At 38.4% G+C, this 142,823-nt stretch overlaps 9 protein-coding genes, 1 long non-coding RNA gene and 1 pseudogene across 16 annotated transcripts; 7 read left to right on the forward strand and 4 right to left on the reverse strand.

Moving 5' to 3' along the window:
* The first annotated feature begins 1,363 nt into the window (after positions 1-1,363).
* On the forward strand, positions 1,364-5,267 carry LOC111319167 (uncharacterized). Its single transcript, XM_088748102.1, has 4 exons — positions 1,364-1,702; positions 1,962-2,076; positions 3,850-3,944; positions 4,089-5,267. The coding sequence occupies exons 1-4, from the start codon at positions 1,373-1,375 to the stop codon at positions 4,752-4,754; spliced, it is 1,206 nt and encodes a 401-aa protein (XP_088604228.1). The 5' UTR covers positions 1,364-1,372; the 3' UTR covers positions 4,755-5,267.
* Positions 5,268-11,149: 5,882 nt separating this feature from the next.
* On the reverse strand, positions 11,150-14,757 carry LOC148740059 (uncharacterized). Its single transcript, XM_088748105.1, has 3 exons — positions 14,647-14,757; positions 14,115-14,375; positions 11,150-12,561 (listed from the first exon to the last, which is right to left on the reverse strand). Exons 1-3 carry the CDS (start codon positions 14,755-14,757, stop codon positions 11,749-11,751), a joined length of 1,185 nt encoding a protein of 394 aa, XP_088604231.1. The 3' UTR covers positions 11,150-11,748.
* A 22,140-nt stretch (positions 14,758-36,897) lies between these two features.
* On the reverse strand, positions 36,898-44,464 carry LOC111325081 (sterile alpha motif domain-containing protein 3-like). Of its 2 annotated transcripts, none has more exons than XM_088748085.1 (8): positions 44,326-44,464; positions 43,528-43,739; positions 41,570-41,829; positions 41,276-41,366; positions 40,137-40,496; positions 39,609-39,816; positions 38,835-38,929; positions 36,898-38,107 (listed from the first exon to the last, which is right to left on the reverse strand). In XM_088748085.1, exons 1-8 carry the CDS (start codon positions 44,408-44,410, stop codon positions 37,784-37,786), a joined length of 1,635 nt encoding a protein of 544 aa, XP_088604211.1. In that variant the 5' UTR covers positions 44,411-44,464; the 3' UTR covers positions 36,898-37,783. The 2 variants fall into 2 exon arrangements, with proteins under 2 accessions (XP_088604211.1, XP_022784542.2); XM_022928807.2 differs by having other exon boundaries at positions 41,570-41,788; positions 43,517-43,739.
* A 411-nt stretch (positions 44,465-44,875) lies between these two features.
* LOC148740060 (uncharacterized) lies at positions 44,876-50,619 on the forward strand. 2 transcript variants are annotated; one of them, XM_088748079.1, is made up of 9 exons: positions 44,876-45,463; positions 45,652-45,801; positions 46,456-46,630; positions 47,369-47,526; positions 47,659-47,832; positions 48,050-48,419; positions 48,582-48,840; positions 49,565-49,758; positions 50,041-50,619. In XM_088748079.1, exons 1-9 carry the CDS (start codon positions 44,876-44,878, stop codon positions 50,460-50,462), a joined length of 2,490 nt encoding a protein of 829 aa, XP_088604205.1. In that variant the 3' UTR covers positions 50,463-50,619. The 2 variants fall into 2 exon arrangements, with proteins under 2 accessions (XP_088604205.1, XP_088604206.1); XM_088748080.1 differs by having other exon boundaries at positions 48,585-48,840.
* Positions 50,620-59,331: 8,712 nt separating this feature from the next.
* Positions 59,332-67,002, forward strand: LOC111345258 (uncharacterized). Of its 2 annotated transcripts, XM_088748089.1 has the most exons (6): positions 59,335-59,569; positions 60,482-60,756; positions 61,040-61,154; positions 65,182-65,304; positions 65,598-65,699; positions 66,045-67,002. In XM_088748089.1, exons 1-6 carry the CDS (start codon positions 59,467-59,469, stop codon positions 66,647-66,649), a joined length of 1,323 nt encoding a protein of 440 aa, XP_088604215.1. In that variant the 5' UTR covers positions 59,335-59,466; the 3' UTR covers positions 66,650-67,002. The 2 variants fall into 2 exon arrangements, with proteins under 2 accessions (XP_088604216.1, XP_088604215.1); XM_088748090.1 differs by lacking the exon at positions 65,598-65,699 and having other exon boundaries at positions 59,332-59,569.
* A 7,331-nt stretch (positions 67,003-74,333) lies between these two features.
* LOC111346752 (uncharacterized) lies at positions 74,334-79,939 on the forward strand. 2 transcript variants are annotated; one of them, XM_088748094.1, is made up of 5 exons: positions 74,334-74,583; positions 75,873-76,174; positions 76,588-76,702; positions 76,881-77,003; positions 79,025-79,939. In XM_088748094.1, exons 1-5 carry the CDS (start codon positions 74,481-74,483, stop codon positions 79,645-79,647), a joined length of 1,266 nt encoding a protein of 421 aa, XP_088604220.1. In that variant the 5' UTR covers positions 74,334-74,480; the 3' UTR covers positions 79,648-79,939. The 2 variants fall into 2 exon arrangements, with proteins under 2 accessions (XP_088604220.1, XP_088604222.1); XM_088748096.1 differs by lacking the exon at positions 74,334-74,583 and adding an exon at positions 75,333-75,756.
* Positions 79,940-84,758: 4,819 nt separating this feature from the next.
* LOC148740061 (uncharacterized) lies at positions 84,759-97,252 on the reverse strand (annotated as a pseudogene). The gene is made up of 5 exons (XR_015996415.1): positions 96,826-97,252; positions 95,367-95,437; positions 87,732-87,838; positions 87,077-87,185; positions 84,759-86,235 (listed from the first exon to the last, which is right to left on the reverse strand). The product of XR_015996415.1 is annotated as an uncharacterized LOC148740061 (transcript).
* A 58-nt stretch (positions 97,253-97,310) lies between these two features.
* Positions 97,311-100,573, forward strand: LOC148740062 (uncharacterized). 2 transcript variants are annotated; one of them, XR_015996418.1, is made up of 3 exons: positions 97,311-97,606; positions 98,296-98,399; positions 100,028-100,573. It is a non-coding gene; the product is annotated as an uncharacterized LOC148740062 (long non-coding RNA). The 2 variants fall into 2 exon arrangements; XR_015996417.1 differs by lacking the exon at positions 100,028-100,573 and having other exon boundaries at positions 97,313-97,606; positions 98,296-99,564.
* Positions 100,574-122,242: 21,669 nt separating this feature from the next.
* Positions 122,243-130,195, forward strand: LOC148740063 (uncharacterized). Its single transcript, XM_088748086.1, has 7 exons — positions 122,243-122,484; positions 123,402-123,676; positions 123,928-124,042; positions 124,223-124,345; positions 128,045-128,167; positions 128,460-128,561; positions 128,916-130,195. Exons 1-7 carry the CDS (start codon positions 122,382-122,384, stop codon positions 129,542-129,544), a joined length of 1,470 nt encoding a protein of 489 aa, XP_088604212.1. The 5' UTR covers positions 122,243-122,381; the 3' UTR covers positions 129,545-130,195.
* A 547-nt stretch (positions 130,196-130,742) lies between these two features.
* Positions 130,743-132,267, forward strand: LOC148740064 (uncharacterized). The gene is made up of 2 exons (XM_088748115.1): positions 130,743-130,997; positions 131,137-132,267. The coding sequence occupies exons 1-2, from the start codon at positions 130,824-130,826 to the stop codon at positions 131,599-131,601; spliced, it is 639 nt and encodes a 212-aa protein (XP_088604241.1). The 5' UTR covers positions 130,743-130,823; the 3' UTR covers positions 131,602-132,267.
* Positions 132,268-132,304: 37 nt separating this feature from the next.
* On the reverse strand, positions 132,305-135,090 carry LOC148740065 (uncharacterized). Its single transcript, XM_088748088.1, has 2 exons — positions 134,701-135,090; positions 132,305-134,342 (listed from the first exon to the last, which is right to left on the reverse strand). The coding sequence occupies exons 1-2, from the start codon at positions 134,820-134,822 to the stop codon at positions 133,058-133,060; spliced, it is 1,407 nt and encodes a 468-aa protein (XP_088604214.1). The 5' UTR covers positions 134,823-135,090; the 3' UTR covers positions 132,305-133,057.
* Between the last annotated feature and the right edge of the window lie 7,733 nt (positions 135,091-142,823).

Raw genomic sequence — 142,823 nt, forward strand, 5'->3', positions numbered from 1 at the left:
AACTTCAAACTCCATTTTACCGCATCGGACGTCCTGCGACACTGTATGGCATTTCTGATAAACGGCCGATAGACTTAAGCTTGAGCGTATTCAAGAACGAGCACTGAGAGTAATTTTCAAATCTAAGGTGGACACGTATAGTACTTTACTAAACAGAGCCTCCCCTATGATCAACACTATATGAAAGGAGATTACAAAGTATAGCTACACTCATGTTTAAAGTTAAAAAGAGATTAATGCCACTGTATATTACTGAAATATTTCAATCTGCCTATAAAGGCTATGAGCTTAGAAACGCTAAATTTAATGTCCCGCGGGTTAGAACGTCCCGTTACGGCAAACACTCATTTCGCCACTTCGGACCGTGCTTGTGGAGGAAGTTAAGCGTCAGCGATCAGGAAAAAACATCTTTAAATGATCGATTTTAAACAAAACATAAAGAAACGAAACCTGACCGAATTGTTAAGAGACACCTGCGTGGACTGTGAAATCTGCCCATAAAATTAGACATTAGCATTCTGCACACTGAATTTTTAGCCATCTAAAAGTATTATTAGTATGTAAATAAGGCTCTAGTTTTAAATTTGAAATTTTCCTCTAAATGTGTAAATAACTAGTATATTTATCTTTTAACTTCTTTAGGTTAAGTAACTAGGTAGTGTCCCCAATTAGTTTTTTCACTTGTAAAGCTAAACACACTGACACTTGAATAAAGTTTTCTTTTTCTTCTTCTTCTGAAAACTATCCTTAAACTAAAACTTTTATTCACAGTGGCCGTGGAATGGGTAGTGTTTGTTGGACTCACGCGGTGATCTTTCAGAAAATACAATACCAGTTTATTGCAGGGACAATAGATTGCAAAGATGTTTTGTGAAATCAGACGTACATGGCCATGACTTTTAAGACCAACAATCGTCCTCAGTGAAGTCACTATATTTTCCAAATGGCTAGGGTGTTTTTTTTTTAAGCTCGAACCTAGACCACTTCTCATTTCTCTTTTGGTGTTTGGTCTTTCACAAGCGAGCTACCGTGTCACCATCTTGATTTCTCCCAACGCACTTTACAGTGACAACAACGATGAGAAAATTCATCACATGTTTCAACTGGGTCAGTTCCTACGAACATCTCAAGTGATTAACTTGGTTAAAAATCAATCCAGCTTAATTTTACGTTTCGCCTGTACGTGTTATATCAGCAACACAGAATTCGTCCATTTCATAAGTTTACGCGGGAAATGAACGATTATTCGTCTATCAGATTACCATCTGGCTTCTTCCTTTATCCAACCTCGATAAGAACTGGCCAATCGTGTTGTACTGTTTCAACGCTAATAAAACTTGCGTCACTTTGTTGGTGCCTAGTATGTTTAGAGATGGCGATCAAGGAAAGTTTCTTCCTCCTCCTCTATCAAGGAATCGCCATTATTTTCGCGAGAGAAGGCTCGACGCTTTCTCGTTCATCGTTATTCACCACCCAGGAGAACATGCGACTTGCTGGCCATGCTTTCAAACGGTTTCAATCTCCCGATCAAATATCATGCAGCCTTTCGTGCCTCAGAAACTCCTGGTGTACTTCTACAAACTTCGAAGAACCACCCAAGAAGGACGATAAAGGGACTTGTGAACTGAACAAGCATGGGATCCTCGACGGAAATGCTCAGTTTTATGATGAAGAAGGCTTTACTTTCTCTATGATGCTCAAAGTATAGTTTTGCTATTGTTTTCCCCTTCGCTTTTTTTTTTCAATACGTACAAAAAGAAAAACAGTTGTTATTTTCAGTTGTAAGAGAGCTTCACAATTACATGTATATTAGTTTGAGACTTCCCCAAATTATTGAGTGTTTGCTCCTTATCCCTTAATTCTGTTAAGTTCGAGTACACGCAAAACGACCGCAGCTGATTTGGAAGATTTCTGCTCGATATGGTCAATATGCCTGTTATTTACATGTTTGTTATTTTTAGGGATGTCTCATGACAGGCTGTCGTAATGGTGGTTCTTGTTTGTTTCATGAGAAGAACCAAACATTTTCATGTTCCTGCTTACATCCTTGGACTGGAGATGACTGTCGAATAATTGGTAAGGCTGCATTCTTTTTTTTTTTTTGATTTAAACCTTCAGGACAGGCCAGAGTAATAAGACTGCTCAATGGAGCCAAATATGTAAATAGCCGCTCCTCAAGCAAAATCCAGCTGGCTGGTGCATCTAATATAAGAATAAGACAGAACTCTTTCACTCTCTGGAAAAAAAATGAAATAACAACAGCTTCTGAAAAGACTTCATAACGGGAATTGAAAGCGGAATCGGTTCAACATACAGACTCTTTTTTTTCTCTTAAGTCATGATCCGAAAGTTTATTAGTAGGTCGTCACCACTCAGTATGAAATGCGAGAAAGTGGCTTTTAATGAGGCAAATATATACCCGTTAAAAATTATTGCGCGCTTAATGATTCGCTTCACCAGTGTATCTAATGGTGAGTACGTTATCGCATCCGTGCATACTCTTCCCCTGATAACTAAAAAAAAGTCTATGCAAAAATATTTTTTACTTGATTCATGTTGAAAACTGTGCTAACTTACTCAATTCGGCCGATGAAGACGCAAAATTCAAGCAGTCTGTGATCATAATCTAGCACGAGAGAATGTAAATATTCGATCGCTCACTGAAATACGTTACAGCCTCCCATTGTCGCTACAGGGATCTTTGTTAATTCTAAAACAAGATTTCCAGAATTAAACTTAGTAAGTGGTTTCAACAGATCTGCTTGTTTCTTTTGTTTTGTTTTGTTTCGCACGCGCGCAAATTTCTGTGAGGGGAGGTGTACTCGAATTTTATTTTTGAGAATTTAATTTTTATCTCATAGGAGAGGTGTTGTATACGGATATGGGAGGGCTTGGTAATAGTCAATGGCTGACAAAGTGCTAAACGCAAATCATGCTTTTCCAATCAAGAGTAAAATTCGTAGAGCGAGCGTACGCCGTCGTGTTGTGATATTGTGTAAAAAGGATGGGCAGCCATTAAAAATTAAAACCGATCGGAAGAAAACTATTATTACACTTTATTACACTGGCGACGAGGATTAATTGAACTCATGGCCGTATTGTTAAATACCGCTTTAATTCCGCTGTTTGATCCCATGACGATCAAAATTCTCTCCCTCACTTATGGCAAAAGTGGTTCAAAAGCTTCAACATATTCTCCGACGCAGCTGGCTGCAAAAAGCGACAAACAACGCTCATTATTTTTCCTTGCTGACCCCTTACCGCGGCATCTGATATTCAAGACGCCTTCTACACGTTATCCTATGCATAAGCTGATTAAAAAACGGCCACGGAATGTTGAATAAATATTTCCCTCCAAGGGAGGACACCCCGTTCTGTCGGCTCAAATTTCGCCAAGAAAAAACACAAGGCGAGACCCTCACACAATTCGTTACAATCTAGGAAAATAATACATAAATATCCTTTACGATAGGAACATCTCGAGAGTCGTAGAATAAGATTAAGCTGTCCATGTATTGTCATAAAAAACAGAAAAGATGATCAACGTTCTTTTATTGGTGTGCCTATACCCTCAGATGAGAATACTTTCATCCAAAAAGCTTTTAAGTACAAATTAAAGATTTAGAAATGGAAATTGCTCGAAGTAGAGATATTATAAAAGTGGTTATTTCAGTACTAAAGATGCTCTTAAAGAAATTGTAAAATGAATTAAGGAGAAAATTCTTAGGTTCGAAAATCCTCGTAGAAAGCACAAAAAAGTGGTTTCAAAGCCGTGATACTCGAATTAAATGATACTATACTCCACTGGGATGGGTGAACTCAAATGCTGTTGTTGGATTTATCCCACAGTCGCCAACTCATGTAGTGAAGTGGTTAAAATAATGAATAACAAGCAGTTACTGGATGGCGAATACTGGCTAAAAATTGAGGAAATGGAATTTCAGGTAAGCAATGAAAGTAAATAAAGGGTAAGGCATGATTAGAATTTGTAACAGTATTGCAGGTGAAAGTTGAAATAACCAAGCCTTTAATCCAGCTTATGCTTGGCGATGCAAACAAATAAAATCTCGATCTTCTTACTTTAATAGGTTTACTGCCACATGGTTGACAACAACCAAAACTGGACTCTTATCGCTCGATTCTCAAATAGCGATGGAAAGAATTGGATGCGTGACGATGGCAGATGGTGGTATGACCAGCAAATTGCCATTGGAACAACAAACAACCCCTCTATAAACAGCGATATGATTTCACAAGCCTTTTGGTTGGTCAGCGGTAGAAAATTAAAGATCACGCGCAGTGACGACCCCAACCACACCCCTCTGTTACAGACCACAGGTAACTGCTTGAGGGGACAAACATTTCGATCTAAAATCACAAGTTACGGCAACTTTAGAAATGGCACAGTTTGGGCCATTGATCAGTGTCTTGGAAACTGTACGGTTCAATATGGAGGACTGTACAATTCAACAGATGGGTTTCAACAGGCTGAGTGCAGTGGAAGCATCCAAAGCGCAAACAAGATCGGCTTCTGGTGTGACTGGGAAACTGGTGATGGATCAGTGATGATGATTGGTGGAGGAGGAAGTAGCTGTAAACGTGCAGATCATGGGATTGGAATCACAGAAGCTAACGATGCCTCTTTTGATGACAAAAAATGCAGTGAACAAGACTTTGGTTATGGTAATGGTAGTGGTAATCACATTTCAACCAGTAAATCCCAGTCCTACTCGTTGAACCTATGGATTAGTTAAACATAATTAGAGCATTACTTTTCAAACTTGGTTTAGACCAGGAGAACTTTATAGAGGATGACGTTATTCATTTAATGTCACATTGTGATCCAAGTTAGATGAACATTTTAAAATGGTCAGTAAAAGCGCATCGTTTTCCTCTTACAGCAAAGATAGAAGAACTTGACCATCTCCGCAGCAACAAGACTAAGATCCTTAAACATCTTTAGATTCTCACCGGCAACAAATTAATTGCCAGTAGCATTTTTCTGCGAAAATCAAATTAAGTAGAATGGATTTAAGTCAGACTCGTAACTCATCGATCTTTTTAGGAAATGTGAAGTATTCATTAATTTTTTTTAGTAATGTCAGATATAAACTATGCAAGATGTGTTTAATGTTTTAACCGGATAGCTCATCAAGAAATTTTTCTGAAGCTACGTCGAGCACTCCATATTTTATTAAATTGGCATGAATAAATGGAATAAAACGATAAATAAATGGATGAATAAAAAGCTTTAAAACAAGGAAAAAGCCTGAGTGTAGTATCCATTGAACAGTTTAATAAGATTATGTAAAATCTAATTAAAAACGTTCCCGCGAAAAAACCGGACGAGAGGTAATAAAGCTCAAATCACCGATTTGGCTCAAACTTGTTACAAATTCCAAGTATCCTGAGTTAACAAATGTGTGAAAATACTAGGCCAAAATATTTAATTCCTTAGGAGATATAGGGTCCCCCTGGGAAAACCCCCTATTTCCTGCATTTTTGGGCATAATTATTAGCTAACGTTGCATTGCTGCTGTGACAAACCGAAAAGCCATCTGCAAACTCAATCAACTGGGTTGTTTTCTTTATCCATCAGACTTACGCTTCAAGAAAATTGAACTGTTTTAACTTTTTTATTTCATTTTTTTCCCTTACCTCTCCCTTAAGAAAAGACGACTTTTTCAGGTTTTGACTAAGTACAAAATATAAGGGTATTTTAAGGACCAATATCTCTGATGAGCAATCCCTTCTGATTATTATTTCTACATGGGCAGTGAAAGCCTTCACTGGACTTCCAAAATTAATAATAAAATTTTGGGGCAACTGATTTCATAACCCATGCTGACGTGAAATTTACATCTAACTCCCGCTTTTTGGTCTGTATCATCAAATTTCCGTAAACAACATCTTTGTTTTAATACCTTAAAATAACTTGAAATTTGCAAGGAATTTCCCAAAGAGTATCGTTTAAACATGAACGAGGAGAGAATCTTTCAATCGCGCAAGATGAGCCCGATTTTGGAACTTTTCTTCGCAGCCATATTTGGATCATTCTTGAGGAAACGCAACAGTTGATGGTGAACATCAAGGGCGCATGTCGAACTTTCTCACAAAAGAATTCTAGGAAGAAAATTGATAGAACATACATGTATCTGTGGTGCCTCAGTTGCAAATTTTGGCGTGAAATCATTTGTTAGATCAGTAGCCATTATGTCAACAATGTACCAGACTCGATTTGCTTCGTTGCCTTGTTGAAATATTAAACGCGGTGAGAGCTCTCAGAAAGATCGATCGAAATTATTGGTCTTTCACTGCGTGAAACTTATCGACTTACATGATATGTGTTGATGCCAATAGATAATTTGAAGCCCTGAAAGCTGATGTAAATCAAAAGGACAATCCCCATCTTTGATCAGATCACGCCTGCGATTTTGTTCAGCGATCAACTTTGACATTCATTTGGCATGTTGTGTTTCTAGTCTACAGAGTTTTATATATATATCAAAGATTTCCGGCTACCAAAATATTTGACTTGTTATTTGTTAAGCTTGAGATAGTTGCTGGTTCACCGAAAAACAAATAAGCCGGTGATATATTGGTCTCCTTCAGCGCGAGGAAAAAGAAAATGATCAAAGACCTGACACTTGCGTAGAAATCACTTGCATATTTTATCCGAGGTTTTCTGCTTACAGTTGATATGTAATCTCATGTTGTCTACTGTCATATCTGGCCTCGGAGTGTATGATATATTCCGGCAGCCTTTGTGCCCCGGCCACATTGGATTGAATAAAAATTGAGGCTGCGTATTTGCGTTCAGTCGGGCTTTTTGTTAAAGAAACCTTCTTTGCACCTGCATTTGCCTAATCTACGCGGAGCTCGCAACAGTAACGATAAAGAGCGCACGCGTTAAACTTAACAATTAATTATACAAAATCAATGCTCCGTGAAACTATAGTTAATCGAGGGGACTGGTTAGGAAGGCCGGCGAACTTCAAAGGGGTAGGTTATTGTTCAACTTTTTGGTGCGTGACGTCACGACTACCGTGCATCACAATACAATGCAGCGTTGTTCGTGAATGGTTGATAGGGAAATGTTTTGACTTTAAATGATTTTTATTACTGTTTGCTTGACTGAAAATGCATAGATTTTAACTCAAAAACATGCCTGGAGATAACTGTTCCGTAGTTGGCTGTGGAACTTGCTGTAAAACCAATGGAATTGGAATATGGAAGCTTCCAGCACCTCGAAACGAAGCCTATCGCGAACGGCGCGAAGATTGGTTCCATGAGCTCAAGAAATACAGAGTTACGGACAGTAACTTCCAACGACAGATCGCAAATGACAAAGTATTTACTTGTGAAAAGCATTTTCATGAAAATGACATCGAAATAAGTAAGTGTGTGTGTATAATTCTAGCGATTTAGCGGTGTGCTTATTAGTATACGGCCCGCCAAAACATGCGAAATCGACTATGTAACTCAGTTGAATTCTTGATAAAAACGTTAACATATATCTTAAACTTTATCTCTCAGCAGTATCAGAGAAAATGACAAAGAAAAGGCCGAAGTTTGGAGCACTTCCATTGCTGAGCATGCCACAGAAGAGCTTTCAAAAACAACCACCGACTCCCAGGCCTTTGAGATCGATTGTAAAGGAAGACTTCGAAGTTTCGATATTTTGACCGAAAAGAGACATTGCTATAAAAGCTTCCATGAATTCTGTAAAAGAGCCCAGTCATTGAAGATTATACAAGAGTGGTTTACTGAGGCTAAACAAGACAGAATGGTGTTTAGAAAGTCAAATGAGTCCTCTGTTTGCTTACCACAACTGGAGTTGGTGGTCGATGACAGTCTTGGGTTCACCATTTTAGTTTATGGTTGGTTACTACCAGATGACCACATACTTTATGCGAAGTATTTTAGATCAATGAGAAATATTACCTTGAATGACTTGGTCAGAAAACTAACAGAGTCCTTCATTATTTGTCCTGGGATTGAAAACCAGAACTGAACTCAAATATAATTCACCATGTTATCCCAATGTCAGTGGATCCTTTGAACTGTAGTGATAGTGAACCTGAAAACTTTTCCTTCAAGGAATACTGGCGTTCATGTAAATGCCAGCTCCTTGTTGAGGGCATAGAACTTTGGTTATCATGTGAGGAACAATCATATAATATGCATCGATTGTCACAAGCAGAGCAGCGACGAATGTCAGAACCTGCACATCTCTATGCACCAGTTTCTAAGACTGCCCCGGATAGACTTAAACTTACACTGAGAGGGCAACGGCTTAAATGTGCCGATCTAGAGCGCCAGCAGAATGAAATGAAATCAGAAATTGCCAAATCCAGTATTGAGGTTGATCACAATTTGAGCAATGATGTTACAACCATACTCAGTGAGGCTCAAGAGGTGACACCGTTCATGAAATTGTTCTGGCGGCAGCAAAAGAAACTGCTCCAAAGTAGTCCAAGTGGTGTCAAATACCATCCAATGGTTATTCGCTATGCCTTATCACTGGCTGCAAAATCTCCCTCCAGCGACGAAGAGATCCCACAGAGCAAAATCCTTGTACTACCAAACCAAAGGACACTCAGAGATTATCGGAATTACATCAGGCCCACGAGAGGATTCCAAGAAAGTGTAGTGGAGGAACTAAATTTATTAGCCAATTCCCACTTTGACACAAAGAGATATTTTGTGTTGCTATTGATGAGATGAAAGTCCAGTCAAATTTAGTATTTGACAAACACACTGGTGAGCTTATCGGTTATGTTGACCTTGGAAAGCCAGATATCAACTATGCAACTCCTGAAAAGCAAGATGACATTGCAACGCATGCCTTAGTTTTCCTTGTAAGAGGTGTTTGTACTGAGCTTAAATTTGCACTAGTATATTTTGCTACAACAGGTGTAACCTCAGCTCAACTTATATCACTTTTCTGGGAAGGTTTATGCATCCTGGAAACTTCCTGCAATCTCTGAGTTGTAGCAGCCACATCAGACGGAGCATCTCCTAACAGAAAATTCTATCGCCTGCATAAAGAGCTTGATGGTGCATCTGGGAAAGATGTATGCTACAGAACCATAAATCTGCATGCTCGACACCGTTACATCTACTTTTTCTCGGATGCCCCCCATTTGGTTAAAACCACTCGCAATTTTCTGCATCATCAAGGCTCTGGAAGATGTACAAGGTATGGGATAACATCAACTTTATTTTACATATTACATTTTTGTCATCATACAAAAATAAAAAATATTGCTTCAATTTATATTATACATAGTACAGGAAAATACATAAAATAGAAATGTAGACTTTTCATAGTGCATCTAGCTTTCAACCACCTAGTCTTTACTATTATTTTATTATATAAAATAGCTTGACTTCTTATTACTCATATCACAAGGCACTTTGGTTTATGATGTTAATGTTATTGATTTCAGATACATGTGGAATAATGGTCTTTTCATCCTGTGGCAACACATCACTCAACTTTTTTACCAAGATGTCGAAAGTGGTCTAAAGCTGTTACCAAAGGTAACATACGATCATATCAACGCAGTAAATGGTTTGAACCCGGGAGTAACATGTGAAGGTGTTGTCTGATCGTCCGGGTGAGTGTAGTCCTGAGAAGGACTGTTGTCGGTGGTAGTGACTGACGTTTCGACAACCTGTGCAGAAGTCATCATCAGAGTCAAGTGAATGATTGTTGTCAGTAGAATGTTCTTATTCCAGTTCGTGTAAAATGATCGGTTGGTTTTGCCGTGATGTTATTGGCTGTAAGACTCAAGTGACGTAAGTCGGTCGTGATTGGTCTGCTTCGATCTGTCGGTAAAGTTAGGTCGTTCTTTTTCGGTCGTTTTTTAATGTTTATGTCGTGAATGAGTCGTTTGTATGGAGCGGGTAGTTGTTGACATCTGTTTAGGGGAGTCTGTTCTAAGTTAGTAAACCAGCTTTCCAGAGTCAGTCGTTGAAAATAGTCAGTGCTGTAGGTTAGGCATTGCGCAGAGTCCCAGTCAATGTTGTGGTTGGTAAGTCGATGGTGTTCAGCAATGTGATTGCTGACATCACCTTTCCTTGTCGCCCGTCTGTGTTCAGTCAGTCTTGCTGTGAGGTTTCTGCCAGTCTCACCGATGTAGAAGGCTTGGCAGTCGGAACAATTGATCTTATCAATTGATCATATCAACGTCACCTCCTTCTCAGCCATGCGCGTGAACCTTGCAGCCCAAGTGTTGAGTGCCTCAGTCGCAGCCGTCCTCAGATCCTTCAGCCCCCCAGACACAGCAGGAACAGCCCAGTTATGTGAAATGGTGGACTCTTTCTTTGATTGTCTTAATGTACGTAGTACCTCTGAGCATCATAGAAAGAGGAAACCATTTCTTGCTCCATACACCTCTGTTGAAGATAGAAGGTTCCAATGGCTGGAAAGTACATTTTTGGGATACCTCAGGGATTGGTTGCAGAGCACAAAGGACAGGCCAGGAGAGTTTACCAAGAATTCCCGAAGTAAGATGTTTCTCTCTTGGCAAACATACGAGGGGCTACAAATCACTGTATACTCAGTAATAGAAGCAACAAGGTTTGTTGATCACTTTGTAATCAGTTTCTATATACTATAAATTATTCTTTTATACAGTAATCATCACAACAAATGTCACTACTGTATCTTTGCTTTATGTCATTGATAAATGATGTAAATAATGTAAACCAGGCTTAACTGGATCTCTCACTATAGATAATATTAGTTTTGTAGTGTTTGTTGTTTTTGTATTGAATAATATACAAAAACATAAAAACAACAGTAAAATTATAGAAATGTGCAAAGAGACTTTCAGTTAGGCATATTTGTAGGAACCAACGGTATTGCTATTATAAAAAGCACTTGAGTGCTTTAAGAAATATAAAGGAAAAATCCAGCTTGACTAGTTTTCCTGTGTATTTTAAGAATAGGGGTATGTCAAACTGATGTCATGCTTTATGTGACCCTTTGTTTTCTTTTAAAGGTTTCTCCTGGGTGAAGGAATGGAGTATGTTTTGACAGAACGCTTTCGTCAAGACACTCTGGAGGAGTACTTTGGTAATCAACGCAAATTGGGAAGAAGAAGCGACAACCCAGACATGAGAATATTTGGCTACAATGATAATGCAATAAGAATACAAAGGTCTATTTCGTCCCAAAGTGGAAATACCCGTGGAAGGAAGGACAGGGGCAAAGCCTGGGTAAATGTAACAGATGATCCTGTTCCTAGAAAGAGGTCAAAGAATTGACATCAACATTTTTAATTTATTACTAGAAAATACTGCTATATAACTTTGGAGTGGTACGTCTAAAAATGTATTGAAATACTTGTAAAATATTCTTTGCAATGTAATTTCAATTCCATTGTTTTTCTTTTGTATTTAATCAACTGCAGCATTGTCTTGTAAATGACTTGAATATTGATTCACAGATGTTTGCAAACCACTTTATATATATATAGTATTGTACATAATTTGTTGTCATCTAGATAGGGCTGACTTCTAAGTTAGAATTTTAGTGTTCTATAGATGCTAAAGTAAACCAGAACAGTGACATTAATAAATACATTGATTGCTTCAAAGGTGTTTGCAAACCACCTCATACATTTTAAGTAGACATAATTCGTTGACATCTAGATGACTGACTTCTGCTAACATAAACCAGAACATTGACCATATAAATAAAATTGCCATTTGATGCATTTTATGCTGTCTTTGATTCTAGGGTTCTCTATCATCCTTTTCTCCACTTGCCCTTTTAATTTCCTTTCTCAGGGACTTAGTTTTCACTTGCTTCTGTTTGGTCTTGTGCTTCTGAATTACATCTCTTGCAAATGAAAATGAGCGTGAACGTAAATATAAAGTGATGATACTGTGCAGCATATCTTTACTAATTCTGCTATCAATCTCCAGTGAGGATTCAGATACAATTTCATTGAAGAAAGCAACAACATCTGCATCTTTACAACATTTCTCAATTACAGCTTCAATGTTGATAGATCTTTGGTCAGTTTTACAATTGTTCCTAAAATGATATTCTGCCCTCAAAAATATTTTCTGGGCTTTTTTCGTTGGATTCCACAGCCCTCCACGGCTTAACGAAGAGATAAGTTTCTGTGATTCAGTGATAGTCTTTGATTCTTCTTTGCATGCATTTAATAAAGATGTAGCCCGTTGACTTTCTGTTGATTTCCAATTCTTAGATGCTCTGTGTTTATTGTGCAGATTTTGTGAGACATAGCCTCCTAGATATTGTAGACCAGCAATCTCTTTTTCCTTTAAAGCTTTTTCAACTTCGTTATCATTTACAGGAGAAAGAGATTCTTTGCAGTAGGCCAGGAGTCGATCAGCAAGTTTAGTTGATAACAATGTTGCTGAATTACTGGACAAACTCGGGAAGTATTTTGTAGCATGTAATGATATGGTCGCGTAATACTTGGAGTAAAACTTGTCAACGTTTCCATTCTTCGTAAAGCCATCAAAAATAGTCCATATTTCTTCAAACTCTTTCAATCTTTCGCAAATGTTAAAGTGCTACTGAAACGAAATTTTCGTATCTGAAATATTTGCTCTAACCTGTAGTTTTGAATATGCTGATCATCGTGAGATAATTTGCTTTGGCCAAAAAGAAGCGAAAGATATCTTTTTTAACCGTTCAAATCAAAAATTTTACACAAAACCATGTCCGGGCCCTGGTACCGAGCGAAATGGATTGATGACGTCACTGGTTGTGTTCACTCCGATAGCGTGGTTTATTTCACTCACTGTTTGTTTGTATTCGTGGGCGAAGGAGATGGCAGATATTGAAGTTTTGTCAAGTGAATCTTCTTCTGAATGAAGCGAAGTTGTCTCCAGTAGCGAAGAGGAAGATGGTGGCGTAAAATGGGGTTGACAGGCCTATACGACTCCCCGGCGTGTGTTTAGAGTAGCCTATTCAAAGTTTAGCCCTCTCGAGTATGTCTTTGAGCGACCGCCCTCTTCTGTAAGATATGAGCGGCGGGTTTTCGTATAGTTCGCTCAGTAGTGGTTGTGTTTCTATTAAATGCCAGTTTTTCATGAGAATTTGCTTTATGTGTGGCACTGAGTACGCACATCAGGGATTGCGTCTTTTTCGAATCGTTCGCCTTTGTAGATGTACAGCTATTTTTGTGACTGTCTCGATCGTTAAGTTGTCTTGATTGCTTTCAGCTTATCTAGATTAGCGCCACGCGCGCTGATTCGATCGTTCTACAGTTCTTAGTATTCAGTGTTCCAGCCGTTTTGGCTCGTTTTCTTTTCTTTATTTCGGTATGAAAACGACCGATTTCACGTTCGTAGAAGCACATGATCGCCTTTACTGTTTCTTGCTCTGCGTTATTAAGGATTTGCTTTATCTCATTTTTGAAATCCTCGTCTGCTCTTATTTTGGCCCTCGCCCTATATTGTAGGGGTTCTGGGCATGTTCTGCTAGGCATTTGGTACAGAGGGATTTGTTCATTATCCTCAGACTTGCTGAGTAGATCATCTTGAGTGGCGGTGTCGTATGAGGCTTCCATGTTTTCTTCATTCTTTGAATGGCATTGCTTTGGCCCGGGGCGTTTAGTAGCCCATCTGCCGTTATAATGTCTTTCGAAATTTTCTGTAGATGGTCAGGCAAGACCGCGGTTTTGATCCTAATCTTGTGGATCTCGTCAGTTGCCAATTAACTAAATAGACTGGTAGAGATTCGTTCTCGGTATCAGTCGGGAATTTTGCTCCCTATCCAGGCGAACCTCTCGCAGATAGCCAAGATGCCGATGTGGCGGCCGATAAATAAGACTAGGATGGCATTTTGCCCGAAATCCTCTTTTTCGGCCTCCCAACATGCAAGCCACACTCCATGCTTTTACCCTTCTTTCACAGAAATACACAACCAGTGACGTCACAGGGCTGTTTTGGCCGCGCCAAGATGGCCGCCAGTTTTGATCTCAGCCGGTCAACTTCGAATGGTTAAAAATGTACTTTCGGCTATGCGTTGGCCCAAAAAAAGTACACAGCGTTTGCAAATAACGTTCAAACTCTATTATTTTGCAAAAATCTCGGATACGAAAATTACGTTTCAGTAGCACTTTAAACTGGAATGATGATATTTCATCTCGCATTGCTTTTGTAAACACTTTTCTTTTGGTTATTGTCGTTTTCACGTTGTTCACCAGATCGTTCAAAACATCGCTTGTAAATGCTATTCTTTGCCTTGATTCTTCCTTATGTACATCTTGTTCGGGATCTTGGTTGTTATCTTTGTGTTTAGTAGTCGTGTGTCTGCTTAGACCTCGTTTACTTTTACAAACATTTTGACATATACTACAAGCTATGTCTTGCCTTTGGACCTGAAGGTAAGAAACATTTAGTTGATCAAACTTGATAAAATCGCCAACAGTTTGAAATCAGTTTATACCAATATTGCTACTATAACTCTTCTTAAAGCTTTGGCGATTCTAAAAGAATCCGAAAGAAATCTAATTTTTGTTCTGGAGCTCTGGAAACAGATACACAATAGCGAACACTGATCGATCTCAAGCCAACTACACTGAGCCTTTTCTAGGAACAAACGCGAATAAAATGACTAAATAGGACTAGCTTTTAGCTCTTAATACGCACCTCCTGTACAGCTTCATGAAACTGTTCTTCCAAATTCTCATCTTCTTCTAAAACTGCCATGATAGCATCGAAATCTTCTTGGAATATAAAGTCTTCGATGCCAGACGCCATGTTTGTTTAGTGTGACAACGATGGCGATGCACGGTACTCGTGACGTATCATGACGTAACGGTGCAATTCAACCTAAACTCGTTAAACAATAAGCCGGTCCTTTGAGGTTTGCCGGCCTTCCTAACCAGTCCCCTCGATTAACTATGGTGAAACAATCAAAGTATTAAGAACGTCGCATATGCGTGCATTTTGACTGCGATTTGCAACTGAACGAAAAAAATGAACGAAGCTGAAATTTCAACTCGTGCGTTACCCCTAACCCTATCCCGAGTAATTAGAGGGTCTCAAATAGCGTTAACCGTCAACCGTCAAATGGCCATAATACTAACCATCAGCCATCAAAAACGCAATATTTTCACCGTCAAACGTCAAATAAGTGAACCAATGTTAGCCGTCAACAGTCTCAGATATCCTTAATTAAGAGCCAAACCATTGCCCTAATTGAGGTCAAGTTCTGTTGTTTAGAAATAAAAGTTTTGATATATCACAAAAATGCATTTATGTATTTTTGTGATATATATATATATTTTAAAGTCCTTTAACTTCTAGTCGCGAGTAAACCTAGCTAGCGATAGAACTTACTTCCGGTTTCGTAGAACGTTGGTCATTTATTGATAAAAGGTGTTACACGTTCCCCACAAACGCGTCATTATGAAAAATTACAGCCAAATTCGCGCGTTTTATAAACAACATTCCAAAAAATTAACTTTCACCGTCAAATGACCTAAAATTTAACCGTTAACCGTCAAAAGAGCTCATTTGTAACCGTCAACCGTCAATGTTACTCCCCCTCCCCCCCCCCCCTCCCATGGAGAACCTCTACTTAGGTATGGAAGGATTCGTGGTTTAAAAGGCGTTAAATTTCCCCAAAGTGACTAGGATAGGGTAGGGGTTCTGAGAGGCCAGCGGCACATATCTGGCACTCATTATCCAACTGTGCTTCGTAGAGTAGAAATAACGTCCAAACGAGTACAAATATCTCACGGTATTTGTACTCCAGAGAACCATTTTACAGGTTTCTCGCATCGCGCGAGCGACGAATTTGATTGAAGTTACGAAAAAAAAAGGGGGACAATACAAGTTACTTTTCTGACGACGAAGAGTCGGGATGGCTGGCAAATATTGATCCAAGTTTATTAGATAAATCGAACGAAGCAGTTAAACGATAATAAAATCTCCGTACCAATTCCGTTCCGCTTCGCATACTTCTGTCACCCAGTCCCCTTCAATAAATAGCCGCGAATATCTGCCCGCACTGAAATAACAATTTTCCGGCTTATCGGATAATAAATCTCTTATGAAGCGTTTTCTTGTTTGTATTTTGACGAGCCCGTAGGGCGAGTCAAAATACGGCACAATCTGTAAAGATACTCAGTAATCCCTCACAACAAAACGTTTATCACCTTCGCGACCACACCCATTCTAAAAACCGGCTTCATTTTAGCTTCGGGTCAGGCTTCGGGACTCTTACCTTTGTGACGTAATGACAGAAATTAAAATCGATATCGGTTTAGTTTACATCTCGCCTGGACGTGTTCTTTATTATATCAGTTACACAGTTCAAATAAACAAGTCTTATCTTGCAACAGTTGAGTTTAGTTTGTTAATCAGAAGAGCTGTTCATTCGAATTCCCTTGTAGCTACGATGGACCCCACAAAGAAACCTCCCACAAAATGCTCAAGCGATGCTTTTCGCAGAGGTTCTTCGGTTCTTTGTTTCATTTCAATTCTACTGATTTTTACGCTGTTTTTGAGGATGGAGGCGATCATCAAGCGAACGAAAATGAATGAACTGCGCATTTTAGCTGTACAAAGTTCACAAAAGAGCTCTGGCGTGTAATTTTCCTAAAATGCCGTACGGGGAAGTGTTAGAGCGCGCCTGTTTGACTTCTATCAGGGAACATCACGAAGACGTTACAAAGTCGTTATTTAAATCAATCAGCGAGAATCAGAACAGTAAACTACATTACTTAATTCCTGAAGCCCATAGCCCTCAGTATAATTTAAGGCGCCAAAGAACGTTCAATGTACCAGTAGCCAAGACAAAGCGTTTTGCTAATTCGTTTTTCGTGAAGGGTGCGGCAGTAGAGAACTTTTAACAGAACTTTAAGTTATCACATTCTATATTAGTAGTTTGTGAAAACATTGCGCAATTCAGTATTTTACTGCGAAGTGATTTTAATAAACCAGTCTATCTATCTATGGAGATAACGAACCAAGTAGATGAAAATGCCGAGAATGAGCTGAAAACTTTCACGGATAAGCATAAAACTACTGACTTTGATCCAAACGAAGAGGAAAGAATCAGCCAGACGTGCAGCGAAGAAACACAACAACGCTTTTAACTTGGAAAAGTTCAGGACTTTAAGAAAAGTATCTAAGGCACTGATAAACAGGAAATTAAGGGAATATCTCACTTCTCTCGGCGACAACTTGAAAGCCAATCCAAAACGCTTCTGGAGTTATTTCCGCCACAGAACCAAGTCAAACTCTATACCAGCTAATGTTACGTACGGTGGACGTCAGATATCCTCCGGGGTGGAGATGGCAGAAGCCTTCAATAAGTTTTTCTATTCTACGTTTACGCATGCGCCTGAGGTACCCCTTAAGCCATTTACGCCGCCCGAGGGCAGGTTGCCCGTCTTCGACAGCTTAGTGCTGTGCGAGGACGAGGTCTACAAAGGGCTCTCGAATCTAGACCCGAGTAAAGCTCCGGGCCCTGACGGTCTCCCTACAACCGTGCTAAAGACGTGTGCAAGGGAATTAACACCTTCTCTTTGCGCCCTTTTTAATTTATCTCTTGGGGAGGGTAAACTACCCATTGAATGGAAAAACGCACTTGTCGTTCCAGTTTATAAGAAAGGAAAAAAGGAGGACGTTACTAACTACAGACCTATCTCTCTACTGTGCGTTGTGTCCAAAGTATTAGAACGATGTATACTCAAGCACTTTAATGATTTTATTTGTCCTTTGTTTGACAATGCTCAGCACGGTTTCCTTCAGGGTCGATCTACAGTCACCCAGCTTCTAACGTTCTATCACGAGATTGGCCAGTCTCTTGATAAGGGCCTGCAGTCGGACATAGTGTATCTGGACCTCGCGAAGGCTTTCGACAGTGTTTCCCACCAAGGGTTGCTTCTGAAACTCTCCCAATACGGTGTCAGTGGGAAACTTCTCCAGTGGTTTGAGAGTTATCTAGATGGACGTGGTCAGCAGTGCTTGGTCCACGGTTTCACCTCTAGTCGTTCCCCAGTTCCATCAGGAGTCCCTCAAGGCAGTATCCTTGGTCCTCTGCTGTTCTTAGTTTATGTGAACGACCTCCCGCCGGTGATACAGAATCATTTCGCACTCTTCGCCGACGACTCAAAGTGTTCCAGTGCCATTGATAGTCTACAGGACTGTGAGTCACTCCAAAAAGACCTGGACAGGCTGCAGGGCTGGAGTGATAATTGGCACCTAAAGTTTAACACCTCTAAATGTGAGGTACTAACCGTCACACGTAAGCGCTACCCACTTCGCTACGATTATAAGTTGAACAACATCTCACTTAATCACGTCACTCAAGTAAAAGACCTCGGAGTGTCTATCTCTTCCGACCTCACATGGGACACTCACACCAACACTATATTAGCTAAGGCCAATAGGATGCTTGCATTCTTGCGACGCAACAGTCTTTCGTCATTCACTACAGATCGTAGGAAATTACTATATCTCACGTTTGTCAGATCACATATTGGCTATGCTAGCAAGATATGGGCTCCCAGTTCGATCGGTGGCATAAAAAAAATAGAAAGTCTTCAACGCAGGGCAACAAAATTCATCTTAAACACGCACTGGCAAGAGGATATTTCTTATCATGAGCGCCTTTCCCGCCTCAACCTGCTACCGTTAACATACTGGCACGAAGTGAAAGACTTAATTTTCTATTTCAAGTGTCGCGTTGGCCACTACACCTTACCCATAGCTGATTATGTCAGGCCCAAAGGCACTCGTCTTACTCGCCATAGCTCTGATCTAGACGTACTAATTCCTAAGTGCCGTACAAAGCTCTTTCAGTTTAGTTACTTTAATCGTGTCGCTAAACTATGGAATACCTTACCTGTATCCACTCGTATTATTAGTTCTCTCAATCAGTTTAAATCTCACGTACTCCAACGCTATTCCGCTGCTTTTCGTACAAACTATGACGTCACTAACTTCAACACCTGGAAGTCGATCTGCTGCAAATGCAGCAGGTCACGTGATCTTCTATTAGATGGTAACTGTTGCTATTAGAACTTTCTATCGGCCGCATAAGGGATTTATTCATATAGTTTTCGTTCTTGCTTTTATTATTGTATATACTTTTTTATATACTTTTTACACTGTCTGTTGTTTACATAGTTAGTATTTGTATATTTCTCGTAAGGGCACACTTAATTTGGAGCCTCGCTCTGTTGTGTGTCCCGCACCCTTGTCCTCCGTTCTCTTCTGTGTCTTGTTCATATGTGTATTTTAGTCCTTTTAGTATTGTAAGTATGGTGAGAGCGATTAAATAACAAACGACTTTGAAGTTTGATATGAATCAGTTTAGCTTCTACAATTCCATTCCCTACGAGACAGAATATGAAATGTACAAAAATGGCTAAGCCGCCTCAAACATGCGTTTATTCATGAGCTCCAAAATTTTTGCTGTGCATTATGAACGTTTTGATATTTATGGAGATCATAGTAAGCTGTAGTCAAATGAACAAAAAGCATCATCATTTTGCCTGGATGAATAGGTCGGCATTTGCCGTACAGTGAGCTCATAATTTTTTCCTATATACTGTCCTGCTAGTCTCATCAAGACTAGAAAAGTAAAAATAGTAATTCAGCGACGGTGATTGTCCTAATTTTGGCGAGAACGTGAAAGAGTTTTGGATATTACTTGTGATGCGTGAAAAGGCCAAATATTATTTGTACGAGACTGAGTTTTACAAAGGGATATAGGTGACCCTCTAAACGGGAAGATCAAGTAGCTGGTAAGATATAATAGTTCCTTTCTTGCAATTGTAATACTTCCTTTTTCATGTAAAGAAAAAATTGTATTATAACTAGCATATAACATTGCATGCAATTCTACGGGTTATACATATAGATGACTTGACAAAACTCTTTTCTTATACTTCAGTGAACTATGACTCACTGCGATGGGACTGTCTCAACGGTCTAGAATGAGATGTCGAGAGAGGATTGCTCTGAGGGGTTGAGCTGATAACTATAAACTCAGAAAATGAATTACGAAAGTATGTTAAGGCTGTTGAATGCTCAACCAAGTTCGCTTGATGCCTAAACTAAATAAATACATTCCAAATCACACGTAAGGGACCAGCCGCCTGGGGGGTGAGTGGGAGAGTCAGAGGAGTTTGTTGCGTTACAATAAAGTTTTATCGGTTCTTAAGTATTTTAATTATCCTCTCGTTGGCAGTCAATTTTCTATATTTCCCCCGTATACAATCTGTTAACGACCACTGCCCCTTTCTTGTTCCCCCTGAAAGCCACGTGATCCCCGTAAAATCCTCCGACTATCGCGTTCTTAGCGTAGTGTTCAACCGAGACACGAAGAGTGTACCAATCGATGGTTTTTTTTTCCTTCAGTGTCGAATGGTGAAACTACAAGTAAACAAAATACAGAAAACGATGAAAAGAAAACAGAAAACAGAAAATACGACAAGGCAAAAACAATAAAATAACGGAACGATGAAAACTTACATGGATGGTGCTGCGATGAATGATAAACTGGCAAACTGAGGTGATAAATTAAGGTGAAACCTACCGAAACTGAAAAACGCAACACACGAGCTGTGAACCGAACGGGCCTGGGAAATTAAACTGACCGAGTGGGTCCCAGGGCCCACTGACAATAAAAGGCGGCAAAACCCGTAACACCGACCCCACCTCAGGCGATGGTTGAGGATTGGTTTCTGGCCGCGTAAGCTTGGAGGTACTCTGTCTGATACTACTACTCCGAATCAACAGGGTACAAAGGTCACATATTGGGTCATACATGTGTTCAGCTAACGCAGGTTTCGGAAGTCTGGAGGCTTTCAGCACTTTACAAGTAGAAGTTATGGATATAAGTTGCCAACTTTTAAGTCTTTTGGGATGTTCTTTTTTTTAACACCAGTATAGACATTAATTTGTAAATCAAATAAACATTTTTGTCTTTCCACAGTGAGCCGTCGACCTTGCGCGTGTTTAGATAGCGATTAAACTCCTTCGATGCTGGTCACTAGGAGAGAGATTATGTTTACTTGCTAAACTTACGGTGGCTCGTACCGGTTTTCATCTTTTTGATGGTTTGTAACTTTGAAAGAATACAACAGAAAGACTGACCAAGGCCAGTTGAACACTTTTACGGGGTTGAATTACATAATCATTGGTTATCCAAAAATAAGTGTCATTTCGTCAGTAGCAGTTTCCATGGCAACGCTTTCATAGGCTTATTCAGACGCATTTTTTAGCTTGTGGCTTCAATAATTCGAAAACTAACCCGGTGACCCCCTGATTTTTTTCAGTGATTGCTTTTGGCACTTGTGTTGTAGAGCGTTTTCAAGGCTCGATATTTCAAGCATTTTTAGGTTTACCGTTTGTTTTATTAAGTCTCGCTTTTTCGCCCCTACGTGCTATTTTGATGAATCTATAGTTTTGATCATTTATTTTTAGTGTGTGCTTGAACTTGGCTCAGCACTTACCGTGCTAGACATTTTAATCCTTTGTTATGGTTGAAGATAACTAGTTTGCTGGGTGGTCATGTTTGAGTTGGTAAAACTGACCCTGAGTTTTACCCACACTGAACATCCTGTTTTGGAAGTTCCCACGGTTAGCTAACCCAAACATGTCTGTGATTTTTGTATTTAATACTGGAGCACTCCTTGCTGAAAGTAGTAGAAATAAGTAGTAGAAATAAGTAGTAGAAATAAGCAGTGGAACAAGAGAGAAAATAAAGAAGAAAATTACAGAGTGTCAGTTCCTCTTGTTAATTTGCCAAGCGAGTGGTAAAACCCCTCAACACTTGAAAAGGAAAATGCACAAAGATTTTTAAAAAATTCTACGGAGCGGAATTTCAGAAAATCTACAAAAAGGGCAATTTTCACACATCGCAAATTTCCTTCCGTAGAATTTTCTATTTTTTTTTTTCTGATCATTCCTTTCGACGTTATTATCATATTGGAACAATAAAAAGAAGGGGTCACCGGACTTGTTTTCATGCAATAGCTTTCGTGAGTTTAGCAATTTCCACGCGCGTTCTCGTGCATTTAAAAATCTGGATTCTATAAGATCGACATTTGCTCATGATCTGTTTTAGCTACCGCTGACAATTGCGTGTGCTCGCGCGAGCACCTACGATCTGATGTTTACAGACGTTTACTGCTAAGAAAATCATTAAACAGCCGTCAAAGACAGCCTCCCGAGCTCATCTTAAAAATCCTACTCATGACTTCTGGCTATATCATATTATTTTCCTTGAAGTTTCAAAGTCTTCTTCCACCTCAGGTAGATTATCCTTCACTTGAGTTCTTCTTTTTTCGCCGTCGCAAGATTTCATATCGGTCGAATATTTCTCTTAAATGTGAAGTGAAGCAATCTTTATCTCTCCGAAAATCGTCTTCGTTATCTTAGTTTCTAACTCCTGCATTCACAGTGGCCGCTCAACACATCAAATACAAGCTCTTAGGTAAACTTCTCACAAAAGTAGAAAAAATTCCAAGCGCCGCCATCTTTGTTTTGAATTTTCATCTTTTGATCTCGCGCTTCCTTCGCACGTTTCTCTCACGCAAGAGTGACCTGTTCCCCGCGCGAGGAAACTGGTACGAGCCACCTTAAAAGAGTATGATAGGTTTGAGTTGTATGTCCTTGCTATTTTCAAAACTATTTTTTTTTTCTACTACATGATACCGAAGTTGTTGCCGACGGCTGCTATTGATCACATGATGTTGTTAATCATATGTCGGTTTTTGTATCGATTTTATTCTGCCATCAGAGCCACCGGCCATTGTCAAGAAACTTCTACCTTTCGTGAAGTCTCTGTTGTTAAGCTGCGGGCTTTCCTTGTCCTTGGGTCGAATGGTCTCACGCTCGTCACGAGCACTCTGCTGGTACATCAATGGCTTTAAAAATTCAACCCTGCTGCAAACAACAGTGACGGAAAGTATGTCTATCGCGCGCAACAAACCTCTTTGGATTAGCAGAAACGACAACAGAAGTTGTTGTGAAGGGGAAATTTGTTGATATATTGGATAAATTGATTTTCTTTTAATCCACTTACATGAAATTCATTGCATGTTAATTATAGAGACCATGGCATATCTGTCGCGCAAGAAACCGCTTCGAATTAGCTGAAAGAACCGCGTCAATAGTTTGGTGGTGGATAAGTGTCGTATATATTTTAATTTTATAGGCGGTTATTCCAGCTAGCTTACACTCATTGCATATCGAGTTCAAGAGGCAAAATCTGCTATGGCGGCAACATTAATCAGTGGCAGATCTAGGGGAGGGGCGCGGAAGGGGCACGCCTCCACTCCCCCACCCACCTTGTTATGGGAAAAAATAAACGAAGAGGGAAGAAAAGCCGGCAGGTGAACACATACAGACAAAAACGGCCTCCCCTTAGCTGAAGGTCTGGATCTGCCACCGCCAATAACCTACAAACATTTATCTCAACTGTTCAGAACTCCAACAATTTAAAAGGATAAACAGCTATTGCATAGTTAGGCGTTCTTTTAAATAAAGATTTACAAGCGTACGTTTGTCTGTGAGTTTTATGATCCTTCCTGTATGTAATATCTCGAAGCTCAAAATAATATTAATTTTGTAACACCGACCAACAAACAAACAAGCAATCAACTGGCTCCCTGCCCATAACAAGAGTAGCTGGTCAGCATCTCCGTAAAAAAATGAAAAATTTTAAGCTTAATAAAGAAAGAAAATCATTTCGTAATCATTGCCTCCTTTTTCTTGGTCAATTATTCATAACTGCTTTTTATTAATTTTAAAGGAATTCCTGTGAATAAATTTTTAAGAAAAAGATGTTGAAACGTTCCGAAAGCTACGAGAATCGGTACATTCTGGGTTAGTGATCAGTATATTGGAAACTGTACGGTTCAATGTGGTGGACAGTACAAGTCAACAGACGGCTTTCAGCAGTCTGAGTGCAGTGGAGACATCCAAATCGCCAACAAGATCGGCTTCTGGTGTGACTGGGACACTGGTGATGGATCACTGATGATGACTGGTGAAGGAGGAAGTAGCTGTAAACGTGTAGATTGTGGGATTTGGATCACAGAAACTGCCGCTGCTTCGTTTGTTGACCAGAGTGGCCGTGCGCTACACCCCAGTCCTACTCACTGAATTGATTAATCCGTTAAAAATAATCAGGCCTTTATTTTTCAAAATTAGTTTAGAACTGAAGAACTTTGTAGAGGATGACTTGTGGTCCCAGTCAAATCAGTAATAGCGCATTTTTCCGTCTCGTAGCAAAGATAAAATAACTTATCATCACCCTATACGCAACACTAAGATCCTTGAATATCTTTAGATCTTTACTGGGAACAAAAATTTATTGCCGTTAGAAATTTTATGCGAAAATGAAAGTCAGCAAAATTAATTTTTCAGGCTCACAGCTTATCTTTTCAAGGAGATGTGAACTATTCATTAACGGTTGGTGATATTATGGCATACATATGCATATATTTGTATTACTTCGGTTTTCGTCTCGTAGCAAAGCTAATATAACTTGATTTTATTACACGACTCGGGTAGTCAGAGGGCCAATAACTAAAATCAACCAATCAAAATGCTCTATTGCCGGTCAATATTCTCTCCGTATTGGACCGGGCAGTGTCCCGAATGGTCCCGAATGATACCGCACTTGTGCCCCTTTGAACCTCAGTCGTATAGTAAATATCTTATTAACCAAGGTTGCTCGGGACAGTACTGGAAGAATATCGGCCCTCGGTCTTTTTTGTACGGACCTCGGTTCGTACTGTCAAGACCTCGGGTCGATATTCTCTTAGTACGGCCCTCGCGCTTGGTTAATAAGATATATAAATATGATCCAAGCCCCACTGCTATGATCTCAACGTTCTAAGGTCTCGCAGGCGACAACTTAAATAGCCACTGATACAAACGTATTCGTCAAAGTTAATGTCAGCAGAATTTATTATTTTAAATCTGACTCAAAACTCATCTTTTAAAGGAGACGTGAAGTGTTCATTAATGATTTGTTAGTGATTTGAGACTTAATGTGAAAACTATTTTTGATATCTTAATCAGTTATTTGGTCAACAAATTGTAAAAACGATATCGAAAACAAAACTATTTTTTAAAGGACGGGTAAAAGATGATAATTAGTCTGCGAAAAAGTCGGCAAACATGAAAATTAAATCCTAACCACTGGTTTTGTCGAATAAAATCAGGCTTGAATATCCATGGCATTAGAAATATTAAACCTGAGTAATGCAGCGAATTGGAATGATGATAAGTTGCCTCAGATCTGGACTCCATTAACAGTCTGGTTGCAGTTGCAGACCTTCTTCTGGAGGCCTGGTGCTCAACCATTCTTGTGAAAATGATTTTAATTTATTATCATATGAAAGGATCAGCACCAGGACTCGTTTTGAAAATGAGGCCAAGGGTAATCCGAAATGGGCTATTGCGAGCACATGCTAATACGAGTTGTCACACTCTTATCCCCAGTTTCCACGGTTTACGCAAGGAACGCTTGGGATCATGAACCACCCTTTTGGCGACCAAGAACGGCTTACATTTTAAGACTCGGAAGCCCGAGTAAATAGGCAGTCTGTGACCTTGGCTATGATGCTTTCACATCTACCACTCCATCCCAGAACTACTCGTTGAACTTATGGATCAGTTAAAAATAATCAGGCCTTTATTTTCCAAACTTAGTTTAAAACTGAAGAACTATGTAGAGCATGATATCATTCATTTAATTTCACATAGTGATACAAGTTAGATGTACATTTTAGAATGGTCAGTAATAGCGCATCTTTTTCTTCCCACAGCAAGATAACATAACTTGACCATAATCCCAGTCGCAACGCTATAATACTTTTATATCTTGAGATCTTCACCGGCAAAAGTTTAAATGCCATAGAGAAATTTTCGAGAAAATCATATTCAATATAGAATGTTTTTTAAGTCGGACTCACGACTCATCTTTTCAAGGAAATGTAAAGTATCCATTGGTGATTGTTTAGTATTGTCAGAAATAAAATATGCAAGATATGTTAATTTTTTAATCAGTAATTATCGAGCACTACATGCTTGATTGGATGAGCATAAATAGAATAGTTAGATGACCAAATTGATGTTGTCATTAATGAATAAATGATAACCAATGCAAAAAAAGGCCCGCATAAGACAAAGAAGTTAACTCACGAGAGTCATCAAGAGATTAATATCTCTTGGTGTATAATCACTGAACGCTTTAAAAAAAATCGAATAAAGTCAAAAGATTATACTCGAATTTTCTACCAACTTGTCAACCGAGATAATAGAAAATAGAAGCCACCAATTGATTAGACAGCCTATTGTCCCATAAACCAGAAAGAGGCCTGGAACCGATAAATATGGGACCGGTCGTTTCTTCTCGCCGGAAAAGAGATGGGGAGGAAAAAGGGAGGACTACTTCAAAGAAAGCTCGCACAAAATGTACAGACGATGTTTTTTTGAAAGAGCTCATCGAATTTTCCATTTATTTCAATTCTGCGTATTGCGCTCTACTTGAGAATGGACGTCATCAATGAGGGAACGGAAACGAAGGAGTGAGGGAGGGGGGAATTTTCCAGATATATACCTGTGGTGATGTACTACTAGATGGCGTCGCATTTTCATTACTGGATTGACCAAAATGAAGGTGCATTTTCAATAGTTACTAGAATGGATCACACATTAGGGGTAAGGAAATTCCGGGTAATTAGGGATTTGAAAATTGTAAGATTCGTAATTTAAAAGTTGTTTGATTTTCCTAAAGTGAATAGGATGGGGTTTGTAAGTGGCCAAAGAACAAAATATGATAGGGTAGGGGTTTATGAGAGGCAAGTGGCACAAACCTAGGATACCCAAGTCCCCCCCTCTTGGTGGAAGGAGGATATCAGAACACGATTTTCTTTCGTCGAGAAAAATACCAAACAGTTGAGGATATCTCGGTTTCTGAACGTTTTGAGACTGAATAATATCAAAATCGTATATATCATTGACAATCTTTGAATTAAAAATGTTGGTAACAGTGGCCGCCAGTATCGTGCTATGGACGGACGTGGTGATCTTTCAAAGGAACTTGTTGTATGAATGATGAAGTGGAAAGATGTTTTTTGAAAACGTGCGTCACTTTGACTTACAACACTGAGAACCTCCAACATACAGCACTAGTTTTTCTCTTTTCTTTTGTTCTTTGATTTTTTTTAATATGTTTATCAGTTGCGCGAGAACACCATATTCCAATTACGAACAGCACTAATTTAACATAAAACGGAGAGGGGAAAACAGTGTGCGAGATTAGCGCAGGCCAGAAGTTGCTCGTGAAATTGACGTCATCAGAAAAGCAAAATTTATTCCAAACTGACCTTGAATTACAATTATCACTTTCCAGACCCCACACATTCTTAAACCCGGATTTATTCCGGCATTAGGTCAGGCTTCTGAACTCTTACCCCTGTGACGCGATGACAGAAAAACCAATAACGGTTTACTTTACAACTGACCTAAACGTGTCCTCTAGGATATCAGTTACACAGGAAGCCTGAACCCTCAGCTCAAGTATACAATTCGTATCTCGCAGCAGTTGAGTTTGTTGAGGAAAGCTGTACCCTCGAATTTCCTAGAAGCTACGCGGATGGACCCTACCAGGAAACCTTCCGCAAAATGCTCAAGCGATGCTTTTCGCAGAGGCTCCTCGGTTCTTTCTTTCATTTCAATTCTACTCATTTTTGCGCTGTTCTTAAGGATGGAAATAATAAACAGTAAAACGGAGATGAACGAACTTTGCATTTCAGCCGTAGGAAGTCGCATGAATTTGCACGCTGTAACGAATAAAGAAAATTAAAACTTTGGAGATGAGACCAAAACGTCAACAGGAAGGCAAAAAACTGTTTAATTTGATGAAAAGGAAAATAAATATAGCTAGTCTTAACTGAAGAACATATTTACGGGCCTCTTCCCTGCAAGACAGAATTTAAAATGACTAAAATGACTAAGCCGCCCTCAGACCTGGCGTTTATTCGTGATCGAGCTCCAAATGTTTGAACTTAAAGTTTTGATTTGATTAAGGTCTCGAAGGCTTTAGTCAACAAAGAAGCCTCTTCCATTATTTTGGCGAGATGAATAGGTCAGTATTTGCCGTACTGTGGGATCATATTCTTATACCAGACGCATAAGACCGCAAGACAGATGAAATGTAGATATAAAAAAATTGCACACGTATTTAAAGTAATATAAATTTGCCACGGTAGAAGAAAAGATTTTGAAAAAAACCTTTAAGGATCAAAAGCAGAACCATTAATTAAAACATGACTTTTCAGGGGAGAGGACATGTCACTATTATAAAATGAAATTGAGTAAATATTTCCTCTTCAGTTTTAAACATTTCAGGGAACGGCCATTGATACGGGGTTTGCAGAGAGTTTGTTTTTTCACATTTCCAGACTTACCCCCTAAATGACGCACAAATTATCATATCCGTCATTTGCAAAATACCGATCCTCACCACATCCTCTCCCTTAAATTCCTGAATCCTCTTCCTCTTTAGTTTTCATGCTATACATTTGTTTAACATGTCAAACATTCTTCCTCTTCATCTTATCAATGTCAAAACAATTTGTTGGTTTATGTATGATCTCGTCAACAATCTAACACCTCCTAACATTTCAAAGTTAATTAGTTATTTGTCAGGAAAACACCACTATTATACAAAGTCTTCAGCGGCTGGCAATCTTAGACATTCGAGAACAGCACACATGAAAAATTCTTTTTCGAGACTGGGTGTGAGGATCTGGAATAGTATTCCTATCTGTCTTCGTTCTCTACCTAACTTGATGAGTCAAAAGAGTACTAGTATTGCATAGACATGCAGTGGCTGAACATTTTGATGCGAGATAATACTTATGTTGACGTCCATACTTCAATTGATAAAATTAGAAAATTAGAATCTTTTTAGCTACTTATGCTGTTGTTGTTGCTGTTGTTGTTGTTTTTTTTTTTCTTTTTTTGCGTGTGATGTTATTCTGGTTGCATGTTTTGATACCAAATTGGCTTATCTATAAGTTATCGTGCCGTTTTTCGCTGTTCGTGTATAGATATGCTTTCCAAGCCCCTCTAGTCAGTCAAACTTATTATTGAAGAATTTTTGCAAATGTTTGTTTACCTCCCGCTTCGGCGCGGATTAGCATTGCTTTTTTGCAGGAAGGGATTGTTTTACTGTATTTTAATTGCTAAAAATTAATAAATTTTGCTGATTGTTAAAAAGCAAACTAACCAAAAAACAAACAAATCTTAACTCATGGCAACATATATGAACATTTTGCGCTCGAGTTGGCGTACCAAGACAATAAAAATCAACAACTTAGAAATTATTTCTCTTTTTTCCATCTTTGCCCGACACTGAAAAAGAATAAACAAGTACCATCCGCAATTTATTGCATCCATAAGAAACTCCGACTTACACTTTTTGAACCTACATGATTAAAGAGTTTGGGAATAACGTTTACGGAAACCTCCAAAAAACAAGCTCTTATTTTCCTTTTTTTCCTTAATTCTTGGATTAACCCCTTAAAAAAAAAAGAATGCAAGACGATCTCTTGCTCCCAGTCTAAACAATTTATCACTTAGTATTTGAAATGATTAAAAGTGAACAGTGGCAGTATCTCATTAATTTAATGAAATTTATAACATAACTAAAGCAAAGCGCGCGCTCTGATTGGTCTTCTTATCTCGTTTTTTTAATGAAACGTAGTGGTATTCATTCTCAGTATCAACGTATTTAACGTATTTACAGGTAGTTTCTGATGAAACAAGCAGCAAATTTTGCCGCAGGTTGACACCAGGCAGCAACAGCTCTCTGACAATAGAGGACGTGCGAAGTGAGATCAATAAACAAATCATTTAAATGCAACCAGTATCTTTTTGTCAGCCGTCTGGGAAAGTCTACGTCCAGGTCCTCCTGGTAAGAAAGGGAGCCGAGGTCCCCGAGGAAGGCGACGAGCGCAGGGACCGAAGGGAAAGAGAGGTGAGCAAGGTATAATGGGCTTACCTGGAAGACACGGCAAGCAAGGCATCAGGGGAGATAAAGGACTGGGAGGAGAAAAAGGCGAAAAAGACGAAAAGGGTAATCGACCTGATTTCTCTATCAGTTAAGATTATTTCTGTTTCGCTTTCATTAAAAAGAGAAAAACAGCAATTGAGTTTTGATTTATTTATTTTGTGTTTTTTCTTTTGTTTTTTTCAATTTTTCAACTTACAGGCGCTTCTGGCCCCCGTGGAATGACAGGACAGAAAGGAGAAGCTGGAAAAAGTGCCTCCTTGCCAGAGATCAATCATCACGACAATGAGTTCAATACAACAACTCCTTTTGAGTTCGAATGAAAAGATTAAAAAAAACCCTGAATGTAAGGTCAACTGGTAGGTTTCCGGCCTGCACTCGGTTTAAGCGTTTCACCTTTCCAAATAACTCAGTCGCGACAAGGCTAAAAAAAAGTTGGAAAATTTAGTCATATCAGTCACACTGGAAGTGCAAATCTTCAGGGGAAGAAGGCAAGTCAGTTCTGTGAGGGCCTCATGTTAAATGACTCCTTGGATTAATGAGCGTCCCTCCTTACATAAAGTTTATTGATTGGTTGATTGATTGATTGATTTTCTTTCAGGTTTATTATTAAAGTTATTCACCAGAGGACCTTAAACGTCGCGAGAATCTACCATGGACACTACATATAAAGCTCGGGCAAAATGTACAAAAATGTTTTTAGAAAGAGCTCATCGATTCTTTCTCATATTTTAATTCTAGATATTGTTACCCCTTTTCTTGAGAATGGAAACGATCAACAAGCGAACAGAAATGAAAAAGGGAGAGGGGAGGGTACTTAGTAGTAATATACTAACGGAGAGTGTGCTGCTGAAGGGCGTGGCATTTTCATCACTGGATTGACTAAAATGATGTTGCATTTTCAATAAAGTTATTAGAATGGGATCGCACGTTTTCGGGATTTTTGGGGTAAGAAAACTCTTGTAATTAGGTATTTTAATCTAGGATACGCACCCAACACCCCCTCGGAGGGGGGGGGGGTGGATATAAGGGTATGATTTTTATTCCTCGAGAAACCCCCAGACAGTTGAGTATTTCTCGATTTCCGAACGTTTTGTGAAGTAATCGAAAAATCAAAATCGTAAACATCAGTAACCATCCTTGAACTCGTCACTTAGCTAACAGCGGCCGTAAGTATTGTGCTATGGACTCACCTGGTGATCTTTCAGGCGATCGAACACAGAACCAACTTATACTGTAGGGATAATAAAGTGAAAAGACTTACAATACTACGAATCTTAAACTTACATCATTAGTTTTTCTTTTTCTTTTTCGTTTTTTCTTCTTCTGGTCTTTGGCTTATTCCAATCATGAAAATCACTAGTTTGATTTAAAAATAAAAGGGGGGAAGAGTGTGTGAGACTAGTACAAGCCAGACTTTGATCGTCAAGATGTGTTCCAAAACCGCTATAGATATTACAATTATCACCTTTGAGACCACACACATTCTGAAAACCGGATTGATTCTGGCACATGATCAGGCCTGTGGACTCTTACTCTTCTCACGCGATGACAGAAAAATCGATTGATAACGGTTTACTTTGAGTCCATCTTTTTGTCGAAGGTAGAGGGTACCTTCTTTAATTGATAAAGAAAAATTAAACCGAATTATAATCAAATAATTTAAAGTAATTAAAGAAATACAAACAACTTTTTTTAAGATACGGATTTCCCCGAAAATATAGCGAGTGGGGGAGGGGCGAGGTAGTGAATAGCAAGTGGACATCCCAGTTCGTTTTTAAAAACCTGATCAGTTTTAAAAAAATCAAATTACGAACCCACAGAAAGCTCATATTCGATCATAAATCAAGATAGATTTTCCATGTTACTGTAACATCACGATGAAATGTGACCAAAAAAAGCGAAGAAAAAGCCCGATGCCTTTATAAATGGTTTCACAACATGGGGTGTAATCCAGCTGTCAAGGAAAATCTCCTGATCTGTCCAAGCTCCAGAGAATATAATTTCCCGAATAGAATCGGTCACATTTTCTGACCTCTAAGTTTGCCAACGGATAATATCGGCAAACAACAGTAGGCACCATAGTTCCACTTCGCAGGTTTGGAAGGTTTTTAAGCAAGAAGTGATTGCTCGATTCGAGAATGTGGATTCCTCTGTGAATGCACGAGTCGAAGAAATGTGACAAAAAAGGAAAAGCGCGATGTTTTTATAACTGGTTTCACAACTTGGGTGTAATCCAACTGTCAAGATCCAACCGCTACCACAAGACGGAAATTGCTGTGGCTCTAAAGTGGATACATGATATTCAAAGATCGATTGTTAGTTCTTCTTCACAGAAATGAAGGAGTTGATCACTGAGACCGGAAATCTCGACCAGGTCCCGTGTATTATGAAAATTGCGCGGTTTTTACTTTTTGGTGGTGTTTGGCTTAGTGTTCTCGATAAAAATAAATAATCAATTTATGAATAGACACTGCGATTAGTCTCTTATCTTGGCGATGGCGATTTGTGGGGAGGGCGAAATACACGCACGCGTGCGCGTGAAAATTTCGAGAAGACTCTACGCCAGGGGAGCATGAGAGTCTAATAAACTGCATCGGAATTTCGCGCGCGCGCGCGTGTGTATTTCGTCTGCCCTATAAATCCCAACACCGAAGAAAAGAGACTACTGGCACTCTACATGTTCCGCTGCTTGAACATTAATTCAGTAAAAAAAAATTGCTCTCTTTTTGTCCCATTTCTGCGACTCGTGTATTCGAAGAGGAATTTATATTCTCGAATCGAGCAGTAACACTACTGTACTTGCAATATGGGAAAGCGCAAACATCGATTTTATCTGTTTCGCAAACAAAGGAGTTAACTACCAACACCGGAAATCGTGGTGCCTACTGTTGCGTGCCGTTATTATACGTCGGCATACTGAGAGGTCAGAAAATGTGATCGCTTCTTCCCGGGAAATTATATTCTCTGGAGCTTGGACAGATCAGGAGAGTTTCTTTGACAGCTGGATTACACCCCATGTTGTGAAACCATTTATAAAGACATCGGGCTTTTTCTTCGCTTTTTGGGTCACATTTCTTCGCTTCTTGATGTTACAGTAACACGGGAAATCTAACCAGATTTATGATCGAATATGAGCTTCTTGTGGGTTCTTAATTTGATTCTTTAAAAACTGATCAGGTTTTCAATAAATAAATCCGATCGTGCCATAATGTGGCTACACATTTTGTGTAGGCCACACAAAAATTAACTAGGATGTCTACGTGCTATTCACAACCTCACCTCTCCCCCACCCGCTCTATTTTCGGGGCAATCTGTATTTAAAAAAAAAAAAATATTAATTTCTTTACTTTAATTATTTGAAATTATTTTAGTTAGATTTGGTTTAATCTTTCTTTATTAATTAAAAAAAAGGTACTCTCGACCCTCGACATTTGTACCCTCGCCCTTGGCATGAAACCCTCTGCAAAAAAAAGACTCGTTTACTTTACATCTCACCTGGACGTGTTCTTTATAAGTTACACAGGAAGCCTGAACCTTCAGCTCAAGTAAGCAAGTCTTATCTCGCAGCAGTTGAGTTTGCTAATCGCTGAGGGAAGCAGTTTTACTCGAATTCCATTGAAGCTACGATGTACCCCACAAAGAAACCTCTCGCAAAATGCTCAAACAATGTTTTTTAGGAAAGGCTCTTCGGTTATTTCTTTGATTTCAATTCTACTGATTGTTGCGCTGTTCTTGAGGATGGAAACAATAAACAGGAGAACGAAGATGAACGAACTTCGCCTTTCAGATATTGAAAGTCGCATAAAGATGCACGCTTTGACGAATAGAGTAAATGAAAACATTAAGGACAAGACCAAAACGTCAACAGGTAATAAAAGCACAAAACTGCTTCATTTCAGACAAAAGGAATCTTAGATTTGGAATAGATATATTTAGCTTGTATTTAGCAACATGATTTCGCCTCACTCCTTGATTACGGGTCTGTTCCTTGCAAGGTAGAATGTAAAATGGCTAAAATGACCTATCCATTCTCAGACCTTGCGTTAAAACATGATCGAGCTCCAAAATTTTGAAATCAAGGTTTTGATGTGTTGAACGTCATGATAGAAATTCAAACGAGAAGCCTCATGCATTATTTTGGTGAGATGAATAGGTCGGCAGTTGCTGTACAGTGGGATCATATTCTTATGCCGTAAACCTGAAGACCGCAAACAGATAATACGTACCGATAGAACAATGAGTAATAATTAGCCGATGAGCGTTTCTCACTTCTGATTAGGATTTCACAGCTATATAATTATAATTTCAATTTTAATCACGTTTAAATACGTGTGATTTAATTTGGCAGCAAGCTTAAAATTTTCACGTCCGATTTAACGAGGTCAATTTCTTGGCTCATCCTCGGTGTAAAAACCTGTGAAGCTCACGGGTGACGTAAAACAAAGACAACAAAACATTATAAACAATAGCGTACAGCAAAACAATACCTCGTGAAACAAAGAGATCCTTGTCAGGTTTTTACATTGAGGATGACCCAATTTCTTTGTCAGTATGCGTTTACGGACTGAAAAAAGGGGTGTTACGAAAACTAAGACCTAAGACCTGAGACTCAGTCTTAATTTTGGAGATAACGAAAACTAAGACCCTCTAAAATCGAATCCGTCGAAATACAAAATCAAATTGTAACCAAAACAGGTCTAATCTGTCAAATTATCTCCTGTCCGACCCTTTCCCCCGAGTTTTAGGTCAATTCGGACGAATTTTATTCAAAAACCTGCTAGTAATTAAATTCGCTGATTGCGCGATGTATAAATCGACTAACATTCGTCCCATAAATTAAATTCGTCCAAGACGTTGTATCCGTCTTGTTTGGACAGATACAGCGCGACTCCATTTTAGACGTCGCGCAACAGACGCATCAAATTCAATGCATACGTTATTATAATGTATATCCATTTGAGCCCGTGGTTCGTTTCGTTCATGTCGCATGCCCAAACAATTCCTTCGTACTCACTTTTCCCGCGTCTTTCCCACTTCATATGTTTTCTTCGGGCGAGTTATGTCCTTGTGGAGGAAAAAACTGCCGTCCACCTGCACAATTTGTAAAAATGAATACAAAATATTCATGCATAACCTGTGGAAAAAGTGTTTGTGTCAGAATTGAATGCTCTATTGCTGAAAAGGACGAAGACACATTGAGTTGGGAGGCAAACAAAAGTGTGGGCTGTTGTTTTCCATGTGCTGGAGCGGTATTCGCTGGAGCTGCTGCAGGTGCTGGCCAAAACGAATTAAAACAAATAAAAATAAGAAAATAATAGAAAAATAAAATTCGTCTTATAAATTCGACGTCTAAATCACCCGTCAATTAATCGTCGACTGATTGACGAATTTAAGAGCGAATGTTACCAACTGTCATATATTTGGTGGCAACAGCCAAAAAATCGATTCAGCTCATATTCTCAAGTTAGGTAGGCCTTATGGTGAAACAAAGCACTGCATACTTCGTTTGGTTGAATATCGATTTATTTTCGAGAAAATCGATAATAACTGAATTTCGACCAAATGCCGCTTTTGAAGCTCAAAATTTCAGACAAATCTCGGAGCGTCACGCCACGAATTGAAAACCCTTGGACCGATAAAAACTACCGAATCTTAAAAAACAACATCAATACATATGTTGACAGCAATTTGAGCAATTCTTGATCATTGATTTACACAATCTAATTGAATTTAACCGACCTTCTTCTAACAAGATTAAAAATAGTTCAAAACTAGCCCGTTTTTTAACTATGTGCTATACAAAATAATCGACTAAAAATCTGGCTTTTGGAAGGCGAAGTGTGGTTCTTTTCGATCTTCAAAGGATTTTTTGGGAAAATGATTCAGTACGATTTAATCAAATTTTAAAGTTGGATAAAATAAGGCGATTTGACGGTGCCGTCAATTGTTCGAAAATGTTCACATTCACACACAAACTCAATTGTTTCACATTTTACATCCAATCTACAGCTTATTTAACATAATATTGTCTTACCGTCAATATTTCTGTATCACAGAAGGGAATTGCAGTCCTAAAATTGTTGCATTGCACCCTCAATAGCAATAGAACTTGGCAGGATAGTCAACACCTCCTGATAATGACTGTTTACAAAACGTAACTCGGGGTTTCTCTATTCCCATTTCGTTGAAATACTTTGTGTAAGAGATCTTTGTTTAATTATAAGTCTACAACCGAACCATGAATCAGATGTAAGCGGAATGTTGCTAGTTCAGAAACATGTTTCTCGCGTGCAGAATGACGCTAATTAATTCAAAATGACGCAGCCCCAAACAGTTTCTTTAGAAACTCTCAGCCTTAATTCAAAATGCGGTCTACTGAAATAAAACGCAAAAATAAAACATTGGACTATGAAGTACGTGGCTACTGGAACTAAGGTCGTTTGTTACATATACGAAACAGGAGCAAACAATTATCTAACTCCGATCATACTTTAATGTATCATAATTGAATGTTTCATGGTACTTCGGGAGATAAAGCACATTTTAGATCAAAAAAGAGCAATAGATCTGCAAAGGGCATAGCCCATCACACCGCTAAAAAAGTTGAGTGATTCCAACTCAATATAACGAGTTCAACTTGCATCCAGAATAACTCTTTATATTGAGTTGGATTAACTATCTATATTGAGTAAAACTAACTCATTGGAGTAAGTTAGGACAACTCAAAAAGAGTTAGAAGTACTCAAATAATGAGTTAACTCTACTCAAAACATGAGTGGGTTTTTCTCAAAAATGAGTACAGACAACTCTGATAATGTGTTCAGTAAACTCATACGAAATGCATCCAGATTGACTCTTTATTTTGAGTTAAACTTCACTTCACTCAAAAAAATGAGTTAGCTTACTCTCACAATGAGTTACCTCCATGGCATAAAACTGTTCAGATTGGTTAACATCAATGTTATTAGAAGAGGTATATCAAGCTAAATAAATAAAAGCAAGTGTCACTAGAAATCATGAAGCTATATTAAATTTGCAAAACGAATAATTTTTTGTTTGCTAAAATTCTGAAGATATGCATGTAAAATGTAAAATTATAAAAATTGTCCACTCTTCCATGAATGTAAAATGGTCTAACATTATTTAGCAATAAATAGTAACAATTTTTAAGAAATCCTTAATTTAAAGAGTGCATGCAATGAAATGTATTTAAGGGAATACTGAATCACACGAATTTAGTGTGAGCACTCAAATAATCATAAATAATCTTTAATTTTGGATAAGCTGTAATAGGTTTTGAAAGAAAAGATTGAAGGATAATCTAAACATTGATCACATGATGCAGGCATTCAAACAAGGGCAAAATACACTGTAAGCAATATTTTAATATATTTTACAAATCACTATCAAGCAATTGAAATCTACAGAGTAAATTACCATACATAGTCTAGAGCCATCTTTAAATAAGTGCAATTCCTTTGATGCAGGTATACCATTTCATTAATACCCCTAATCCATCTGAACAATATGCCCTACAAGGGAACAGTACTTTTTCAAATAGCTTTGGACCATTTATTGTAATTCACTCCCTAGATTTCATTTGCCCAATAATTTACGAAATAAATCAATATATTGTGTACAGGTATATGCAATTGGTTGAATATCAACCACACATGAAGTATAATTAAGTTATCATTCAATTGAAGTAATTATAAAATCACATTTTCAGATCTTTGACATAGCATCAATGTCATTTACAAAATTAATTACTGTGGATGGTAGCTTCTTCCCATCCTGAAGTTGCAATATGCACTTTTGCAAGTACAAATAGAAGTTGTTGAGGCCACTTGGATAGTCATAAAGGAACACATAGTAACATGCCATCAAACAGACTGTGGCCTCCAACAGAGTGGTGTTTGTTGAGCTGCATAGCACTTGCTGATCTGCTATTATATAGATAGCGTCGGGGGAACTTAGCTGCCCTTTAAATACAATTCTTGGAAAAGGCTTGTTGGAAATCTTCACGATCTCATCAATATCTTCATCTTCCTACAAAAAAAGTAAAACTCCAGAGTCAATAATTATTGTGTTTGAAAACAATATTTGTTTTTTTAAAAAAAATACAGCTTGTCAAATTTATTGACGAGAATTTCTTGAATCTATTGCTTCTGTCAATCAATGATAATCAGTCGGTGCCTTTTATATTTTTGACTAGCTGCAATGAAAAACCAAATTGTTTCCAAATGTGCAACTAATGAGTTCGCAGAATTTCGGGAACCACTATAACCAATGTGATTTCTGGCACCTTTTTGACTGACAATATGATAGGTCATAATTAATGTTCGAATTATATTAGACTGCTAGCTATCATATGAATAATAATTTAGCTGTAAAATCTGTTATGTTATCTATGACTTTTTTTTCTTGTCACTTTGTGTGGTGCAATTTTTTTGCCAAAAACTCGTGCGTAGGGCTACCATTAAATGCTGATTATCTCAAAAAGAGTTCTGGACACCAATTTTTTCTTTTCAGATTTGAAATAAAGCATTAAATTTTACTTCGGAAAATTGTAGTTTCAAAAAAAGTTTAACATTATTTCCAAAAGTAGCCAGTCACCTTAACAAGCTGTATGTACCGATATGTTCAATAATGAAATTGTTGGAATTGAGTGGCACCCAAATCCTAAAATAATGTAATCTTGTCAATCAAATAGAGATGCTAGAACCATTAATTTTAACTATTCTTTCAGAAATAAATATAATTTGATGATACTTACAAATACGAAATGGACAAAGTCATCTGTTGAAATAAGGCCAGACTTTGGCAGAAGAAGGTATGGCAGTACTGCCATGGCCACTTCAGCTTGTTCCTCTAGAAATAATTGAAAGATTTAGATTGATTTCACTACAATTAGGGTATTTACACTGGACCAGGTTCATCAAAACTGGCTTAGTTTTAATCTTTGCACTGTTTTTTACTTAATTGTATGATGCCCTTTAATATTTGTGATCCAAAGTAATATAGGGGTTTACTGCACTGCACTGTGTTAACACTGAATAAATTTTAGTAAAGCGACGGTATTTTTTTAAGCCTTCCGGTGCAAGAAAAAATACAGCTCAGGAGTAAGATTGTCCAGGGTAACACACAAACTAGCAGTGTAGTAAATTGTTTATAATATGATATGAAGACATCAGATACCCAAAAATTTGAAAAAAATATTGAAACGTTTGAAAGGACAGACCTTTCGAGCATGTGCTGTTGCTGCACTTGAAAATGGGTTGTAATAGACCTACTTGACTAGACAAATTGCCCATTTCAGACCATGTGATGTTTACATGTTGTTCTCTGTAGAATTGTATCTAGAATCTTTACATGTTCACATGAATGGACGAATTAATATCAGAAAAACAAAGAAACTATTCTCCAGAGACGATATTGTAAACATCACATTGTCTGAAATGGGCAATTTGCATTTGATTCTGATTAGGTCTATACACGGGAAAGGCACGAGCTCGCATGATAAGATATTGTTTTCTTTTATATTTCTTACCAATTGTTGGTTCTGATTCATCTTCGTTCATGTCATCATCATCATCCTCCAGGAGGTGCAGGAACGTTTGGATTTCTTCTTTTGATTTACTCTTATTTTTTGTCTTTCCTAGTTTTACAATCGGGTCAGTGACTTGCTGAAAATTAGACCTGAATGAATCCACCACACTTGAATTTAGACCCAAAATTCTTTCAAATTCAGCCAGTATCTAAGGAACAAAGGTTTGAATAGCATCAATAATAATTCCTATATTTCTGTTAACATATGAAGTAAGAGAGGACATTCACATCTTGCAAGCATAGGATGTCTGCATATCACCCAACACACCCAGAATTGCCCAGTTACTCAAGGCAGCAAATTGTGCTGACCTGACAGAACAACCAGACTGCCAATCACCCTAATGTGGGGGTAGTTTTATTAAACTCATCCTTCTTCTACACAACTTTCTTGTTGAAAGACACAGAGAAAACACAATTAGATTGCTCATACTCATAGTTCACAAGGACAACAATATATAGCTTAACATACCTGTTCAAACTTAAATAGAGTAGGGTAGTGTTCTTTTATTTCCTTGATGCTCATATTGTCATTCATTAGTCTCCGTCTGCTGGGGAAAGTCAGTGACATTCGTTTGCTTATCTTTGCCCAATCTGGAGACCTTTTTTCAAATTCACTCTTCATAAAATCTTTATGTCGTTGTAGAGACACCTCATCCTCACCCTCTGGAAAGGGTGGCTCCCAGTTTATGGCTCCTCTGCGAAGCTTAGCTTTCACACACTCTTTGGAGCTCTCTTTGGGCTTTCTTTTCCTGAGGATTACTTCCGGGTCATCTTTAATAGACTTTCTCTCATTACGGAACTTTTCGTATAGACTAGCGTACCAGGAATCCTGGAAATAGTATTCAAATCAATTATCTCTGATGTAATAGATGATTTGCATTTATATGACATTTCAGTACTAGAATCCTCTGCACATATATTTTTTCTTTTTCAGATTTTGAATCTCTTTTGTATCTCCTTTTTTGATCTCCTAGTATTCGCAAAAGCTACTCAAGGAGTAATAAATCAAAATAAAAAAAACTATGTGCCAGCATTCTAGTAGCTGTAGTATTATTTTCATGCCATAATTCAACAGGGTTCCCACTCTTATGAAAAAGTTAAATTCCCTGACCAAAACCAAAACCAATTTTTCCATCACCCAATGGCACACTTCTAGTTAGTCATTGTTATGAAGGACACCACGAATATTTGGGAAATTTCATTTGGAAACATAATCACCAAGAAGATGTTGCAAAGATGAAAGAAAAATTCCCTATTTTGATAAATTGCAAATTTCCCTGACCAAAATCAAAATTCCCCGACCTTGAAAAAAATGCCAAATTCTCTGACTGTGGGAGTCAATGTTCAAATTACCTTTTTATTAGATCATTGAATCAGTCAGCAATTTGGAAAACTCTGGATAGGTCATGAAAAAACATGTAATAAGCTAAAATGCAAGGTCACATATGGTTTGCATTTTTTACTAGTGAACATGATCAACCTTTAAGGCCTCGATATGAAAACTTTTTTGAGGGATATGTAGCAAACTTTTTCATGTTTTCATATAACAGCATCAGATATCAACATATCATTTGTTTCAAAACCTTAGAGTACTTATTCGGTACTTACATATCCAGTACCAATTGAGGTATCTTTCAGGAAGGGATACTTCTGGACTATTAGTTCACAAATAGATGTGAGTTGATGTTTGGTGGGATACCTACAATTCACAAACCAAAAAATAAAATGAAATGTACAATAATTAGTAACCTAATACCAGTACCTTCTTCTTCAACATAAGATCTCATTGATGAAAATACAATAAGCCAATTTTAGCATTTCCCTACACCACAATAAAATGTATTCCTGATGGCTTTTCATCAATCAAAAAGTGGTAAACATATATCAAACAAGTATACTTACAAAGTGTAGCGGGCAAAATGATCGTATATTGAGCCTATGAACTCTCTTCTAAACTTCTTATTGATGTTCTGCTTCTCCTTGCTTGCCAGTGTTCTAGTAACATCCAGTCGGAAACTGGTTGGAAGTGTTAACACTCTTGGCCAAAGCATTTTTGCATTTAGCACTATATTGTCATCAGGGCAGGGACTGCTAACTTTGTTATCAAATTCCAGCCTCTTTCTGTATGAATAGTAAAATATAGCTGTAGATAATGGATGTCCCTAAAGACAGAAAGGAATGGATCAAAATAGACTTTTTATTTAACAAACATGACATCTTGAAGCAAAACAATTATATCATTTCAATGACACCTGAACACCTTATCAATGGCTGATATGTATAATGGCATAAAACATTACTCCAAGTAAGATGGAAACAAATTCAAACAAATCAGATTGAAGTCATCTAAAAAAGTAAATCAGACTTTCATAAGATCCATTAGAATTGCTAAAATCTCTGATGATGTACATCTGGTTTGAAAGGGCATTAAACTTTTTTTTGCTAATTCTTTTATGGGTTTGTATTTAGTAAATTTATATATACTGGCAAAAACAATTCCCAGAGAATATATGTCACTCTTAACAGATTGGGGATGAGTTCCCTCAATGAGTTCAGGAGCAATTTGCATGTGCTCTTTGCGGTAGCGATCCTTCTCCGCAGCAGTAAGAACTTTAATCTTCCCTTCACTTATCAGTGTGGCCTTACTAAAATCTATTAAGATAGGTGTGATAACATTTACAGGTGATACAGAAACAACAATGTTGTCAGTTTTTATATCATTGTGGAGCACTCCCATAGTATGTAAATAGCAAATACTATCAGTAATCTGGAAACTTAAATGAAGCCAATACTCTGGACCATTTACATAAGATTTAATATGTTCTTCATCCTTATGTAAAAGTTCTCTTAGTGTCAAGGCCTTAAACGATCCATTACCATAAAATTCTGCGACTATGAAATAAGGCTTCTGCATTGTGTTTACCCCAAATATAATGGGGAGATTTATGTGACAACATTTGTCCAAAAATGAAGCTTCCCTTTGAACTTCCTTAACACTAGATGACTCTAAATACTTGACTGCAACTGGTGTGGATCTAAATTTTTTTAAGCACACAGTTCCAAATCTGCCACTACTTAGGTTATCATCTGGTCCAAGATCTTCTAGCATTGTTGGTTGGATTTGCAAAAGCTCCCTAGAAGTATTATTTTTCATATTATTCCTTGCACATCCCTGGAATACACATTTAGTTGTTTTTAGTTTCTCTTTTTCCTTTCTGAAGCTCTCCACATCTCGAAGTACTTTTCTTTCGTTTTCTTTTCTACTCCTATTGCTTCATGCAGATTCTGATTTTTCTGTTTTAGATCACTCATCAGCAATTCAAGTCCCGTTTTTGACTTTTGTCTTTCTTCCCTTTTCCTTTTGTTGCGAGCAAGCCTTTGTCTTCTCTTAGCCGTCAAGGAATGAGTTCTTTTTCCTTTTTCTGAAATTTTAATAAGTATAAATTCATTTCTGTCCTCTTTGATGAGCGCTATTAAATATAGCACTCAAAAGAGATACTGGTAAAAGGTGCTTACAAAACACCTTACACAGCAACCATGTTGGCACAAAACAAATTTATACTGTCCTTATGTATCTTACAAAACAGTCTCTACTTACAAGCAAATGTATACTCAATTGAGTAAAGTAATGGTAAAAGGCAGTTAAACTACCTTACACAAAAGCAGAGGCTCAGCACTGATTGTAAGATCTAAGGCTATAAACCGACCGCACCTTTTATTTTTTTAAACTATTGTTTTGCAAAAATAGTTATAAAAACAAAGTTATCAAGGTTGTTGAAGCAAGTCATAGAAATAATGATCCAGTATTATAATGTAGCACAATATTATACCATAACTTAAGATTCAAACCTTGCTTTTACTTCTGTATCAGCTGGAATTCTGTCTTGTACTTCCATTTCTTCATTGGCAATTGGGGTACCCTCTTCAACTAAATCAATACTCTCGGGCCTGGAGGTTTTTTTCAAAGATTCAAGTTGCTTGATAAACTTCATTCTAGGGCCGACCACAGGTATCAGTTGCACTAACGCATTCTCCGTTAAGCATTGCATTGCTTTGCCATCGATTTCGTTCTCTTATGAAAGAAAAGAGAGCAATTGGAATCAATATGAAAGAATGTGGGGTAAAGCTTGATAGTTTTGTACTTAGGTATTAGGCAAGACCTATCTATGTGTGCTTAGCACGGCATAGCATGAATGGTACCGAAGTTCCCGCCAAAACCAAGAATCTTTGCATTGGAACAAAACCAAGAATCTTTGCATTGGAAAGAGATCAACCAAATCTCCTCGTAATATTTAATCACCAAAACCTGAGTTTGATTTTTGGTTTTACTGTTCATCTGGATTCCTTATGAATTAGTTTTTTTTTATTCAAAATGGCACCGATTTGCAATACAACGGGTAATGCTCTCTAGATCCTACCAGAGTGTGTACATGGTCGTACATGGTACGGATAGCGCGAAGTTCAAGGAAAATAACCTTGGAAAATAAAGAAATCCTCACAAAAATAAACTAAAATAATACATGATTTATCGTCGTATTATATCTCTACCTAAAATTCAGATCTAAGCATGTACTGAAGGACAACAAATGAGCTTTGTACGAATAAACTTGAAATTCAGGTTAACCTAATATTGTACAAATTCTCTAGTTATAGCTTACCTTCAAAGGTAGAAGCGTGGGACGAAAACCCATTTTGTATCATCCACTGCTTAACCTCGTCCACAGACTTCGGGAAACTTGCCATCTTTTTGAAAACGCTAAAGAGCTCACTTGACTATTGCAATGCAAAGAGTTGGACTACGTGGGAGAAAGCATTCATGGAGAACAAGAGTTTTATCTCGTACATTCGCGCCCTTTTTTTTGATTGGTAGCCACTATCACATGGTCATGTTCATCACATCGAGGTTAAATTTTAGCGCCAAAACAACAGGAAACTCAAATTGGAAAATATTCATTCATACAATATATCCTAAATAAAGACGGCTAAAATAATATCTACGTTGTAATGAAATATATTATAAATATTTTTATAAGAAAAGAGTTGATTTGTCTCAAACTTTGTCCTACTACCATTCCAATCTCGTTCCCAGAGCCTGCGTTTCTACTGGTCAGCACCCAGACATTCGTTTAAGAGCCATTGAATTAGGGTCTTTCTGTGTTCTCCTTCATCAGCGCGTCGTTGTTTATCGAAGGTTTTCCGTATATCCAAATGCATAGTTGTCCATACTGTACTAGTTTTCTTGGTAGAAGCTTCAAAAAGTTATTACATCATATCAAATTTATTCACAGTCATGAACCAAACTTTAGCATCACATGCAGACAATGCGGCCAGTCATTTCGAAAATTCAATTCGTTCAAATCCCATATCCAGAGAGAAGAGAAGAAGAATGCACTGTTAAATTTTGCGAACGTAAGTGAGCAAGGCGATGAAGACGTAGAAGATGAAAACTCTGATGAAGAAGATGGAGAAGACAACGATTCAAATGAAGACACAAACTACGTCGACGATGTGACAAGATTCTTGGCACTGTTTATTTTAAAAACCAAAGAAGAAAATCAACTAAGCCAACAGACAGTCAATGCTATTCTTGACAATACAGGAGACCTAGTGGACAGTAGTTTAGTGGAAATGAAAAACAAAGTGGTGGCATGCCTTCAAAGCAGTGGAATAGAAATTGCTGATGTTGAGGGCCTATCTGGAGTACTTGATGAGCCAAGTATCTTCTCCCAAGCAAAACAACGTTTGCAGAATGAATACCAACAGATGAAGTACTTTGTTGAGAATTTTAACTTTGTGGTAAGTCCTTAGCTTATGTCCAGGCTTTAATAGATGTGATTAGAAGATATGGGACAAATTAATGTATTTTATCACTTGTGTTAACTTGCTTTAAAGTCATCTTAATTAGCCTTCTTATAAACACATGCATTACCAAAATAATATAAATATATTGATTATTATGCTGATATGAGTTTTAATATATATAGGAGCCACAGGAAGTCATCCTCAATCAATATGCTGAATATCGCTATCTGCAAGGCAAGCAAAAACTCTGCCTGGTCAAGGAAACATTTCATTACATCTCGATACTGAAAACCCTACAATCTTTGCTCAATCAGGCAGATGTTTTATGTGAGGTAAGCATCCTATTTGATGTATGTAGAACAGGGAATATAACAGGAACTGCAGAGATGGGTAGGGTTAGGTTTGCATTTTCTGATGTTAGCGCCCCCCCTTTCCCCCCCCCCCCCACACACACACTTGTTAGGATGCTGTGCAGTCCCTGTATAGAGCAGCTTTCGTATGACTGTGAAAAGTTCAGTGCCATGAACGTGTCGTGTCGTAACGTAGGATTTTAATTGGCTGGATTTTCTTTTTGCGCGATGTGATTGGCTAAGCAGTGCCGTGTCCGCGTAGTGACAGTGTTCGTGCAGTGTTTCGTGCCATGTTTCTTGCATTTGATTGGACGAGGAGTGCGTGTCTTGCAGTGACCGTGATGTTTTCTAGATTTTTAATTGGCTGACTCCTTCCCATGACAGTGTTCATGCCGTGAACGTTTCACAGTCATACGAAAACTGCACTAATAGTTATATTGAAACACTTCAGTTTATGGGTTACATGTTTTTATGGAGGAACTTGGGTGTGGTGATTTGGAAAACTCTTAGTTTTTGTGACAATTTAGATATCATTTTGAAGTTGACAATATTGAATCAATACCATTATTTTACATGACAGTCCCTCTAATAACAAATTACTTGTGGCACATTTTAATAATTTGGGTACTTTTGTAGGTTATGAATGGTCATTCCTCAAATGATGGAATTCTAAGAGACTATTGTGATGGTGAACAGTACAAAATGCATGCTCTTTTTGGACAACCTGGTAATGCACTACTTCTTCATTGTTACTATGATGATTTTCAAGTAACAAACCCGCTTGGATCAAAGACAAAAAAACATAAAATAGGTATGCTTTTCAATCATGTATTTACATGCATGTAAACTATTACGTGTTTTGTTAGGTTGCTGTTAGCATTAATAATTATCATGAACATTATTATTTATTGACTGACAATCTTTTGTTTTTTTGTGATGTGTGTTTCAAAGGAAAAGTCATCTCCTGTTTTTGTGTGTGTGTGTGTGTGCTTGTTGATGGTGTGTTTGCAGATGATGAAAAAACAAACTACAACCAAACTATCCACAAGATATTAATTGCATGTTTGTCATGTTTAAACAATATCTGGCAGGGAAATTTTGAGAAATCTCTAAAAACTGATCTTTTGGGGATATCCTATTCACTTATGAATGTTTATGAGGTTTGACATGCAACATCCACCATCCTAAATGTCAATCCTGTTCAATATCAAAATATTGAATGCGTACATGTAATGAGAGTAAGTTCCCTCAAATGTGCATTGTAAAATAAGTGCAAATGTAAGGTCTGGTTCATACGACGTGCTTCTGTTGTGCTGCACAATAGCACATTTGTGTTGACCCAAACTAAAGAAGGTTCAGCCTTGATTCATACGTCATACCTAGTATGTTGAGCCAAATACCTTAAACATAAATAGGTGGTAAAAACAGTCAGCAGAATTAAAGCAGAATTGAAAAATATCAAAGGAAAACATTGTTTGAGGTATGCATTTGGTTTGGCACAACATGTTATGACTATTGCCATTGAAATTGATTTTTTTATGAACATCAGGAGCCTTTTACTTCAATCTGGGAAATCTTAGTCCAGAATACCGTTCTGTTATCAACTCAATTCAGCTAATTGCTTTGTGCCGAGTACCGCTCATAAAAAAGTATGGAATGAATAGGATACTGCAGCCATTCATGCAAGACCTGCATCAACTAGAGGCAGTAAGTATATTGTAGCATACACTTAACTGTCACCTAAATGTAAGTTCTACCATATAAAAATAATTAAGTGCACATTGTCATTAATATTAATTTATAATTTAATTAAAAAATATGTATTTGTTTTCTTCCTAGGATAGAGGTGTAACATTTTGGATAGATGAACAAGAAAGAACATTCAGTGGTTCCATTGGACCTTATTCAAGTGACAATCTTGGGGCACATTCTCTTGGTGGTTTTCAGGAGAGCTTTTCTGGTCTAAGGATTTGTAGAATTTGTATGGCAACTAGAGAAGACACTAACACAAAGGTAGTAGTAGTAGTGTGCATGCATTTTTGGTCATTATTCAATGTGTCAAGTGTAAAAGATTATTTACCGGCATTCTAAATTTTGTTACAAATAAGTTTAGACTTTTGATCAGACCCTGTGTCAATAGTGTTAATATGAGTCTACACTTCAAAGTTCATGGATTTGAGATGAATATACTATTATACAACTCATATTGTGAATGTCACATTGATATTAGTTTACAGAAGCAGATTTTCAAATTAGAACAAGAGCAATCCATGACAGACATTGCCGGCTTGTAGAAAATGATGCAAATCTAGAAGCAACTTATGGGGTAAAAACAAGAAGTGTTCTCAACCAGTCCCGTTACTTCCACATTACTGATGGACTTGTTCTTGATGTCATGCATGACCAACTTGAGGGAGTGCTGCCCCTAGAAGTCAAGATTCTGTTACAGAAGTACATTCAAGAGGAAAATTATTTCACACTTGAAATTGTGAATGACAGATTAGAAAGATTGTGGTATCCTCAATCTGATGCTAGCAATAAACCAAGTCCTATAAAGCCGCAGTCATTGGCAAACAATTCAATGAGGATTTCACAGTCAGGTTAGGAGAATGATGTTTTGCAATGGCTGAGTTACATATTACTATTATATATTATGTTATATTTTAAAAAGAAAAAGAAATATACAAAAAATATATATAAAAGGCTTTGTTGTATACTAAAAGTACATGATAATTTCATATTCTTTTTCTTTCTTTCACCAGCAGCTCGGATGTGGTGCCTGGCAAGAATGTTTCCTATACTTATAGGAGACTTGATTCCACAAAATGATGAGCACTGGGAAAACTTTTTGCGACTACTGAAAATTGAAGAAATTGTTTTTGCTCCTAAAGCAACACCACAGGTGGCTGCATATCTTGGAGTTCTCATAGAGGAGTACCTAGAGGACTATGTCAACCTCAATGACCGGCTTCCAATCCCAAAGCAGCATTACATGGTGCATTACCCAAATCAAATTATCAAGTATGTCTTTTTATATTGAAATTGTAAGCATTGTACGTTTTGTACTACTGGGGGTTAGGGGAAGGGTATTACCACTTTATCCACCTTTCATAACTTTACATACCCTTTCAATATATGTATTATTAGCCCACTCAGACTTCATCATGCTGATTATTTAAGTTTTCTGAAACTTGCAGTGCAGCTTATACATGGGTATATAATGCAGTATTACTTATAGTTTTATGTGATGTTTAATGAATGAGCAATAATGTCTTATCAGGTTTAGAAGCATGAGGTGCAGCCGAGTGTTTTTAGACCTCATAATTATAAGATTTTGGTTCCACTGGAGCCACCATACATGGACTTTCATACTTCAATAGATATTTGACGTCACAGGCATGTGCGAGTAGCTCTAAAAGAAACTCCCACATGCTCAATATTCTATACATGGCAATCTGGAATTTTAGGGTGTGATGAGACCTTGATGAGGCTCTAAGTCTTCATCTAAACATGGACATATACTTCCTCTCAGATAAAGTCATCTGTCTTAGTGTTCTTTATATAAAGAATACTAATGAAGGTAATTTTTTTTATATAAAGGTTCATCTAAAAGATGGACTTAAAGGGGGACATTATCGAGTATAAAGGTCCATGCATGTAATATGTATGGTGTATCCAGTTGGCCCAAAGGCTTATGAATTATTAATGAGTTTTTGAATAATATCTAGTAATCTTCCATTTACAGAAATGGTCCCCTAGTAAGAAACTGGGCCATGAGGTTCGAGGCCAAACATAACTACTTTAAAAAGCTGGTAGACAACGTCAACAATTTCAAAAATATCACCTATTCCTTGGCTATGAGGCATCAAGCCCTTCAGACTTATCGAATGCAAAGTTCACAAGGCAACTATTTGAGAGTGTCTTTGGAAATTGGACCTGGTAAGGGAGCCATCATTAATTACTGGGGGGGAGGGCCAGTAAAATTTCTAAACCTTCATCCCAAGAAATCTTGTCCTCCCCAAATCAAAGCCTTGTCCCTCTCCCTAAATGCTGGTCCAAAATTTTTTGGCCCTTCCCAAATCAAAGCCCCCTAAACTTACCAGCCCTCCCCCAGTAATTAATGACCTAAGCATTAAATTAATTTAACCCCATGTTCAATGTCATTGGCTAAATCATGAGAGTTTCCTTTAATATATATATATATTTTATATAACTTTTTAGCTGTTGGAAGGGTAACAACTGTTCAAGAAGCAGGAGTAGAAGATGAGCTGCAAGAGGCAGACCCCCAAACTAAAGGCGACAGTTCACTGACACGCACATCCTGGGTTAAAGTTTATGGAACCAAATACGTAAAGGGCGATGTTATTGTAATTGACTACCACCATGGCTTTCCAATTTTGGGAAAGATCCAAAAGGTTTTGGTTGTTGAGAGACACATAGTTTGGTTTCAGTACCTTAAAATAAATGTTACTGAATTTGTCTGTCATTTAAATGCTTTTAAAGTTCAGCAACTGAACGAAATAAGATATATTAAGCAATCTGAGCTTCTAGATTATTACCCCCTTGGTCTCGTTAAGGGATTTGGTTGCTATGCCAACCAAGTCTTCGTGACATTGAAATACAGATTGGATCTTATGCAGTAATGATATTTTTGATTACATTTTGCTATATTGATGGATGTAAATAATACAGAAAAAATCATGATAAATAGTATATTGCAGAATAGAAAGTAAAGTTTCTTAAAATGGCTGCAAAAATATAAAGAAAAATTATTAAAAAGAATAATTACTTTTGTTTCAACTATGTTGTGGTGCTATTCATGCTCCATTTTTTCTGAGTAGAATTACTCAGAAACCAACTTGGATATCATAATGCGATTGAGTAATTTAACTCAACATTTGAGTTAGATTCTCTGAATTATCAAAGAGTTATTGGGTATTTCAATGATTTATGGGTGTTTTATTCATGTACTTTGGCCATTTTAGGGATGGATCGATTTGTAAAGGTTGTTTAATATTGTTCGAATTTGTGTCAATTGCTTGTGTACTATGTCTTGTCATAGTGCACGTGTTACTTTATACTGTTACATAATGTGTAGCAAATATAGCAAAAATATCCCAGCAGAAAGCATCCTTTGCTGGTAAAGCCCATCTCAAAATCATCCCTCATCCCTGTATTCCTTATGACAGACTCAACTTTTAGTTAATTTACTCAATACCGAGTAAATAAACTCACATATTGTGAGTTATATTACTTGACAAATTTTAGTAGAAATATTTGAGTAACTTAACTCAATATATTGAGTTAATTCCTGAGTTAACTCAAATTTTGAGTTAATCTAACTCATTTTGAATTAATCTAACTCATTTAAAAAATGCTTTTTTTGCGGTGCATGCATAACTGCAGATGTGCGACAAAGAAAAGTGTAGTGTTTGAATGTTTGTTTATTTAAAGTAAGTTTTATAAGGGTCAAACCTGGAAAACCACAACTTTCGCTGAAATATTCGAAAAAGCCAACGTTCAGCAGCTTTATATTTATACTACTTCTTCTCCAGAGGCTATCGTGCCTTGTTAAGTTAATCGTGCCGGTAGTAAGACTACGACCCAAGTAGCACGTTCACAATTTTCATAGCCTGCACAGCAGGCGTTCAAGTAAAGTTTGGGCGAACTTTACTTAAACACCTGCTCTGCAAGCAAAATTTTTCACACCCACCTTTTCGCTGCAGCGGTCCAAAAAAAGCTCATATCTGGAAATAAAACCATTTGTGCGTATCTCGGAACTAAAGAAACGCTTCGAGTAATCATTGCACCAGCTGACACAGCAGACTCGAGTTCGAGTCGGTATACCTATATTAAATACTTTCATTTTGGAAGAAGCGGCTTTGAAAAATCAACTCAACTAGTTAGTTATTTAGTATTCTTGCCGAAGAAGGTAGCCAAGTAGTGATCTATCCCCTCAAATATGGTTGAGTCCAAAGCCATCAATGCATCATTTGGCGAAATATTATAGAGCGTGGCTGATGCGTAATGAAACTTTTAACATAAGCCTGTTGTCTGGTCAGACCAGAGCGTTCACGCCCATCGGGAAACGATTGATATCTAGATTTAACCACGAAAAAGAAAGCAAACAAACCCATGTTGTGCCTATCTCCTTAAATCCATCCTTTCAAGATAATAATTTTAAGAAGTGAATGATTACTTCTTATAGAAGTCCAAAGCCAATCAATGCATCATATGGTGATATATTATTGAGCATGGTTTGATATATCAGAAAGAACTCTGCCCCTCGAACTAGAGCCTCTCGTTCACCCCAAACCAAGCTTTGCACTAAGCGAGGGACAAATTGTCACAGAATGTATGTCAGCAGGAGGAGAGAATATGGCTGCTCGACTAAGAACTAGGTCAGCTTTGTCGTTTGGCCGGGAAAAACCGAGACTAGCGGAATTGCTCTCAATCCGCCTTGAACAAGCAAGAAGAGGTATAATTACTGTTTCCCGTTTTTTTGGATCGTCTGTTGAGGTCACAGTGTACTCTTACTATAGTTTTCAACGAGCAGTAGATATCCTTAAGAGGACTGAGAACGACACGCAATGCTGTTGCAGATTTGACATCTTTTCTCTACAATTCATTTTATTAGTAAACGAAAATGCCAGTAACAAGGTAATTTCTGTAATTAATCAAACAATCAATAGAGATTAAAATAGTAAGGAAGAGGAAACAAATACGATTCAATTTTTCAGCGTCTTAAAAACTACTTGTAAATTATTTAAAAATCCTTACCGCTACTCGAGGCAACTGTCATCTCGACCGGTTCCTTCTTACACAAAGTAAGCATCAAGTGTTTCTACAGATAATTTCAATATATCAATAAAGTTGAAATGGTAAATTGGCCACCGTTACGATTATAAAAGCTGACGTTTCGAGCATTAGCCCTTCAACGGAGCGAATAGAGGAATGGTGGGTAGTGTGTGCTTTTAAAGGCAGGAAATGGAGCTACGTGTTTGGTGGGAACATGGCAACGAGAAAAACACGAAAGGTGGCCAATTTACCATTTCAACTTTTGTTAATATATTGAAATTATTTCGTTACCCCCACCGACGCAGCCCCAAACAGTTTCTTTAGAGACTATCAGCTTTTATTCGTTTCTACAGATACCCAGTGTGGTTTAAGCGATTAACGATAAAAACACCCCTCTGAATTTCATTTGGTAGGTTTGACTATAACTCATTTTGAATGTTACATACCGTAAACAGAAGAAAATTTAGTAAGAGTGCAGGGAAGTTGAAAAGTTATCAACAGTAAAATGTAGTAGTAAACATATGAAAACAACAACAACAACAAACATATGAAACATATGTATGAACTGCGGTTATGAGACGTATATGTGCACGATCCTTCGCAGTAAAGCACTATTTGAGCAATAGTGAAAATCAGACCTGAAAAAAATTTCAGGCCTGTACGGGATTCGAACCACTGACCTCTGCGATACTAGTGCAGCGCTCTACCAATTGAGCTAACAAGCCAACTGGGAGCAGGCCATCAAATTAATTCGATATAAACCCGTAGATGATGAATCAAACAACAACAAACATGAAACATATGTATGAACTGCGGTTATGAAACGTATATGTGCACGATCCTTCGCAGTAAAGCACTATTTGAGTAATAGTGAAAATCAGACCTGAAAAAAGTTTCAGGCCTGTACGGGATTCGAACCACTGACCTCTGCGATACCGTACAGGCCTGAAATTTTTTTCTCTTAGTTTTCGTAACACACCCCTGAAAAAAGCGTCTGCGGGTTCCGGTTTACTGAGGTTAAAAATAGAGAAAATGTATGACAGAAATTTTGGGGCCAAAAAAAGGTCTGGTAAAGAGAGGATTCCGGTTTAATAAGGGTCCGGATTAGAGGGGTTCTGAATCCTGAATTCTGAATCCTTTTTTTAAATGAAAAAAATACCAACTCATGTGAGCAAATACATGTTGAGCATTTTGAGCTGAAGTTGCCGCATCAAGACAGTAAACAATCAACAGGTTGAAAATTATCTTCCTTTTTAAAACCTCTTTGCCCATCAGCGAAGAGGATAAATAACTGCCATCCACAGATTTTTGCATCCTTTAAAAGCCTCCGACTTAAATTAACGAGTTTGAGATTAACGTTAACCAGCAAAACCACAAAAACACAAGCTCTGAGTTTACTTCTTCCCCGTAATTCTTGTATCAACCCCGCAAAAAAAAAAAGAAAAAAAAAATTGCAACAATTGAAAAACCTGCTCCCAGTCTAAACAAATATTTATCACTTGATAGTTAAATTGATTGAAAGTGGTCAGTGGCAGTTTACCTTCTTTCTTTTTCTTATGAAGTGTAATAGTATTCATGCTAAAAAAAATATTTTTTTTTTAAATAGTTTCCGATAAAACAAGCAGCAAATTTCGCCGCAGTTTGAAAATGATCTTTAGACTTGTCGAACCTTCAAGGACTTCTCTCCACGTACTCGTAATAATGGTATTTTCTAACACGTGCTTCTCATTGTACGCAAGTGTTTTACAATTCTGCTAAGATATTGGGCATGAGCAAAATACCTTGAAATAATGTTTTTCCATTCTATGTTTCATTCTAGAAACAAAAGTGGTCTATGTACAAGGTAAACCTCTCAGCCAAGGCACAAATAAAAGAATGGCTTATGTCAACTTTGAGCGTCACAAGTTTCCCTACCTCAGGGTCACCAGTATTAGTTTAGATTATGTTATGGATGAAAGTAACTGCGGATTTGCCTGTGTCAATATTTCGTCATATTTCTCTTTTAACTTGGCCGCATTTCATCATATCAATGGCAAAGTTCTGTTGCCACCCCGGAAAAAGGTAAATTTCTTCGCAGTTTGCATCAGAGCGGACATATCATTCACCGATTGTGATAGGGGTTCCTAACAGACTTAGAGAAGTTCAGCGGCCAGAGTCTATTGCCTGACCTCTTTCCCGGCTCATTTTTCTGCGAGTTGAAGCACCTAGCTTTCGATACAAATAGCCTCATATTCACCCGTGTCACACTTAACCTGCTCGACCTAACTCCTCACAAACTGTATCCACTCTCCACTATCTTGCAGCATCAGCGGCGACAGGAAAAATACATGTAGTGTCAAATGAATTGCTCAAATGTGATTGGATAACAGACTTCGCAGGTGTGAATTAGGAACGCGTAGTAACTAAACACCGACAAACAAACACACAAACAAACACCAACAAAACATCAAACAGCTACACTCCGCTTAACTTTGGTTATGTTATAAAAAATGTTAAGTCACTGTTTCTTATCTAAGTGTTTTTGGTATGAGCTCTGATCTATTGGTAGTTTATTCTCGGTTGTTATTCGGTTAATTTTAAACAACAACAAACATATGAAACATATGTGTGAACTGCGGTTATGAGACGTATATGATAACGATCCTTCGCAGTAAAGCACTATTTGAGCAATAGTGAAAATCAGACCTGAAAAAAATTTCAGGCCTGTACGGGATTCGAACCACTGACCTCTGCGATACTAGTGCAGCGCTCTACCAATTGAGCTAACAAGCCAACTGAGAGCAGGCCATCAAATTAATTCGATATAAACCCGTGGATGATAAATCAAACAACAACAAACATATGAAACATATGTGTGAACTGCGGTTATGAGACGTATATGAGAACGATCGAGAATTGTTTGCTCAATTGGTAGAGCGCTGCACTAGTATCGCAGAGGTCAGTGGTTCGAATCCCGTACAGGCCTGAAATTTTTTTCAGGTCTGATTTTCACTATTGCTCAAATGGTGCTTTACTGCGAAGGATCGTTCTCATATACGTCTCATAACCGCAGTTCACACATATGTTTCATATGTTTGTTGTTGTTTGATTTATCATCCACGGGTTTATATCGAATTAATTTGATGGCCTGCTCCCAGTTGGCTTGTTAGCTCAATTGGTAGAGCGCTGCACTAGTATCGCAGAGGTCAGTGGTTCGAATCCCGTACAGGCCTGAAATTTTTTTCAGGTCTGATTTTCACTATTGCTCAAATAGTGCTTTACTGCGAAGGATCGTTCTCATATACGTCTCATAACCGCAGTTCACACATATGTTTCATATGTTTGTTGTTGTTTGATTTATCATCCACGGGTTTATATCGAATTAATTTGATGGCCTGCTCCCAGTAGGCTTGTTAGCTCAATTGGTAGAGCGCTGCACTAGTATCGCAGAGGTCAGTGGTTCGAATCCCGTACAGGCCTGAAATTTTTTTCAGGTCTGATTTTCACTATTGCTCAAATAGTGCTTTACTGCGAAGGATCGTTCTCATATACGTCGGTTAATTTTCGTGACATTTGGATGTATAATGAACCTAAAAGGATGTCCCGGAGTTTCGATTTTTGCTTTACTTCTTGAGATATAGCGTCTGCTTTGAAAACTTCGCTCAAAAGCGCTACTTTGAAGTTAAAAGGATGGCTAAAAATTAACGAGGTGTTAAAATAAAAATTCCAGACACGTTTTTTTCAGATCAACATGTGTAGGTCACGTTCCGATAAAATAGAAGCGTGTTTGTTAAAATGCGTCGTCAAAGAAACATATGTTGTAATATGTCTCAGCAAGGAAGAATAAGCTCCAATTCTGTTCAATCATAAATTTAGATTAAATTTCCGAAATAAGTGTTTATTAAGCTTTAAGAAAATGCTTATTTTTACAGGGATAGCACGCATTATATCTCGGTTGGAATGAAAACGCTGATTTTCCTTTTTTCATTTATAGTCGCCTTCAAAGTAACTTGCGCGCATTTAAGTTGATCAGCTAAGACGTAGATAAGACTGTTTTTCATTATTTCGAGTTACAAAAAATGAGGCAAGTTCTGTTAATTAAGTTAAATAAAATTAAAAACGCACAAAGGCTACGTGCGTTATGTATATTATTCCCTTCTTGTAATTACAGCTTGTTTCACTTATATATTTAGCTACGAAAGCACCTGCCTTATTCCAACAAAATAAAGGCCAAAAAATGTTAGAAAATAACAGTTGATTACCGCTTTTAGAAGTTGGCTCTCTGTGCTGAACATGTTATGCTGGACTTCGCACCCAATATCTCAGTTTGAATGAAAACGGTGATTTTCCTTCTTTCAGTCATAGTGGCCTTTTAAGTAATTTGCCTGCATCAAAGTTAATCAGCCACGACGTATATAACATTAGTTTTCATTATCTTGAGTTACAAAAAATGAGGCAAGTTCTATTAATTAAGTTAAAAAAAATAAAATAAATGAGAACGCACTAAGGCTACGTGCGCTTTGTATATCTAACAAATATTCCACGAGTGAGCGTTGGATATGAGATGATAGCCAACGAGGCGCGTAGCGCCGAGGTGGCTATTATCATCTCATATCCAACAAGCGCGAGTGGAATAATTGTTTTATTAAAAACGCCCTCAAGATATTAGACAAATCGTCTGGACTTTATTTTGTAAGAAGAAACCGGATGTTACAATGTACAGATATTAGATTATGGTATATTGGCTCATGTACCATAATGGCTAAGCCAATAAAAAGTCTTGAAATGCATTATCCAATGGTCCAGTTTTTAATAATGCCTCATTTCAACTAAATAAAGGAAAGACATTTTAGAAAACAACAATTGTTTTCCGCCTTTCGCAGTTAACTCTCTCTAGAGATAAAGTTCGTATGTTGGATTTCGTACCCAAATGTTGGTTGAAAAAAAATCTATATATTGAAGAATCACTTTTTATCATGAAAATGACTTTACTTTTGATAACCGATTTATCCTAAGGCGTGCAGTAAATAATTTATGACGCCGATTCACTTTAAATATTAATGCTTTGGGTCGCAGAGACAAATGTATGCTGTAGATCAGTGATGATGATTGGTGGAGGAGGAAGTTGCTGTGCACGTGCAGATCATGGGATTGGAATCACAGAAACTGGCTCTTCTTCTTTTGTTGACTTAGGAACCAGCGCGACTGAATATGACTTTGGTTATGATGCTGTCACAGGAAACGTTCCATCACAGTCCTATTTGTTGAACTTATGGATCCGTTAATAATAATCAGGCCTTTATTTTTTCAAACTTAGTTTAGAACTAAAGAACTTTGTAGAGGATGATTTGTGATTTAAGTTAAATGAGCATTTAAAAATGGTCAGTAATAGCAAACCTTTTCCTCCCATAGCAAAGATAAAATAACTTGACCATCACCCCAGCCGCAACGCTACGTTCCTTAGACATCTTTAGATTTTCACTGGAAACAAATGAATTGCCTTTAGAATTGCATCGTTGAATTAAATCTAGCTATCTGATTGGTTAACGAGGCGAAGTATTTAGCGTGGACATGCGATTTGAAAACGAGGCTAAGTGATATTGTTTCGCATCTACGTATACATAACAGCTATAGGTAACGCTGTTTCTTTTTTTTTTCTTGTATTTATTCAATTATACAATTCGTGCGATATCGGTTTTCGCGAGGAATTTAATGCAGAATTCCCTCGTCGAGTAATGAATTTTCCTATGAAACTTTTAATGCGGAAACGAAATTCAGCATATTCAATTTAAATGAATAAAGGCTGATAGTTTCTAACGAAACTGTTTGGAGCTGCGTGAGGGGGAGTAACGAAATAATTTGAATATATCAACAAAGTTGAAATGGTAAATTGGCCACCGTTGCGATTATAAAAGCTGACGTTTCGAGCGTTAGCCCTTCGTCGGAGCGGAGCTAACGCTCGAAACGTCAGCTTTTATAATCGTAACGGTGGCCAATTTACCATTTCAACTTTGTTGATATATTCAAATTATTTCGTTACCCCCACCGACGCAGCCCCAAACAGTTTCTTTAGAAACTATCAGTCTTTAAGACTTAGGTAGGATTGTTTTTCATTATCTCGAGTTACAAAATTAAAAACGAAGCAAGTTATATTAAGTTAAACAAAGAACGAGCATAAATGCTACGCGCGCTAGATATATTATTCCCTTCTTGTAATTACAGCTTGTTCCACTTTTATATTTTGATACAAAAGCACCTGCCTTATTCCAACCAAATAAAGGCAAGACATTTTAGAAAACAAAAATTGTTTACCGCTTTCGGCAGTTAACTGCCAAAACATGTTATGTCGGCTGAAGATGTTATGTTGGATTTCGCATCCAAATGCTGGTTGAAAAAAAAAAAATCCATATATTAAAGAATCACTCTTTATCTTGAACGTGACTTTTTTTTTTTTTGATAACTGATGTATCCTAAGGCGTGCCGATTTACTTTAAATATTAATGTTTTGGATCGTAAAAACAAATGCGTGACGGTACGTAGTCTTCTTATGGTCGTCAAATCAGGGCGCACAATCTTAATTTCAAGTCGTTTAACTATTTAAAAGTGTTAGGGTACGAAAATTCTGACTTTTTAGGAACGTGACTTTATTTTTGATAACTGATTTATCCTAAGGGGTGCAGTAAATGATTTGTTATGCTGATTTACTTTAAATATTAATGCTTTGTGTCGCAGAACAAATGTGTGCAGTAGTCTTCTTATGGTTGTTAAATTGAGGCGCACGATCTTGATGTCAAGTCGTTTAACTAACTAAAAGCGGCGTTAATGTACGAAAAGTCTGTCACTGCCTATCACATCAGTGATATTTTTTAGATGTATTTTAAAAAGCGAAGCCTCTTTTTCACGGTACTTCCCTTCAGTTTTGCGTTTGTGTTTTTGGTAGGATGGTATCATTGCCGGGCTGTTGCAGATGAAGGTGATGCAATTGTTATTATCTTTTTTGGTTACATCGTAAACTCAATATTTTTCCTGGTTCAGGCATTAACTTTCACCCACTTTTGAGTGCAATTAATATCTTTTTTTCGAGGGCACAGGAGTATGGGAAAATAATTCCAGCCTGTACTTCTTAGGTAAAGTGTTCAATATCGTTGCCAATGATAATACGAGTTCTCTTAAGAAATAGTTGATCATTTTTAAGGAGAGCAACGATAAAAGTGACACTTGCTAAGCTGTCAATCCTCATGCATCGTCATTATTTTTCTCTTAGCTAGCGATTCACTTCAAGTTACGTGAAACAGATCCCACATACTAAGTATGACACATACTAACCTTCAAGATATTTATACTTGACAAAATCATTTTCTGCGTTCAATTTCTTACTCTTGCGGCTAAGTCGGGAAAACGAAAGCAAGATCGACACTATAAAAGTTTTAGCAAACATATTAAAAAATATATATAATTACACCAAGAAGACACCTGAGGTCAGTTCAGTCGCTAGCCAGTTTTACTCGCAACTAGAAGTTAAAGGACTTACCTGAACGTATTTTTGTAATATATCAAAACTTTTACCCCTTTGACATGTCGTTTTAAACTCTGGCAAGCTCCTTACAGTTTGCTATAGAATTGCTTTTCTCAAAGATGAGGGAACTGATCAGACTTCGGTTGAATGGTGAAATATAGTAGCATACAACTCCGGCTGAAAATGATATTTGGACTTCCCAAACCTTCAAGGACTTGTTTCCATGTACTAGTAATAATGTTTTTTTTTTTGTTTTTTTTTTTAACGCGCGCTTCTTATTGTGTGTAAGTGTTTTCGAATTCTGATAAGATATTGGGCATGAGCAAAATACTTTGAAATAATGTTCTTTTCAATCTGTTTCCTTACTAGAAACAAAAGTTGTCACAGACAAAGGAATGGCTTTTATCAACTTTGAGCGTCAAAAGTTTTCCTACCTCAACGTCACCAGTATTGGTTTGAATTATGTTATGGATGACAGTGACTGTGGATTTGCTTGTGTCAATATTTCGTCATGTTTCTCTTTCAACCTGGCCGCATTTCATGATATCAATGGCAAAGTTCTGTGCGAATTGCTTCCATCGGATATCTACAACAACTCAGACAAACTTATCCCTTATCAGAGTCACCATCACTATAGTATCGCAGTAAGTTGTAATAAAATTTGTTCACTCAGTATCAAAAGTTGCAAATAGAAAAGGAGAGGAATTACACACGATTTCGTGCGTATGGAGTGGGGTTGATTTCAGAAATAAGGAGAGAGGTCATTTGAGCGTAGAACTCATGAAGGATTTTGGGTATTAGCGGAGAAGGTCAACTAAGGGATACTGACTCTATTTGTAAAGACGGCTCATAATAATATTTATTATGACTGTCGAGCTTATTCCACATCACCCGCGTTTTTTTGTCATTGCTATATGTTTTCTTTAGTCTCCATGTATCAGTTGGCCTTGTCAGAACCATGGGAAATGCGCTCCACAGTACGAGAAGAACAGTTACGTGTGTGTTTGCGCGAGAGGATACACTGGGGCAAATTGTGAAACGGGTAAGACATAATTAAGTGTACATTTACAAGACTGCTTCAAACTTAACTGACGGTATAATTCTATTCACCAACTGGAGACTGCCCCAAATCTTAGTTGTTTGCCGTTATCCTGCTGTTATCGTATATTTCCAAATTCTCCTGTTTATTTACCCAAAAGTTAATTTCATTTATCCTTCAGATATTGACGAGTGCAGTACTTCCATTCGGCCTTGTGCCATTAATGCAGACTGCCACAACACTGACGGCTCCTACAGCTGTTCCTGCAAAAGCGGATTTATTGGGAATGGAAAAAACATGCACAGGTAAACCCTATTTGTTGTTAATCTGTTTGTCATAACAATGTAAAATGCGCTGCACAGTACGAGAAGACGTACAGTTACGTTGGCTTTTGCGCGAAAGAATACGCATTGTGTGACTAGTGAGACACAATTTAGGGCACATTTCATTAACTGCTTCAAACTTAGCTAGTAAGTAAGTAAGTAAGTGAGTTTATTTAAACAGGGTAGCCCATTCAGCAACGAGGCTGGTATCCATAGGGGCCTAAGGGAATAAAGATATGTACAATTTAAAAATTTAAAATTGGAGTAAAAATTATGATCAACTGGAATAAAAATTATAATCAATTGGAGTAAAAATTAGAATTAATTGAGCTCACCGCCTCCCGGTTAACTCAATGGATAGAGCGCTGGACTGTTGTGCGGGAGGTCGAGGGTTCGAGCCCCGGCCGGACCAACACTCAGGGTCTTAAAATAATTGTGAAGAATTTGCTACCTTTCTATAAGATCAAGAAATGGTTAGATATTCTAGTCTTCTCGGATAGGAACGAATAAATGGAGGTCCGGTCTCCAGCAGGGTTGGGGTAGAAGACGTTAATCTCTTACACACGAGATCACTGTGTGATGGATGTTCTCCCCTGGGGTGGGGTGGGCGGGTGTTTTAGAGGGTCATTAGGGAGAATACTTTTCAAAAGTAGTTGGTGTCACCCTCTTAAAATAAAGGTTATTATTATTATTATTATTATTATTATTAATTAAAATTTAAAATGCTAAAATACACAAATATGATAACATGTTAATAGATTTCTAGACGAGAAAAATTACAAATAAAAAAATGTCAAATCATCAAACTCTTAAAATTAATCCAGGAAGGGGGCACTCTTGATATAAACGTTAAAATAGATTTTTCGTTCATACTTAAAAGTTCTCTTGGTGCAGGTCGTTTCTTCTTCGAGTCACCTGATCATGAAAAGCCCTATTCCTTGTAAAATGCTGAGTAAGATATTTCGGAAAATTATGCAAGCACTAAAATACTTTTATGCAGTTTCCTTCTACAGGCTAACCTTACTCAGTTAAGCTCGTTGAGAGTGTCTTTTGAAGTTTCCTTCGAAGAATAATTCGAGCCGCACGGTTTTTTAAGCGCTGAAGCTCTTTGCAACATCCTTCTGAGATTTCACCCCAGGCCACATTGGTGATCTTTCCCACTAAGTGTTTCTTCCAATACAACACCCAAATAGTTAAATTTGGCTACCCTTTCTAAGACCTTCCCGTGAGCTGGATACAAAAATTAGGCGATTTCGTGAGATCTTGTCAACTTACTCTGATTTAACATAAGCTTGTTACTTTCCATCCATTGCGCTACTCGATTTAAATCATCCTGTACTACCCTATTTATTACCAAAGTACAAGGACTCGTAGAGTATACCACAGTGTTATCCGCATACATATTAATGAAACAGTTTTCTAAGCACTGAGGTATGTCATTTATGTATAAAACAAAAAGAAGAAGCCCTAGAATTGAGCCCTGCGGAACACCAAATTGGATGGCTTGGCTGGAGAACAAGTCCATTCTAAAATGTACCCTTTGTGTTCGTGTCGTAAGATAGTCCCGGAACCAATCCAGAGTGCTTCCTCTGACTCCGTAGTTTTCTAACTTGTAGAGTAAACATTCACGGTCTACTAAGTCAAAAGCTTTTTCAAGTCAACTAACACAGCGCCAGTAGCTATTTGTCTGTCCATGTGATCCAAAATAAGATGGGTGAGATAAACCTCAGTCTGCGGTTTCCGTGGAGTGTTTCTTGTGGAAACCTGATCGGTGGATGTACAGTTAAAAAAGCTAAGAATTGAACTTGAATAGCACCCTCTAAGATCTTTGATACTTTGGGAAGGAATGAGATCGGCCGATAATTATTCTTATCGTTCCTTGTTCCTGATTTAAAAATAGTTGTTTTTTGTTTGGTAAAAGCGCATTTAAAGTTTTCCACCATTCCCGCGAGTCTTGTTTTTCACTTAACTGCTTTGAATACTAGTTTGCTTTTTCTTTACAAAGTTTCATCGACACAGCATTTCGTAGCCTTTTATAACTGCTCCAGTGACCCTCATTGCTAGTATGAATAACTTTCTTGTGATGATAATCGCGCCTTTTCATCAAATCTTTTACAGTAGGTGTGATCTAGGTTAACGATCTCCCGCGCACACGACGGCTGACAACTGGCGCGTTACTATCAGCTACTGACATAAAAAAAATATATATATATTAAAAGAATTCCACGCATCATCTGGATTTTACCCAAATTCAACAACATCCTAAGGGATACGATTCAAGTCGACTCTGAATATTTCAAGATCATAATGTATATAGTTTTTCGCCTTAACTGTCTTTGGTGGAGGGAGTTTTATTTTGTGAAGCGTTCTAATTCCAAAAATGGCGTAGGGATAAGAAAAACCAACAAAAATTACACATGAATAAAGGTTGATAGTTTCTAAAGAAACTGTTTGGGGCTGCGTCGATGGGAGTAACGAAATAATTTGAATATATCAACAAAGTTGAAATGGTAAATTGGCCACCGTTACGATTATAAAAGCTGACGTTTCGAGCGTTAGCCCTTCGTCGGAGCGAAAGGCTAACGGGGTAATTACCATTTCAACTTTGTTGATATATTCAAAATTACACAGGAGGGATATAGGTCGGGCCTTGTAGTGAAGAATAAGTCAATTATAGTTCTGGAATGTTCAGTGATTCTCGTGTATTCAGTAATTGTTGATTTGCGCACTGGTGATACGAAAGAAGTTCTTTGCTTTCGGTTGATGGCCAGATGAATTCAAAGCCATGTTAAAATTAAAGTCCCCAAAAGAGTGACTTCATTGTCATCCTTTGAATAGTTCGTTAACATCGATTGAATTTCTCCAACGTAAACAGAAGCATCCGAACTTGGTGACCTGTATAGGCTGCCGAACAAGATTTTCTTGAAGTTAGGCGGCGTAAGTTCAAATCAAAGCGCTTCAATATTTGAACTATTTTCATTATTTATGAAGTTGAACTGTAGATGGTGGGCAATATAAACCGCCACGTCGCCTCCAAAACAATCTCTATCTTTTCTAATTATGTTGTAGTCCGGAAGGTGTTGTTGTTCATCTGTGATACTCTCGTCAAGCCATGTTTCGTTTAAAGAAAGAACGTAGGGTTCACGCTAATTAAAAAATAGGCGTAATCCATCCAGTTTGTTTCGTATATCCTGATTGTGGATATTTAGATGATAAATTCTTGAGCATTTCGTACTGCAAGGAGGAGGAAAGCTGGCCCGGGATTCGGTGATACATCTTTTGCCAGGACAATTAAGTTTGCGGCTAAGGTGACACCAATAAGCTGTGTGACAAGAAGATATTTTAAACTTGCCGCCATCTTCGATCCCGGCTCGCAACGCGGCTTGACTTGTTGGGAGGAAGAAAAGTTTACTCTCATTTAGTTGCGTACCTACCAGCTTCCAAACGCGAAAGGTGACCATCTTCCGAAAGTATTTGAAGCTTTCTTGAGAAATGGAGCACCATCAGACAAGTTAGGAGGTAAATCATCACAGAGCCAGATGAACACAACCGACCGGCCATTATAAAGCTCTAGCTATCTAACATTATATTTCTCTTTCACGACCGGAAAATGACTCATAGCTTAGTTGTATACCGCATTCCTGTCGTTAACGTATACTTCCAAACTCTCTTGTTCATTTAGCCAAAAATTCGTTTTGCCCTTGCAGATATTGACGAGTGCAGTACTTCCATTCGGCCTTGTGACATTAATGCAGACTGCCACAACACTAACGGCTCCTACAGTTGTTCCTGTAAAAGCGGATTTTTTGGGAATGGAAAAACATGTACAGGTAAACTCTAGTTTTTGCTGATCTGTTGGTCAGAAGAATGTAAAACATTAGGAGAAGACATACAGCTACGTCTGCGTTTGCGTGAACCATACAAATGGGGACATTGTGCAACTGATGAGACATAATTTAGTGTACATTTACATGACTGCTTCATACTTAACTGACGGTGTAAAGTCTCCTCCCCAATCAGATAGTGCCTCAGATTTCAGCTACTTACCGCTTTCCGATTGTTATCATTGATTTCCAAATTTTCTTGTAAATTTACCCAAAGGTTAATTTCCATTTTCCTTCAGATATTGACGAGTGCAATGCTTCCCTCTGGCCTTGTCACGTTAACGCCAATTGCCAGAACACTTATGGCTCCTACAACTGTTTTTGTAAAAGTGGAAAAACATGTATGAGTAACCCTATTTGTTCTTAATCTGTTAATTACACCGCTTAAAATTAGTTAATTAGTTAAGCTATAATTATTTCCCTCCTACGAGTTTTTCCAACTTAATAATTTTATCTTTTATAAATATATTTCCTTCGTGGTCACCAGAAAATTTTTGATGGTTAATTTATTTTGATAATGACGCCAAGAAAAACAGAAGAAGGGTGAAACCATTGCACAACTTGTTACAAGCTAGAAAAAAGAATAAATTACTATCCTTTCCGATATGGCCATCCAGAAATAAGATTAAAGTATCCATACATTGTTACTATAAACAGAAAAGATGGGAAATGTTCTTTCTTTGCAGGCTGGACTCTTATCGCTCGATTCTCAAACAGCGACGGCAAGAATTGGATGCGTGATGATGGTAAGTGGTGGTATGACCAGCAAATTGCCACTGGAGCGACAAACGACACTTCAGTGAACAACGATATGATCTCAACAGCCTTTTGGTCGGTCAGCGGTAACGAGATAAAGATCACGCGCAGTGACGACCCCAGCCACACCCCTCTTTTACAGACCACGGGTAACTGTTTGGGCGGACAAACATTCCGATCGAAAATCACAAGTTATGGCCATTTTAGAAATGGCAAAGTCTGGGCCAGTGATCGGTGTCTGGGAAGTTGTATGGTTCAGTATGGCGGACAGTACAAGTCAACAGACGGGTTCCAACAGGCTCAATGCAATGGAAACATCCAAAGTGCAAACAAGATCGGCTTCTGGTGTGACTGGGGTGGTGGTGATGGATCAGTGATGATGATTGGTGGAGGAGGAAGTAGCTGCTATCGGGCAGACCACGGTGTTGGTATTACAGAAGCTAACCAAGCCTCTTTTGTGTTTTCAACTGAACATGACTTCGGTTTTAACTCACATACTTCTCAGGCCTACTCATTAAATCTTTGGATCCGTTGACCAATTGGATGGTTTTTTGCTTTCTCTTTTATAAAACAGTTTAACCTCAAACAGCTACACTGTGTCACCATCAACTTATTCCATTTTAACAAGACCGAGTCACTTAATTAAACTGCATTTTTAATAATAGTTCGAAATTAGCTTAAGTTGTGACTCAGCGATGCGAAATCAACAAATATAGGAGTATCACCGAGCAGGAAAATTTATCTTTAACTTTCAGCACTTTGTAACATTTTAAAGAAATGACACACCTGCTTACTTACACGAGAAGTAGCCTGGGAACTATATTGCTTGTATTTAGGGTAAACCCCTATGATTTGAACAAAAAATAAATATTTACGCTTGATAAGTAACATGTACCTATGCTCAATGTTTATGTAAACACAAAGTATATATGTTGCAATCGGCGTCCACTCCTTTAATGATTATAACTGCAGAAATAGTATTCTGGGCTTGTCCGCTTCCACAATAGATATCATTGATTTCGTTCCTTTTTGGACGGTTGTTTGAATGTATCAGAAGTACATTATAGTTCATTAGTAGGATCCTCCTCGAGAGGAATTTCTTCAGATCTAAAATGGACATGAAATCGGCTTATGCTTCCAAAATACTTTCTTTTTAACTGAAACTTTTATTTCCGCCGCGTAAACTACTGTTGTGGGGGTTTTACCACTCGCTTGGCGAACTAACGAAAGGTACTGAGACTCTGTAATTTTCTTCTTTATTCTCCTAAGCTGCTGCTTCTACTACAGCTAATTTTCTCTCTCTCGTTCCACTGCTTATTTCTACTACTTTCAGCAAGGAGTGCTCCAGTATTAAATACAAAAATCACAGACATGTTTGGGTTAGCTAACCGTGGGAATTTCCAAAACAGGATGTTCAGTGTGGGTAAGACTCAAGGTCAGTTTTACCAACTCAAACATGACCACCTAGCAAACTAGTTATCCTCAACCATAACAAGAGATTAAAATGTCTAGCACGGTAAGTGCTGAGCCAAGTTCAACCACACACTAAAAATAACTGATCAAAACTATAGATTCATCAAAATAGCACGTAGGGGCGAAAAGGCGAGACTTAAGAAAACAAAAGGTAAACCTAAAAATGCTTGAAATATCAATCCTTGAAAACGCTCTACAACACTACTACCGTAATGATTCGATTTTTTATTTGCAGGGCGCCTATTTACTCTTAGTCTACCTCAAGGGAGGGCGCTAATTGGAAAGAGGTTGCTTAAAAATGTAATTTTTTTTTTTTTTTTGAGAAACAGAAGAATGTAAAACAAACTTCGAGTTTTACTTTGAATTGATAGAAAAGAATGAAAACTGAACGAAATATTATTCCTTGGGTCATTCCTTGCTTAAACGACTATAGCCAAGCAATCGTTGCAATATTTTAAGACGGGATCTTTCGTTTGAAGGAACTGCGTACTGATGACGACATAATGGTTGAGAAACTGGGACCAAGACCACTTTTTTTGTGATGAAGCCTCAAGTGAGCAATTAAAGAAAGATGAACCACAGCTAATCTCAATCTGCATGTACACTGTACAATGCTATGCCTAAAATAGAATAAGGGCGTTTATTGAAACTCCCCGAGGCGAGCTTATGTTATCGGGAAGCTTATCAAACCGAGGGTCCATTTAAAATAGGAGTGTGTTCATTTTCTTTGATTTGAATAGAGTTGACTCAATACACGTACCGCTTGGCATTCATTATTACCCTTATTCTATCTATCTTCCCTACGATTAAGCCACGAAGAAAGTGACAGTGGGAGGGGGTGCGAAATCTTTCCTCCATTTGAAGAACGTGACAGGTAAAGGTAAGGTAAAGGTCTCTATTTCTCTTTACGTGTTTAGTTACAGTTTTAAGGTTGAAATCAGACAAGCGCCTCTGGCAGCCGTGTTTAGTCCGTAGCGATTTCACCTACCCACCCAACCCACCCCACGGAGGACATCCATCACACAGTAATCTCGTGCGTGGGAAATTAACGTCTCTTAGCCCTACCCTGCAGGAGACGGGACCTCCATTTATTCGTCCCTATCCGAGAAGACTAGAATATCTAACCATTTCTTGATGTTAAAGAAAGGAAGCATATTCTTCTCAGTTAATTTTAAGACCCTGAGTGTTGGTCCGGCCGGTATCGAACTCTCGACCTCCCGCACAGCAGTCCGGCGCTCTCCCAATTGAGTTAACCAAGCGGCGGTAAGGGGCGAGGGGGTGTGAATTCTTTCCTCCATTTGAAGTTAGTTATTGTTTCCATTTCGAATGTTGATTCTACAGTTAATGTCACGCGCAAATGAGGCGAAAATTAGAAAAAGACTCAATTTATCTCTGTATACGAAACTGACCAAATTGTGTTAAACGGTATTATGAATATTGAATATGAGTGCACTGAAAAGGTTATGACAAGTACCTCAAATGATCCAGTTTTGATTCTTGTTGGAATAAGTTTAATTTCTTTTATTATAGATGTGTAGCCATCTGTAATAAACTTGACTCAAGATTGAAACTATGTGAAAAACCAGCTTCTTTTAAGAGAGCTTTGAAAAGGCATCTCCTGAATGATTTTTTATTTAAATAACCATTCTGTTCTTAAAGTTATAAGTAACTTATATTGTTTTTAACGTGTTACTAGTTAGTTTTGTATGTATAGTATAAAGTATGTAAATTATGCAATTGTTCTCTAAAAAGCCCCAGACGGGGATGTGTGTATGTATGTATGTATGTAATTTCGGGATCTATGTGCTCCAGGGATTTTGAAAGTTTTCTTGAGCGCGTCGAGAGTGGCCTAAATTACAAACGCTTAAGATCTCTAGCTATTGTTTTTGCTGTTATTTTTTTATATTATTATTATTATCGTTATTAGTATAATTGTTACTGTTACTATTATTATTACAGGTATGCTCTGAAAAAGAAAAAAAAAACACTATTTAACAAATTTAAAGTGAACTTTACGTGAAACACTTCAACGGTCTTAAAAATTCTATTATGTTTTTCTCTTCGATTCCTCCCTTTCTTATCTTAACAGTTGCGCCACAATTGACCAAAGATCTTTTTCTTTCCCGTTTGAGGAAGGCACCGTGGCAGAAATAACTTGTGAAGCCCTCAGTTACCCTTCGTCTGTCATCTCATGGAAACGCATACTCATGGCATTGCCAAAAGGTCGATATTCTGTTCATAACGGCACTTTAAGAATCCGTGACTTCTTTTAGACAGATTCCGGGCTGTACGTTTGTACTGCTAAGAACAAACCTGGATCCGTTTCAGCGACAATAGGGGCTCCGTTCGCCGATCGCATAGTATGTCGGGTAACAAAACTAAGCCTGGCGAGGGTAGCCAGCGGCCTGCATGGACCAGGGGAGCTAACTGGTTTGTTTGTCGACACGATCGTTTCAACGGGACTAATTCGAAATTAGAAAGCCTTTCGAACTGGAGATAAAAGCATCGCTAGTGAAAGATCTGTGGGAGGAATTGGGAATCGAGTGAATGGAAATGGAACTGCAACATCTCTGCTTCGGTTTTCTGGAGGAATCGAGACTGGTGGTAATTTTTTGGCGGATTTTTTCGCTTCGGGCGACGAACACTTCTAAAGTGGGTTTCCGGCCTTGTTGAACACCACGATATCGCTAGCTCGCCGAAAACGCTTCAAATGGCCTGAGACGCTGGTAATCAACAAAGAAAACAACAAGGCAATAACGTAAGTCCATTTTATTTCAAAACAAGACATTTTTCTCTCTTTTAAGGCAAACCGATAATATCCCATACAAACCTTTATAAATATAAAACGTTGAGCAACACTGTAAGAGTCACGTCCGCTTTTCTAGTAGTAAGCTTGGGCTGCCTGTGGCCTTACGGGCTCATCAAAATACCCGGGCACACCTCGTAAAAATACTCTGCGATACTACACAGCATAAGTCTAATCATATATATATATATATTATCTTGCCGTACTCGGGGATTGTCTGCTTCCACAATATATATTGATTTCGTTCCTTTTTGGACGGTTGTTTGAATGTATTAGAAATGCATTCAAACAATGCTACTAATGTTCAATTAGTAGGATCTTCCTCGATAAGAATTTCTCGAGATCTGTAATGGAGTTTCCTAAAATGGACATGAAAATGGCTCATACTTCCAAAAATACTTTCTTTTCAACTGAAAATTTTACTTCTGCTTCGCAAAACTACTAGAGTACCGTAATGATTCGATTTTTGATTTCCAGGGCGCCTATTTACTCTTGAGTTACCTCAAGGGAGGGCGCTTACTGTAACTGAGGTTGCTTAAAAATGTAAGTTTCTATTTTGAGAGACAGCAGAATGTGAAACAAACTTCAAGTCTTATTTGAAAGGATAGAAAAGATTGGAAACTGAACGAACTTGTTTCACCCCTGGATCATTCCTTGCTTAAACGACTATAGCCAAGCAATCTTCGCAACATTTTAAGACGGTATCTTTCGTTTGAAGGGACTGTGTACTGACATAATAGTTGAGAAACTGAGACCAAGACCACTGTTTTTGTGATAGGACTTTACCTGACCAATTAAAGGAAGATGGTCCACGGCTGATCTCAATGTACATCTACTCTGTACAATGCTATGCCTGAAACAGAATAAGAGCGTTTATTGGAATAGGGGGCGCTTATGCTATAGGAACACTTATCAAAACGAGGGTGCATTCTAAATAGAGATGACTATTAGAATAGAGGCGCTTATAAATAAAAAAAATATATATTAAACGTTGGGGGCGCTTATTAGAGAGGAAGCGCTTATTGGAAGGAGGGCGCGCGCTAAGTCGAATAATTACGGTACCCAAGCGCAAAGGCTTATGGACTAACATTAGACCACGAATATAAGTGTACAAAACAGGAAATTCGAACTACGTCGAAGGACACCCATGATCATTCAATTTAAACACCAGAAAAGTTAACAATGCAATAACGTTTACATTTCACTTGCTAGATTGATACGTGCTGGTTCATTACTGCTCCTAATTTGTTTGCTTTATGAAGGGACGATCTCACTTCATGCAGTTTACTGAGAGAATGAAAATACAACCTTTTCTTAAGGCTACTAATTAACAACAACCTCGAAAACTGGCTATTTGAAAGAAGGGAAACTATAGAACTGACTGCCTCAAAGATGTTTTTAATTGCATCTATATATTTCTTGGAAAGAAAACCTTAATGCCAAAGAATTATCTTTAAAAATCATAAGCGGGAGTTGTTATTGATAACTGATCTATTCTGAGCAGCATGGACTATCAAGCTGTATAATAAATAATTTACATGCTAAAAGAACCAAATAGCATTTAATAATAGCTCTTGCAAAAAATTTCCGATCTGGCCGATCAACCCACGCAGATCGTTGTTCTCCTGTAGGGCATGAAGCAATGCATGTTACTTCACGGTGAGAACAGCAATTATGCATCATGGTCTCGAATAGTTTGTAGAAAGTAGTCTTTTCCTTTGGTGTTTAACACTTTAAATGAGATTCATTGATTAAATGTTGTTACTTGAGAAGTTCACACATGCGCTTACATCATTGCAATACTTTTCGTGGTATGGGCCTCCGCTTGTAACCAATAAATAATTAATTCTAAATGAGTAGGCGTGGAGTTTCACTCTGCGGTGCATTAGGGACCTAAAACGTAGACGCAATGGCGAAGCTGAGAAATAAAAATTGCAAAACAAGGACACACTTTTGTTGATAGAATTTTACTGGTGGCTCCATATGTTTACCTACTATTTAGGCAGTCTCTTTAAAAGCGGTCTGATGCTTTTCGGGTAAAAAATAACCGATTTCTTTCAAAAGTTGCCCATGAATCTGTCTTAGGCTAAAAAAAAATTGAAACCACCATGGGTTTTCCAAATATTGTAATATGTTTTTTCCCAAGCGAAAATCGCCTCAGCGCTCAAAGGCTCGTTTGTGACAGCGCCTATCATCAAAAATGGCAGAAATTGAATTACTCGTCTTTTCACAAAACTCCTGTTTGAGGTATTATCTTTGTTTCGCATACTTAGATGGATCCTTTGTGAGAACAAGTCATATGATTTTTTTCTTTTTAACGGTTTCTTACATTGAAAACTATTTTTCCGTTTGACACCTGCTTTGCCTTTGCCGTCATGACCGTAAATATACAAGCTTTTATTCTCGGCATAGCGCGAAATTCTCATTTCTTCTTTCATGATGTTTTTATTCAGACTAGCTTAAGTGGGGTAGAAGATTATTGAAATATAAAAATATGTTGTGGTTACGGTGAACTTCTTGTTCAGACAGTCAACTTAATTTGCACATTTCGAAATTCCACCCAACAATGAACAAAAAGTGCATGAACTATTTACGAAAACTTACGAAATTTACGTCTACAAGCCATATGGTTGACGTCTGAGTTGAGTACTTTAAAGCTTTTTCATGTTTAATGATGCCATAAAACAGCATTTAAGAGAGACAAATCCCCGCATCCTTCTAGAAAAATACCGCCGCCGAAAGCTGACTCTTCGCTCTAAGCGACCTCTTGTTTTGTTTATTACTCAGTAATAGGAAAGAAAAAAAGAAAAGAAATCACTAAAAAGGGAGGATAGATAAAAATTTTCATAATGATCCAAAATATATATATATATATATATATATATATATATATATATATATATATATAAACCCCTGAAGAGTGAAGCGATTCACAAAACAGGCTTGTCGGGAAATGTAGTTACGTCCTTTTTTCCCCTCATAATATATATATATATATATATATATATATATATATATATATCTTATTAGACGTTATATTGTGTAGTATCGCTGAGGGGCGTGTTCTGAAAGGGGGCGCTAAATCGAATCATTACCCACGCCCAAAGGCTTATGGACTGACAATAGACCACGAAAATAAGTGGACAAGACAGGAAATTCAAACTGAGTCAAAGGAAACTCTTGCATTTTCAATACAGGAAAAGTAAACTCTGCAATCCATGTTTAAATTTCACCTGCTAAATTGATACCTGCTGGTCCATTACTGCCTCTTATCTGTTTATTTTATAAAGAGACATTCGCACTTCATGCAATTTACTGAAATAATAATAAAATATACAACTTTTCCTCGAGGCTACTAATTATAAGTCCCTGATCACCTTATTTCCTTATTTTCATTCCTTATTTTCCCTTCCAAATACCCATTACTACGTTAATCGTTAATCAGTTAAAACTTCAGATGTAAACAAGAAAACGCACAAATGCTACGTCTATATATCATAACCTGCTAATAACAGGGTTTGTTTTTAATGTTTTAAGGAGAACACCTTTCCTCATTCCATCAATATCACTGTAAAGCGAGAAACATTTTAGAAAGTAACGATTGCATATAATCGTTTTTTCGTCAACAACATTTAGAAGAGGTTATTTGAAAGAAGAGAAAGTAGAGATTTGACTGCCTCAAAGATGTTCTTAAGTGTAACTAAATCATGTTTCTTTGAAAAAAAACCAAAATGCTGAAGAATCATCTTTATAAATTAATAATGAACGTGGGTTTGTTATCGATAACTGATCTATCCTAAGTGAGTTACCACATAAGCGTAATGTGATTTTATCTTAAGGCCCGTCATAGTTAAGTATTTAGGTGTGCCGTTGCATGGGGCAAGGAGCGTTGTCAATCACAGAACTTAATTAAGCCAATTAGCATTAAATATTTATTGCTCTGCTTTACAGAAACGAACAAGGGAAGTGATCTTCTAATGGTCGTTGAATTAGGACCCACACCGCGATGTTCAGTCGCGCAACTAACTAAAACAGTCAGTGCACCAATAGTCTGTCAACACAAGATATATTTCAGTCGTATGCCGTGATGTATTTTAAAAAGAAAAGCTCCATTTTGTCGCTGCTTCCGTTTGGTTTTGTGTCTGTGCTTTTAGTGGAATGGTTACTTGGATGGGCTGTAGCAGACAAAGGTGATTTAATTATCATTCTCTCCTAAGTTGTATCATAAACTCAATATTTTGCTGGTATAGCATTCAAACATTTCACGTAGAGTATATTAATTTTTTTTCTTCTTTTTTTGGCTCTTCCTATCGCCACGGTATTCTCTTTCAACTATTCCAGAATCGAATGCAGTGAAGATCATCTTCTTTCCGGAGTAGAGGAAAAAAATTCCCAGCCTGTGTCTTGTTTGAAGCGTTCAAGATTATTACCAAGACACACATTAACTTTTAATCACAATACAGGGGACTACCATACGACATGTTTTATCCTCTTATAGAAAGAGCAATTGTAAAGAAACTGTTTCACCGAATAATATTAAAATAAAAGAGAAAAAAAGAAAAGGAAAAAGAAGTGGAGGAATATGAGGTGAAAAATTTCGATTATTCATTCATCTGTTTCAAAAGTTGCATGTTCTTAAAGTTTTACAACTGTTTCGTCCTAACAAAGGGAAATAAGGTAGGAAGGAAATCAACTTATACTGAAAATAAAGTGAGGAGTATTTAAGAACACTTATAAAGTTAAGTTATTCACGACGATGAAATTGTTTCATTCCTTTTGCTGAACTGTTGTCACTGACAAGTTCTCATCATGAAGAGTCGAAACAATATCTTTTCTAAGTGGAAATTGCTAACACTAACTGGTTCATTTTCGAAAGCACGTCAGATTTTGGACGTTGTCAGTTTACAAGACAACAGAAAAAGCAAATTTGGTGCAGTGAAATTAGTTTGTTTTTAGATATAAGTTATTGCATTTGAAATCTTGAAAAATTTTAGAAAAATTCTTAAAAAAAAAATATATCGCTCTCACTAACTAATCAATAATATACAAAGTTGTCATTAAGAGTGGACTCCCTGTTTATTGCTTTCTGAACTGATAGACTACTTGCAGCCTGGGTATATTTACATTTACGACAGGTTATCAATTGATATGTGATCTGTTATGCCAAATATACAAAAAGCCCCTAGAATTATTGTATCATATCATTTTAAAGTCTGACAAATTACTTACAGTTTGCTATAAAATTGCTTAATTCAAGAGCAAGGGAACTGATCAGATTTCGACCACATGGGGATAATGGTAGCATACAACTTTAAATGATCTTATAATTAAGACTTCCCAAAAATTCAAGGAGTTGTTTCCAAGTACTAGTGATAGTAGTTTTTCTAACACGTGTTTTAGAATTCTGATGATATATTGGGCATGAGTCGAAACTTGTAATAAATTGTTTCATTTCTTTTTTCATTTCTGGAAACAAAAGTCGCCGATTTACTGGTTAAAGGTAAACCTCTTAGCCGACGCACAGATGAAAAAATGGTTTATGCCAACTTTGAGCTTCACAAGTCTTTCTTTCTCAACATCACTACTATTGGTTTGGACCATGTTGTTGAAGGCCGCGAATGTGGATTTGCTTGTGTCAATATCCCTTCATGTTTCTCTTTTAACCTGGCTGCTTTTCATGACATCAATGGCACAATTCTGTGTGAATTGCTTCCATCGGATATCTACAACAACTCAGACAAGCTAATCCCCAGTCAGAGTCACCATCACTATAGTATTGCAGTAAGTTGCAAACGAAAACTGTTCACTCTGTTTTATTGAAAGGAAGAGGAGATGAATTACACGCGGTTGAATGCGTACGGAGAGGGGTTGATCGCAGAAGTAAGGAGAGGAGTTATTTGAGAAAATACTAAAAAAGGATTTTTGGTATTAGCGGGGAATGTTAACTTAGAGATACTGACTCCATTTGTAAAAACGGCTCATAAGGATATTCACTCTAACTGTTCAGCGAATGCCACATCTTCAGCGTTTCTTTTTCATTTTTATAAGTTATAAAGGATTTTTGGTATTAGCGGGGAGGTTAGCTAAAGATACTGATGTCATTTGTTAACATGGCCTATGATGATATTTACTACGATTGGCGAGCGAATGTCACATCTTCCGCTTTATTTCTCATTGCTATATGTTATCTTTAGTCTCCATGTATCAGTTGGCCTTGTCAGAACCATGGGAAATGCGCTCCACAGTACGAGAAGAATAGTTACGTGTGTGTTTGCGCGAGAGGATACACTGGGGAACATTGTGAAACGGGTAAGACACAATTAAGTGTACATTTACAAGACTGCTTCAAACTTAACCGACGGTATAATTATCTTCGCCAACAGAAGACTGCCCCAAATCTTAGTTGTTTACCGCTATCCTCCTGTCATCGTATATTTCCAAATTCTCCTGTTAATTTACCCAAAGGTTAATTTCATTTTTCCTTCAGATATTGACGAGTGCAGTACTTCCATTCGGCCTTGTGACGGTAATGCAGACTGCCACAACACTAAGGGCTCCTACAGCTGTTCCTGTAAAAGCGGATTTATTGGGAATGGAAAAACATGTACAGGTAAACCCTATTTGTTGTTAATCTGTTTGTCATAACAATGTGAAATGCGCTGCACAGTACGAGAAGACGTACAGTTACGTTTGCTTTTGCGCGAAAGAATACGCATGGGAACATTGTGTGACTGGTGAGACACAATTTAATGCACGTTTCATTAACTGCTTCAAACTTAGCTTGTAAGTAAGTGAGTTTATTTTAACAGGGTAGCCCATTCAGCAACGAGGCTGTTATCCATAGGGGCCCTGGGTAATAAAGATATGTACAATTTAAAAATTTAAAATCAGAATAAAAATTATAAAAACTCTAAATAACATTTAAAAGGCTAAAATATAAAAAGAGATAAAATGTTTATAGATTTCTAGAGGATAAAAATTACAAATAAAAATGTTTAATCATCAAACTTTTAAAATTACTCAAGGAGGGGGCACTCTTGACATAAGCGGGTAATGCGTTAAAATAGATTGTTCCTGCATACTTTAAAGTTCTCTTGGGGCAGGTCGTTTCGTCTTCGAGTCGTATGATTATGAAAAACACTATTCCTTGCTAAAAACTGAGTAAGATATTTTGGAACCAAATTATTTAAGCTCTTAAAAACTAAAATACATTTATGCAGTTTCCTTCTACAGGCTAAACTTAACCAGTTAAGAACGTGGAGGGTGTCTTTTGAAGTTTTCCTCTGAAGAATAATTCGAGCCGTACGGTTTAGTAAGCGCTGAAGCTCTTTGCAACATCCGTTCTGAGATTTCCCCCTAGGCGACATCGACATAGTCAAATCACAGCTGCGCTAGTAACCATTTGTCTATCCATGTGATCCTAAACTAAGATCGGTGAGATAAACGTCAGCCTGCAGTTTCCCTGGAGTGTTTCCTGTGGAAACCTGATCGGTGGATGTACAGTTAAAAAAGCTAAGAATTGAACCTGAATAGCACCCTCTAGGATCTTTGATACTTTGGGAAGGACTGAGATCGGCCGATAATTGTTCTCATCGTTCCTTGTTTCTGATTCAAAAATAGTTGTTTTTTTGTTTGGTAAAAGCGCATTTAGAGTTCACAATTCCCGAGAGTCTTGTTTTTCACTTAATTGGTTTGAATAATAGTTTGCTTTTTCTTTACGAGGTTTCATCGACACAATATTTCGCAGCCTTTTGTAACTGCTCCAGTGAGGCTCATTGCTAGCATGAATAGCTTTCTTGTGATGATAATTGCGCCTTTTCCCCAAATCTTTTACAGTGGGTGTGATCCATGGTAACGATTTCCCGCGCACATCTGGGGTATTATCGTCAAGTCATGTTTCGTTTAAAGAAAGAACGTAGGGTTCATGCTCATTAAAAAATAGGCGTATTTCATCCAGTTTGTTTCGTAAACTGTGCATATTTAGATGATAAATTCTTAAGCCTTTAGTACTGTAAGGGGGAGCAAAAGCTGGCCTGGGATTCGGTGATACATCGTTTGCCAGGAGAATTAAGTTTGCGGCTAAGGTGACATCAATTAGCCATGTGGCAAGAAGTTTTACACTTAACTGACGGTGTAATTCCCCTCCAAAATTAGATAGCGCCTCAAATTTCAGCTGCTTACCGCTTTCCTATTGTTATCATTGATTTCCAAATTCTCTTGTAAATTTACCCAAAGGTTAGTTTCCATTTTTCTTCAGATATTGACGAGTGCAATGCTTCCCTCTGGCCTTGAGACGTTAATGCCAATTTCCAGAACACTCCTAAAACTGTTCTTGTAAAAGTGAAAAAAAAAAAAAAAACATGCACGAGTAACCCTATTTTGCCAACTTAATAACTTTATCTTTTATAAATATATTTCCTTTATGGTCACCAAAAAATTTTTCATGGTTAATTTATTTTAATAATGACGCCAAGAAAAACAGAAGAAGGTTGAAACCATTGCACAAGCTAGAAAAAGAATAAATTATTATCCTTTCCAATATGGCCATCCAGAAAGACTCAGAAATAAAATTAAACTATCCATACATTGTTATCAAAAACAGAAAAGATGAGAAATGTACTTTCTTTGTAGGCTGGACTCTTATCGCTCGATTCTCAAACAGCGATGGAAAGAACTGGATGCGTGACGATGGCAACTGGTGGTATGACCAGAAAGCTGCTATTGGAGCGACAAACAACCCTTCCGTGAACAGCGATATGATCTCAACAGCCTTTTGGTCGGTCAACGGTAGCGAAATAAAGATCACGCGCAGTGACGACCCCAGTCACACTCCTCTGTTACAGACCACAGGTAACTGTTTGGGTGGACAAACATTTCGATCTAAAATCACAAGTTATGGCGACTTTAGAAATGGCACAGTTTGGGCCAGTGATCAGTGTCTTGGAAACTGTACGGTTCAATATGGCGGACAATACCAGTCAACAGACGGGTTTCAACAGGCTGAGTGCAGTGGAAACATCCAAAGCGCCAACAAGATCGGCTTCTGGTGTGACTGGGATATTGGTGATGGATCAGTGATGATGATTGGTGGAGGAGGAAGTAGCTGTGCACGTGCAGATCATGGGATTGGAATCACAGAAACTAACGAAGCTTCTTTTGTTCTGAAAAACCAAGAGGAATATGACTTTGGATATAATGCTCACATTAAAAGCGCTCCATCCCAATCCTACTCGTTGAACTTATGGATCAGTTAGAAATAACCAGCTTTTAACTTTTCAAACTTAGATTATATTAGATCTGAAGAACTTTCAAGATATGATATTATTCATTTCGTGTTACATCGTGATACAAGTAAGATAAACATTGTAAAATGATTAGTAACAGCGCACCTGTTTCCTCTTACAGCAAAGATAAAATGGCCTGACCATCACCCCAGCCGCAACGCTATAATATTTTTACATCTTGAGATATTTGCTGGCAACAATTTAAATGATAAAAAGAACTTTTAGAAAGAATCATATTCAATAAAATGATTCTAAGTCGCAACCACAACTTATCTTTTCAGGGAAATGTGAAGTATCCATTGATGATTGTTTAGTGTTGTCAGAAATGAAATATGCAAGATATGTTAAATATCTCATAATTAATGGGTTATTTCATCAAAAAATTGCTGAAGCTTTATCGAGCGCTACATGTTTGATTGGATGAGCATAGAGAGAATAATTAGATGACTAAATTGATGTTTTAATAAATGAACATGTAAAAACGAACGCAAAAAAAGCCCGCGTAAGACAAAGAAGTCAACTCATGAGAGTCATCATGGGACTTGGAGTATAATCATTGAACAGTTTTAAAAAAATCGAACGAAGTCTAAAGTAGCTAGATTGAAGCCATTAATTGATTAGACACCCTCTTGGGGGAAAGGGGTTGTGAGGAAAAGATCTTGGGTAGGGGATTACAAAAAAACATTTTTCAATTTGAATGTCACTGCTCAATTCCAAATCTTCAACAACATCTCATTGCAACTACTAAAAAACGAGTTATCTTTATTCAGCTTCATTCCCTTCTCCGATCTTTTTGTAAGTTGCGCTTTCCTTGTGTAACATCAAATAACTCGAAATTCAGTACACCAAATTAACGCAGGTCACATTAGACAACGGAAAGCACAACAATCCTTTTCAGTCAATCATCACGACAATGAGTTCAATACAACAACTCCTTTTGAGTTCAAATGAAAAGATTAAAAAAAAAAAACCCTGAATGTAAGGTCAACTGGTAGGTTTCCGGCCTGCACTCGGTTTAAGCTTATCACGTTTCCAAGTAACTCAGTCGCGACAAGGATAAAAATAAGTTGGAAAATTTAGTCATATCAGTCACACTGGAAGTGCAAATCTTCAGGGGAAGAAGGCAAGTCAGTTCTGCGAGGGCTTCATGTTAAATAACTCCTTGGATTAATGAGCGTCCCTCCTTAAATAAAGTTTATTGATTGATTGATTGATTGATTGATTTTCTTTCAGGTTTATTATTAAAGTTATTCACCAGAGGACCCTAAACGTCGCGAGAATCCACCATAGACACTACATATAAAGCTCGGGCAAAATGTACAACAATGTTTTTAGAAAGAGCTCATCGATTCTTTCTCATATTTTAATTCTAGATATTGTTACCCCTTTTCTTGAGAATGGAAACGATCAACAAGCGAACGGAAATGAAAAAGGGAGAGGGGAGGGTACTTCGTAGTGATATACTAACGGAGAGTGTGCTGCTGGAGGGCGTGGCATTTTCATTACTGGATTGACTAAAATGATGTTGCATTTTCAATAAAGTTATTAGAGTGGGATCGCACGTTTTCGGGATTTTTGGGGTAAGAAAATTCTTGTAATTAGGTATTTTAATATAGGATACACATCCAACACCCCCTCGGAGGGGGGGGGGGGATATAAGGGCATGATTTTTATTCCTCGAGAAACCCCCAGACAGTTGAGTATTTCTCGATTTCCGAACGTTTTGTGAAGTAATCGAAAAATCAAAATCGTAAACATCAGTAACCATCCTTGAACTCGTCACTTAGCTAACAGCAGCCGTAAGTATTGTGCTATGGACTCACCTGGTGATCTTTCAGGCGATCGAACACAGCACCAACTTATATTGTAGGGATAATAAAGTGAAAAGACTTACAATACTACGAACCTTACACTTACATCATTAGTTTTTCTTTTTCTTTTTCGTTTTTTCTTTTTTCTGGTCTTTGGCTTATTCCAATCTTGAAAAGCACTAGTTGGATTTAAAAAGAAAAGGGGGGAAGAGTGTGTGAGACTAGTACAAGCCAGACTTTGATCGTCAAGATTTGTTCCAAAACTGCTATAGATATTACAATTATCACCTTTGAGACCACACACATTCTGAAAACCGGATTGATTCTGGCACAGGATCAGGCCTGTGGACTCTTACTCTTCTCACGCAATGATAGAAAAATCGATTGATAACGGTTTACTTTGAGTCTATCCTTTTTTCGAGGGTACAGGGTACCTTCTTTAATTGATAAAGAAAAATTAAACCGAATTATAATTAAAAAATTTAAAGTAATTAAAGAAAAACAAACAACTTTTTGTAAGATACGGATTTCCCCGAAAATATAGCGAGTGGGGGAGGGGCGAGGTAGTGAATAGCAGGTGGACATCCCAGTTCGTTTTTAAAAACCTGATCAGTTTTCAAAAAGTCAAATTAAGAACCCACAGAAAGCTTATATTCGATCATAAATATAGATAGATTTTCCATGTTTCTGTAACATCACGATGAAATGTGACCAAAATAAGCGAAGAAAAAGCCCGATGCCTTTATAAATGGTTTCACAACATGGGGTGTAATCCAGCTGTCAAGGAAACTCTCCTGATCTGTCCGAGCTCCAGAGAATATAATTTCCCGAATAGAATCGGTCACATTTTCTGACCTCTAAGTATGCCGACGGATAATATCGGCAAACAACAGTAGGCACCATAGTTCCACTTCGCAGGTTTGGAAGGTTTTTAAGCAAGAAGTGATTGCTCGATTCGAGAATGTGGATTCCTCTTCGAATGCACGAGTCGAAGAAATGTGACAAAAAAGGAAAAGCGCGATGTTTTTATTACTGGTTTCACAACTTGGGTGTAATCCAACTGTCAAGATCCAACCGCTACAACACGACGGAAATTGCTGTGGCTCTAAAGTGGATACATGATATTCAAAGATCGATTGTTAGTTCTTCTTCACAGAAATGAATGAGTTGATCACTGAGACCGGAAATTTCGACCAGGTCCCGTGTATTATGAAAATTGCGCGGTTTTTACTTTTTGGTGGTTTTTGGCTTAGTGTTCTCGATAAAAATAAATAATCAATTTAAGAATAGACACTGCGATTAGTCTCTAATCTTGGCGATGGCGATTTGTGGGGAGGGCGAAATATACGCGCGCGTGCGCGTGAAAATTTCGAGAAGACTCTACGCCAGGGGAGCATGAGAGTCTAATAAACTGTATCGGAATTTCGCGCGCGCTAGCGTGTGTATTTCGCCTGCCCTATAAATCCCCACCGCGAAAAAAAGAGACTACTGGCACTCTACATGTTGCGCTGCTTGATCATTAATTCAGTAAAAAACATTAGCTCTCTTTTTGTCACATTTCTGCGACTCGTGTATTCGAAGACAAATCTATATTCTCGAATCGAGCAGTAACACTACTGTACTTGCAATATGGGAAAGCGCAAACATCGATTTTATCTGTTTCGCAAACAAAGGAGTTAACTACCAACACTGGAAATCGCGGTGCCTACTGTTGCGTGCCGTTTTTATCCGTCGGCATACTTAGAGGTCAGAAAATGTGATCGATTCTTCCTGGAAATTATATTCTCTGGAGCTTGGGCAGATCAGGAGAGTTTCCTTGACAGCTGGATTACACCCCATGTTGTGAAACCATTTATAAAGACATCGGGCTTTTTCTTCGCTTTTTGGGTCACATTTCTTCGCTTCGTGATGTTACAGTAACACGGGAAATCTAACCAGATTTATGATCGAATATGAGCTTCTTGTGGGTTCTTAATTTGATTCTTTAAAAACTGATCAGGTTTTCAATAAATAAATCCGATCGTGACATAATGTGGCTACACACTTTGTGTAGGCCACACAAAAATTAACTAGGATGTCCACGTGCTATTCACAACCTCACCCCTCCCTCACCCGCTATATTTTCGGGGCAATCTGTATTTTAAAAAAAATGTTTTTTCTTTTCTTTAATTATTTGAAATTATTTTAGTTAGATTTGGTTTAATCTTTCTTTATTAATTAAAAAAAGGTACTCTCGACCCTCGACATTTGTACCCTCGCCCTTGGCATGAAACCCTCTGCAAAAAAGACTCGTTTACTTTACATCTCACCTGGACGTGTTCTTTATAATATCAGTTACACAGGAAGCCTGAACCTTCAGCTAGCTCAAGTAAACAAGTCTTATCTCGCAGCAGTTGAGTTTGCTAATCGCTGAGGGAAGCAGTTTTACTCGAATTCCATTGAAGCTACGATGTACCCCACAAAGAAACCCCTCGCAAAATGCTCAAACGATGTTTTTAGGAAAGGCTCTTCGGTTATTTCTTTGATTTCAATTCTACTGATTGTTGCGCTGTTCTTGAGGATGGAAACAATAAACAGGAGAACGAAGATGAACGAACTTCGCCTTTCAGATATTGAAAGTCGCATAAAGATGCACGCTTTGACGAATGGAGTAAATGAAAACATCGAGGACAAGACCAAAACGTCAACAGGTAATAAAAGCACAAAACTGCTTCATTTCAGACAAAATGAATCTTAGATTTGGAATAGATATATTTAGCTTGTATTTGCCAACATGATCTCGCCTCACTCCTTGATTACGGGTCTGTTCCTTGCAAGGTAGAATTTAAAGTGGCTAAAATGACTTATCCATTCTCAGACCTCGCGTTAAAACATGATCGAGCTCCAAAATTTTCACAGCACGAACAATCAAATTTAAGTTGCCGTAACACGCAACCTTTATGCATATGTGTAAAGTTGGTGTAATGAGACTTCTTTAAGCCGCCTTTAAACTTGGAGTAAAGCTAACGTAAAGTTCTCATTTACACAACTTTACGTTACATTTACTTTACGTAAAGGCAAGCTTTACGCTACCTCTACGTGTATGTAAAGGTGCTGTAATGAGACTCTTTAAGCCGCCTTTAAATTTAGCGTCAAGATAGTGTAATGTCAACTTTACGCTTAAAGTTGCGTGTAAAGCGACAGTAAAGACACGGTACTTCCTTACGGTAATTTTACACCTGGCGTAAAGACAGTTTAATCCCAATGTTATGCTTATTAAAGCGACACATGTTACTTCTTCAAAATGATTTATTTTTTTAAGAAATCTGCTCGCAAGAGCTTCTGGGTTACTAAATACTGTAATATATTAAAAAGACGAAATTGTGAACCTCTTGTCATGTCAAAGAAATATCTATATACATCTATGTATAAAGGTCATAAACCTTCTTCCAGTATCTTCAAAATAGAACAGAGGAAAACAAAAATTGTAAACCGTTTTCTTATTTCAATTGATAGATACTACAATAACTATTGTTTTAATCTCTGTCATCTAAGTCGCTGTAGTGGCCTACAGGTTCTGTACTTTTTTTGATTTCGGGCTTTCTTTTCTAACATTTCTTAACAGTATCACTAAAAATGACAAAGTACAATTTCCGTAATAATTTAATATTAAATAAACTTAGCAAACACGGCAAGTGTCAACTCACTGCAAAGTCGCCTATGCGCACTGTCCTTTTTTGATTAGTGAGCTTTATTTTCAAACATTTCTTAACTGTAACATTAAAAAGATAAACTTGTGCACTTGAAACAAAACTATGTGAGCCATTTACTTATAAAAATTGAAACTGGTGTACTGCTGTCTTCCTGAAATTGACCAAACTTTGCAACTTTGGGGTTCTCCCAGAATAAACTCAAGGGTGCTCATTGTAGTCAATGCCATTAATGTTCAATAAACTTAGTACTCTGGAGAAGTGGCAGCTCTTTTTAAGGGCCTACGCACAGTGTCTTTCTTTGATTTAGGCACTTTTTTCCTCTTTGCTGAGGTGTCAGATGACCTTCCTGTTCCTAAGAGTCGGTTGCTGTGGGATGGACTTCTAGGTGTTGGAGGGTGGAAGCTTCGAGATGAACTTCCTGTTGTGGATGGTCGGGTGCTGTCGGATGGAGTTGCAAGTGCTAGAGTGACGATGCTGCGAGGTGAACTTCCTGCTTTGGAGAGTCGGGTGCTGTTAGATGGAGTTGCAAGTGCTGGAGTGAGGATGCTGCAAGATGAACCTCCTGTTGTGGAGGGTGGGGTGCTGTCAGATGGAGTTGAAAGTGTTGGAGGGCGGATGCCATGAAATGAAGTCCTTGTTGCTGAGGACGGGGTACTGTGAGATGATATTGTAGGTGTTGGAGGGCTGAAAGTGGGGCTAGTAAATGTTGCTGGGTCTTCAGGCCTCACTGCTCATTCCAGACCATCAATAGGTCGGGGCTTTGTAGATGGCATCGAATGAAATCGCCTTGCCACCATGTTAACTCTTGCTCGCACATTTAGGCTTTTAATATGCGCTTCATCACGAGCTTTTTTTACTTTTGTCAATGCTGACCTTTCCCAAGGCAATTTTTTGACAAGATACCCAGAAAGTTTGGGTTGTCCATTTTCATCATCTGAAAAGTCTGACTCGTCAGAGCTGGTGTATTGGGAACTTCCAACAGCCTGCTCCACCAAAGCTTTCTTCTCTCCTGACCAAGGCATGGTCTTTTGGGTTTAAAGTCTCCTCTGGATTTTCTAAGCAATCAAAGAAAAAGCTCACAAATCAACAAAAGTAGATTTTATTCATCTAACAGAGAGCCAAATCATTGAAATTTTAATCTTTTACTAGTTGATTACCGCTATAAGGTTACTAAGCTAATAAAAATATTTGCATGTGTGATCATTAAAGATGGCTCAACGCAGTTTCGGACACTTAGATTTTGATGGGTTTCTATAAACATTCTTTATCACTTGATGCTACAATTAAGGTCGGGTTCACAGGAACCTTAAATTTTCAAAAAACTTTGTGGTGGCTGTGAACCCTGTCCACAGAATTTCTTTCACTTTGTCGAAAGTTGCATCTTATCATGCTTATCAAATTAAGGGTGTTTTTTAGGAGGTTGCAATGGTAACTTATTGTGTCACAAAAATAACAATGTGGCCACCAATGATTGGGCAGTATTCTTAGACATGTACCATGATTGTAGCATCAAGTGATGGAGAGTGGTCATAATAACCCATCTAAATCTAAGGGCTGGAAACTGTTTTGAGCCACCTGACAATTGACAAATCCAATTCAATTTATAAAATAGTATTATATGTATCATATTCATGTATCTCAGAATAGCTTGTTAATAGATATTAATATCCACAAATTCTCAGGAGTTACAGTTTTGAAAGGCAAAAATTTTACTTGCAGACATTCTCTAACTAGAAATAACTCACATTTTGCAACCTTGCCAGAGTTAATTTTGAGCCATGTTTAAAACTCAAGAAATGGCTAATAACAGGAGTTACCGGTGTTAGCCTAACATTCATAAGTTTACAGAGATTGTACTGAAAAAGGTAATTACGGCATATTACAACAGAAACTTACCTCTCTCACTCTCCCTTGCTTCCGACAGAGATTCTTGTGAGCCTCTTGCTTCCCTTTTTTTGCTCTCATTGAAGCATCATGTAGACTTTCAAATATGTGGCACCAGCACCTTAGGAGAAAATGTTACACCATCAGTACAGTGTAATGGGAGAATTAAAAATTTTCATTCACTAAATAGTAATAATTATTGTTTTAATAATCCATCAAATGCTTTTGCTGATGTGTGATTGGTTTAAAAGTAAATGTGTCATGTGACTGAATATTCCATGTACAGTGAAACTTGGGAAATATTTGAGTGATACTGCACATGTAAAATGCAGAAATATTAAAGAAGGGTAATAAACTCAACAACAACAATGCTCATATATATGTCCTTGGACATTATTTGTACCACAAAGTTCACAGTTTTCCTCAAGCTACGCTGTATGCTCTTGGAAAACTGTTCACTTCTTAAAACAGATGTCTGCGAACAAGTATCGGAGCATATTTCCATGCCAAATGGAGGCTGGAGAATAACCAATATACCAGTAACCCACAATAAAATACTGAAAGCAGAATGTACAATCTCTGGATGTGTGGGCAAATTCTGGTCAAAGGGCAGACTTTAAAAGCCCTCTTTCTAATCCTGCAAATAACTCTTATTCTTTGTTCATACCTTTCATCTCAGCTACAGACCAGGGACACTTTTCAGTTCCCATGTGGTCAGCCACAATTGCATCCATAACTGTTTTTGTGACTTCTTCATTGGTTTCTGATTTAGAGCTATTAAAAGTTTTTACAAAAAAAAAACAATATAAAAGAAATTCAATGTTAAGTTTGGTCAAGAGGAACTTTTTGCAAGGCCAAAAATTTAATGCACACCATTATTTAAAATTATACATACATTTACTGAGTCTTTTCTAATGGGAATGTCATGCTCAGTTTGTCCCAAGCATGGACTGCAAAGCAAAGAAAAATCTGATATTCCAACTGGAGTCCAGTGCACGACTTTCTGTTCATTGCCTTTATGCTCTAGCAACTGAGCCAAATAAATACACAATATGTGCATTTGTTACACACTCAAATCAACCAGATTAATGAAACACAAGGTTATATTTATTTCCAAAACTTCGAGCACATGCGTTCTCTCTGTTTTACCCGACACCCTTTTGGGTTCATGAACTCGACAAAACATGTCACGCACTCTACACACATGTCACGCACTCTACACACTCCCCCGCCGAAAATGAAAGTGTTCTTCTAAATATTACAAAACTATTTATCAGGGTTCTCTGCAGCTACTGTAACTGTTGTTTGATATTGTCTCCTTCAGCACCTTGTGTGCTTTTGATTTTCTTTTTTTTTTTTTTTTAATGTTTGAGTCTTATAAGAGGCTCCTCTCAAGCCCTCGAGTAGTAGACAGGTTGGAAACAGCATGGCCACACCCAGAAATACAGGGGTGTTCCCGGAGGAATAGCTGTGATAGCTGGAGCTTGAATGGCGTTAACGCGTGAACTGCTGAATCCTGGCTCAGCCGACTGGTACTGTGGGTTTCCCAGGGAGTTGTAAGTTAAGATCTGCGGCGGTCTCCTTTGGCGCTGCGGCCGAGTCCACACGTCCTGCTCAGCAATATCCTCTCCCTCTGATCCGTCATTGTCAGCACTTCCTTCATTTGCAAGTTGTATTTCGCTGGATGGCCCATTGGTGCCCTCAGTAGTCGCAGAATCCTCAATTGACTCTGAAGGCATATCGCGTCCTGGAGACACTGAGTTTGAAGTTCTTACTTCAGTAGGTATTTCCTCTACAAGGTCCACACTACCGAAATCATCATCATCTTTCCCCGAATTCTGTAGGTCATTTCCCGAAACAGACAAAAGTCGTTTCTCTACTGCTGATTTTGGGGGTCGTGTACCAAATCCCAGATTTGGGGCATCTGCTTCCAAAGCGTCACAAGGCAGTAGTAAATTCCGGTGAAGTACTCTTGCGCGGCCACCTCCACTCTCGGGCTTCACTTTGTAGACTGGGCTTTGAGCCCCCATTCGTTTAATCACAACGTGGATAGCGCACTCCCAATGGGATCGTAATTTTCCGGGGCCACCGCGCTCTGTTAAATTTCTAACTAGCACCCGATCGCCTGGCTGAAGAACGCCACCTGAGACTCTCTTGTTGTAATATTGCTTGCCGCGCTCGGCAGTCTTCTTTGCATTCTGTTGAGCTATCCGGTATGCCTCCTTCATATCATGCTGCCAGTTTTGGACGTAAGTGTTATAATCTCCCTCTGCACTCTCTTGATTCAAATTGAAAATCAGGTCGATGGGCAGGCGGGGTGTTCTTCCAAACAACAAGTAATACGGAGCGTATCCTGTCGCCTCATGCTTCGTGCAATTGTACGCGTGGATCATCTTGTTGAGTGATTCATCCCACTTTCGTTTCTTCAAATCTGGGAGTGTTCGCAGCATAGACAATAGCGTGCGGTTCATCCTCTCCACTTGCCCATTCCCTTGAGGGTGGTAGGGGCTGGTGCGAGACTTGGAAACGCCAGACAACTTATGTAGTTGATGGAAGAGATTGTTCTCAAATTCTCCTCCTTGATCACTGTGTATACGGGCTGGGAATCCGAATCGTGGTACAAAGTCATTGTAAATCTTTTCAGCCACCGTTCGTGCTGTCTTGTTTCGGGTTGGGTAGGCCTGTGCAAACCTTGTGAAGTGATCTACTATCAGCAAAATGTATTCAAATCCCCGTTGGCTTTTCTCCAAATGAAGAAAGTCTATAGACACCATCTCAAAAGGGGCAGTTGTCGTAATGCTCTCCATTGGTGCTCTAGGGGAGGTTTGGGGCTTCTTTTGCTGGATGCAGTGACACTTGTTGGCGATGAAATACTCGATTTCCTCTTGCATGTAAGGCCAATAGAACCTAGATCTCGCTAAGTCCACCACTCGATCTGCACCCAGATGACCCATTTCAATGTGAAGCTCTTGGTAAACCAACTGTTTAAACTTTGTGGGTAATACTAGCTGCAATCGACTCTTAGTTTGGCGCCACAGAATCCCGTCCGCTGATATATGGAGTTTATTCCATGCTCTCAAGTAGCAAGATGTTGTACGAGTCTCATTTTTCCGCTCTCCTCCTGGTGGGGGATATCCCCGTTTCTTGTAGGCCAGGATTCGTGAGATGTCGGGGTCTTCCCGTTGAGCCCTTAATATTTCTTCTAAAGTAAGTTGGCGAAAAACCAAATCTGTGACGCCCGGTTCTGCGTGAGCAATGTCAACTCTTGCTGAAACTGCTGCCACCCAGGGTGTGGCGTCTGTTTCCTGATGTATCACTGCTTGACTTGTTGCACAAATTGCGTCCTTTTCCATTTCTGCAGTACAGGTTTCCATGTATGCACTGAAATCTAGCGGTAGGCGGGATAGTACATCCGCATCAATGTTAGATTTGCCAGGCCGATACTTGATGTTAAAATTAAAATCTGCCAGTTCTGCCACCCACCGGTGCCCTACTGCAGACAACTTAGCTGACGACAGAATGTAAGTTAGTGGATTGTTGTCGGTGTAAACAGTGAAGAAGGTGGAGTAGTACAAGTAATCACGGAACTTCTCAGTTACTGCCCATTTGAGGGCAAGGAACTCCAGTTTTCCCGCGTGCATGTGGTAATTTTTCTCTGCTGGAGTTAGTGTCCTAGAGGCATAACCTAGAACTCTGAGCTCCCCGTCCTGTTCTTGATACAATACAGCTCCAAGTCCCTCTTGTGAGGCGTCTGTGTGAAGTACAAATGGCTTCGTAAAGTCGGGAAATGCCATCACTGGAGGAGAAGTTAGTCGGTCGACCAGCATGTCAAGCCGCTTCTGATGTTCCTCTGTCCATGTTACCTTATGATTATTAGCCAATAGATCAGGGCCAGCCATTAGATCGTACAGGGGCTTAGCTATGCGTGAGAAATCCTGGATGTATTGCCTGTAGTAACTCAGGAACCCCAGCAGTTTACGCACATCACCCACTGTTGCTGGTTTTTGTTTCGCCAAGTTGTGTACGGCGGCCGTGTCCTCTGGGTCTAGAGAGTAGCCATCGCCAGAAACAACCCGCCCCAAATATCTAACTTGTCGTTGGAAGAGCTTGCACTTTGATGGCTTTAACTTTATCCCATGTTCCTGCAGTCGACGCAGGACTTGTTGGACATCCTGAACGTGTTGCTCAAAGGTTGTACTATACACCAAGACATCATCCAGGTAGGGGATACAGATGTTGTCACGTAAGCCATCTAGACATTCATTCATGCACCTTTGGAATGCCGCCGGTGCATTCATTAGCCCGAACGGTATTCTATTCCATTGATACAATCCCCAGGGGGTCACGAATGCAGTCAGGGGGCGGCTTTCTTCTGTCATAAAGCCTTGGTGGTAGGCCTTCCCTTGGTCCAGAACTGTAAACCATCTGTTGCCGCCTAGGCCATTTAAGATATCCTGTATACGGGGAATCGGCTGTCGTTCTGGATATGTTTTCTTGTTCAATTCTCGATAATCAATACAAAGTCGCAGACTTCCATCCTTTTTGCGAACACAGACCATGGGTGAGGAGTAAGCCGAACGGGACTTGCAGATCCAATTTCGATTAATCAAGTCTTCTAAGTACTCTTTCACTTCCCCATAGAGTGGCTTGGGGATGGAGATATAGTTCTTCTGTACTGGCTCATTGTCCTTTAACTGGATATCCAGCACCAAGTTCTCCACGCAGCCAACATCATCGTCGTTTCTTGCAAAGGCTCCAGCTTCTTGCCGTAGCATTTCGTGGACGATCAATTGTTCATTGTCTTCTAGCTGACTCAAGTCAACTGGTGGCTCCCATCCATCTTGTTCCTGACCAGGATGCGAGGTAGCTTCAGGGTAAGAATCCTCGTCTCCTCGAGAGTACGAGTCGGGAGTGTTTGGGATTGGTAGAACTGACTTTACCAGGTGTATCCGGCCCAATTCTGTTCTGCGCTTTAACAAGATGTTTCTGTCTGTATTGTTTTGGACCACGACGGCCACGTGACTAGAGGTTCCCGGGGTTATTTTAGTAAGTTCCTCGCCCAATTCCAGTCCGTCTGGGAGCTCGCTGTCTTCCTTGGGCTCAAATATTACTGGCATCCCCTCTGGAACTGGTCCGAGGTGAGTTTGACACTTAACTGTCGTTGCCTCTCCTTTTGGCAGCATAACATCTCTCTTTCCGACTTTAACAGCTGCAGTACCGGTATCCTGTGTTCTTGACTGGATCAGATTGATCAGGGTACCTATGCGAGTATGATGAATTGAAGGGAATGACTGCTGAATGATGTTACTTGCCGCTTGGTGGTTTCCACCATATTGAGCGAGGATTTCTTCTATAACATTGAAGCCAATGATTGGGTACTCTTGTTCCTTTTGTCCCACCAGTACTGGAACTGTCAGCTCATGAGCAGTTGTATCGTCCCCAGCCAACTTAAACCCGATCTCAATCCAACCGTCAAATGGAATGTTTGTCCCATTCATCGCTTCCAAATTCAGCTCTTCTCCTGCTCCCAACAACTCTTCGACATTTCTTAACACCTCCTGCGGTAAGTGAGTTTGTTGCCACTTCCTTGACACAACACAAACCTGGGAACCTGTATCCCATAATGCCTCCACTTCCTTTCCCTGCATTAGGCATTTTACCACGCACCTCCGTCCCACGATTTTTGTCAGTCCGAGCTGCTGCCTTGGCGTCAGGTGGCAGGGAAACGTCGTGTTCAAATCATGGCCATCATCTCCGGCTGCTTTCTGTTTCTCAAGTTCCTGTATAGCCATGCAAACTGGTTTATGCACAGCTCTGTATTTTACTTGACATTCTTTTGAATAATATCTATTGGTCTTACAGGCTCCGCCGCGGTTAAGTGGTACATGGTCTGTGCTTTGTTTTCCACACTGCACGTAACGGGACTGGTTTTCTTGCCTGGTCACACCCTGTCCCATGGACGTGACCTCTGGCCGTTTCCCTGGAATTCTGCTGGAGAGCGTCGGCTGAATTGGGCATTACACTCGCGTACATAATGGCCACTCGCCCCACACCTGAAGCAATGGTTGCACGGCCATCCATTCCCACTTTGTTGGCAGGTCCTACACCGTGGGGGTTGTCTCATAGGCTGTTGTGTGAGGGGTGTTTGAACCCGGAGTGGGGCCCGAACTCTCTCTTTGACTGCGGCCACCTCTGCCTTGAGCTCCCTTAGTTCTTTCATGAGACCTTCCTCCACCCCATTATTCTTTGTCTCCTGCTTGTCCCCTCCCTTTTGAACAGTATTTACCTTGGGGGTTAGCTGTGAACCGAATTTCTGTGATCGCTCCAGTTCGTCACTGAAACACACATTTAATTTCTCGAATAGTTCTTCATCGCTTATAAATTTCTTTTCCAAGTAGGGCTTCATTTCGATCTTGATATTCTCATTTTGCAGGCCAAGGGAAAAACTATGGACAAACATGCCATGTACTAAGGTAGGATCATATTTCAGGTCCGAGTCAGTTTCTTGAGATGCAAACAAGATCTTCTGTTTCAAATCGAGAAGGCGGATCAAGAATTCTTGAGGTTTTTCCTTTGGCTGTTGGACAGTTGAGCTCAAGTGATGATATAGTTCGGTTGCTGTTCTCTCCTGATAATGAGAACGCATAATTCTCCTCAATTTGGCCAGTGTTAAATCTACCTTACCCTCCAAATAACTTCTTAGGCTTAACGCCGGATTTATCGCTTTTATCACAGCCTCTTTGATTTCATCCTCTGTATAGTCGTTCTTTAACCCATTCTCAATTTGATGTACTAGCGAGGAAAAACTCAAACGATCCTTTTGCGACGCGTCGCCAATCTGGCCCGAAATCTTGAAGTCGCGTTTGAATTTTGAAATTGACACCGCGGGATTTTGCTCTATTTTGACGGTCGCCTTACTATTTTCAGAAGCTTTCGGCGGTTCCGTTTTCTGTTCCGGTACAAATTTTCCCTGCATACTTAGAGATGACGACAACACTTTGAGCTTCTCATTATCTAATTCTTCCGTTTCGAGGTATTTATTTAGAGCTCGGATAGAAACCAACCTTCCCTTGCTCTCAGGCGGTACAGTAATGTTCAGCCCACTACAAACTTCTTTAAGCCTTTCCTCGCTCAAGGAACACAACGCGGCCTGAATTTCGATCTGCAGACTCTCGGTGTCCATCATACTTCCAAGAAATAATCTTTCGTACTCACCAATAGTGCAATCAGCCGTTCACAAAAGAAATGCGACACTTTACGTCAAGATCAGTCCGCCGTCGACAGCAATCGACCACAACCAACTCGCGCTCGACGAATCAATCAAGCGTGCCAATTACTTTGTCCTTCACAACCCAAGGCCGTTCTTCGTCGATGATAAGCCTCTTCGATCCAGTCCTGGCAGGGTCGCCAATGTTACACACTCAAATCAACCAGATTAATGAAACACAAGGTTATATTTATTTCCAAAACTTCGAGCACATGCGTTCTCTCTGTTTTACCCGACACCCTTTTGGGTTCATGAACTCGACAAAACATGTCACGCACTCTACACACATGTCACGCACTCTACACATTGCTTGATCTTAGTGCCCTAGTGTCCTACAGTGTAGTGTCCTTGTCTAATACTTGTAGTCAAAATATTTATTTCCCCACAAGACTTTGCACTAGGTAAAACATTTAAACATGCTCTTTAATTTCTGGGCTTTTATAGGGGCATTGTCACGCTATTTGGCAACTATATAAAAAGCTAGAAGGTGCCTTTCCATCAATTGAATTCCAAAACTAATGGTCTGGTTTTGTTAAGGTTCTGAAACTGTTTACTGTCACCTATCACTATGGATGACAAGGATGGAAATTGATTGAAACTTGAAAAAATTGACCAATTTTTTCAAACTTTGATGCTATATCTTCAAAAAACCCTCAAGAAAATTATTGTGGTTAGCCTTCTCTGATAAAATGCATTTGATATCTTCGTCATAGCTTTACAGAAGCATTTTGTCTATGAGTAAAGCCTTAAAGTAATGATTTCAGCACAGAATTGACCTAAAACAGCAAAATCCTCATGACAATGCCCATTTACACCCACAGGGATTGTGGAGCAAACATGCAATATTTATGTATAGCAGGGGACGTGTCACTATCTTTCCTGTAATGTGCCATATGAAAATTGTGTTGTCCTACATGTCTATTTGCTAAAATTCAATTTCTCACTGTGTAAAACAAACAAACATACAGAAAAAATCATACAAACAAACAACAGGGAACCAGGAAATAACTCTATTATCAAAGAAACAGCCTTTACCACTCATCCAACTTAAAGCCCTCAAAAGCTTCATTCCGCATAAGGACTTTGTACATGTTTCTGAAGCCTTGCTATAATCATCAGACAGAAAGAACAGAAAGCAGTAAAATTAGCGGTAATTACCTCAGATACCTGGCAAAACAAACAACAACAAATTAAAAATGGATCTATGGTAAATGGGCAGCTCTTCATGTATTTCCATTCCAGTTTCTCATACAATTTACAGTGTATGTGTAGATGTGCAATTAGAGTGATCTAATTTGAAACTTTGACGCACACATGATCATGCACCAAGTACATGTTCATGGCAAAATTTGTTGACCTCCCCAATCAAAGATTATGCCTTGTTGTGGCATCAGCATTGAAAACAGCAAGCAGATAATTATTGCAAGTCCATCACCTTTGGAATGATACACACCTGAAGCATTGCAAGAAAAGAAACATGAAAGAAGCAAAATGCTGATGTTGGTATCCTGAAGTGATCTAGCACTTTTCCAAAAACAGGAACTCCCAGACAGTACATGTAGCTACAGTATGCTTTTTTGGCTGCAAAGAGGACATTGGGAGGAAATGAAAGCTCTCACCCCCCTGCTCTCGAATTGAGAACTGTTCACGACTTTGTGGTCAAAACACACAATTACATGAAAATGATAAACTGTATGGTATATCAAATATAAAAAAAACAAATGTGTTATATTCTGTGCAGTTGGGAGCAACTTCTGGTGAAGTAATACACTTATTTACTTACTAGTTAAATCATCCCTCCCCTCCCCCCCCCCCCCCGAAAAAAGGAAATAAATAAACACACCACTCTCTCATTGAGACCAGGCAATGTCGGGAAACGTCTTCACACCACAGATGGCACAAGTTTTTTTTACAACAGATTGCATCAAATTCCTTAAATATCTCCGCCATACACAGGCGGCCAAAGCTCACTACTAGAAATGCAGACGTGACTCTTGGTTTGAGTGGTATAGTTTTACAAACGGTTATTTATAAAGGTTTGTATGGGATGTAATCGGTTTGCCTTAAAAGCGAGAAAAAATGTCATGTTTTGAAATAAAATTGACTTACCTTATTGCCTTGTTGTATTCTTTGTTGATTACCAGTGTCTCAGGCCATTTTGAAGAGTTTTCGGCGAGTTAACGCTATTTTGGTGTTCCACTTCTAAAAGAAAGCAGTAACACACTTGACATTTTTTCTCTCTTTTAAGGCAAACCGATTACATCCCATACAAACCTTTATAAATAACCGTTTGTAACACTATACCACTCAAACCAAGAGTCACGTCTGCATTTCTAGTAGTGAGCTTGGACTGCCTGTGGGCCATATTGAGCACGTGGTCATCTACTACCTCACGGATCGTGGAGGGCACGAAATTTATGAACAGGCCGAATTTTTGAACAGAACAAACTAAGCGATCATGGTTAACAGGAAACCAAGATAAAAATATACTTACACGACACTGCTGAGGGACAGAGTCTTCCTTTTTCTTTTCCTGCTTGCTCGCTCTTGTCCTGAATTTGAAGAGCTCTCTATTTTTGCACCGAGTTCTGCGAGGATGCATTTCTGCTCGTTGTCGCGCGCTTCCAGCTCCTCTCGAAGACGCACGTTTTCAGCGATAACCCTCTCTAGCAAAACAACGTATTGATCTTCCATTTTGCGGGTGAAGAACGTTAACGATCACGAAGCAAAAAGGATAAATGAAATGAAAAAAGGACGCTCACAACCGGAAACATCACAATGAAATGGCCTTTATTCACGCCGACAAAAGGGCCCGCCGTGTTCCCGCCAGTAGACGAGATGTACTGATTGGCTTTCTTCCACAAAAACGGTAGGTGATTGGCTGAAGTAGTTTACTCTAACCCAGTATCTTCTCGGTCAAAAAGAAATTTGACATACGCAGTGTTGTCCTGTTTGTTACATACGTTCGGCGCAAATGACAAAGTTTCGGCAGTTCACGATTTGCAAGATGTCTTCGAGGAGTCAGTCTCGCTTGAGAAAACAATCTAGACTATGGTGTGGCCATTGCAATGAATACTTATCGAGAGCAGCTTTCTGTAAACATCGGAAAGCTCATTATAATGTGCACAGTGAAAGTTGGACGACTATAAAAGATGACGCTGAAAATGTTGAACAAGAAGCAAAGTGAGGAAAGTATGATCCTGAGTTCCACGGAGAACCGGACCTATCTGATTCTTCAGGTGACGAGGATCGTGAGACAGCTATATTTAATCGAGGTATGTAGCGGCTTATAACTATTCAAGACTGGTCATAAAACATAACAAGATACTAAGAAAGTAAATGCTAGACTGACGGCTGCTCTAAGTGAAGAAAAAAAAACATAAGCATGCTAGCTGCCCCAGTTCCTCCACGTAATCCCAGCACAGGGTTTAGTACCCCCTAAATTCATCTCCATAGCGTACACTACAAAGCTCTGAAACGAAGAAAACTAGCCATCCAGAATTAGTGATAATGTTGCTGCTGGGATCTGCCATGGACACATTTCAAAGCCCATGCAGAATGCCAGGCTAACAAATTGACCTGACCAGAGAAAGGGAGCGCACAGTTCTTAATAAGCCATAGACTGAAGAGTCACGTTTCGTGTAATCAAACTTGGTCATGGTTTTCTAAGCTATATGTCAACATTGGCTGCTAGGCAGTTGATATATATGAAACAATAGGACTCCTGACCTAACAGTAAGCAAAATAGATTTTAAAAGATTACAACAGTATTCCCACCTAGTCTTCTTCGTTATTGTTGCTGTGTGCACATATTTTTTTTTCTGTCAGGCAAATTGGAAAAGGCAAATGGGAATGAGTTGGGTTGAAATGAAAAAGGATTTAAAGCAAATGTCAAGGGGTTGTAATGTCACCGGGCTTAGGTTTCTACAAAATTTGGAGATGTTTCATTACTTTTGTTTAACAGGTTCTACCCAAGTTGATGATTGTGAGGATTCATTCAATTTGGGTGACAACGTAGACTTTCTCAGTACAATGAATGACGATAAGGAGGGAAATAAGTCTGATGAGGTAGATTTTCAATGTTATACCTATATTGTTATTTTGAATTTAACTCAAACATGTAAAGCACACACTTCTGTAACAAAGCTAATTTGTAATCACTGGTGTAAACTCTTACATTGTACATGTAAGTCTTGTAATACCTCAGTTTTGTAATATTATTACTCCAAACACAAACGAGGCAAAGCTCGCGATTGTTGTTACAGTCTCCTGCGAGTGCAAGCTAACTTGAGTATCTGGGCTAAACATATAATCTCCCATTAAGTTGTTGCATGCACATGTAGGGAGAACACTGAGTCTTCAGCAAGTAGCTTTTGTGCAGAAATGACAAGAACTGAAAAAACCTGAATTTTTAATTATCTCATGCAGAACATGATGCATGGTCTGGTTTTTGTCAGTTATAACAATAGTGAACAATAGAAATGTAAAACATGCCTCTTCTTCTGTGCAGTATTTGCTTTCATGATTATTGTGTGTTTGTTAATCTTCTCATGTGCAGTTGTATCTCTTCACTGCTAATTTATTGCTCATGTAATAACAGGGCTGCAAATAACATTCGGATATTGGGTGACCAAAATTTGCTTGTGTCCAACAAATTCTCAATTGTGGTTGGACATGATGTCTGGGAAATTTTTTTTTGTCGTAATGCATTTTACAGTAAGGATGAAGAAAATCTTCCTTGAGTAAATTACTAAATCTTACTCTATGCTGGGACGATCTTATTAACTCAAGGGTTTTGTAAGTCACACAACGACATTAGCTCCCTGAAAGGTAGCATTTGATAATGCCTGTGAAAAAGTAGTGAGTTACTTATTTTTGTTCAAATTTTTTGAGAGTCATTACAGTAAAATTTCTCAACAAATTAAATACAGTTCACAAATTATACACAAGCTGTACAAGCTCTACACAAGCTCAGAATACACAAAATGTCCCCTCTTAATGTGAAGATAATTGTTATTTATTTCTATGTATTTTATTAATCTGGTGGAATTTCTGTAACAAATTGTTATGGTTTCCTTTAATTGCCTAGCTTCCTTTATTTATTATTGTTGTACTCATTTTCTTTTGCCTGTCATTTTTTGTAATCAAACTAATATTTGGGCAAACAAAATAAAATTGTAGTGTTTGAATTTGGTTTCCACTCAATTAGTGCTATGGTGGAACAGTGATAGCACAGACGCTCATAACAGTGAAATGATACATTTTACTGTTAAAATAATAATTATAGGTACCAGTGATAAAAATGCAAACCAAAGCAAGGAAGTAATAGCTTGATAATTTAAGAAAATATAGTTTTCAACCTTTTTCGGTGATATCTGACCACAATTTGTTTTGTTTGACCAAGATGGTGTCGTAGCAGGACCTACAGTACCTACATTTTGGTCACCCAATGTACTTTAAGAGAAAAACATTGCAGCTATTGATTAGCGATGCAAATCAGTTACATCAGTTTGCATGAAGTATAAACCCAAAAGTAGAGAGAAAACAGGTACATGTAAGGCCTTGTTAATAATATAGCCTTGAAAGTTTGCATATTCTCTACAACAATGCCAGCAATTTCATAAAACTGTTCGCTGTGTTCAGGTATAGAAATTAAACGAAATCAATGACAAAATAGTTTCACATTTAGCTTTTAGGAACAAATACTTTAAAGAAGGCTTGAGGCAAGGAGGCATTTTCAAACTGTAAGGTTAACTGAAACATAGGATTGCTTTATAGGCAATGAGTTGTAATTGTAATTACTGTTTTGATTGTTATATAACAACCCTTTATAATGAGAGCAAGAAAAACACTCTCTTCTCTGTTGTTCCATAGACAGCCTCTAGGTATGTGCAATTTTGGGCTCTGATTGGTTCTTCATTACTGGGCCATCAGCTCATTTCAAACCAGTAGATTATCATAAGTATCCCACTGGCAAGTAAATCTTGTATATGCTTTTGTAGGCAAGAGTGTTTCTCCGAGAGAATGTATCTTTGGCTCTCAACATTCAGGGTTGTTTATATAATTATTACTTAATATGCCGCTTAATCCTACCATGCAATATTTACGAAGAATCATTATTTTTTTAGATTATCTTTAACTTCTTCTACTCGACTCGATTTTGAGGACTAATTGTCAAGTATCCAATTGGTAAAGAAGTTGGCCCAGTGGGCAGTCCAAATAAATATTTCTTTCAGAGAAAAGAGTCTTACATTTATTTATACCTTTTCCCGCTTCTGTGCAAGGCTGCAGAGGGTAAGAGGGTACAGAGATAAGTTCTGACATCTTATCGTTCCTTAACACAAAGTGTGCATTTACACAAACTTTAGGTAAACAGCGTAAAGGAGCATGCATGATTCTAACCATCTTAATGTTACCTTTACAAAAGCGTATTTAAACGTAGGGTTAGTAAAGTGTGCATTACATCACCTTTACATCCCTGGTAAATAAGCGTAAATTTGACCCATTAACTTTACGCAAACTTTACAACTGCTTTACATTTAGTTGAGTAAAGTGCGAGTTTACGCCAACTTTACGTTTTGAGTAAATAAGCGTAAATTCGACCCAGCGATTTTACGCTAGCTTTACGTGGGCTGTACGTTGTGTTGCGTAAATCTTCCTTTACAGACCTTTACCAATAATGTAAAGTTTGTTAACCACCTTTACGCAGATTTACGCAACTTTAATTTGGCGTAAATCTTCATTTTCATGCTGTGTTTGAAATCAAGGTTTTGATGTGTTGAACGTCATGATAGAAATTCAAACGAGAAGCCTCATGCATTATTTTGGTGAGAGGAATAGGTCGGCAGTTGCTGTACAGTGGGATCATATTCTTATGCCGTAAACCTGAAGACCGTAAAGAGATAATACGTACCGATAGAACAATGAGTAATAGTTAGCCGATGAGCGTTTCTCACTTCTGATTAGGATTTCACAGCTACATAATTGTAATTTTAATTTTAATCACGTTTAAATACGTGTGATTTAATTTGGCAGCAAGCTTAAAATTTTCACGTCCGATTTCACGAGGTCAATTTCTTGGCTCATCCTCGGTGTAAAAACCTGTAAAGCTCACGGGTGACGTAAAACAAAGACAACAAAACATTATAAACAATAGCGTACAGCAAAACAATGAAACAGTGAAACAAAGAGATCCTTGTCAGGTTTTTACACTGAGGATGACCCAATTTCTTTGTCAGTATGCGTTTACGGACTGAAAAAAGGGGTGTTACGAAAACTAAGACCTAAGACCTGAGACCCAGTCTTAATTTTGGAGATAACGAAAACTAAGACCCTCTAAAATCGAATCCGTCGAAATATAAAGTCGAATTGTACCCAAAACAGGTCTAATCTGTCAAATTATCTCCTGTCCGACCCTTTCCCCCGAGTTTTAGGTCAATTCGGACGAATTTTATTCAAGAACCTGCTAGTAATAAAATTCGCTGATTGCGCGATGTATAAATCGACTAACATTCGTCCCATGAATTATATTCGTCCAAGACCTTGTATCCGTCTTGTTTGGACAGATACAGCGCGACTCCATTTTAGACGTCGCGCAACAGACGCATCAAATTCAATGCATACGTTATTATAATGTATATCCATTTGAGCCCGTGGTTCGTTTCGTTCATGTCGCATGCCCAAATAATTCCTTCGTACTCACTTTTCCCGCGTCTTTCCTACTTCATATGTTTTCTTCGGGCGAGTTATGTCCTTGTGGAGGAAAAAACTGCCGTCCACCTGTACAATTTGTAAAAGGAATACAAAATATTCATGCACAACCTGTGGAAAAAGTGTTTGTGTCAGAATTGAATGCTCTATTGCTGAAAAGAACGAAGACACATTGAGTTGGGAGGCAAACAAAAGTGTGGGCTGTTGTTTTCCATGTGCTGGAGCGGTATTCGCTGGAACTACTGCAGGTGCTGGCCAAAACGAATTAAAACAAATAAAAATAAGAAAATAATATAAAAATAAAATTCGTCTCATAAATTCGACGTCTAAATCACCCGTCAATTAATCGTCGACTGATTGACGAATTTAAGAGCGAATGTTTCCAACTGTCATATATTTGGTGGCAACAGCCAAAAAATCGATTCGGCTCATATTCTCAAGTTAGGTAGGCCTTATGGTGAAACAAAGCACTGCATACTTCGTTTGGCTGAATATCGATTTATTTTCGAGAAAATCGATAATAACTGAATTTCGACCAAATGCCGCTTTTGAAGCTCAAAATTTCAGACAAATCTCGGTGCGTCACGCCACGAATTGAAAACCCTTGGACCGATAAAAAACTACCAATTCTTCAAAAACAACATCAATACATATGTAGACGGCAATTTGAGCAATTCTTGATCATTTATTTACACAATCCAATTGAATTTAACCGACCTTCTTCTAACAAGATTAAAAATAGTTCAAAACTAACCCGTTTTTTAACTTTGTGCTATACAAAATAATCGACTGAAAATCTGGCTTTTGGAAGGCGAAGTGTGGTTCTTTTCGATCTTCAAAGGATTTTTTGGGAAAATGATTCAGTACGATTTAATCAAATTTTAAAGTTGGATAAAATCAGGCGATTTGACGGTGCCGTCGGTTGTTCGAAAATGTTCACATTTACACACAAACTCAATTGTTTCACATTTTACATCCAATCTACAGCTCATTTAACATAATATTATCTTACCATCCATATTTTTGTATCACAGAAGGGGATTGCAGTCCTAAAATTGTTGCATTGCTCCCTCAATAGCAATAGAACTTGGCATATAGTCAACACCTCCTGATAATGATTGTTTACAAAGAGTATCTCGGGGTTTCTCTATTCCCATTTCGTTGAAATACTTTGTGTAAGAGATCTTTGTTTAATTATAGGTCTACAACCGAACCATGAACCAGATGTAAGCGGAATGTTGCTAGTTCAGAAACATGTTTCTCGCGTGCAGAATAACGCTAATTAATTCAAAATGACGCAGCCCCAAACAGTTTCTTTAGAAACTATCAGCCTTAATTCAAAATGCGGTCTACTGAAATAAAACGCAAAAATAAAACATTGGACTATGAAGCACGTGGCTACTGGAACTAAGGTCGTTTGTTACCTATACGAAACAGGAGCAAACAATTATCTAACTCCGATCATAATTATATTTAATGTATCATAATTGAATGTTTCATGGTACTTCGGGGGATAAAGCACATTTTAGGTAAAAAAAAAGAGCGAAAGATCTGTAAAGGGCATAGCCCATCATACATCACTGCAGATGTGTGACAAAGAAAAGTGTAGGGTTTAAATTTTTGTTTACTTAAAAAAAGTTTTATAAGGGTCAAACCTGGAGAACCACAACTTTCGCTGAAATGTTCGAAAAAGCCAACGTTCAACAGCTTTATATTTATACTACTTCTTCTCAAGACGCTACTGTGCCTTGTTAAGTTACTCGTGCCGGTAGTAAGACTACCAACCAAGTAGTACGTTCACAATTTTCATAGCCTGTACAGCAGGCGTTCAAGTAAAGTTTGGGCGAACTTTACTTAAACACCTGCTCTGCAAGCAAAATTTTTCACACCCACCTTTTCGCTGCAGCGATCCAAAAAAAGCTCATGTCTGGAAATAAAACCATTTGTGCGTATCTCGGAACTTAAGAAACGCTTCGAGTAATCATTGCACCAGCTGATACAGCAGACTCGAGTTCGAGTCGGTATACCTATATTAAATACTTGCATTTTGGAAGAATTGGCTTTGAAAAATCAACTCAACTAGTTAGTTATTTAGTATTCTTGCCGAAGAAGGTAGCCAAGTAGTGATCTATCACCTCAAATATGGTTGGGTCCAAAGCCATCAATGCATCATTTTGGCGAAATATTATAGAGCGTGGCTGATGCGTAATGAAACATTTAACATAAGCCTGTTGTCTGGTCAGACCAGAACGTTCACGCCCATCGGGAAACGATTGATATCTAGATTTAACTAGGAAAAAGAAAGTTAACAAACCCCTGTTTTGCCTATCTCCTTAAATCCATCCTTCCAAGATAATAATTTTAGGTGAATGATTACCTCTTATAGAAGTCCAAAGCCAATCAATGCATCATATGGTGATATATTATTGAGCATGGTTTGATATATCAGAAAGAACTCTGCCCCTCGAACTAGAGCCTCTCGTTCACCCCAAACCAAGCTTTGCACTAAGCGAGGGACAAATTGTCACAGAATGTATGTCAGCAGGAGGAGAGAATATGGTTGCTCGACTAAGAACTAGGTCAACTTCGTCGTTTAGCCCGGAAAAACCGAGACTAGCGGAATTGCTCTCAATCCGCCTTGAACAGGCAAGAAGAGGTATAATTACTGTTTCCCGTTTTTTTGGATCGTCTGTTGAGGTCACAGTGTACTCTTACTATAGTTTTCAACGAGCAGTAGATATCCTTATGAAGACTGAGAACGACACGCAATGCTGTTGCAGTGTTGACATCTTTTCTCTGGAATTCATTTTATTAGTAAACGAAAATGCCAGTAACAAGGTAATTTCTGTAATTGATCAAACAATCAATAGAGTTTAAAATAGTAAGGAAGAGGAAAAAAATAAGATTCAATTTTTCAGCGTCTTAAAAACTACTTGTAAATTATTTAAAATCCTTACCTCTACTCGGGGCAATTATCATCTCGACCGGTTCCTTCTTACACAAAGTAAGCACCAAGTGTTTCTACAGATAATTTCAATATATCAACAAAGTTGAAATGGTAGATTGGCCACCGTTACGATTATAAAAGCTGACGTTTCGAGCGTTAGCCCTTCAACGGAGCGAATAGAGGAATGGTAGGTAGTGTGTGCTTTTAAAGGCAGGGAAATGGAGCTACGTCTTTGGTGGGAACATGGCAACGAGAAAAACACGAAAGGTGGCCAATCTACCATTTCAACTTTGTTGATATATTGAAATTATTTCGTTACCCCCACCGACGCAGCCCCAAACAGTTTCTTTAGAAACTATCAGCTTTTATTCGTTTCTACAGATACTCAGTGTGGTTTAAGCGATTAACGATAAAAACACCCCTCTGAATTTCATTTGGTAGGTTTGACTATAACTCATTTTGAATGTTACATACAATAAACAGAAGAAAATTTAGTAAGAGTGCAGGGAAGTTGAAAACTTATCAACAGTAAAATGCAGTAGTATTGTAGCAAGCAGAGGTTTTAATTACCGACCTGGGTTTATCTTTCGCTCTTTTTGTCCTGAAATGGGCTTTATCAAGCTAAACAATAGATAGATAGATACTTTAGATAGATAGATACTTTATTGGTAAATACTTCGCAGCATGAACTGAATTGCGTATTCACAGATATAAAATAGAAGTTACTATGTACATGTATACATCTTATTATAAAGAAAATACATAGTTCATCGTAAGGGAGAATTTGTAAATTATTTGTGGCTTTTGACTATTCTGGCCGAAGCAATAAAGTCTATTAGTCTTGCAAAGTGGCAAAGCAAAGGTACGCTCGTGCCTTAACCTATGAGAGCTTACCTAGCGGGGTGGTAAAAGTTTACCTAATTTGTGTCGAGGATCGTTCATTATATCGCGAAACGCTGCACATTTTCATTGTGGTCTTTCACAGTTGGAAGATTCATGATAGCTAAGGCGTGTTCGTATTAATAATTTACAAAATAAAAATATGAACTCGATAAGGATTGGAGTTAAATCATTGTTTGCTCCTGTTTCCTTTATGTAACACTCGACCTTAGTTCTTGTAGCCACGTGCTTCGCGGTCCAAAGTTGTATTTTTGCGGAGTTGTCGGTTTCTGTAGACCGTAATTTTGAATTAATTAGCGTTACTCCGCACACGAGAAAAAAGTTTCTGAACTAGCAACATTTCGCCAACATTTGGTTCGCGGTTTAGTTAAAGACTTAAGGTCGGCACACACGAGGGGACTAGTCCCTGCGACTAGTCACAGCGACCAGCTTCATGCGACTAGTGCCTTCGTGTGAAGCACACATTTCTGTGGTTACAGGGACCAGAATTTGGTCCCTGCGACTGGTCGCACGAATTCAAACTGGTTTGAATAATTCGTGCGACCAGTCGCATGGACTTGTCGCATGAAACTAATGTTTTTCCCTTCGTGTGAACTGTTTGTGCGACCAGTCCCTGCGACTAAACTGTAAATAAGCCAATCACGGGTCAGTATGATTTGTAAACATTGCAGTTTCTCTTATTTTCCCTGAATTCTAGATTTACATAGACAGGTAAAAACGAGCGATATAATATCCCGACGTTACGACGACTTCATGACGCCATTATCAAGGGTACAAATGAAAATAAAATTAACAAATGCGAGTTTAAGAGTTACAACCAATTGGCATAGGTGAGGTAGCTACACAAATACTTTGGCACGGGTAGAATCCGTTTGCACGTTCAAACTCGGTGTTAATTGTTTGATGTAAAGCATTTCGTTGACAAGACAATCGAATTTGTTCATGCACTTCTTGAGAACTTTGAAACAGCTAAGAAGGTCCTCAGGGACAGCACCTGTGTGGTCGTTGTCGTAGTGCTTGCGTTCTGAAGATGACGTGCTCTTATGGCTATCGTTCGTTTTTACCTGTCTATGTATTACTAAATCTCTGTTAATACGAATTCTAGATCTCTACAACTGAAGAATAAAAAACTATGTCTAGTTTTGTAAACATATACAGATGTCTTGGAGCCGTTTTGATGGAATTTTTACCCTATTTGACTTTGTGTCTGTTAAAAATAAAAACAAAAACAAAAACAAAAACAAAAACGGAACATGTGAAAGCATGAATAATCCGACTGAATAAGTGTAGTTCATTTGCGTTGATGTTAATAGTGCTACAATAAAAAGTTACCAAATTTTCATTGTTTTCGTGTAACACCCCAGACTAAGAAACATCTTTTGCCTCTTAACTTTCCTACGTTCTTGTGCAATTGAGTGCCCTCGTGTGAACGCCTTGAGGGACTAGTCCCTGCTACCGGTCCCCTCGTGTAAACCCTTCTAAGACTTGTCGCCGGGACTAGTCCCCTCGTGTGTGCCGACCTTTATATTTAAACAAAGATCTCTTACGTGAAGTAATTGCAGCCTCCTTTTCAGCGAAATGGAAATAGAGAAACCCTGAGATACGCTTTGTAAACAATCATTATCAGGAGGTGTTGACTATCCTGCCAAGTTGTAACGCTATGAGGTACCTTAACATCGAGGCTTTTAGGCATTCGCCGCGAACGTCAAGAAGTCACGCCTTGCCGTAAGGTTTGCAGTTTCAGGTTCACGTTTTATACGGTTGGATCACACTCTAGAAGTAAGTGATTTGCCGCAAGATTTTTGCGCCCTAAAACATCAAACTCCCACATTTGAGAGGAAAGAGTACTTTTAAAAACTCTTTCGCTTATTAATTATCGAATTCTTTTTCATAGAAACGCAATTTTGAAGACGATTTCTTAGCTAAAATAGAAGTGAACGAATGAATGAAAACAAACATGACGGCCGGCTATATGTTGTTAAAACTGTTTTGCCAGTTGGATTACTTGGAGATTAAACAAAAGCCAATTTCCGATGATATGTGAGTGCATGAATGCTTATTTTGTTTCCTTAATGGCTTTGTTCAGTTGACCAAGCATACAAAGCTGCTTCAAGAACTAAGAAATCGAGATTTTTATTGCTCGACAACGAACCTTCAGAACTACTATCGTCCAGCTGCATAATGTCCAGCAGATCTTTGTAGTCTTGCCTAATTTAAAGAGGATCCGCAAAGATTTAGTGTTCTGCTCTCAATAAGTAATCAATAAAATCCAACAAACACATTAATCCACATATCACCTTCGGCCAGCAGCCATATTGTTTCTGTACTATTCTCTCATAATTCATCAGTGCTACCACCCGCGAATCTTAAGTCCCAAATATGGGCAGACGGCTAACGTGAAACCGCTAACGGCAAACCGCAGTTTGCCGTTTGCGGTGAGATGGCCAAGCCTCAATCTTAAGGTCTCTATTATGGGAGCAATGCAACAATTTCAGGACTGCAATCCGCTTTTGTGGTACAGCAGTATAGACGGTAAGATGATCTTATATTAAATAAGCTGTAGATTGGATGTAAAATGCGAAACAATCGAATTTGCGTGTAAATGGGTATATTCTCGAATAACTGACGGTATCGTCAAATCAGCTCATTTTATCCAACTTTAAAATTTGATTAAATCGCACTGAATCATTTCCCCAAAAAATCCTTGGCAAATCGAAAAGAACCACACTTCACCTTCCAACCCACAATTCCTTCATTCGCTCTGAAGAAGGACAAACGCTCATAACGTCATCTCTTTAACTCTTTACGGTGGCCAATTTACAATTTCAACTTAGTTGATATTACCAAATTACCTTGTTAATTGTTACCCCCACCGACACAGCACCACAGTTACCTTAGAAACTTAGCCCCTGAATAACGTGGGCGCGTGCGGTAGGTTTTGGCGTGGAAACTCGGATTTTGAGTCGTTCACACAACTTCGTTCCCAGGTCTCTCATCTTTCCGCCCCCTGTAGCGAGCGGGGGGCGGGAAGATGAGAGACCCTAGGAACGAGGTTGTCGTTCGCATACCTGATCGTCAAGCATGATAGTTTTTGTTTTTTTTACGGATTGTAGTCTTTCAACGGTCGTAATTCAGCTTCGTAGAAATTTTAAAGAATGGTTTGGTGGGGGTCTTAGTTTTTGAAATTACGAAAACTAAGACCCCTAAATTCGCCGTTAAATTTTTTACTAAAAACTCGGTGGAAAGGATCGGACAGGAGACAATTTGACAGATTAAATCTGTTTTGCTTACAATTTGACTTTATATTTCGACAGATTCGATTTTAGGGGTCTTAGTTTTCGTAATCTCGAAAACTAAGACGGGTCTTAGGTTTTAGGTCTTACTTTTCGAAGGTCTTAGTTTTTGTAACACACCCCTGAAAAAAGCGTCTGTCGTTTCCGGTTTACTGAGGTTAAAAATAGAGAAAATGTATGACAGAAATTTTGGGGCCAAAAAAAGGTCTGGTAAAGAGAGGATTCCGGTTTAATGAGGGTCCGGTTTAGAGGGGTGCTGAATCCTGAATTCTGAATCCTTTTTTCAAATGAAAAAAATACCAACTCATGTGAGCTAATACATGTTGAGCATTTTGTGCTGAAGTTGCCGCATCAAGACAATAAACAGTCAGCAGGTTGAAAATTATCTTCCTTTTTAAAACCTCTTTGCCCATCAGCGAAGAGGATAAATAACTACAATCCACAAATTTTTGCATCCTTTAAAAGCCTCCGACTTAAATTAACGAGTTTGAGATTAACGTTAACCAGCAAAACCACAAAAACACAAGCTCTGATTTTACTTCTTCCTCGTAATTCTTGGATCAACCCCGCAAAAAAAAAAAAAAAGATCGCAAAAATTGAAAAACCTTCTCCCAGTCTAAAAAAATATCACTTGATAGTTAAATTGATTGAAAGTGGTCAGTGGCAGTTTACCTCCATTCTTTTTCTTATGAAGTGTAATAGTATTCATGCTAAAAAAAAATTAGTTTTTTTTAATAGTTTCCGTTAAAACAAGCAGCAAATTTCGCCGCAGTTTGACACCAGACAATAACAAATATTTGACAATAAAAGACGTTCGAAGTGAGATCATCAAACAAATCAGGCAAATGCAACAAGCATCTTTTCCTCAGCCGTCTGAGAAAGTCTGCGTCCCAGGTCATCCCGGTGCGAAAGGGAGCCGAGGTCCCCGAGGATGGCAAGGACTGTCAGGACCAAAGGGAAAGAGAAGTGAACATGGAATCATGGGCTTACCTGGAAGTCACGGCAGGCAAGACATCAGGGGGGACAAAGGCCTTGAGGGAGAAAAAGGCGAAAAAGGTAAGCGAGCCGATTTTTCTACCAATTAAGATCACCTGAGACTAAAACAGTAGCTGAGAATCAGACTGCCACATTCTACTGCTCGGCCAGAGGGGATCCAAAGCCTGTGGTGACTTGGAGTAGAGTCAATGGTTCCTCTACGGTTGGGCGCGTCAAAATCAATCAAAATGGCCGCCTTGAAGTTTAAAGTCGAAATTCAATGACTCTAGGGAGTACATGTGTTCAGCAGTTAATGTTCTGCGGAAGGACAGCAGGACTGCAAAGCTTTTCGTTGAAGGTGAGGCAACACTAATGGTGTACAATCCATCACTGTGAGGGGAAGGGGGTTGACAATTGACAGGGTGACCGCTTAATACGGTATCGCTTGAAACAGGTTTCGACTCTATGCTCTTCATTTTGTTTCTTAGGGGGTTTGACGATATCCTGCTTTGTGTAGTTAACGATTATGTAACTCGAGATAGCTGTGATCCAACCTGCTTATAGGGGTGTGTTAACTTCCTTTGATTTGAATAGAGCTGAATCAACATACGTTCTAAAGGCTGAAAGTTTCTAAAGAAACTGTGGTGCTGAGTCGGTGGGGTAACAAGGCAATTTGGTTAAATCAACTAAGTTCAACCAAATTACCAACATACGTTCTGCTTGGTGTTCATTATTGCCCCTTGTTCTATCTTTCTTTCCTAAGACTAAGCCCTGAAGAACGTGACAGGGGGTGTGTGAGATCTTTCCTCCATTTGAGGTTATTCTTTGTTTCTATTTCAAATCTTGATTCTGCAGTTAGAGTGTCACTGGCCAAAATAAGGAAAACTCAATTGATCTCTGTACACGAAACTGATTAAATTGTGCCAAACGGTATAATGATATCCACTGACTATGTGTGTATTACAAAAGTTAGGACAAATACCTTAGCTGATCCACTTTTAATTCTCGTTGGAATGAGCCCTCATGACTGTATTCCGTGAACTGAGGGCTTCATTTTTTTAATATTTTTGTTGATTACATCTCGAGTGGCCAAATTACAAATGCTTAAGAAATTCTAGCTATTGTTTTGCTGTTCTTTTTTATCATAAAAAATAATGATTATTTAAGAATTGTTTCATGCTTAGCGTGCGTCTATCGAGTTATGGATGCACGGGGGGAGTTTGGAGAGTACGAGAGAAGAACTCTAGCTTCTTGAGTGCTCTCCAAACTTCCCGCGTGAATCCATAACTCGATATACGCACAGCTGAAAACATAAACAATTTTTTTAGCCAATCAGAAATTCCAAATTTTATCATGTACGCCGTTGGGTGTTCCTGTAAAATGGGATTTTCTGGGAATGGAAAAACGTGTTATTATAGAGGTAAACCCTTTTCATTGTTCTAAATCTGTCAGTCACACTATTTAGAGTCAGTTTGTTAACTAAGCTATCACTACTTCCTCTCTACGATTCTTGCTTACTTTAATTGATTATATCATCTATTATAAATAGGCTCGCGCTAACTGATCAAAACAATTTATGTCAAAAGCTTTTCGGCTCCTGTATAAAGCTTTCAAAGATATATTTAACGAGGATCGAGAAGATAAAGTAACAAAATGCACAGTTCAAAAGACAGACCAATATTGTTTTGCAACAGCTAAACATCAGTCTCCTTCACTAGCAGTGCGCAGTCGGCCAAGAGCAGTGGACCGGCATTGCAAAGGTTATAGTTCAAATCCCATACGGGCCTGAAGTTATTTTAGGCCTTATTTCCACCTACTAGATAAGTAGGGTTTATTACTGGGTGGAACGCTTTTCGAAAGCATACATTTCATGAAACTGCAGTACATATACATTATTTAATATATTCAAATTCACTGACTTAGGCCAACAGTTTTCCTGCTTTCGAAAGTCTACACCTACACTGGGATAATGATATCCTGTATGGTCAAACATATTTTAACGCTCTTATAACACATTATCACAACCGAGATTAGTTCGATTTTAGTTTTTTTTTTTTTTCGATCCTTGATGATCATGGCGGAAAAACTTTGTGTAACTCAAACATCTATCCACAAAATTCATTGAAGTGCATTCCAAGTTCAATCAAAGCAACAATTTTTTAAACTTTTTGGCTCCTCCACTTCTTTTCCTGTCTACGGCTTTCGGTAAGAAAAATTCGGCTAATTTACGGCTAACGGTTAATATGTTTCCATTGTGGTCACCAGCAAAGGTGTTATTTTTACTGCCATAGCCAAGAAAGAGTGAAGAAGGGCGAGACCGTTTCCAAATTCGTTCAATGTCAGAAAAAGAAAAAAAATAATTATCCTTTACGATATGCCCATTATATCCCAGAAAGACGAAGAAATAACATTAAACTTTCCAGACTTTGTTATCAAAAGCAATAAGGTGATAAAATGTTCTTTCACTGCAGACAAAAATGGCTGGACTCTCATCGCTCGATTCTCGAACAACGATGCAAGAATTGGATGCGTGGCGATGGAAAATGGTGGTATGACCAGAAAACTGCTATCGGAGCGACAAACAACTCTTCAATGAACAACGATACGATCTCAACAGCCTTTTGGTTGGTCAGTGGTAGGGAGATAAAGATCCCGCGTAGTGACGATCCCAGCCACACTCCTCTCTTATAAACCACAAGTAACTGTTCAGGTGGACAAACATTCCGATCGAAAATCACAAGTTATGGCGACTTTAGAAATGGCACAGTTTGGGCCAGTAATCAGTGTCTAGGAAATTGTACGGTTCAATATGGTGGACAGTACAAGTCAACAGATGGGTTTCAACAGGCTGAGTGCAGTGGAAACATCCAAAGTGCTGACAAAATCGGCTTCTGGTGTGACTGGGATGCTGGTGATGGCTCAGTGATGATAATTGGTGGAGGAGGAAGTAGCTGTGCACGTGCAGATCATGAGATTGGATTCACAGAAACTGGCTCTTCTTCTTTTGTTGACTTAGGAACCAGCCAGACTGAATATGACTTTGGTTATAATGCTCATACAATTACCGCTCCATCCCAGTGCTACTTATGGATCCGTTAAAAATAATCGGCTCTTTATTTTTCAAACTTAGTTTAGAGCTGAAGAACTTTGTAGAGGATGAAATTATTCATTTAATGTCACTTTGTAATGCAAGTTAGATGGACATTTTAAAATGGTCAGTAATAGCGCATCTTTCCCCTCTCGTAGCAAAGTTAAAATAACTTGACCATCACCCCGGCCGAAACGCTTTAAACATCCTATGATCTGTACAAGCAGCAAATTAATTGCTATTAGAACTTTTCGAGAAACTCAACTTCAGTAAAATTCATATATGTCAGACTTACGACTCATCGATCTCCAGGAAATGTGAAGTATTCATTGATGATTGTTTAGTGATATCAGACATAAAATATGCAAGATATGTTTAATCATATATGAGAACGATCCCAGCGCTCTACCAATTGAGCTAACAAGCCAACAGGGAGCAGGCCATCAAATTAATTCGATATAAACCCGTAGATGATAAATCAAACAACAACAAACATATGAAACATATGTGTGAACTGCGGTCATGAGACGTATATGAGAGGTCAGTGGTTCGAGTCCCGTACAGGCCTGAAATTTTTTTCAGGTCTGATTTTCACTATTGCTCAAATAGTGCTTTACTGCGAAGGATCGTTCTCATATACGTCTCATAACCGCAGTTCACACATATGTTTCATATGTTTGTTGTTGTTTGATTTATCATCTACGGGTTTATATCGAATTAATTTGATGGCCTTCTCCCAGTTGGCTTGTTAGCTCAATTGGTAGAGCGCTGCACTAGTATCGCAGAGGTCAGTGGTTCGAGTCCCGTACAGGCCTGAAATTTTTTTTTTTTTTTTTTCAGGTCTGATTTTCACTATTGCTCAAATAGTGCTTTACTGCGAAGGATCGTTCTCATATACGTCTCATAACCGCAGTTCACACATATGTTTCATATGTTTGTTGTTATATGTTTAATCAGTTCATCGGTTATTTCATTAAGAAATTTCTGAAGCTCTATCGAACACTTTTGTTAAACTGGCATATAAAAAAATGAATAACCAGATGAATAAAAACATTTTCCTTGACGTATAGTATCTACTGAACAAATTGACAAATTTAGATATAGTCTACTTATTATGTTCAAGTTTTCTAGGCCATTGATCAATTGAACCTTCAATGGATCAGCGTACCAGTAGGAGGCCTGGAACTAAAATCTGGACTACCAATGAGACAGCTAAAGAATAGTGTCATTCTCCGATGACGGCATCTTGCTTAATTCGGCTAACTTTGTCATGAATATTATGGGGGGGGGGGATTCTTTGTTATTGGCTTATGGTGATGTGCCCACGAATGGCACTGCATTTTCACTACTGGATTGACTAAAATATGAAGGTGCATTTTTAATAGAGTTATTGGAATGGATCGCATATTTTCGGGCTTTTGAGGGTAAGAAAATTCTGCTAATTAGGGATTTAAAAATGGGAAGGTTCGTGGCTTAAACGATGTTACATTTTCCCAAAAGCGACCAAAATGGAGTCTATAAGTGGCGAAATAATCAACTATAGTTGGGTAGGAGTTCTAAGAAGCCAGCGGCACACACCCAACACATGCAGACCTCAGCCCCCACCCTCCCTCCCCCCCCCCCTCCGCACGGATTATCCGGTTGCTGAATGTTTTTGAGCTAATTTAAAAACTGAAAATCAGTAACCATCCTTGAACTAATCATTTTGCTAATGGTAGCCGTACATAAGAATTCTGCAATGGACTCACGCGGTGATCTTTCTGACGAATACAACCCCAACCTATTGTAGAGATTATCAAAGTGGAAAGACATGACAACGTAAGTCGCTTTGACTTACAATCTTGAGAACCTAAACTCACATATTAGTTTTTCTTTTTTTTTTTTTTTTTCTTTGTAGTCTTTGCTTTTTCTTTTTTCCTATCCGTTGTACGAGACCCCATCTTCCAAGCACGAAAAGCACTAATTTGCACTAATTTGATTTAAAAGCGAAAGGGAAGATCATTGTGCGAGATTTTAATACAGGCCAGAGGTTGCTCGTCAAATTGACGCGATAAATAAGAAAGATTTACTCCAAAATTATGAACTACGAGATCATACTCATTCTGAAAACCGGATTCATTTTGGCGTCGGGTCAGGCTTCTGAACTCTTACCCTTGTGACGCGATAACAGAAAAATCCATAACGGTTTACTTTACATCTCGACTGGACGTGTTCTTTATGAAATCAGTTACACAGGAAGCCTCGACCTTTAGCTCAAGTAAACAAGTCGTATCTCGCAGCAGTTGAGTTTGTTCATCAGGGAAGCTGTTCTCTCGAATTCCATTGAAGCTACGATGGACCCTACAAAGAAACCTCCTGCAAAATGCTCAATCGATGCTTTTAACAGAGGCTCTTCGGTTGTTTCTTTCATTTCAGTTCTATTGATTATTTCGCAGAACGAACCGCGCATTTCAGCCGTTGAAAGTCTCATGAAGATGCACGCTTCTGGGGTGGATCCAGGATTTAGTCAAGAGGGGTTCGAAGAATTGTCCAAGGGCATGCTTCCCCGGGAGATTTTGAAAATTAGGTCTTCGGAAAAATGGTTTCCAGCATTTTGAGAGACAATTTATGGGGTTCGACCGAGCCACCCGAACCACCCTTAGATCCGCGTCAGCGCATTAACGAGTAACGGTAAGCAAAAAAACTGTTTCATTTGATTAAAAGAAATTATCTATAAAGTTCGAAATAGATATATTTAGCTAGTATTTAGGAACATAATTTCGCTTCAATCCTTAATTACGGGTCTTTTCCCTGATTAAGACTAGCAAACGGACTTGTTTTCACTGGTTCCTTCCTTGCTAAAACGACTAACCAAGCAATGGTCGCAACGTACATTTTAAGACGGGATCTTTCGTTTGAAGGAATTGTGCTCTCACGGCGACATAATAGTCGAGAAACTGAGACCAATGTCACTGTTTTTCTCATGAGACTTTAGATAAAGTGAGCAATTAAAGGAAGATGGACCACGGTTGATCTCACTGTACATGTACTTCGATTCAACAGGGCTATAGCTAGAACAGAATAAGGGCCTATATTAGAATGAGGGCTCTTATTGGTATAAGGAGGCTTATCAAAACGAGAGTACATTGCTTATTAGATTAGGGTGACCTACTAACAAAAAAAAATCGAGGTTGGGGCGATTATTAGAGAGGGGGACGTACCCGTGTGCAAAGGCTTATGGACTAACAAGAGACCACGAAAATAAGTTAACAAAACAGGAAATTCAATCTTAGTCAGAGGAAACTCTTATATTTTAAACTCAGGAAAAGTTAACTCTGCAATCAAGGTTTAAATGTCACCTGCTAAATTGATACCTGCTTGCCCATTACTGCTCCTCATCTGTTTGTTTTATGAAGAAACATTCGTACTTCATGCAATTTACTGATTCAGGAATAATGAAAATACAACCTTTCCTCAAGGCTACTTATTACAAGTTTCCAGTCAATTTAGGAGCCTGTTTAAACTTAAACAAACTGAGTGCAATGGAAGCCTTCAGAGCGCCAACAAGATCGGCTTATGGTGTGACTGGAGTGATGGTGATGGATCAGTGATGATGACTGGTGGGGGAGGAGAGGAATGTCATCGTACAAATCAAGGGGTTGAAATCACATAAACTGACAAAACTTCTTTTTGTTGAAGAGGGATACAAAGCGACCGAATATGACTCTGGTTTTAGTGCTCACAGAGAAAACGCTCCATCCCAGTCCTATTCGTTGAAATTATGGATCCGTTAAAAATGAGATCAGGTTTTAACTTTTCAAGCTTAGTTTAGAACTGAAGAACTTTATAGAGGATGATAGTATTCATTTAATGTCACATTGTGTTTAGATGAGTATTTTGAAATAATCAGTAATGGCTCATCTCTTTCCTCTCATAGCAAAGACAAAATAACTTGACCAGCACCCCAGCCGCAACTCTCTAATCGCCGACAGTCCGTCATCATGGCCGTAGTATTATACTTCGAGCATCGATAGTTGAAAAGCCGTGTTGCGTTTCCAGTATAGCTCTTCTTCCTCTGCCTGACCTCTTCCCTCCTTTTTCTTCTAGTTGAAGCACCTTCCTATAGACACAAATAGCTTCCTATTCACGCGTTTCACACTTAACTTGCTCGACGTAACTCTTTACAAACTGTATCTGCTCTCCACTTTTGTGCAGCATCAACGCCTTCCGGTTAGCTCAATGGATAGAGCGCTGGACTGATGTGCGGGAGGTCGAGGGTTCGAGTCCGGGCCGGACCAACACTCAAGGTCTTAAAATAATTGAGAAGAATATGCTGCCTTTTTATAACATCAAGAAATGGTTTAGATATTCTATTCTTCTCGGATAGGAACGAATAAATGGAGGTCCCGTCTCCTGCAGGGTTAGGGGTAGGAGACGTTAATTTCCCACGCACGAGATTACTGTGGGATGGATGTCCTCCCCTGGGGTGGGATGGGTGGGTTGTTGTCTTGCGTTTCACACATGAGCCTCTGGCTCGGGCAATATAGGTAACCATGCACCACGTTAAGACATTAAACTTTGATTACAATTACTATTACTATTATTACTATTACTATTAAAGGAAAAATACATGTAGCGTTAAATGAATTGCTCTAATTTGATTGGATAACAGCCTTCCGAGGTTCTAAATTAGAAACGCGTAGTAACCAAACACCGACAAACAAACGCAGAAACACCTGCAACAAGTTATCAATTAATACGAGATCTGTTAAGCCAAATATTCAATAAGCCCCCAGAATTTTACCATGTCGTTTTACACGCTGGCCAGTTCCTTACAGTTTGCTATAGAATAGGTTAATTCAAAAGTGAGGGAACGGATCAGATTTCGGTTCAATGGTGAAATATAGTCGCATACAACTCCGGCTGAAAATGATCTTTAGACTTGTCGAACCTTCAAGGACTTGTTTCCACGTACTCGTAATAATGGTATTTTCTAACAAGTGCTTCTTATTGTACGCAAGTGTTTTACAATTCTGATAAGGTATTGGGCATGAGCAAAATACTTTGAAATAATGTTTTTCCATTCTATGTTTCATTCTAGAAACAAAAGTGGTCTATGTACAAGGTAAACCTCTCAGCCAAGGCACAAATAAAAGAATGGCTTATGTCAACTTTGAGCGTCACAAGTTTCCCTACCTCAGCGTCACCAGTATTGGTTTAGATTATGTTATGGATGAAAGTAACTGCGGATTTGCCTGTGTCAATACTTCGTCATATTTCTCTTTTAACTTGGCCGCATTTCATGATATCAATGGCAAAGTTCTGTTGCCACCCCAGAACAAGGTATTTTCTTCGCAGTTTGCATCAGAGCGGACATATCATTCACCGATTGTGATAGGGGTTCCTAACAGACTTAGAGAAATTCAGCGGCCAGAGTCTATTGCCTGACCTCTTTCCCGGCTCATTTTTCTGCCAGTTGAAGCACCTAGCTTTCGATACAAATAGCCTCATATTCACCCGTGTCACACTTAACCTGCTCAACCTAACTCCTCACAAACTGTATCTATTCTCCACTATCTTGCAGCGTCAGCGGCGACAGGAAAAATACATGTAGTGTCAAATGAATTGCTCAAATGTGATTGGATAACAGACTTCGCAGGTGTGAATTAGGAACGCGTAGTAACTAAACATCGACAAACAAACACACAAACAAACACCAACAAAACATCAAACAGCTACACTCCGCTTAACTTTGGTTATGTTATAAAAAAATGTTAAGTCACTGTTTCTTATCTAAGTGTTTTTGGTATGAGCTCTGATCTATTGGTAGTTTATTCTCGGTTGTTATTCGGTTAATTTTCGTGACATTTGGATGTATAATGAACCTAAAAGGATGTCCCGGAGTTTCGATTTTTGCTTTACTTCTTGAGATATAGCGTCTGCTTTGAAAACTTCGCTCAAAAGCGCTACTTTGAAGTTAAAAGGATGGCTAAAAATTAACGAGGTGTTAAAATAAAAATTCCAGACACGTTTTTTTCAGATCAACATGTGTAGGTCACGTTCCGATAAAATAGAAGCGTGTTTGTTAAAATGCGTCGTCAAAGAAACATATGTTGTAATACGTCTCAGCAAGGAAGAATAAGCTCCAATTCTGTTCAATCATAAAATTAGATTAAATATCCGAAATAAGTGTTTATTAAGCTTTAAGAAAATGCTTATTTTTACAGGTATAGCACGCATTATATCTCGGTTAGAATGAAAACGCTGATTTTCCTTCTTTCATTTATAGTTGCCTTCAAAGTAACTTGCGCGCATTTAAGTTAATCAGCTAAGACGTAGATAAGATTGTTTTTCATTATTTCGAGTTACAAAAAATGACGCAAGTTCTGTTAATTAAGTTAAACAAAATTAAAAACGCACAAAGGCTACGTGCGTTATGCATATTATTCCCTTCTTGTAATTACAGCTTGTTTCACTTCTACATTTAGCTACGAAAGCACCTGCCTTATTCCAACAAAATAAAGGCCAAAAAATGTTAGAAAATAACAGTTGTTTACCGCTTTTAGAAGTTGGCTCTCTGTGCTGAACATGTTATGCTGGATTTCGCACCAAATATCTCAGTTTGAATGAAAACGTTGATTTTCCTTCTTTCAGTCAAAGCGGCCTTTTAAGTAATTTGCGTGCATTTAAGTTAATCAGCCACGACGTATATAAAATTATTTTTCATTATCTTGAGTTACAAAAAATGAGGCAAGTTCTATTAATTACGCTAAAAAAAATGAGAACGCACTAAGGCTACGCGCGCTTTGTATATCTAACAGATATTCCACGAGTGCGCGTTGGATATGAGATGATAGCCAACGAGGCGCGTAGCGCCGAGTTGGCTATTATCATCTCATATCCAACAAGCGCGAGTGGAATAATTGTTTTATTAAAAACGCCCTCAAGATATTAGACAAATCGTCTGGACTTTATTTTGTAAGAAGAAACCGGATGTTACAATGTACAGATATTAGATTATCGTATATTGGCTCATACACCATAATGGCTGAGCCAATAAAAAGTCTTGAAATGCATTATCCAATGGTCCAGTTTTTAATAATGCCTCATTTCAACTAAATAAAGGAATGACATTTTAGAAAACAACAATTGTTTTCCACCTTTAGCAGTTAACTCTCTCTAGAGATAAAGATCGTATGTTGGATTTCGTACCCAAATGTTGGTTGAAAAAAATCTATATATTGAAGAATCACTTTTTATCATGAAAGTGACTTTACTTTTGATAACCGATTTATCCTAAGGCGTGCAGTAAATAATTTATAACGCCGATTCACTTTAAATATTAATGCTTTGGGTCGCAGAGACAAATGTATGCTGCAGATCAGTGATGATGATTGGTGGAGGAGGAAGTTGCTGTGCACGTGCAGATCATGGGATTGGAATCACAGAAACTGGCTCTTCTTCTTTTGTTGACTTAGGAACCAGCGCGACCGAATATGACTTTGGTTATGATGCTGTCACAGGAAACGTTCCATCACAGTCCTATTCTTTGAACTTATGGATCCGTTAATAATAATCAGGCCTTTATTTTTTCAAACTTAGTTTAGAACTAACGAACTTTGTAGAGGATGATTTGTGATTTAAGTTAAATGAGCATTTAAAAATGGTCAGTAATAGCAAACCTTTTCCTCCCATAGCAAAGATAAAATAACTTGACCATCACCCCAGCCGCAACGCTACGTTCCTTAGACATCTTTAGATTTTCACTGGAAACAAATTAATTGCCTTTAGAATTGCATCGTTGAATTAAATCTAGCTATCTGATTGGTTAACGAGGCGAAGTATTTAGCGTGGACATGCGATTTGAAAACGAGGCTAAGTGATATTGTTTCGCATCTACGTATACATAACAGCTATAGGTAACGCTGTTTCTTTTTTTTTTTTTTTTTTTTCTTGTATTTATTCAATTATACAATTCGTGCGATATCGGTTTTCGCGAGGAATTTAATGCGGAATTCCCTCGTCGAGTAATGAATTTTCCTAAGAAACTTTTATGCGAAAACAAAATTCAGCATAATCAATTTAAATGAATAAAGGCTGATAGTTTCTAACGAAACTGTTTGGAGCTGCGTGAGAGGGAGTAACGAAATAATTTGAATATATCAACAAAGTTGAAATGGTTAATTGGCCACCGTTGCGATTATAAAAGCTGACGTTTCGAGCGTTAGCCCTTCGTCGGAGCGGAGCTAACGCTCGAAACGTCAGCTTTTATAATCGTAACGGTGGCCAATTTACCATTTCAACTTTGTTGATATATTCAAATGATTTCGTTACCCCCACCGACGCAGCCCCAAACAGTTTCTTTAGAAACTATCAGTCTTTAAGACGTAAATAGGATTGTTTTTCATTATCTCGAGTTACAAAATTAAAAACGAAGCAAGTTCTATTAAGTTAAACAAAGAACGAGCACAAAGGCTACGCGCGCTAGATATATTATTCCCTTCTTGTAATTACAGCTTGTTTCACTTTTATATTTTGATACAAAAGCGCCTGCCTTATTCCAACCAAATAAAGGCAAGACATTTTAGAAAACAAAAATTGTTTACCGCTTTTGGCAGTTAACTGCCAAAAGATGTTATGTCGGCAGAAGATGTTATGTTGGATTTCGCACCCAAATGCTGGTTGAAAAAAAAAATCCATATATTAAAGAATCACTTTTTATCTTGAACGTGACTTTTTTTTTGATGACTGATGTATCCTAAGGCGTGCCGATTTACTTTAAATATTAATGCTTTGGATCGTAAAAACAAATGCGTGACGGTACGTAGTCTTCTTATGGTCGTCAAATCAGGGCGCACAATCTTAATTTCAAGTCGTGTAACTATTTAAAAGTGTTAGGGTACGAACATTCTGACTTTTTAGCAACGTGACTTTATTTTTGATAACTGATTTATCCTAAGGGGTGCAGTAAATGATTTGTTATGCTGATTTACTTTAAATATTAATGCTTTGTGTCGCAGAACAAATGTGTGCAGTAGTCTTCTTATGGTTGTTAAATTGGGGCGCACGATCTTGATGTCAAGTCGTTTAACTAACTAAAAGCAGCGTTGATGTACGAAAAGTCTGTCACTGCCTATCACATCAGTGATATTTTTTAGATGTATTTTAAAAAGCGAAGCCTCTTTTTCACTGTACTTCCCTTCAGTTTTGCGTTTGTGTTTTTGGTAGGATGGTATCATTGCTGGGCTGTTGCAGATGAAGGTGATACAATTGTTATTATCTTTTTGGTTACATCGTAAACTCAATATTTTTCCTGGTTCAGGCATTAACTTTCTCCCACTTTTGAGTGCAATGAAGATCTTTTTTTCGAGGGTACAGGAGTATGGGAAAATAATTCCAGCTTGTACTTCTTAGGTAAAGTGTTCAAAATCGTTGCCAATGATAATACGAGTTCTCTTAAGAAATATTTGATCCTTTTTAAGGTGAGCAACGATAAAAGTGACACTTGCTAAGCTGTCAATCCTCATGCATCGTCATTATTTCTCTCTTAGCTAGCGATTCACTTCAAGTTACGTGAAACAGATCCCGCATACTAAGTATGACACATACTAACCTTCAAGATATTTATACTTGACAAAATCATTTTCTGCGTTCAATTTCTTACTCTTGCGGCTAAGTCGGGAAAACGAAAGCAAGATCGATACTATAAAAGTTTTAGCAAACCATATTAAAAAAAAATATATAATTACACCAAGAAGACACCTGAGGTCAGTTCAGTCGCTAGCCAGTTTTACTCGCAACTAGAAGTTAAAGGACTTACCTGAACGTATTTTTGTAAGATATCAAAACTTTTACCACTTTGACATGTCGTTTTAAATTCTGGCAAGCTCCTTACAGTTTGCTATAGAATTGCTTTACTCAAAGATGAGGGAACTGATCAGACTTCGGTTGAATGGTGAAATATAGTAGCATACAACTCCGGCAGAAAATGATCTTTAGACTTCCCAAACCTTCAAGGACTTGTTTCCATGTACTAGTAATAATGGTTTTTGTTTTTGTTTTTTTTTTTTAACGCGAGCTTCTTATTGTGCGTAAGTGTTTTAGAATTCTGATAAGATATTGAGCATGAGCAAAATACTTTGAAATAATGTTTTTTTCAATCTATGTGTCCTTACTAGAAACAAAAGACGTCACCGATAAAGGAATGGCTTATATCAACTTTGAGCGTCACAAGTTTTCCTACCTCAACGTCACCAGTATTGGTTTGGATTATGTTATGGATGACAGTGATTGTGGATTTGCTTGTGTCAATATTTCGTCATGTTTCTCTTTCAACCTGGCCGCATTTCATGATATCAATGGCAAAGTTCTGTGCGAATTGCTTCCATCGGATATCTACAACAACTCAGACAAAATTATCTCTTACCAGAGTCATCATCACTATAGTATCGCAGTAAGTTGTAATAAAATGTGTTCACTCTGTATCAAAAGTTTCAAATGGAAAAGGAGAGGAATTACACACGATTTCGTGCGTATGGAGTGGGGTTGATTGCAGAAATAAGGAGAGAGGTCATTAGCGAGGAAGGTCAACTAACGGATACTAACTCTATTTGTAAAGACGGCTCATAATAATATTTATTATGACTGTCAAGCTTATTCCATATCACCCGCGTTTGTTTCTCATTGCTATACGTTTTGCTTTAGTCTCCATGTATCAGTTGGCCTTGTCAGAACCATGGGAAATGTGCTCCACAGTACGAGAAGAACGGTTACGTGTGTGTTTGCGCGAGAGGATACACTGGGGAACATTGTGAAACGGGTAAGACACAATTAATAATCCATTTACAAGACTGCTTCAAGCTTAACTGACAATGTAATATTCTATTCGCCAACAGGAGACTGCCCCAAATCTTAGTTGTTTACTGTTATCCTGCTGTTATCGTATATTTCCAAATTCTCCTGTTAATTTACCCAAAAGTTAATTTCATTTTTCCTTCAGATATTGACGAGTGCAGTACTTCCATTCGGCCTTGTGAAGTTAATGCAGACTGTCACAACACCTACGGCTCCTACAGCTGTTCCTGCAAAAGTGGATTTATTGGGAATGGAAAAACATGTACAGGTAAACCCTATCTGTTTTTAATCTGTTTGTCATAACAATGTGAAATTCGCTACACAGTACGAGAAAACGTACAGTTACGTTGGTTTTTGCGCGAAAGAATACGCCTGGGAAGATTGTGTGACTGGGGAGACACAATTTAGTGCATATTTCATTAACTGCTTCAAACTTAGCTAGTAACTGAGTAAGTGAGTTTATTTAAAAAGGGTAGCCCATTCAGCAACGAGCCTGGTATCCATAGGGGCCCATGGAAATAAAGATATGTACAATTTGAAAATTTAAAATTGGAGTAAAAATTATGATCAATTGGAATAAAAATTATAATCAATTGGAGTAAAAATTATAATTAATTGAGCTAACTGCCTCCCGGTTAACTCAATGTATAGAGCGCTGGACTGTTGTGCGGGAGGTCGAGGGTTCGACCCCCGGCCGGACCAATACTCAGGGTCTTAAAATAATTGTGAAGAATTTTTGTACCTTTCTATAAGATCAATAAATGGTTAGATATTCTAGTCTTCTCGGATAGGAACGAATTAATGGAGGTCCCGTCTCCTGCAGAGTAGGGGTAGGAGACGTTAATTTTCCACACACGAGATAAATGTGTGATGGATGTCCTCCCATGGGGTGGGGTGGGTGGGTGGGATGGGTGGGGGATGGGTGGGTGGGATGGGTGGGTGGGATGGGTGGGGGGATGAGTGGGTGGGATGGGTGGGGGGATGAGTGGGCGTTTTAGAGGGCCACTAGGGAGAATACTTTTCAAAAGTAATTTGTTTCACCCTCTTAAAATAAAGGTTATTATCATTATTATTATTATTATTATTATTATTAAATAACATTTAAAGGGCTAAAATACACAAATATGATAACATGTTAATAGATTTCTAAAGGAGAAAGGTTACAAATAAAAAATATCTAATAATCAAACTTTTAAAATTAATCCAGGAAGGGGGCACTCTTAATATAAACGTTAAAATAGATTGTTCCTTCATACTTAAAAGTTCTCTTGGTACAGGTCGTTTCTTCTTCGAGTCGCCTGATCATGAAAAGCCCTATTCCTTGTAAAAAGCTGAGTAAGATATTTCGGAACCAAATTATTTAAGCGCTAAAGTACTTTTATGCAATTTCCTTCTACAGGCTAACCTTAATCAGTTAAGCTCGTTGAGAGTGTCTTTTGAAGTTTTCCTTCGAAGAATAATTCGAGCCGCACGGTTTTGTAAGCGCTGAAGCTCTTTGCAACATCCTTCTGAGATTTCACCCCAGGCCACATCGGTGATCTTTACAACTAAGTGTTTCTTCCAATACAACACCCAAATAGTTAAATTTGGCTACCCTTTCTAAGACCTTGACGTGAGCTGGATACAAAAATTAGGCGATTTTGCGAGATCTTGTCAACTTACTCTGATTTAACATAAGCTTGTTACTTTCCATCCATTGCGCTACTCGATTTAAATCATCCTGTACTACCTTATTTATTACCAAAGTACAAGGACTCGTAGCGTATACCACAGTGTTATCCGCATACATATTAATGAAACAGTTTTCTAACCACTGAGGCAGGTCATTTATGTATAAAACAGAAAGAAGAAGCCCTACAATTGAGCCCTGCGGAACACCAAATTGGATGACTTGGCTGGAGAACAAGTCCTTTTCAAAATGTACCCTTTGTGTTCGTGTCGGAAGATAGTCCCGGAACCATTCCAGCGTGCTTCCTCTGACTCCGTAGTTTTCTAGCTTGTAGAGTAAACATTCACGGTCTACTAAGTCAAAAGCTTTTTTCAAGTCAATTAACACAGTGCCAGTAGCTATTTGTCTATCCATGTGATCCAAATAAGATCGGTGAGATAAACCTCAGTCTGAAGTTTCCCTGGAGTGTTTCCTGTGGAAACCTGATCGGTGGATGTACAGTTAAAAAAGTCAAGAATTGAACCTGAATAGCACCCTCTAAGATCTTTGATACTTTGGGAAGGAATGAGATCGGCCGATAATTATTCTTATCGTTCCGTGTTCCTGATTTAAAAATAGTTGTTTTTTGTTTGGTAAAAGCGCATTTAAAGTTTTCCACAATTCCCGCGAGTCTTGTTTTTCACTTAACTGCTTTTAATACTAGTTTGGTTTTTCTTTACGAAGTTTCATCGACACAGCATTTCGTAGCCTTTTGTAACTACTCCAGTGAGGCTAATTGCTAGTATGAATAGCTTTCTTGTGATGATAATCGCGCCTTTTCATCAAATCTTTTACAGTAGGTGTGATCTAGGTTAACGATCTCCCGCGCACACGACGGGTGACAACTTGCGCGTTACTATTAGCTACTGACAAAAAAAATCTTAAAAGGATTCCAGGCATCATCTGGATTTGATCCAAATTCAACAACATCCTAAGGGATACAATTCAAGCCTACTCAGAATATTTCAAGATCATAATGTATATAGTTTTTCGCCTTAACTGTCTTTAGTGTAGGGAGTTTTATTTTGTGAACCGTTCTAATTCCAAAAATGGCGCACTGATCGGAAAATCCAACCAAAATTACACAGGAATAAAGGCTGATAGTTTCTAAAGAAACTATTTAAGGCTGAGTCGATGGGGGTAACGAAATAATTTGAATGTATCAACAAAGTTGAAATGGTAAATTGGCCACCGTTACGATTATAAAAGGTGACGTTTCGAGCGTTAGCCCTTCGTCGAAGCGAAGGGCTAACGGGTTAATTACCATTTCAACTTTGTTGATATATTCAAAATTACACAGGAGGGATAAAGTTCGAGCCTTGTAGTGAAGAATAATTCCATTATAGTTCTGGAATGTTCAGTGATTCTCACGTATTCAGTAATTACTGATTTTCGTCAAAAGCAAGGTACTGGTGATACGTCAGAAGTTCTTTGCTTTCGGTTGATGGCCAGATGAATTCAAAGCAATGTTCGAATTAAAGTCCCCAAAAGAGTGACTTCATTATCATCCTTTGAATAGTTCGTTAACATCGTTTCAGTTTCACCAAAGAAAGCAGAAGCATCCGAACTTGGTGACCTGTATTGGCTGCCGAACAAGATTTTGTTGAAATTAGGCGGCGTAAGTTCAAATCAAAGCGCTTCAATATCTGAACTATTTTCATATCTATAAAGTTGAACTGTAGATGGTGGGCAATATAAACCGCCACGTCGCCTCCAAAACAATCTCTATCTCTTCTAATTATGTTGTAGTCAGGAAGGTGTTGTTTATCTGTGATACTCTCGTCAAGCCATGTTTCGTTTAAAGGAAGAATGTAGGGTTCACGCTAATTAAAAAAATAGGCGTAATCCATCCAGTTTGTTTCGTAAACCCTGACTGTGGTTATTTAGATGGTAAATTCTTAAGCCTTTCGTACTGCAAGGAGGAGCAAAAGGTGGCTCGGGATTCGGAAGAAAAGTTTACTCTCATTTAGTTGCGTACCTACCAGCTTCCAAACGCGAAAGGTGACCATCTTCCGAAAGTATTTAAAGCTTTCTTGAGAAATGGAGCACCATTAGACAAGTTAGGAGGTAAATCATCACAGAGCCAGATGAACACAACCGACCAGCCATTACGAAGCTCTAGCTCTCTAACATTATATTTCTCTTTCACGACTGGATTTGACTCAGAGCTTAGCTGTTTACCGCATTCCTGTCGTTAACGTATACTTCCAAACTCTTTTGTTCATTTTGCCAAAAATTAATATCGTTTTGCCCTTGCAGATATTGACGAGTGCAGTACTTCCATTCGGCCTTGTGACATTAATGCAGACTGCCACAACACTAACGGCTCCTACAGTTGTTCCTGTAAAAGTGGATTTATTGGGAATGGAAAAACATGTACAGGTAAACCCTATTTGTTGCTGATCTGTTAGTCAGAAGAATGTAAAACATTGGAAGAAGACATACAGCAACGTCTGCGTTTGCGTGAACCATGCAAATGGGGACATTGTGTAACTGATGAAACAAAATTTAGTGTACATTTACATGACTGCTTCATACTTAACTGACGTTGTAATTCTCCTCCCCAATCGGATAGTGCCTAAAATTTCAGCTGTTAACCGCTTTCCTATTATTATCATTGATTTCCAAATTCTCTTGTAAATTTACCCAAAGGTTAATTTCTATTTTCCTTCAGATATTGACGAGTGCAATGCATCCCTCTGGCCTTGTGACGTTAACGCCAATTGCCAGAACACTTATGGTTCCTACAACTGTTCTTGTAAAAGTGGGAAAACATGTATGAGTAACCCTATTTGTTCTTAATCTGTTAATCACACCACTTAGAGTCAGTTAACTAATTAAGCTATAGCTATTTCCTCCCTGCGAGTTTTGTCAAATTAATAATTTAATTTTTTATAAATATATTTCCTTTGTGGTCACCAGAAAATTTCTTATGGTTAATTTATTTTAATAATTACGCCAAGAAAAACAGAAGAAGGTTGAAACCATTGCACAACTTGTTAAAAGCTAGAAAAAGAATAAATTAATATCCTTTTCGATATGGCCATCCAGAAAGACTTAGAAATAAGATTAAACTATCCATGCATTGTTATTAGAAACAGAAAAGATAGGAAATGTTCTTTCTTTGCAGGCTGGACTCTTATCGCTCGATTCTCAAACAGCGATGGCAAGAATTGGATGCGTGATGATGGTGAGTGGTGGTATGACCAGCAAATTGCCACTGGAGAGACAAACGACCCTTCAGTGAACAAAGATATGATCTCAACAGCCTTTTGGTCGGTCAGCGGTAGCAAAATAAAAATCACGCGCAGTGACGACCCCAGCCACACCCCTCTCTTACAGACCATGGGTAACTGTTTGGGTGGACAAACATTCCGATCGAAAATCACAAGTTATGGCGACTTTAGAAATGGCAAAGTCTGGGCCAGTGATCGGTGTCTGGGAAGTTGTACGGTTCAATATGGCGGACAGTACAAGTCAACAGACGGCTTTCAACAGGCTGAATGCAATGGAAACATCCAAAGCGCAGACAAGATCGGCTTCTGGTGTGACTGGAGTAGTGGTGATGGATCAGTAATGATGATTGGTGGAGGAGGAAGTAGATGTGCACGTGCAGATCATGGGATTGGAATCACAGAAACTGGTTCTTCTTCTTTTGTTGACTTAGGAACCAGCGAGACTGAATATGACTTTGGTTATAATGCTCTTACTAGAGCTGCTCCATCCCAGTCCTACTCGTTGAACTTATGGATCCGTTAAAAATAATCAGCTCTTCATTTTTCAAACTTAGTTTAGAGCTAAAGAACTTTATAGAGAATGAAATTATTCATTTAATGTCACTTTTTAATCCAAGTTAGATGAACATCTTAAAATGGTTAGTAATAGCGCATCTTTCCCCTCTCGTAGCAAAGTTAAAATAACTTGACCATCACCCCCGCTGCAACGCTTTAAACATCCTATGATCTGTACAAGCAGCAAATTAATTACTATTAGAACTTTTCGAGAAAATCAACTTCAGTAAAATTAATTTATGTCAGACTTACGACTCATCGATCTCAAGGAAATGTTAAGTATTCATTGATGATTGTTAAGTGATATCAGACATAAAATATGCAAGATATGTTTAATCAGTTCATCGGTTACTTCATCAAGAGATTTCTTAAGCTATATAAAATAGTTCGTGTTTTGTTAAATTGGCATAAAAAAAATGAATAACCAGATGAATAAAAACTTTTTCCTTGACGTATAGTATCTACTGAACAATTTGAAAAATTTAGATATAGTCTACTTATTATGTTCAAGTATTCTAGGCCATTGATCAATTGAACCTTCAATGGTTCAGCGTACCAGTAGGAGGCCTGGAACTAAAATCTGGACTACCAATGAGACAGCTTAAGAATAGTGTCAGTCTCTGATTACGGCATCTTGCTTAATTCTGCTAACTTTGTCATGAATATAATGGGGGGGGGGGGATTCTCTGTTATTCGCTAAGGGTAATGTGCCCATGAATGGTACTGCATTTTCACTACTGGATAAACTAAAATATAAAGGTGCATTTTTAATAGAGTTATTGGAATGGATCGCACATTTTCGGGCTTTTGAGGGTAAGAAAATTCTGCTAATTAGGGATTTCAAAATGGAAAGGTTCATGGCTTAAACGATGTTTACATTTTCCCAAAAGCGACCAAAATGGAGTCTATAAGTGGCGATATAATCAACTATAATTGAGTAGGAGTTCTAAGAAGCCAGCGGCACAGACCCAACACATGCATACCTCAGCCCCCCCCCCCCCCTCCCCCCTCCGCACGGATTATCCAGTTGCTGAACGTTTTTGAGCTAATTTAAAACTGAAAATCAGTAACCATCCTTGAACTAATCATTTTGCTAATGGTAGCCTTACATAAGAATTCTGCTATGGACTCACGCGGTGATCTTTCTGACGAATACAACCCCAACCTATAGAGTCCTAAAGTGTGACGTCACGTTGCCATGACAGCATTTTTTTCTGGTCTAAACAGTTTAAACTCATACTTCAAACATGGCGTCTTTATCGATATGCTCACTCGTTTCTTTCTTTTCTGGAGAGCAGAAATCGCTTGATCGCGGAGAAAACCACTTCAAATCCGACCATGTCCAAAGCTTTATTTATTCCAGGGGAGTTATCAAAGGTGAAGTCCAAGCAAGCATGAAAAATAAGGACTACAAAGTCACAGTAAGTTGCCAATTTGGGATCACAACACGTATGTTCAATTCGAAGAACTCCCAACCCCGATTTCACCTCCAATTTAATGTTTATATTGCGGAATATATATTGCAACTTACGTGTCTGTTTCGAATTATCTTTTTATCAGATTTATCTCGATGAAAACCTTGAAATAAAAAACACAGAATGCGAGTGTCCTCGCGGCGAGTTCAAGTGCAGTCACGCGGCAGCCATATTTATTTATGGCATCCATAACCTTAGCAGGACGGACCTGGAATGCCAATGGAAACGAAAGCGAAAGGCAGAAAGCGTACAGTCTGCAAGCCAGATGTTTCCAGCGCCACCGAAGAAGAAGAAGGATTACAGCCCTTTGGCGCGCGATCCTAGCCGAGAAGATCGGATGTGGCTGTACAGCGAACTAAAGCGCTATGGCAAATTTACAGGGACCTGCTGGATCTTGAGTCCCGAACCACAACCTGCTACCCCTCTCTCGATCAAGACGATTGAGGATATCATTTACTCAGAAGGTTTCCTTATGGCATCTACGAAGGAAAAACAATTAGAGTACTTGATTGAGAATGCCAAAGTAGAGGAGCTAGCTAGAGAACCATAAATGTTGTGAGCACCCTCACGGCTGGCCAGCGAAACAGCCCTGCATGGCACCAAGCTCGTAGAGGCCGCCTGACTGCTAGTAATTTTGGCTCCGTCCTCCAGGCAAAAAGAGTTACACCGTCTCTTATCAAGCGACTACTTGGGGAATACAACTTGAGTGCAGTTAAAGCAATTGCATGGGGACAGGACAATGAGACTGAGGCCCTGAAGTCCTTCACCAACATCACAAACTTTACACCTGTACAGACCGGCCTTTGGCTACTCGAGTCGGGAGTTCTGGGTGCTTCCCCTGATGGACTTGTGGGAGACGACTCGGTGATTGAGTGTAAGTGCCCCTACACACATCGAAATGCGACAATCAAGGAAGCTTGTGGGCACAAAGACTTTTACTTGGAGGAGAAGGAAGGGAATTATACGCTGTCTACCACACATGTTTACTGGCATCAGTGTCAAGGCCAGATGTTCCTGACAAAGCGCAAATTCTGCTACTTTGTTGTATGGACCACAAAGGATAGTGTTGTTATCAAGATTGAATGAGATGAATCTTGGGAGCACAATATTACTATCTTGAGTGATTTTTACTTTCATCAACTATTCCCAAAGATTACCGAGGGAGAACTTTGAAAAGTGGTGCACAGATGCTGGACATAATCAAAGTGGGGGGGAGGGGGGGGGAGTGGGAGCTAATGTAAATAGGCAGTAGCTTATGTTAAAAGGTATTTTTTTAAATTTCATACATTAATTTCTTAATATAACATTACATATTCTACACTCAGATAGAGACACAAGATAAAGAACCCACATTTTTCCATTTAGCATAGTAACTTAATAATAAATTACATTCTTCCTGAAAGCAAGCTTAAACAATTTTTTTTTTGCAACCAATGGCTACTGGTAGCTGGTAACACTTATCCTGGTTACTCAACAGGGCCCAGGTGCATAAAACTTATGCCACGCTTAAGTAGGCTTGGATAGCAATGCAAAGGGAAGGGGAGGGAGCCAAAACAAAATCCATGCAGCACAGGTTATTTTTTCTGACTACCTCTCACCATCCCTTAAAGCTAATTTAAGTGTGGCTTTAGGTTTATACACCTGGACTCAGGCTCCCAGCTTCACAGACACAAAAGTAAAACCTTTCAGCCAGCACGACTTTCACACTTGGAACTACTGGACGAAAGAATTCCATACTGGTCACATGCCCCTGACCTGGATTTAGTTGAAATGACAATTTAAGAATGTCACTGGATTTCATTATAATCTATTTTCACAGAACACATAGTAGTTTGTATTAATGAACATAAAGGAGATGAATATCAGAAAAATGTAAAACTGACCACATCATATTTTTGACCAAAGCTATGTCAATACCATTTGATCTGTTACAGTAGGGCTTCTAGTAATACAAAAATAATATTAAAAACTCATTGTACTATAATTTAGTTGAAAAAAAGTTCTATTCAGTCAAATTCAAAGTCTTCGCAGCCATCCTTGATCAATGGATACTGCAAATTAACAAGAGCTGAGCACAGTTGGCATAGCTTGTCAGCATGGCACCTCAAAAATGGTGGGATGAAGCCAAGGATGCGAAAACTCTTAAGTCTTGCATTTGCACGCTCTACGTGGATGCGACATCGAGCTATTGATTTTGTCGCCCTTTCCTCACTCTCTGTAAACTTTCCATTGTTGAGAAATGGTGGTATGTTTACTGAAACACCTCTTGGAACTACATCGCTGATGAGAAAACCTTTGTCTGCCAGAACAAGATCACCAGCACTCAAATGTTTACAAAACCCAGACTCTTTAACCATGACCTTGTCACTGACTGAGCCAGGAAAAAGATCACTAACATAGGTTATAACTCCATTTGGGGCAACCCCTATAATGACTTTGAAAGAGTTCATTCCCCTGTAGCTGGAATTTGTAGCATTCTGCTGGGACATGAGCTTAGGTGCAGCAATTTCAATGTCTGTACAATCAATCACAATGCGGCAACTGCTGTACTCAGTGAAAGAGGATGGCAAACACATCTTGTTCTTTTCTCTAGATGGCACGGTTGTCATGATGTCTTTGAACAGGAGAGAATGCAAAACATGGACAAAAGTTAGTACTATGTTAGCAACAGTTGCAACACTGCATGAAAACAACTGGGCTAAATGTAGATTGGTATAATTTTGTTTCAGTTTCATCAGAGTGATAAATATCTGGTCCTCAAGTGTGATCCCCTCAACCTTCCATCCAGCATAATAGTTTATTTCACCCTTGAATCTTGAAACATATCCCACAACAATATCAAGAACATCCTTAGTGGGTAGACCTGTCTCCATCCGTATCACCTCAGGGCTCAAGCTCTTAGCAGAGTAGTTTGCACTATAGTAACTTGACATTTCCTTGTGTTTAGCAAGTTCTGTTGAAGTCATATCAAGCTCTATTGACAGCAGAGCTTCTTTGGAACTTGTCTTTTCCTCTTGTGAGCATTCAGTGGAACATGGTTCAGAGTTCTCTTTAATCTCTTCAAGCACAGATGCTACAGTTGGTAATTTCGTGGGCTCGGCAGACACTTTCCGTTTTTTCTTGGGGGTAGGTGTACTGGGAGGTGTTGGTCCTGTACCTGGCAGCAAGTCCAAACTATCAAACAGCTTGTGCCTGTTTCTGTCACTGATGGTTGGCATATTTTCTTTTCGCCCATCTTTAAAGTGACAACTGCAAAGTCGCGAATGTTTGCTGGGCTTTCTATCTCCTCTCCTATAACAGAAAAAGACAGAAGCAGTTACTATACTTGCGCTTAAAAAGCCCAAAGTTTAGTTGGTCACATGCTTAACCTTGTAGTCTAAGACGTGAATGCGAAGCGAGTATTTCTCTGAGCTTGTTACTTAATACTAGTTAGTGTAAAAGCTTTGATACTCACAACTATCATATAGTTTTTTAGTAACTAAATAATCTTAGATCAAGACTGAAGACAAGGAAAGGCAAAGCCGCGAGAAAACAAATAAGACAAGAAAGAGAAACAGCTAATCGTGAATCAGTTTGAGATAAAAAAAAAAACAGCTATTTCTAATCGATGGTACAGCATCGAAATATATATTTTTCGAAAAATACTCACCTTACAAATGATATCCACTTATCATAGAGTGTTTTATGTTTTTTCTGGTCTGGAAACGAAAAGAATCGGCAGCAGTGGCTTTCAGATGTGTGATTGCAATCTGGATGAAAACACTGGCCCATCGCAAACTTCGTCTCCGTTGCGTTTTGACTCGAATTATTGCTCACCAGGTGCTTTTGTCCGCTTATTATACTCTTCAATAGTAAGGCCAAAGGTTATCTTGATTCTCTTTATCTTATTTCTATTATTGGAGGATAAAATGCGCTATTATAGCTCTTGAAGTGCTCGAGGTCAACGACAATGTGTCACGCTAGGGACGCCATATTGGTTTGTTTAGACCACAGAATTCCGGTGCTATGGAAACGTGACGTAAGCACTTTAGGACTCTATTGTAGAGATTATCAAAGTGGAAAGACATGACAACGTAAGTCGCTTTGACTTACAATCCTGAGAACCTAAACTCACACATTAGTTGTTCTTTTCTTTTTTTTTTTACTTTCTAGTCTTTGCTTTTTCTTTTTTCCTATCTGTTGTACGAGACCCCATCTTCCAATCACGAAAAGAAATAATTTGCACTAATTTGATTTAAAAGGGAAAGGGAAGATCATTGTGCGAGATTTTAATACAGGCCAGAGGTTGCTCGTCAAATTGACGCGATAAATAAGCAAGATTTACTCCAAAATTATGAACTACGAGATCACACTCATTCTGAAAACCAGATTCATTTTGGCGTCGGGTCAGGCTTCTGAACTCTTACCCTTGTGACGCGATAACAGAAAAATCCATAACAGTTTACTTTACATCTCGACTGGACGTGATCTTTATGATATCAGTTACATAGGAAGCCTCGACCTTCAGCTCAAGTAAACAAGTCCTATCTCGCAGCAGTTGAGTTGTTTCATCAGGGAAGCTGTTCTCTCGAATTCCATTGAAGCTAGGATGGACCCTACAAAGAAACCTCCTGCAAAATGTTCAATCGATGATTTTCACAGAGGCTCTTCGGTGGTTTCTTTCATTTCAGTTCTATTGATTATTTCGCAGAACGAACTGCGCATTTCAGCCGTTGAAAGTCGCATGAAGATGCACGCTTCTGGGGTGAATCCAGGATTTAGTCAAGGGGGGTTCGGAGAATTGTCCAAGGGCATGCTCCCCTGGGAGATTTTGAAAATTAGGTCTTCGGAAAAATGGTTTCCAGCATTTTGAGGGACAATTGAAGGGGTTCGACCGAACTACCCGAACCACCCTTAGATCCGCATCTGCGCATTAACGAGTAAAGGTAAGCAAAAAACTGTTTCATTTGATTAAAATTAATTATCTATAAAGTTCGAAATAGATATATTTAGCTAGTATTTAGGAACATAATTTTCCTTCAATCCTTAATTACGGGTCTGTTCCCTGATTAAGACTAGCAAACGGACTTGTTTTCCCTGGTTCCTTCCTTGCTAATACGACTTACCAAGCAATGGTCGCAACGTACATTTTAAGACGGCATCTTTCGTTTGAAGGAACTGCGCACTCGCGGCGACATAATAGTCGAGAAACTGAGACCAATGTCACTGTTTTTCTCATGAGACTTTAGATATAAGTGGGCAATTAAAGGAAGATGGACCACGGTTGCTCTCATTGTACATGTCCTTCGATTCAACAGGGCTATAGCTAGAACAGAATAAGGGCCTTTATTAGAATGGGGGCTCTTATCGGTATAAGGAGGCTTATCAAAACGAGAGTGCATTGCTTATTAGATTAGGGGGACCTACTAGCAAAAAAAAAAAAATTCGAGGTTCGGGCGATTATTAGGGAGGGGGGTGTACCCGTGTGCAAAGGCTTATGGACTAACAAGAGACCACGAAAATAAGTTAACAAAACAGGAAATTAAATCTTAGTCAGAGGAAGCTTGTATTTTAAACACAGGAAAAGTTAACTCTGCAATCAAGGTTTAATTGTCACCTGCTAAATTGATACCTGCTAGCCCATTACTGCTCCTCATCTGTTTGTTTTATGAAGAAACATTCGTACTTCATGCAATTTACTGATTCAGAAAAAATGAAAATACAACCTTTCCTCAAGGCTACTTATTACAAGTTTCCAGTCAATTTAGGGGCCTGTTTAAACTTCAACAAACTGAGTGCAATGGAAGCCTTCAAAGCGCCAACAAGACCGGCTTATGGTGTGACTGCAGTGATGGTGATGGATCAGTGATGATGACTGGTGGGGGAGAAGAGGAATGTCATCTTGCAAATCATGGGGTTGAAATCACAGAAACTGACAACTTTTTTTTTTTGTTGAAGAGGGATATAAAGCGACCGAATATGACACTGGTTTTAGTGCTCACACAGAACACGCTCCATCCCAGTCCTATTCGTTGAAATTATGGATCCGTTAAAAATGAGATCAGGTCTTAACTTTTCAAACTTAGTTTAGAACTGAAGAACTTTATAGAGGATGATAGTATTCATTTAATGTCACATTGTGTTTAGATGAGTATTTTGAAATAATCAGTAATGGCTCATCTCTTTCCTCTCATAGCAAAGACAAAATAACTTGACCAGCACCCCAGCCGCAACTCTCTAATCGCTGACAGTCCGTCGTCATGGCCGTAGTATTATACTTCGAGCATCGATCGTTGAAAAGCCGTGTTGCGTTTCCAGTATAGCTCTTTTTCCTCTGCCTGACCTCTTTCCTCCTTTTTCTTCTAATTGAAGCACCTTCCTATAGACACGAATAGCTTCCTATTCACGCGTTTCACACTTAACCTGCTCGACGTAACTCTTTACAAACTGTATCTGCTCTCCACTTTCGTGCAGCATCAACGCCTCCCGGCGAGCTCAATGGATAGAGCGCTGGACTGATGTGCGGGAGGTCGAGGGTTCGAGTCCCGGCCGGACTAACACTTAAGGTGTTAAAATAAATGAGAAGAATATGCTGCCTTTCTATAACATCGAGAAATGGTTTAGATATTGTAGTCTTCTCGGATAGGGACGAATAAATGGAGGTCCCGTCTCCCTTAGGGGTAAGAGACCTTAATTTCCCACGTACAAGTTAACAGTGGGATGGATATCCTCCCCTGGGGTGGGATGGGTGGGTTGTTGTCAAGCGTTTCATACATGAGCCTCTGGCTCGAGCAATATAGATAGCCATGCCCCACGTTAAGACATTAAACTTTGACTACAATTATTATTACTATTACTATTACATGAAAAATACATGTAGTGTCAAATGAATTGCTCTAATTTGATTGGATAACAGCCCTCCGAGGTGTGAATTAGAAACGCATAGTAACCAAACACCGAGAAACAAACGCAGAAACCTGCAACAGGTTATCAATTGATATGAGATCTGTTAAGCCAAATATTAAATAAGCCCCCAGAATTTTACCATGTCGTTTTACACTCTGGCGAATTCCTTACAGTTTGCTATAGAATTGCTTAATCTTAATTCAAAAGCGAGGGAACTGATCAGATTTCGGTTCAAGGGTGAAATGTAGTCGCATACAACTCCGGCTGAAAATGATCTTTAGACTTGTCGAACCTTCAAGGACTTGTTTCCACGTACTAGTAATTCTGGTATTTTCTAACACATGCTTCTTATTGTGCGTAAGTGTTTTAGAATTCTGATAAGATATTGGGCATGAGCAAAATACTTTGAAATAATGTTTTTTTCCATTCTATGTTTCATTCTAGAAAGAAAAGTGGTCTATGTACAAGGTGCACCTCTCAGCCAAGGCACAAATAAAAGAATGGCTTATGTCACCTTTAAGCGTCACAAGTTTCCCTACCTCAACGTCACTAGTGTTCGTTTAGATCATGTTATGGATGACAGTAACTGTGGATTTGCCTGTGTCAATATTTCGTCATGTTTCTCTTTTAACTTGGCCGCATTTCATGATATCAATGGCAAAGTTCTGTTGCCACCCCGGAAAAAGGTAAATTTCTTTGCAGTTTGCATGTGAGCGGACATATCATTCACCGATAGTGATAGGGGTTCCTAACAGACTTAGTGAAATTCAGCGGCTAGGGTCTATTGCCTGACCTCTTTCCCGGATCATTTTTCTGCCAGTTGAAGCACCTAGCTTTCGATACAAATAGCTTCATATTCACACGTGTCACACTTAACCTGCTCGACCTAACTCCTCACAAACTCTATCCACTCTCCACTATCTTGCAGCATCAGCGGCGACAGGCAAAATACATGTAGTGTCAAATGAATTGCTCAAATGTGATTGGATAACAGCCTTCGCAGGTGTGAATTAGGAACGCGTAGTAACTAAACACCGACAAACCAACCTCACAAACAAACACCAACAAAACATCAAACAGCTACGCTCCGCTTAACTTTGGATTTTCGGATTTTCGATTTTTGCTTTACTTCTTGAGATATAGCCTCTACTTTGAAAACTTCTATGAAAAGCGCTACTTTGAAGTTAAAAGGATGGCTAAAAAATAATGAAGTGTTAAAATAAAAATTTCAGACACGTTTTTTCAGATCAACATGTGTAGGTCACGTTCCGATAAGATAGAAGCGTGTTTGTTAAAATGCGTCGTCAAACAAACATATGTCTCGGCATGAAAGAATAAGCTCCAACTCTATTCAATCATAAAATTCAATTAAATATCCGAAATCAGTGTTTATTAAGCTTTACGAAAATGTTTATTTTTACAGTGATAGCGCTCATTATATCTCGGTTGGAATCAAAACGCTGATTTTCCTTTTTTCATTTATAGTGTCCTTCAAAGTAACTTGCGCGCATTTAAGTTGATCAGCTAGGACGTAGATAAAATTTTTTTTCATTATTTCGAGTTACAAAAAAATTAGGCAAGTTCTATTAATTAAGTTAAGCAATATTTAGAACGCACAAAGGCTACGTGCGTTATTTATATTATTCCCTTCGTGTAATTACAGCTTGTTTCACTTCTATATTTAGCTACGAAAGCACCTGCCTTATTCCAACCAAATAAAGGCCAAGAAATGCTAGAAAATAACATTTGTTTACCGCTTTTAGAAGTTGGCTCTCTCTAGAGCTGAACATGTTATGCTGGATTTCGCACCCAATATCTTAGTTTGAATGAAAACGTTGATTTTCCTTCTTTCTGGTCATAGCGGCCTTTTAAGTAATTTGCGCGCATTTAAGTTAATCAGCCACGACTTAGATAAAATTATAACATAACCAAAGTAAAGCGCGTGCTCTGATTGGTCAATTTAGCGTCCCGCTCATGGGTGTACGCTAATGACGTGAGCAAATGCAAAGACCATTTTTCCGCGCGCGCTTGTTTTTTCTGGTCGCGTAAGATTTGTTAAATAAAAGGGAACTCTTTAGCTACAGTGTTTCAATGCTATGTTATAAAACAAATGGTAAACATCACAGCGTACACTATTGAGTTATGGATGCACTTGGGAGGTTTGCTAAGCACTCAAGAAGCTAGAGTCACTCCCGGCTATCGACTCGAGCGACTCTTACGCTTCTTTGTATATTGTATATTATTCCCTTCCTGTAATTGCAGCTTGTTTCATTTTTACATTTATATACAAAAACACCTGCCTCATTTCAACCAAATAAAGGAAAAACATTTTAGAAAACAAGAATTAGTTTCCGCTTTTAGCAGATAAATCTCTCTAGAGATGAAGATTTTATGTTAGAGTTCGTACCCAAATGTTGGTTGAAAAAAAATCCATATATTGAAGAATCACTTTTTATCATGAACTTGACTTTACTTTTGATAACCGATTTATCCTAAGGCGTGCAGTAAATAAGTTATTATGCCGATTTACTTTAAATGTTAATGCTTTGGGTCGCAGAAACAAATATGTGCAGTAGTCTTCTTAAGGTTGTTAAATTAGGGCGCACAATCTTAATGCCAAGTCGTTTAACTAACTAAAAGCGTTAGTCTGTCGCTGCATATAACATCAGTGACATATTATAATTAGATGTGTTTTAAAAAGCGAGGCCTCTTTTTCGCGGTACTTCCCTTCAGTTTTGCGTCTGTTCTTTTGGTAGGATGGCCTCATTGCTGGGCTGTTGTGAAGGAAGGTGATGCAATTGTTATTATCTTATTGGTTATATCGTAAACTCAATATTTTTGCTAGGTCAGGCATTAACTTTTACCCACTTTTGAGTGCAATGAGGATCTTTTTTTCGAGGAAAAAGGAGTGCGGGAAAACAATTATAGCCTGTATGTCTTAGGTAAAGTGTTCAAAATCTTTACCAAAGATCATCCGAGTTCTCTTAAGAGATAGTTTAATTGCCCCTTCAAGGAGAGCAGCGATAAAGGTGACGCTTACTAAGCTGTCAATCCTCACGCATCGTCATTATTTCTCTCTTAGCTAGCGAGTCAGTCAAAGTTACGTGAAACAGATCCCGCATACTTAGTATAACACTTACTAACCTTCGAGATATTTATACTTTTCGAAATCATTTTCTACGTTCAATTTTTAATATCCTTGCGGCCAAGGTAGAGTACAAGATCGGCAATATAAGAAACAAGATCGGCATTATAAGAAAAATAACTGCAAAGAAAACTTTTCTTAAAGATTGTTACATAATAATACAATAAATAGAGAATTTGGAGAAGAAAAGGCGTACCTAAGAAACCACCCATAATAAAGGTAAGTGTTCCTAGAACAGGTTATATTATCAATGATTCAAAGTTAACGTCAAGAGTGGGTTTCCTTTACATGCTAAGTGAAATGCTAGAGTAATTGCAGTCAAGGTATATATTAAGCATTTACAACAGGTTATCAGTTGATATGTTATTTGTTAAGCCATATATACGATAAGCCCCTACAATTTTACCAAGTCGTTTCACACTCTGATAAGTCCCTATCAGTTTGCTATAGAATAACTTAATTAAAGTGCAAGGGAATTGATCAGATTTCGGTTGCATGGGGAGATAAAGCAACATACAACTCCAACTGAAAATGCTCTTTAGACTTATCGAACTTTGAAGGAGTAGTTTCCATGTACTAATAATAATGTTTTTTCTAACACATGCTTCTTATTGTGCGTAAAGTGTTTTAGAATTCTGATGAGATAGTGGGTGTGAGCAGAATACTTTGAAATAATCTTTTTTCATTCCATTTTTGATTTCTAGAGACAAAAGTTGTAAATTTATGAGGTAAACTTCTCAGTCAAGGCACAGATAAAGGAATGGCTTATTTCAACTTTGTGCTTACTAAGTTCTCCTATCTCAACGTCACCAGTACTGGTTTGGATTATGTTATGCATGGATGACAGTGACTGTGGATTTGCAGCAGAATACTTTTAAGAAATCCTATATCTTTACTCTCTTTATTCCTAGAAACAAAAGTTATCAATGCACAAGGTAAACCTTTCAGCCGAATCACAGATAAAGGAATACCGGTAGCTTATGTCAAAATTAAGGCTCTTAAGTCTTCCTACTTCAACATCATTGCTATTGGTTCGGATTATGTTCTGAAAGGCAACGAATGTGGATTTGTTTGTGTCAACATCCCTTCATGTTTCTCTTTTAACCTGGCCGCATTTCATGATGTCAATGGCAACGTTCTGTGTGAATTACTTACATCGGATATCTACAACAACTCAGACAAGCTTATCCCTAATCAGAGTCACCATCACTATAGTATCGCAGAAAGTTGTGAATAAAAATTGTTCACTCTGTTTTTGTGAAAGGAAGAGGAGATGAAGTACAAACGATTGCATGCGTATGGAGTGGGGTTGATTGCAGAAATAAAGAGAGGGGTTATTTGAGCGAAAGATTTATCATGTATTTTGGGTATTAGCGGGAAGGTCAACTAAGGGATACTGACTTTATTTGGAAAAATGGCTCATGATAATATTTATTTTGACTGTCGAGCTTATGCCACATCACCCGCGTTTATTTCTCATTGCTATATGTTTTCTTTAGTCTCCATGTATCAGTTTGCTTTGTCAGAACTATGGGAAATGCGCTCCGCAGTACGAAAAGAACAGTTACGTGTGTGTTTGCGCGAGAGGATACACTGGGGAACATTCTGAATCGGGTAACACACAATTAAGTTCACATTTACAAGACTGCTTCAAACTTAACGGATGGTTTAATTCCCTTCCACAACAGGAGACTGCCCCAAATCTTAATTGATTGCCGTTACCCTGCTGTTACCGTATATTT

This window comes from Stylophora pistillata, chromosome 2 (assembly GCF_964205215.1).
Source record: "Stylophora pistillata chromosome 2, jaStyPist1.2, whole genome shotgun sequence".
NCBI lineage: Eukaryota > Metazoa > Cnidaria > Anthozoa > Scleractinia > Pocilloporidae > Stylophora > Stylophora pistillata.

What these genes read in the sequence shown, in the direction of transcription:
- LOC111319167 (XM_088748102.1), top strand. Translation starts at nt 1,373, where the DNA reads ATGGCGATCAAGGAAAGTTTCTTCCTCCTCCTCTATCAAGGAATCGCC. An exon ending in CTTTCTCTATGATGCTCAAA is followed by an intron (nt 1,703 to 1,961) that starts GTATAGTTTTGC and finishes TGTTATTTTTAG; the next exon opens with GGATGTCTCATGACAGGCTG. An exon ending in TTGAGGAAATGGAATTTCAG is followed by an intron (nt 3,945 to 4,088) that starts GTAAGCAATGAA and finishes TTACTTTAATAG; the next exon opens with GTTTACTGCCACATGGTTGA.
- LOC148740065 (XM_088748088.1), bottom strand. Translation starts at nt 134,822, where the DNA reads ATGGGCCAGTGTTTTCATCCAGATTGCAATCACACATCTGAAAGCCAC. An exon ending in AAGTGGATATCATTTGTAAG is followed by an intron (nt 134,343 to 134,700) that starts GTGAGTATTTTT and finishes TTTCTGTTATAG; the next exon opens with GAGAGGAGATAGAAAGCCCA.
- LOC111346752 (XM_088748094.1), top strand. Translation starts at nt 74,481, where the DNA reads ATGTATTTTAAAAAGAAAAGCTCCATTTTGTCGCTGCTTCCGTTTGGT. An exon ending in ACCATCACTATAGTATTGCA is followed by an intron (nt 76,175 to 76,587) that starts GTAAGTTGCAAA and finishes TGTTATCTTTAG; the next exon opens with TCTCCATGTATCAGTTGGCC. An exon ending in GAATGGAAAAACATGTACAG is followed by an intron (nt 77,004 to 79,024) that starts GTAAACCCTATT and finishes CTTTCTTTGTAG; the next exon opens with GCTGGACTCTTATCGCTCGA.
- LOC148740060 (XM_088748079.1), top strand. Translation starts at nt 44,876, where the DNA reads ATGCATAGTTGTCCATACTGTACTAGTTTTCTTGGTAGAAGCTTCAAA. An exon ending in GACAAAAAAACATAAAATAG is followed by an intron (nt 46,631 to 47,368) that starts GTATGCTTTTCA and finishes TATGAACATCAG; the next exon opens with GAGCCTTTTACTTCAATCTG. An exon ending in TACCCAAATCAAATTATCAA is followed by an intron (nt 48,841 to 49,564) that starts GTATGTCTTTTT and finishes TTCCATTTACAG; the next exon opens with AAATGGTCCCCTAGTAAGAA.
- LOC111345258 (XM_088748089.1), top strand. Translation starts at nt 59,467, where the DNA reads ATGTATTTTAAAAAGCGAAGCCTCTTTTTCACGGTACTTCCCTTCAGT. An exon ending in ACCATCACTATAGTATCGCA is followed by an intron (nt 60,757 to 61,039) that starts GTAAGTTGTAAT and finishes TGTTTTCTTTAG; the next exon opens with TCTCCATGTATCAGTTGGCC. An exon ending in TTGTAAAAGTGGAAAAACAT is followed by an intron (nt 65,700 to 66,044) that starts GTATGAGTAACC and finishes CTTTCTTTGCAG; the next exon opens with GCTGGACTCTTATCGCTCGA.
- LOC148740063 (XM_088748086.1), top strand. Translation starts at nt 122,382, where the DNA reads ATGTATTTTAAAAAGCGAAGCCTCTTTTTCACTGTACTTCCCTTCAGT. An exon ending in ATCATCACTATAGTATCGCA is followed by an intron (nt 123,677 to 123,927) that starts GTAAGTTGTAAT and finishes GTTTTGCTTTAG; the next exon opens with TCTCCATGTATCAGTTGGCC. An exon ending in TGGGGAACATTGTGAAACGG is followed by an intron (nt 124,043 to 124,222) that starts GTAAGACACAAT and finishes TTTTTCCTTCAG; the next exon opens with ATATTGACGAGTGCAGTACT.
- LOC111325081 (XM_088748085.1), bottom strand. Translation starts at nt 44,410, where the DNA reads ATGGCAAGTTTCCCGAAGTCTGTGGACGAGGTTAAGCAGTGGATGATA. An exon ending in GAATTCCAGCTGATACAGAA is followed by an intron (nt 41,830 to 43,527) that starts GTAAAAGCAAGG and finishes TTCTGTCTTTAG; the next exon opens with GGACATCCATTATCTACAGC. An exon ending in CATTTTGCCCGCTACACTTT is followed by an intron (nt 41,367 to 41,569) that starts GTAAGTATACTT and finishes TGTGAATTGTAG; the next exon opens with GTATCCCACCAAACATCAAC.
- LOC148740064 (XM_088748115.1), top strand. Translation starts at nt 130,824, where the DNA reads ATGGCGTCTTTATCGATATGCTCACTCGTTTCTTTCTTTTCTGGAGAG. An exon ending in ATAAGGACTACAAAGTCACA is followed by an intron (nt 130,998 to 131,136) that starts GTAAGTTGCCAA and finishes TCTTTTTATCAG; the next exon opens with ATTTATCTCGATGAAAACCT.
- LOC148740059 (XM_088748105.1), bottom strand. Translation starts at nt 14,757, where the DNA reads ATGGCGTCTGGCATCGAAGACTTTATATTCCAAGAAGATTTCGATGCT. An exon ending in TTCATGAAGCTGTACAGGAG is followed by an intron (nt 14,376 to 14,646) that starts GTGCGTATTAAG and finishes TCTTACCTTCAG; the next exon opens with GTCCAAAGGCAAGACATAGC. An exon ending in TATCATCATTCCAGTTTAAA is followed by an intron (nt 12,562 to 14,114) that starts GTGCTACTGAAA and finishes TCGTTTCAGTAG; the next exon opens with CACTTTAACATTTGCGAAAG.